Here is a 144,179-nt window from a genome sequence, read left to right on the forward strand (position 1 = left end):
TTGCAGCGCGCTAGTATGTTACTATCAAGGAATTGGCACAATGAGAAAATGTTTTCAGCACCAAACTGTGGCGATGTCTGGGACAGCAAGACAGACATCCACTTCTACCCATGCAAAGCTCTTCTGATGTTCATGGGCAATCTCTGCTTCCTTTTTTTCCGTGCAAAACTTGGCCATTGGAGGCAGGGGGGGGGGTGCAGTCAATGTAGGCATAATTAAATATATCTGCTAATGATCTTTATACTCCAGCACTTGGAACAGTCCTGAAAGTAAAGACTTAGCCTCACTGGATTTAGGATGTAGTAAAATTTTAAATGGGTACGCATTCTTCTGGGGTAAACTGGTGTATAAGTTACCTGAGATTATATCACTTGAGCCACGGTTCTAAATTTTACTCTTCTGAGCTTTTTCAAGTAATAAAATTAGGTGAAATCTTGAATGCTGATAAGAATGAGTGTAAGACGAGACAAGAAAGGACACCATTGGTTTTGCAGTCTTGTCAAAACTCCGTCTGAGTTGTCAGGCTTTAGTCAAACAATGAGTTTTGAGTTATTCATAATGGCAACTCAGAAGCTGAATCTATTTTTGAATGGTCGTATTTCGAACTTCACTCTGCTTTTAAATCAAAGAGGAGACCTAACCTATTTCCAGACATTTCTCTGATTAGTTTCTCAGCAACAACATCTAACTGTATTAACACAGCTGTCAGAAGGGGCTTGCTTAATAAAATGTAGCCTTTGTCAAGGGAGAAGAAAAGAAAATTTTATTAGTTTGTTGACCAGGGCATTTCTACGGATTGAGCCTGCTTCTCTGGTTTATGTCATTGCTCAGATCTGACTCTTGTCACTGTACCATTTGTCTAGTTTAATTTCTCTAATATGAGTATCTGAAGTGATTATGGAGAGATATTAAACTGGAAGCATATATGAAAGATCTTATTAAACAGCATTCCTGCATTATCTAAAACAGATGTAGTATTGTAAAACAAAAAAAGCATTTATTAAGCCTCCAAAGCTGTCTTCGTCCATCTGCATAAATTGGCAGGTTGCATGAAGACCTTTTTGTTATTTATAAATAGAGTCATGCCCAAAATATAACTGCACATCCAAACAGCCTCTAATTTAGGAAGGGTTAAAATCCTGGGTCTTCATACCCATCTTGCAGCTAAAGCCTGTCATTATTATCAGAGGTTTTACTGCTCGCTTCCTCTGGTTCTTGTTGTTATTCTTTTTACAAGACAGCCTCCAGTTAACCCTGACTATTTCATTCGTGTCATTAGCATCTTGCATGTGCTATACCAGATAAATGTAGACATCCTCATCAGTCTATGAAATACACATGCTCAAAGACCCCTAAGGCTATTTCATTAGCCTTTACCTCCTCAGCACAAGATTGGCCCTACATAGTTTTTGCTTATAAAATGCAACACATGGTGATTGTACCTTATTGGCTTCATCAATTACCTTGTAAATCCAGAGCAAGAAGGCATCAAATGACCCTATGCTGTCTCCTGCTTGGGTGTCCGATACCGCCACAATACCACAAGGTCCTCCCTGAAATCACCATTTGTGAGACAAAACCCCTCTCTCTGGGGGTGAACCCTGCACCAAAGGTATTTGTGAACCGGGTGGATGCTCTGACTGCAGGTCTGTTACCTTTGGTAAGTCCAAAAGCAGCAGCCCTACAGAGAAGTAGTCCACATAAAAGCATACCAAAACCACACCCAAAGCCTACAGGGTTCATCAGGTCTGCGAGTGCTTGTCTGCTTGTCTGCAGGGCTGGATGGCTGTTCTGGGGTGCCCACACCGACCTGCTCCCAGCCAGAGCCCACTGCACCAGCTCTGCTCACACTGCTGCTCCAGGCCCCCACCACCCAAGAAAGCCATGCCATTTTTATGCAGATGCCTCAAAACAGGGACTGAAGAGCCCAGTATAGGGCCAAAGGTAAGAGTTTTCACAGGTTTTCAGAAGCTATAAAATTAAAAGGGATGTAGCCCAACTCAGTCAAGATTTCCTATAGTTGCAGATGAAACATATTTTTTTTTTTCCCACTTGTAGAGTGGTGTGTAAAAATTGAGCCCTTAAACCCAGGATCTAGTTAAAGTACCATGTTCAGTGACTGTGAGACCTTTCCTTGTGGTAATTGCAAGGGGGCTTCTCCTTGTTTCACTGTGAAATGCAGCTGCGTCATCTCCCCACAGGCTTGCAGGAGGATAAGAGCACGCACATGCACTTTCCCTGTTGAGAAGTGGAGACTCGTGATCCTGTGATGATTTCTTTGTGTGTCGAAGCCTGAAAGAATTTTTCTTTAAAAAGTACTTTCAGTTTATAAAATACTGTGTGAGGTAGTCACTGGCCCAATTTTAGTATGTGGAGTGTGACAGTATGTAGACCTGTAGGAAATAAAAAATGTGCAAAAATGAAATTGTAGTGCTTCCTATTCCTGGTGCAGTAGCATGGACAACCCTGGCTCCCTTCTGCTAGATAGCACTGAAAGGAATGTAAACAGCACCACTCTCTAACTTGATTTCAGGGCATTACCATGATTTGGAGACTTAGTCTCTGTTAATTTCTTAAATACTTAGGCATCTTTTAATTCTAAAGCAGAGGCTCCACTGTTGTCTGTGTATTCATCAACAAGAGCAGAGAAGATGGGTGCCTGCGCACAGCCCAGTGGTGAGCCCTGAGTGGGAAGGGAAGGGCTTGAATAACAAAATGCCATACTTATCAGAAACCCCTGATTTTCATCATTAGGTTCCCAGCTAAAGCCACGTGAGTTTTACCGTAGTCACAGCGCAGAGCGTGACATTGTGCCATTTAAATGCTGTTTACCTCTCTCCTGTAAAAAAAAAGCTGCAGTGAAGTTCTCTCAACAACTAGTGTTTAACAACTGGCAGCGGGAAGGCAGCCTGGCTTACAGTGGTGGCTGGAGATGCCTCTGCTTAACACAAAACAGCACAGGCAATCCTTACCCTGAGGAATCACTGCTGTTAATGACCCAATCCAATAAACTGGGAAAGCTGCTCATACACGTCAATGGTCCCTGCTGGTGGGAAGGGGATTGGCTCTGGCATTTTTCCTCAAGATGGATATAACTCATAAGCTGCTTCTAGCATCTGATGCCAGCCGCCCAGAAAGCTTATCTAGTGTCGGTAAAAAGTGAGGTTATTATCACTACCACACTTAAGAAATGTTCTGTGCTTTACAGTGCCTGTATTTTCTTAAGCGATATCAGGAAATGGCCGAGAACCTCACATTTGTGTGTTACTTCTTCTCCAAACTACGTCCAAATCAAACCAAACATCAGTTACAGTTACACGGACTTTTTAACAGTACGTTTCTCTGATTGAGCTAGTCTGATGATGTTCAGTGCCACAAAGACAAGTCATTAATATTTTCTGGAAGGTTTTTCTAATTAACACTTGGCTTACATTATTTCATTGTGGTGTATGCATGCATGCTAGAAAATTAAGGGCAGATGTGCTTTTTATAAAAAGACACGGAATTACATTCTTTATATTTGATTTTAATGCTGCAGGGTTAAAATAAAGACTTTCTTGTACCTCGGGACACAGTTCCTTAGTCCTTGGATGACTGAGGTTTTCAATGACCTCTCCATGACCAGGTCTTCAGGCCAATGTTCATTCCCTTCTTTCTCAGTTCTGCTGTTAGTCATACTACCTTCTACAAAAAGTGACCAGTCTCCATTACTTTTCTCCTTTTCATTTCTACTCTCCATCTGTCATTACAACAGCCTTTGTTGGGGTGTCTGCATTGCTTTTTTGAGACTTTGGACTCTTTACCAAGCTGCTCTGCATTTTTTTATTGGATAACTTGATCTACCCATGTTTCCAAACTCCCGGTTCCCAAAATTGCCTTGCTGCTCCTGATCTTTTTCTCTCCATCCTGTTCCATCTTTATTTTTTTCCTGACTTCCTCTAGGAGACATTTTGCTGGAATCTTAACCTGAACATGGCTAAATCATAATCCGCTACAGAGTCACCATGGATAGGCCTGTACAAGGTGGCAAGATACCTTCCTTTGGTAATGCAAATAAATGTTTACCTATCATCTTCTCAACTCTTTCCACTACTTTCCCCATACCCTTAGACAGCCTCCTCTAGTATCTTACCATGGTAACAGTTATAAAGTTTTCCAATTCCACCATACTCTTTCCTGCTGCAATGTAAGGTGACTTCTTTCTGCCCTTCAGCTGCCATGGGATTCAAGTGATCATCATGATTCTGACTACCACACTGGAAGGGTGTTACCATGAGCATCCTCTCTTCCTCCCCAGTCTTCTCTTTGCTTGGAACTAAGCAAACCCAACTCTGCTCCTAGCAAGTTGTGTTTTCCAGACCCGCTGTCATTTTGTTTTTTTCTCCGTTCTCCTGTAAATGTATTTACATATAAAAGCACAAGGCATAAAAATGAAACTTCTTAAGAGGTTTCTCAGGACTGACCAGAGTTATATTATCTAACCTTACATACAGTTCTCCTGGTTTTGTTTCTCTTAGCTTCCCTCTCTTCACATTTTGTGCTACTAACCATGCTGCTACTGTAACTTGTCACTGCGGTGCATATCATTTACTGACAAATCCAAAGCTACAAGAATACGTGAGATGGCTTCTTGTACCTTTGTTGAGAGGATGAGAAAATACACGTTATTCTTTTTCTGCAGACCTTCCCTGTGAAAAGAGTGAAGTTTTCCAAGGTTACCCCAAGGCTACAGTTATGCTTGCAGCCTATAAATCTGATTTATAAACTCATTGGCCACCTCAATTCTCATTACTGTAAGTGCAAAGCAAAACAAAACCCACTGCACACAATTTTCTCCTCCCCTCAGCATTACTCATGAATGAGGTTGCCTGAAGAGAAGTATTAAATCACTGCCTGTTATGGATTCTCTCCTATATGTTTAGTGCTTCCAAACTCCAGAGCTTCTCCTTGAATCTTGCCTTTCTTCTATCATCATTTAAACAACTGACAGTTCTAATTATTGTACTCATAGGCAAGGACTTAATTAACCTAATCAGCCTGCCACGGAGCTGACAGGTATGCTTTTCTGTCAGAGTTAGGTCAAAACATGTAATCTGCCATGAATAGGAGCTCTTTTTCAGCTGCTCTGGCAGTGGTTCAGTGCATCTATACCTCTCCTCAGGCCACTGAGTCGTGTGACCTTGCAGTTCATAATGAAGAGTGACGATTATAAAGTATGTCAAAAAGCTAGTCTTCTCTGACCCAGTTTCCAGACACGACATGATGGATAAGTGCCAGCAAAGCAGCAGCCTGTGCTATCAAACAGTAACAGGGCCAAAGCAGGGGGGACCACTGCTTCAGTACTGCCCAGAAACAATCACTGCCAGCACGGAGCAGCACAGACAGCTTTGTTCTTCAAGGTATGATTAGGAGGCACAAGGCGGGACCGCACAGAGACACTATCCTAATCACTCCTGGGTATCTGTGCCTGTACTGACTTAGCATCCTGACTACTTTCTGGCTGTCCCTAAAGGAAGCAACACAAGTCCTGCTGCAAGCCATGGCTGCTGTGTATAGTTAGGAATGGGTCGCTGCAGCGTACCTGGTGGAGTCCCTTGATGCTCTGCTATCACAAGGTCAGGGAGGGAGACAACGGCTGGGAAAACTGTGACAAACAGTTTGCATCTGTGCCTCTCTCCAGCCCTCTCTGAAATTGGACCTGCTGCATGCCAGAGTGGGAAGCCCAGAGTGATTCTTATTAACTTGCTGGGCTACCCTGGACTGAAAATAATACAACATACTACACATCCTGACAAAGCCGTATGAATAACACAGCTGGTCTAAAATTAGCCCAGCTAGGCAGTTACTTCTAAATCAAAATATATAAAGAAGCATTTATAAAATAGATCCTTTAAAGCTTGCTATTTTTTTCTTCAGTTACTTGATTGCTGTGAGTTCTTCACTTCCTTATTTCTAAAGGAGTTTCGAAACAACAAAAAGAGCTAGACGATTTCCCCTCACATCTTGCATATCTAAGAACATTTTAGTTCTTCCCAAAAAGTCCACAAATAGCAAAACATATGGTCTGTATAATTTCTCCCTTTTCAAAAAGGGATAGTTAAAATTCTAGGTCATGGATCAGTATTAATGACTTATACCAACAGGCGAACGCAGGGAACACACAACAGCCAAGGCTGACCCTGCATGTCCTGTTGCTCTCTACTGGCTGCTGTGTTTGGTCTTCCTGTGTCACCTTTGGTAGTTTCAGCCCAGAAAAGGTTTCTTTTAGCTCAGCTAGGAGGGAAATGCCTTTTGCCAATCAACTTTCTGGACTTTTCCCTTCCTGAAGGGCAAGGTCCTGGGATAGCTCGTTTGCTTTCAGACATAACCCGCTCTTTTTTTTTTGCCAGCATTGATTGCTTTGATATGTTTAAATCATACCGCATTAGCAAGTGGCAAGTCTGACTTTTCCATGTAGGCTTTGTATGAAGTGAAGGCATAAAGTGGGAGTTAAGCATGGGTTCACTCCGGCTCTGCACTGTACCTGACAGCTTCCACAGAGCCTCCTTTTTATCCCTGAAGAGGTGAGCCAATATAAAGCCATCAAAAAGATCAAGGTCAATAGTGGTATAACACATGTGTTTATAAATATGTAAATGGTTTTTATGTGAGTGCAAGTGCCTTTTTTAACAGGGACAACCCCATGAGTAGGGAGGATTTTCTGGCGCATTCCCCCCCTCTCCTTGAGCAATGAGCCCCTCCCCCAGCACTTACCAGTCTCTGCTCCCCTTGTGAGGATCTACCCATCTCCCTCCTCACATCTCAAATTCCTTTCACTAATGTCACCAAGACAATTGCTCTCCTCAGGCAGATTTTTTTCCCGCTTGCTTGAATGCTTAACGTTTTGGCTTCACCATCTTCACTGTGCAAGGGCTGGAGCAGCTGCAGGGGTCTTGGCAGACCATCTAGGACTCCCTCTTTCTCCATTTCCTCCCAGCCTCTTAACATACTCACTTCCTTTGATGGTTTCCTAGCCTAGGAAATACCCCCTTGGTGAAAAATTAACCTACACACAGAAAGGTGTTTCCCTGTTAGCAGCTTCCTGCCTCCCATCAGGGAAATCAGCTGCCATCAGGGAAGTCAGCTGCCAGCAGCAGTGGCAAATTTGTAACAGAAAAAAGTCAAAGAGAAATTGAAAATAAGTTGGAAAGTCAAAGACTGGGAGAACATTACAAAGAGCTGGTATTGTCGTCGTCTTTATGTGAAGTCTGTCTGTCCTTGGGCCACTGTAAGGAGGAAAGTACTTGAAATAAACTTACATAGTCATTACTCATTAATGAGATTGGATCCTTATCCATCATCTTTCAGATATTCTACTGCAAGAACCAGCCACACAGTTGTTAGTCCTGGAGTTCAGCCTTTGCAGGTGATTAACAGGCATCTGTTTCCAAGCGCTGGGGTTCCCTCTTCCAGTGTCATACCAAAAGGAGTGAAAGCAGAGTGACACACCAATCCCATTCAGATGATAATCCTTGTTCCACTCATCCGTGTGTGAATTTATTTAAACCTAGACTCAGTTCAAACCACCTCTGTCCTGTTCCTTTCAAAATATTAAGGGAAAATTAGAATTTATATCTCCTTAGATGATACCAGAGTCTGTTACATTGTAAACCAAATTTAATTGCCAAAGAAAAAACAATATATCCTTAAAAGCCAGGTCTGGCTAAGTTGTGCACCAAGATTATGGATCACAAACTGCATAGGACTGTAGCCCCCCCATTTGAGGGCTAGAGAGAGCAGATGTGCAGAAGATGAGCAGACAGCTAGAAACACATGTCCCAGTCCCTATGGTCCGTTAGGAACATGGACAAAGGCAAAGCACTGATGTGCACAAGGAGTCTGAAATTTTAATCTAGCACTTCAGAAATGGCAAATGCACCCTGAACTAAGCTAAATCACAGAGAACACCAGTGCTCTGAGAAGATCTTGAAAACTTTCATGGAGGGCCCCATAATGCGTAGTCGTGACATGCAAGACATCAATGTGTCAGGTCCCTATGATTTATCAGAGCACTGACCTGTTACGCAACTCAAAATACACAAGAGAGACATTTGTGATGATGTAGTTTGATTTTAGTATTTCAGAAAACAGATACTTTCCTTATATTTCTGAAACTATACTGCTGAAGAGAGCTGATGTGTGCATACCTTCATATTCACAGTGATGGTGGAGTGCTGGCCAAAAGGAAAACAAGACTCTGAAATAAGTAGAGGTCTGGTATTTAGTATTACAATCAAACCAAATGTGGGACCAGGCTGAGCAGGGGCTTGGCTTTGCAAGCAGAGTTGAGACAAGAAGCTGTATTGCCTAGACCATTTTTACAAGATGCATGTTGAAGGGCAGCTTAAGAGACATCAAACTCCAAAGAGTCATGGGATCCCCCATAGCCATTGGATAGTCCTTGTTTTTAATGTGTAGGAAATAAGAATTAAAATTAGAAAATGAGCCTCTTGAAGCAATATAGAGACCTAGGAGACTCTTAAATTTATTCTGATTTTGTTTAGGAACATGAGGATGGATTCTAACTCTAATCTTAAGCACACACACTCAAACATTGTGGCTCTTAAGCATTTCACAATTTAACTGGTTGACGCATCTGAGAAAGAACTGAGTCTTACTCATCTTAACCCTGAAAAGCCTCTTAAAACATTGTATGTAATATACATAATAAAATAATATTACTGCCTAATGCCTAAATTGGTAGACTAGATGGGTAAGGTTTCTGAAGAAGAGACAGTTCTCATGTGGCTGTTTGCACTGCATCCAGGGCAAAGAAAGCGACGTCCTGATGGGTCTGGCAGTGTGAATCCCAAAACCATTTCTCACCGAACAATAGCTTTCCATCAGCCTGGTGACAAGATGCTTCTGACCACAGATATAGCAGAGACGCTCTTTCAGGACTATTTCTACTCAGAATTTCTCATGCAAAGTAAGTAGAGCAGGGAAACAGCTTTCAGTGGAAAAGCAAGCAAACAACAAAACAAAACAAACCCCTCTAAGTAAGGGTAGATTAGGAGTCTGGGAATCTTTTGATCCCTTGGACTCAGCCGTGCTCCAGCAGAACACAGAAGAGCTGACTGAGGAAAAATAATGCCAAATAACTGGATTTCTGAAGGAGAAAAGCTAAAATGAGGCTAGGAGTCAATGAGAAAATGTGTTTGTCAGTGAAGCTGGCTGGGTGAAATCCTAGCAGTGCCACAATCAAACAGGAGCTTTGCTTTTGGCTGCGGGGGAGCCAAGCTTTAACCACTGAGTTCAGTGAGGACAAACAACTTATAAACAGCGCTTACTTTGGGAGTTTAAAAATTTATCATGAAAACATTTTGAAGACTCATCATATGGATGAATTATAAAGAAGTATAAGTATAAAGAAAGTATTACAAAGATATTAAGAAACTTTATTTCCACCTGAGCTAAACAACCATACTGGGCATTACTGAGAGATACATTAAGATATTTACTGCTAAAGTTTTGGTACAGCTGCCAAATTGTCACTAAGGTACACTCACTTTCAACAAAACCTGCCCATGCGGGCCTCAAAAATAATGAGGTCTTGTATTTACCAATATCATAGTAACATACAGAGTGTGTATGTGTGTTATACATCTATATGCATGTATGCACACAGAAAAGAACTCATTGAGTGAGATTATTTTTGTCTAGGGACCGGAATACCTGCGTTTGAAATATTATGCAGATTTACCAACCCCTTGGATTATAAACATTGTGTTGCTAGCCTGTGCCTAACTCAGCTCTCACTCAAATCAAGACAGCTAGAAGATTACTGACAAGGATGGGGTTTTTTATTTGAAATTGCCAACTTGTACAAACACAAAACTTCCAACAACATGGTGTGATTTTTGTAGATGTTTTTCCTGATTTCTCCTCACATGTCCACCTGGGCCAAAGGGTGACCAACAACCCAGGAGTTCTGGCTTCCCAGCTGATGAGCTCTTGGCAGTTCCCAGGTCTCAGATAAGCTGCCTTCAACTTAAGACTATGGGGCCCCTGTGGCCTACAGCTCAGAAACTATATATGCTATATATACTATAAACCAGGCATAAATATGCTATGGACAGGACCTTTCCTCTTTTCAGAGTATGTTTTAACTCTTTGTTTTGTCAGAGACATGAACAAGATTAATTTTTTTCATACTGATGTCTTCCACAAATTGGAAGTGCTTTTTCCACCCAGTTCTGATCACTTTCTCAAACATGAAATGTCTGTTTTTACAGCAGGAAGCTGAAAATTTTAATCATCTCAGCTGGCACTATTCCTCAATGTTACCCATGGGCTAGTCTGTGCATTGCAAACCACAACTGGCAACTGGGTTAGTTCAAACTCCAGACCTACTTCCCAGTGTTCAATATGAACATTTGTATCCTGGCAAAAACATTTGAAGAATGGTCTTCTTAAGTGTCTTAAGCTAAATGGAAATCAGCTTACACAAGAACATAAGTATCCAAGAGATGTGCAAGCACATAGAAACTAAAGCTAGTAGAAACTCCCGTTCTCCCCTGGGGTTGGTGGCTGCCCAAAGGCTAAATGTTAAGTGGGAAAGAGGCACTTGGGCATGGAGAGAAACCTCTTGGGTAATCTCCTTTCCTGGAGCCTGTTGAGCTCTACTTAGATGCTGCCCTAGAAGAAATGCTGTCTTCCAAGGACAGCAGCTATCCTTTGAACCACAGGAACCTGTCAAACTTATTGCAATCCATTTATATATATATGTATATATAAATGGATTGCAATATATATACACATCCTGTGCTGGGACAATAATAGCAATGAATAAATATGATGCTCATACAAATAATGGCATTACTTGCAAATGAATCAGAGAAAAAGCTAGTGGAAAAAAACCCCATATTTTTAACAGATTTATTGATAAACTTCAGGGCTCCATTTACTATTAACCAGCCTTTCTCCCAAGCAAGCCGATATTGATCCATGGAACAAGGGAGAAAAAATAAAATATTTACTCATTCATAGAATAACAGTAAGCAGAATTTTTGCTAGGTAGCCAGATATCTGCACAGGATGCTGGGAGTGCATGGGGAGTAGTCTATTAACAGAGCTGTTCTGCATATTTTCTGTAGGTTACTCCTTGTGTTTTGAGCTTCTCCTGAAAGGCCAAGATTTACCGCCTGGAACAGAGGCGGGTGTTCATTCATCCAACAAAAATTAGTCTCTGGTGCAGGTTTAAGGCAACTGGCAGTGCAGGCCTTAACTCGATGAACCTGGAAAGGCCCACACCTCCCACACCACTGCCTTTCAAAGGAGAAATTCCTCGGCACAAAAGGCTCAGCCCACGGGACTTCTCCAGACAAACAATCAGCCTGCAGTGCTTCACTGGGCATAAGGGTCTTGGCAAGGCGCCATTCACTATCATTAAAAGTGTTTATAAAAAAAATGTTCATTTTTGGCCAGCTTTTTTTCCAAGGCCAGGCCTCCACCCCCACATCTTCAGTGGAATGTGTTAATAATTTGCTTTGTGGAGATGAAAGGCTCTTTGATAGGAGCAGCATAAACACATCTCACTGTGCTCAAAGGTCTTTGTCCCACAATAGAAGCATAGTTTCTGTACAGTGGCTTGAACGGAAAGAACAGACACATTTCTGAATCACTTTTCACTTTTTTTTTTCTGCCTTTTTCCCCCCATTTATCTCTTCCTTTATTTCTCATAGTCTATTGTAAATCCTTGCGTGGAATACAAACAGGCAAGTAGTTCCAGATAAGAAATCCTCACTGATACTAGCAGCAGATGGATTAAAAATACTAGCCAGTCCCCACAGTCTGCAAAGTCAGAAACCAAAAGTCACACTGAAACACGAGTCTGTCCCAGAGTATGTGACTGAGCATAACCTGGAGCAGTGTGTAGCGTGGGAGGAAGGAAGAAACTGATAGCTATCATCTACTGATTCTCTCTTGAATTGCAGGACCTACTGAATAAATACAAATGCGAGATTATAATTTATCTGGAAAAAAAAAAAAAAAAACAACAAAAAACATGTCAGAATTACCTCAAAATGCAGTGTGCACTAGCAAACATTGCCTAACTGTTCTCTCCTGGCTACAAAGCATCCCCTTCATAACCCAGTTTGAGCCATTGTATACATCTCCTCTATATTAATATTGTCCCTTTAAAAGCTCAACCTAATAGTGCTGAACCACAGCATCAGTCTTCAGTTCCATTTTAATCAGATCCCAAGGGTATAAAGACATAACTGAGATGTGGCCCTTACTCTTTTCCTGGTTTAAATGTCAACACAAGCCTTAATCACCAACCTGTCTCTTGAGGTAATAGTACTTCAGGACATCTTTCAATATGGGCTTTGTGTAGGCTTGTTTTCTCTCCTTTTTGCCTGACCTTTTGATAAAAAGCATGTTTCTTTCGATGTGTAGGCTTGTTTTTTTCTGCTTTTTGTCCATTCTTTTGACAAAAACGATTACTTTTTTCATGGTACACTGTCCCACCTTTACCTGTGTCTTTGTTTTACTGGTCTTCGCTGTTCTCACTCATGCTTTTACTTTCTGTTAATGGTATTTTTTTTCCTAATCATGACAGCCCTATCTGAAGAAATATCTGTTTACAGATGTGTGACCTACTGTTTCTCAAGCATCATCATTCAGTCATCAGGATAACATGGCCGGATATGCTGAAGCGACTTGAGAACCTATACTACATTTTAAAAGGTAATTCAGACATTAAAGGCATTTAGCCACTGCTCCATGCAGTGGTAAGCTCTTTATGTTGTAGACTATGACTACATGTTTGGGAATGGACAGCTGCCAATCAGTTCTGTTTGCTCTCTGCAGCGAAGCAGCTTCAGCCTAGACGTGCGGCCACCTGTTTCTTTCTGGGAGAGACCCCTGGTGCTCAGGGCTCTGCCAGAGCTTTTGGCTTGTATGTGTCCTGTTCTCAAATGGATTTTAAATCATTTCTCAATTCTACTCAGAGTAACACTACTGAAAAGAGGGATTGAGGTGTGTTGGCAAAAATGTAAGAGTTTGGGAAAAATATAAGCATTGTAATTTAAATGTGTTTGCCCTGGTGCAAGCAAAGGACACATAGTCTCTGAGCTCACCTGAGGAGACAGGAGTGGGTAGTTTTATGTCAATTCTCCAACAGTCGATTATGTATTGTGGGTAGAGGGGGGATTTACCAGCTTTGAGCTACAGAAGCTCAGCAAGTGCTAATCTGGTCACTCTGTGCTGCTAATCTTGTTCTTTTCTATAATCATTGTTTCCCGCCCTGGTGTTCCAGCAAACATAATCACAGCTTTTCATCTGCAACACTTCCTCCCATGTAATACTCTCTGATAACACTAATGTCAAGCCTGAGTTTCGGCTGTGGCTCCAGTCCTGCCCTGGGATGGGAGGATGGCTGACACTGCAACAGGTGTTTGGACTGACAGGAGCAAAGGTGAATCAGGACCTCTCCTGATGGTTTCACATCTTTAAACTAAATGGTGTGGGATGAAAGAGCATGTCTTGAAAATACTGCTGAATGATTATGGACAGCATGTATTTTTGTTCATCCTAATGCGCATGAGCTCTGGATCCATCATTCAGTGTAAAGTGGCCCTTAATACCACAGTTTGCCAAAATGTCACTGCCTTTTTCAGCTTTTCTGAATATACCTTTCCACAGCCCTTTGTGAAATAGCAGCCATGTATTTTGATGTGGTTTCAGTGCAAAACCACCTGAAGAATGGCAGTTTCACTTGAGCTTGTTTTGAGCATTTTGGGCCCATTCAGAGCAGAAACTTAGGGAGTGCCGTGATACTGCAGAGCAAAGCAAATATTTGCACAACCCCTGGAGACCTAGGAGCACCAAGTTTAAAGCAGACCTATTGTGTGTTGCTGCCTTCAGCCAGTGTCTGTGTATTTGTGGTAGACGTAAGCAGGTTGGACCTGCTACGCGTCTCTCCCATCCTAAGGGCAACCTCTGGCAAAGAAGTGGAGCAGACAGTTTTGTGGGGCCAAGGGGAAGGACAGCATTTTAAAGTGTAGAGGAAGACTCACCAGAGCTTCTCTCTATGCACCTGATTCAAAACATCTCTGACTCAAAGTATTTTTTAAGGGGAACCTGTTTACTTGCAACAGGGGTATAGTGCTGAGAGGAGGTTCCTGAAGGAAAGGATCTTCTGCTTCGCTGTTTGACTTCTGCTGCATTGTTGGAGATGTTTAAATACAATGACCTACATTGCAAAACACATTACTCTTAGCTGGTTTTTCATTCACTTGCATGCTGATTTGCAAGCCCAGCTACATCTGCTGCTACCTGGGAGGAGGATGGGACAACATGCTGGTAAATGGGGTTAACATCCCGTAATGAACAAGATTTGCTTTACGTGTCACATGTGGAATTTGCTCACATGTACTCCCCTTAGCAAATAATTCTGTTTTCCCTGGCATGTTCTGAGCTATGGGATGGAACTGCCTGCTCCCTGTGAAGAGAAAGCCCCGCTCTGACCAGCTTCCCCACACCTACTTTCTGTCTAGAAAGAACCCATAAAACTGGAGTAGACAGACCCAAAAGCAGGGTTGATCTGAAACTGACTTTGTAGCAAGACCAGTCCTGACCAGTCATAGGGACAATGTGGATATCACAGTGTCGGCCCACACAGGAGAGATTACAGGACCGAACAGGAGGATTTGGCTTAACAGCTGGTACAGGGGGTGTCAAAGCAGGTAGAAGGTATAATGGGGTATCCTCAGCCCTGCTCTTATCTGTGCCTGTGAGTAAAGATGGAGAAAGAAGGAACTGGAAATATGACTGAGATGGCTGAAGTATAAAGCTACATATTCATTATTTGCTTCCAGACGATGGGCAAAGCTGCGGTTGCACTTTTTTGTCCTGTTCTTTCTCTTGTATAAAAACACAGGGACCATTGCCAATCTTCTCCTGATCATTTTCCTGTTTCCTTAAATAAAAAAATCTCTGTTTCCATGTTCCCAAGGAGCCTGAGGACATACGAGCACAGGAGGGCTGGAGCACAGCTAGAAGTAGGAACAAGCCTTTGGGCTGAATGATCTAGCCACAGTTTTCTTTATTTTAGAAAGACAAATATAACAGATAGTTATGACAACCTGGGAGAAAACACTCTTTCTTTGTTTGTCTTTATCTAATTTGGATGATACTATGAATAGCTAATAACAAGCCATTGCTGGAAGTTTCAAATAAAATGCAAAGTCTCTTTTCATCCATGTGAAGGGTCCCTGCTCACGCGAGGACCAATCCTTGTAGCCTTTGCTCATGTGAGAGGTGTTAACTCACAAGACGGTTTGCAAGGACCAAAGCATTAAGCACATGATAATAATGACGGCTTTTTGCTGTGCTAAAAGAAAGAAAATTGAGGCCTTTTATATTTTCGATGCAGGGTGAAAGTAATACTTCTTTAAAATCATGAAATATAAGAGAAGCATGGCATTTCCAGGCAGTGAGGACAGTGGGAGCTCCTGTCCCAGACAGTCCTGGGTGCTGTCACTGGAGCTCTTCTTGTGCTACAACACACTCCCCGTGCTCCCACAACAATAACACTCTGCTGCTAATTTTAGTGTCAGCTATAATACAAAGTAATTCAAGGCATCCACAGTGTATTTCGTGAGGACAGTATTTCTCTTTTGCTTGTGTAGTTCCCAGGCTGCAGTGCCATTCTGTTCACCAATCTTAAACAAACACCGCCCTTGAGATTTCCTAAATAGTTCAAAGTGGTGTCTAGGGAAACATTAGAAACACATATGGAAAGCCTGAGTATGCTTTAGATGAAACCACTTTGAATGTCCATTTTTGTGCAAGTTCTGGGCTGGAAGATAGTATAAAGCAAAAGTTTTTAAGATAAACTTGTCAGGAACGATGCTATAATAGCAAAGTTTTCTAAATATTTATTCCCGATAAGATTTTCACAAGCCCTCCTCCTTGGCTTATCCCTTCATTCAATTTTTAATGCAAGAAATGTTTGAGAAGGAAGAATTAATGATCATGAACTTTGCAGTCCTCTTGCAGTCCCGACTGGAATGTTTTTTATATATTGTTTCCCTGCTTATTTATTATAGAGAGCACGTAGAGATACATTCACCGCAGGAGCCAGTATACAACAGGCACTACTCCAAAAGTCAGTGTTTGACAGCAGAGGCCACAGTTACCATAGTTATTTTCTATTCTCAGTACAGGGAGGAACTGCAGTAACTGAGACGTACCGGTTTGTGAAACACTGACTAATACCATCTCATTACTGGATAATCACTGTTTACAGCTGCTGGAAATCAGCACTTATGAATACCTATAACACTAGAACCTTGCTTTGAAGAAATATATGAAGTCAACTCATATTTTCAAAAGCAGCAGCAAAAGACATTAATATGAAGACCATACGTAGGACAGTATCTCCTGATTTCTGCTGCTCATTCTTCTCTTTGGAAAGTTTTGGGACATTTCTGACCTTTATTCATCACTGTCACCATCCACCCCTAGTTTCAGGAATGCCACAGGTCACAACCAAAATAGCTGCCACTTTCCCATTCCTTTTGTGATATTTTGCAATGTGGGATTAAACCATGTCTCATGTGGATGGAAGGTAGCACAAGGGAGCTCTAAACTCTGTTCTCCCTAATGCACTGCCCCAGCTGCCATGCAGCATGCTGGGACCTGGAAGAACATTCTGAGGAATCCGTACCAAAAGTCTGGTCAAGTTTTTTTTTCTCTTCCTAACACATTCACTGCGGACCACTGTTGGAGACAGGGCACTTGGCTAGAAGGAACCTTGGATTGATTTGGATTGGTTAGCCTTACTTTTTTATGATGCTCACCATAAAGACAGTCCTGCACCCAGGGCCCTGAAGGTCTGGGCAATCCACCTGTGGCCATTTCTGTGATTGCTATAGTTTGGGAGAGACACTAGACCCACAGAAAGAGATTGACATTGCTTCTCTTCAATGTGCTGAAAGCTACTAAACCTTCTCCAGCCCTTAACCAAAAAATGCCTGCAGAAACCTGTTGGAACACCCACCAGCCCCAGTCAAGTTTAGCCCAGAAACTGAATCACAGACCACATCTGGCCAGTGCAACCCTTTACCTGGCACCACCCAGGATATTAAACTTGCAGCAGGCCACATAGATGTAATATGAGTCCATCTCCTAAACAAATGTGGCCCACTAGTTGCTTCAGGACACTTGGTTTACCAGGAAATCTTGCCCAGAATATGGATGTTTTGGTCAGATGGTTAGGATGCTGGGGAGGGGGATGACCCAAGGAGACTGCTGCTCAGCTGGCAGGACACAGTCAGCTTCTCTTGTCGGCACATGGGCAAGATGAAAATGTGTTCAGAGAAGATCAAGAAAGCAAAAATTCTGGAATACCTGGAGGATGGATGTTAGGACAAGAAGCAGGTGGGCTGTCTCTCCTGCCACTGCCTCCCAAGCCTGCTCCCTGTCTCCTGTTCTCTCCGAGTCCTGGTCCCAGCTCCTAGTTGACTTCCGGCCATGTTCCAGGCCTGCCTGCTTCCTTAACCATCCCCAATCTGCTATTACAAATGCTTTTATTGGCCAAAGACCTAAAGCCTGGCTCCCGACCACGCTGCTGCCCACTTGCCTTGTGGCCTGCCCTTTCCTTCCTCGGCTCCATTTGTTCGGCTCCTTTGCCAGGGCAGCAGCGGAGACAGAGGGGCTGTGCCGGGGGACATGGGGGGACCGCTCCCAGCCAGCACCCCCGGGGCAGGGCGGGCAGCCCGGCAGACGGGGTGTGACTGGGAGAGGACATCATGGGCAGCCGAGCAGAGGCTGCAGCCAAGAGGCAAAATGCCAGACTTCAGCAGTGGCAGGAGGAAAGGGACTTCCTCAGCATCCAGAGGGGATGGAGCAGTCTGCTGCCACCCAGAAAAACACCCCTAGACCGAAACCAGGCCTGGGGCAGGTGTTTCAGCCCATTTTCCCCTATTCTGTTTCTGACACATTCTGTCTTCTCTAATTAAAGTAGCTAGTGATGCTACCAAGCTGACCCTATTATAGGGACTTTATCAAGGGCCACAGATATTATGGCACAAGAAGAAAATTATACAAATGTTTTTGAAATACCTCCAGCACCTGAGGGACTCTGCTAAACAGGAAACAGAAAGGGCCTGCCCACGCAGTTTAGTGTTTGTTGGATGTTTTTCACAGATGAAAAGCCATTTGAACACACTTTTCGGAGGAAGAGCCGTCCCATTGCCTTGGGACCACAACCACCGAGCACAGGGCCTGCTGGCATCTAAACTGGATTTATTTTGGGTTCCTCTGGCCCAAAAACGTTCTGGATGTCAGTGAGCGGCCTGGCAGCTCCACATGTGCAGCCTCCTGCCAAGTGTACTGCTCATCCTTCTGATTAGCATGTATGTTTTGGAGGACAGTATGTAAACTGAAAATTGTCCTAATACAAATTTAACTAACTAGTAGAAAATCAACTTGCAAGCAGCTAGCTATCTGACACAAGGAAGTTACCTAGATTCCTCCAGGATAAATAAGAACAAGTTCTAAGGTTAATACAGTCGTTCCATTCATGATTAAATCACATAAATTAATAGAAATCTAAATTTTATATATTAAACACTCAGAGTTACAAATCAGTCTCCAGTGCATCTGGCTCCACTTCAAAAGTGTAACTGTTAGATTAGTGACTGTATTGTTTCTCTCTCAGTTGGGTGACCAGACTAAAATTTTCCTTTTGCCATTTTACTTTATTTATTAACTGTTCTGCAGTCATGGTTCCTGCTTTTGCTGACTTGAGCTGGGCAAAACATTTCCTGTCTGCCAGGAGAATGAAGCTGCCAGTGCTTGCTCCTGAGTATACGTGTGCATGATAGGTGTACGTGCACACACATATACACATACTGTATACATACATGCTGTCTGCTGGAGAGGAAGAAGCAGGAACCCTCAATCACACGTGTAGATCTTTGCATGCAGTAAGTGAGCAAAGGAAGGCTGAGCAACAGCCATGCGGCACGCACAGAGGCAGGAAGCTGGCTGGGGAGCCAAGGCTCTGCTCTCTGCTCTGCCCTTCTGTAAAAATACAGAAACAATACGTGCACTAGGCTCCAAGGCCCAGGTTTGTTCTTCCTTAATGTTCCAGTCATCAGGCTAAAGGGCTATTCCTCCTTTCACCCAGTTAATCTTCAAAGATGTCCCTCCGAAGTCAGCAGGAGAGCAGCCTTCAGCTTGGGTTTCAGGGCGTCCTCCTCAGAGGCGGGCAGTGTGTCCTTTAGTGGCTTTTGGCACAGGGCATTAAAATGTCACCCTTCACATGTCCAGTACTGGTTCTAGCCACCATACAGCTGTATCAAAGGAACACACTCTTTCGTAGCTCCTCCAGTCTTTTTGTTTTAAATACAAGCAGTTTCTGCCACTGTGTTTCATGTAGAACCTAATCTTGTGGATATGCATTACACATGCACTGAAGCTACTTTCCAGAAACAGCAGAACTCCTCGTCTGTGCAACCCAATAGCATGTTAGTGGAATATAGAGATTAAGCTGTTTAGACTCCCTGAGTCTGAAATGCTTTGAGACTGCTGCAGAAAGGGAAATTGAGGATCCCTGGGAACATAAGATTTTCCATCTTGAACTTAAGGCCCCCACAGATTTAGGCAGGTACTGGGGAAAGGCTTTCAGAGCTCAAAAGTCCTAGGTGCATAATGTCCAGTGGCACATACAGTTTTGTGAATATGGCCTTACCAACCGCCTGCCTCGCAACCCTGTAAGTTAGAAGGCCCGCGACATACATCTGTAAAACAGCAGGACTTGGCAAAGAGTCAGCATAAATAAGGAGACCGAAAAAAATCTTCACATGAAAATAATGGTGGAAGAGAAAACAGAAGTTTTGAAATCAAAGCGAATCCCTTTGCCTTCTTGTTCCTGCTTTCTAAGAAGAACTGAAAGTGTTGCAATAACTGCCATAAAGGCGGCTGCTACCACTGGTGTATTTAGCATCAGAAATTAGTGAAACTCTCCTAAAAGCCTACCATGAAGCACTCAAAGCCAGGGGCTGCAGAATAGGCTGAAGCCTGGCTTCCTGGAGAAGGACCTGTGTCCTCACAAGTGAACGAGCGTACTGTTTTGCAATACTCGGATGTGTTACAGATATAGCACACACAGCATGCTTCTGTATAAATTGCATACGAAAGATTGTTTTTGAACAGGAAGTTTCCCTGCTATAGGAAGCATCTGGAACTAAGTCTGTGCTGCAGTCTAAATAATTATGACTTAAAACACTACACACAAGAACTGAATGCAAAGCTTTTTGCAAGTAGGCTACAAGAAATCTAGAGCTCCATAATCAGCCAAGTAGGAAAAAATACAGGTCCTAAACCTCTCAAAAGATCTCAGACATTTGGCAGCTATGCCTTTTGAATGAATAAATGTGGATCTAGAGAACACAGCAGACTGACTTTTTTTTCCCCAAAGAGGATACAAGAAATGAAGTGGGTAGGATCAGGGGAAGTTACAATCAGCCAGTGGGAGCCCTGTGCTCGTTTGTGTACTGGCCATCAGTGCCCCTATGTGGACATAGGGCCAGATGCACAGACCTGCCCCACTGCTTTTTCATGACTAGGAGAATTGGCTAGTGTGAGGGTGGTAGCAGTTCTGCACGATGCTGATGTACTCCATTTCCTTTCCTACCCTTCCCTCTCCCAGCTAAATCAAAGGAATGTCCTTTAACATTTCTTCAGACATCGAGAAAGAAAGTAAAAGGGACAACAAATTTTGTTTGTAGCATATTATTGAATGCATGACTATGAATGCAATGCAGCTAGCAGTACAAAAGCCTTAAATATCTCATAAACAGAAGAACTATATAATGAGGAAGCTTTATGTGTCACTGTTTTCAATATAACACTATGTTTTACTTCCTACATAATAAAAATAAAAAGCGGAAGACTTGCAACAGAACCTTTCCAAGCTGTGGTGCTGCTATGGGATGTATTACCTAAAATATGCCTGCAGAGAAGGGTAGCCAAGGGATGCAAATATCTCTCTACACATTGTGGCGGCTCTGAGTAATCACTTGTCAAATGTTAACACTGCATGGAATACTTTAAAAATCAATGAAAGAAGCCAGAACATGTTAGACCCATTTACCACAGCCTAATCAACCAAGTAAGCTCAGATCATTAAACTAATTATAAGCGGCCAAAATAATTAAGGATTCCCTTCTCACGTGCTATTGTTGGAATTCTCTGTTACAGAACAACTGCATGGTCATTAGTAAACACTATGCATGTGCCCAGACGTTAGCTGGATTTGATAAACAACCCTTGTTCTTGAGAAACTTTGATGGCCTTTGTGAGCAACAGTCAGTGACAAATAAGTAAGAACAAGCAACGTATGTTTAGGGAGGTTTTCTTGGGAAGATCACTTGGGTTGAGGTGGGACGGGGGGGAGGAGAAAATGATAACTGGCGTATAAGACTGCATCTGTAAAACTGGGGGGGTCATTGCCAGACAAATGTTCTCTCTACCCTGTTTGCACAGAGCAAAAGTAACCCCTGATGACTGATTACATTAACTGGATGTCAGCATTCCATAGATCTTCCTGAGCATTTATAACATACCAGGTTATTTCTCATATTTATGGCTAATCTCAAATAAAGTCGGAAAACAACATGCCTTTTTCTGACAAACATCCAATAAGATCTATAGCGGTACCAGTTGCACCTTTCTCAGTAAATTGATCCTCATTCATCATAAATCTGTACACATACATAGACACACATATCTTTGTGTTCACAATCAACTTGACCATTAATACACAAACTTACTCCAGACTAAAATTAGGCATGTTAAATTCTTCATTGTAAGCACTGTATTTGCTTTTTATATTTAAGACACAGTTCTGATCTCAGCTCATCAATTCTTGTCTGATATAAAATTCCAGTTAATAACTTTTACCCATTATGGGTGACATTCTTTTTTTTTTTTTCCTTAGAGCACAACATCAAACTTTAGATCCAAGATATCATAGAATCATAGAATCATAGAATTGTCTAGGTTGGAAGAGACCCTTGGGATCATTGAGTCCAACGATCTACCCTACTCTACAAAGTTCTCCCCTACACTATATCCCCCAACACCACATCTAAACGTCTCTTAAACAAATCCAGGGATGGTGACCCAACCACCTCCCTGGGCGGTCTATTCCAATGCCCGGCCACTCTTTCTGTGAAAAATTCTTTCCTAATGTTCAGTCTAAATCTACCCTGTTGGAGCTTGAAGCCATTCCCTCTTGTTCTGTCATGAATTACCTGTGAGAAGAGACCAGCACCAACCTCTCTACAGTGTCCTTTCAAATAGTTGTAGAGAGTGATGAGGTCTCCTCTCAGTCTCCTCCTCCTCAAACTAAACAGTCCCAGCTCCTTCAACTGTTCTTCATATGATTTGTCTGCTAGGCCCTTCACCAGCCTTGTTGCCCTCCTCTGCACTCACTCCAGCACCTTGATATCTCTCTTGTATTGAGGTGCCCAAAACTGGACACAATACTCGAGGTGTGGCCTCACCAATGTTGAGTACAGGGGCACGATCACCTCCCTACTTCTGCTGGCCACGCTATTTCTAATACAAGCCAGGATGCCGTTGGCTTTCTTGGCCACCTGGGCACACTGCCGGCTCATATTCAGCCGCTTGTCAATTAGAACCCCCAGGTCTCTTTCTGCCAGGCAGCTTTCCAGCCACACCTCCCCAAGGCTGTAGCGCTGCATGGGGTTATTGTCCCCAAGTGCAGAACCTGGCACTTGCCCTTGTTGAAACTCATACCATTGATGTTGGCCCAATGGCCAATCTATCCAAGTCCCTCTGTAGAGCTCCCCTATCCTCCTGGGAATCAACACTCCTGCTTAACTTGGTGTCATCTGTGAACTTGCTGATGATACACCCTATGTCCTTATCGAGATCGTCAATAAAGACATTAAACAAAAATGGTCCCAACACTGAGCCCTGAGGCACACCACTTGTGACCGGCCTCCAGCTGGATTTAAATCTATTGAGCACCACTCTTTGGGACCTTCCAGTCAGCCAGTGCTTGATCCAGCAGATCATATGCTCATCTAGGCCGTGCAAAGCCAGTTTTTCCATGAGAATTGTATGGGGGACAGTATCGAATGCTTTTTGAAAGTCCAGGTATACAATATCAACAGCCTTTCCCTCGTCCAATATTCTGGTTATCTTGTCATAGAAGGAGATCAGGTTTGTCAAGCGGGACCTGCCTTCCATATACCCATGCTGACTAGGCCTGATCCCCTGGTTGCCCATTATGTGGGTTTTGATGGCAGTCAAGATGACCTGCTCCATGACCTTCCCTGGTATCGAGGTTAGACTGACAGGTCTATAGTTACCTGGATCCTCCTTTTCGCCTTTCTTATAGATGGGTGTTACATTTGCCACCCTCCAGTCCATTGGGACCTCCCCAGTTAGCCATGATTTCCTGTAAATGATGGAAAGCGGTTTGGCGAGCACGTCTGCCAACTCTTTCAGCACTCTTGGGTGTAGCCCATCCGGTCCCATAGACTTGTGTGCATCCAAGCGGCATAGCAGGTCACTGATCTCTTCCTCATTAATCGTGATGCTCTCATTCTGCTTCCCCTCCTTGTCTCCTAGCTCTTGAGGCAGCAGGTGCAGGTGCAAGACTTCAGCCAGGCCCTAGTCTCAATCCGTTAAGTGTCTGCTAGCATTCTTGACATACTTATCAAGGTCTAAATTTTTGAAATGTCACAGGAATCTCTAACCTGAAATTAAGTGGTTTCCAATCCAAACTATTCTATGATTCTGTGATTCTATGTAAATCTGCCCTAACAGTCCTGTGGACAGGATAAAAATCAGCCCAAACTAAATATTGGGGCCGCTGTATAGTGCTTCAAACACACAGAATATATTTTTGCTGAGGAAAATGCTTCAAGCTTAAAATGACTGAGAGGAGAGTGTTTCAGCTGCAGCCAAAGCCTTCTCCTAAGTGGAGGGCCACCCAGACAGACTACATCCCATGGTCCTGGAGCACATACCACGCCAAGCAGAGCTAGTAGAGGAGCCCAAACAGCATTATGTTAGCTAAGCCTAAGTCCTCTATGGCTTCTTAACATCATTTTCGTAAGGGTCGGTAACCTCTGTGGGAATGATGGAAGTTAATCTTTTCCCTTCCTTTCCCCAACTATTGTCTAGCTAATGATTAAAGCAACCCCTGGGAAAAGATGAGTGTTTCAATCCCTAGGGACTGAGGTGAGACTACAGCCCTTTCCTGGGTGGTGCTGCTTTAGCAAAAAAATGGTAGATTTGCAGGAGCAAGCATAAAGTTCACTTTGGTTTTGATATTGTTGTTTTTATTAACTGCACATGACAGACTAAAACAGAAATATTTTAAATACAGAAAATACTGACATAACAATGATTTTCAACCAGTTTTCTCTAGAGGTGGTAATGCTTTATACAGCACAGCATGGTGTGGTGGATATAAATCATCCCAGGTATCATGATCAGAAAAAATCTGAATTCGGGAATGAAGAGGTTAAACTGTGTGCAGTGTTATTGAACTTACAGCCCTGTTTCATAAATCAGTGAAAGGACCACATTTTATATTTTATTGCAATTATTTTTCTTTTTTTTCTTCTGAAAAATGACGTGACAGGAAATATAAACAGGTCTTTGCAGAACTACTTTAAAATCACTTTTTATCTTCCATTATATTTTCTAGCAGCTATTTTTATTATAAACCATATAAGCAGAGTTGGGGAAACACTATAGAAAGAGGATCATGAAAGATTGATGCGAAGTACTGTGGGGAACTCTTACAGGAGACTTTGACCTTTTTTTCTTTTGCCTTCTTCACTAACATGCATTTTCTCTGAGAAAAAGAGCATTCCCTTCCAATTGTGAAAAAGTGACAAGTAAATCAGTCTACAGTAGTGTCTCCATTTTGAAAAACAAAACAAAACAAAACAAAACAAAACAAAACTTAATGTTTGTATTTTGCATATTTGTTTATAATGGAATTCTTACCACTTTAGATTAATGCCTTCATACATCCTTAACAAATTTCCACATCCACACAAATCCTACAGAAGCTAGATGTCCATCTTAGGACTATATGGGAACTGGAAACAATTGAGAAAAACTGGAATAAGCGAATAAGTGGATTACCATTGAGTTTATTGAGATTCCTGGCTTTCTGGTGTAAAATGGTATTTAATTCCACACATGTGTGTATATGTACATACATATACATATATAGTATGTATAAAGAGAGAGAGAGATGTATTTATTCATGGTGCGCATCTTCCTGGCAGGCCTATTTCTACAGAGTAGGCAGATGTGTATGTGAGGCTTAATAGACAAGCAAGACAAACTACAGTTGAGGGGTATTCAACAGAGATGTCCTGGAGACTTGCCAATTACATTTCATTTATAACTGATCGATTCCTTTTCCCTTTTTCTCTCTCCACCTGTCATCTCTACTTATCTGCCAAATCTCTTTCATCGCCTCCACTTCAGCTTGGATGCTGGCCTATTTGATGCAGTTGTTAAAAATTCCTCACATATAAGGCTTTTACATATCTTTCACATCCATCCTGCTTGGAAGAATAAGAGATGTTTTAGATTTTTGGTATCTCACAAATGGTTTTGATTATTTTCATATGATTTGACCTTATGAACAATTCAAAGAATTACCACTGCATCAGCTTCAGTACAGTGAAAATATTTTTAAAGTATCTGCAGTAGATATGTGCGATATCAGGATATATTTCTTGACTTATGAAAGAACTGATACTAAAATAATTTAAAGGCATTTAAAGCTACAGTTTCAGATCCTGCTCTATTATTCTGGTTTCAGTCAGAAAAAAATTCTACTCTGATTATAAACACATAGATTTTTTGAGGCGATATGATAGCAATGTTATCCTGTCTTGTAAGCACAAATAGTTCAGTGTGTAAGAAAGCAAAGATAAAAGCATTAGCACTAAATACTTAGGCATCTGGATTTAGTGGTCAGTTGAAAGCGCCTTGAAGATGTGATCCTTAAAGTTTGACTGTTTTCACTCTGCATGCATATAGTTTACTGGCACTGATGCTAGCCCTGCAATAAATAGATTGAGGAATGTGTTGCTCATCATTTTCTTAAACATTTATTTGTTGATGCATACTACTAGGTCAGAGAGGCAGCCATGGTGTGCTCTGCCCCAGATCTCGCTGAAGCTGAATCGCCCTGCAGCGGAGATGCTCCCAGCCAGAGGTAGAATTTTTAATTCTTGTTACTGATTGTTCAGACCAGAAAAATTGCCTGTAGCAATGGGCAAGATCTCAGCAGCGTGGGCTGTCACAAATTAACCTGACAGTACAGAAGAGTGGGGAGACTTGCACTTTCTGAAATCACAGGAAGGGTTCTGTTGCTTTTAGAGGCTTTGTTGTGGGCACTGAATCCTTTACTTTCTCTGGGAAGGGTATTTTTGCTTTCTTTCTTTCTGAACATACGTGTGAATTTGTCACTGAACTATATTCCATTGAGCTTTGGTAATGGCTCCATTATAGGAAAAAATTCTGCTTCCAGGGGAAGAGGCATGCTTTGCAGGTGCACTCATTCTTCTTTACACTCAGTCATCCCTTGTGGGAGCATAAAAATAATGCTCTTAACCCAGTCCACTTTCAATAACACACACTGCCTCCGGCAGATGCTGTTGTGAACAGAATGGGAGAGCAAAAGAGCTGCAGCTCCACCACACCATGTGAAGCAGAGGGTCGCCACACCACCAGTGACAGTGGCACGGGAAAGGCTACAGCTCCTGCAGCCGTTGAGTTCTTGTCAACTGCCACCTTGAAGAAGCTTCAAGTGGCTGTGAGGATCCCCACACTTGGCCATACGTTGGGAATAAATGCAGCAGCGCAACTCTTTAAAAATGTACACATGCATGAGCAGAAAGAACAGAAAGAGCTTGAGAACAAAGATGACGGAGGGCTGTGCAGCTGTGGGTGTCCCACCACCTGCATGCCAAGAAAGAGCAATGAGCAAGAAAAATACTTACCAGGGAAGACTTTGATTTTACAGAGCAATGAACACCACATGAGAAGAAAGAGGAATGCAGTTTTTGACAGATATGTCCACATGGTTTAGAAAAGCAGGTTGTAAAGCTGTGGGTATGGTACCAGCTGCAAGCGAATTCAGTTGAGACCTGTGCTAGCAGGCTGGCCTGGCTGGACAGCCCAGGAGCTGTGACTCATGGTGGAGTCCTTCAGGATGTTCAGATGTCAAGACATAGGTTTTCTCACATGGCACTGCCAGAAGACACTGTTTTGGAGCAGCATGGGCAAACTTAGATGAAAGAGTAATAATAATAGTTTCTTATTTGGCAACCAGAATCAACTAATAAGAGTGCATTCCTTTCAGTTTAAAGCTCTATTTTGGGGCTAAACATGCCAGCAAAGAAGGAAAAGTAATATGTTGAGGTTCTTTTTCTGAATTAAATAAATATTTGTGAGGCAATAAAGAGCTAAATTACTACTTTTAGGGCCAGCACAATGCATGTACTCACAAAGCCTCCAGGAGAAAGGGAACACAGAAGAAGGCAACGTCTGCAGCACTGCGCTATGAATCCATTAGGTAGCACGGTCAACACTGTATAAGGTTTGGCTTTCTCAATCTGCTCCTCCAACAGCATCCCAGTTACCTTTGTATCCTCACCTCAGTTTCATATTGGTGATGCCACTGGTACTTTGCAAAACAGCGATCACATTATTTCACATATCTTGAACTCAAAACCAAAAAAGCACACAGAGAACAGTCCTGCAGGCCAGAAGAACTGCATGGGACTTAGAGGACACTAGGGTCAAATGCTAGTCATGGACGTGGTTTAGACCATTCTCTAGCTCTGCTTCATTAGCAATATAGATGTAGCCAGACAAGATGCCAAGCCAAAGCAGAGCTGCTAGGACACTGACACCAACTCCAGGCAAGTGTTGGGAAAAGGTGACATGAAAGTATTCGTGAATGAAGAAGGATATCAGGCACAAACTGGGAAGCATTAAAATGATGGTGATGATGACATTGATGATGCAGTGTGGCAGTGCCAGATGAAGAAATTATATGCCATTATTTTAAGTAATCTCTTTACACTTAATCTATTGTTGTTTACAAAAGGTGAAAAAAAGGTAAGTGGCTGATTGGAAACTAAACCAATTTTTTTTTTTTTTCTGTTTACTATGCTGTTTTCCAGCTATATCAAATATAGTACAATCTGTACAAAAGTCACAGCCTTTTTATTTTTCTTATCTCTGATATGCTGCGTCTCTATCAGTAGAAGCATGTAAATAAAGAACCTGTATCAAATGGAACTGAAGCTGGCATCTGTTTTATGTCAAAGTTGGCTGATTTTATATCTTTGATCTTTCAGCTAGGACATCAAGGCCAGCGTTTTTAATAACTCACAGTAGGCATAATAACGTCTGCCTCTGAGAAAACAGGAGGGATATCATTAATCTGTTTCTAAACAAACAGTGAGTATAACAGCTCTTTAATCTGAAAAGGGTAGATCCTGAGCTGGAATGAAGCACCTAAGTGCCAGCCAAGTTCAGTGAAGAGTGAATAGTGTGTGTATCATAATTTATCATGACATTGCTATTTTGTGATCTACAAGAAGACACTCATTGTGTTGGAACTTAAAAGAGGGACAGCTATTTGTGGTGAATTGGTGCACTTGCTGTATGTTATTCCCTTTTGTAAAACTGACTCTTTTTAATTTTAACTCAGTTATTTCATTGTCCTTTCAGGAACTTCAGCCTATTAATTAAAAGCAGATAGGCTAACTTCCAGTACTGAAATCACTAGAGTATATTAGAATCACATTGGAGCATGCATACCACCAGCCTGTATTTCCGAATGCAAAGGTGCAAGCTGTTAAAGCCTGGGTAAATCCAGAAGTTACTGCAATTGAGGAGAATACCTTGAGGCGAAGATTAAAAATAGCAGTTTTATGGACTTGGTAGGCATTTCAGGATTTGCCCAACCATTGATAGATAAACTAAGTATTCTCTTTCAGGATAACTTTCATGAAATTCTTTCAAGGCAGTAAATGAGCAGCAGCTTAAAATAATCAAAAGAGGATACCCAGAGAAAGACATGCCAGCAAAACACAATAAACTTTTGGTTAAAAGTTGCAGAATTCTCTATGTGTAATTCCGATGCTTTGCTACTGAAAACATGACAATAAGATAAAAACATTAGATAAAAACAACTCGTGAAATAAAGACATTTTTTTAAAAGGGCAAGAACTCTTCTTACGCTAAAGGAGACTCAAAATGATTGGTAACTTGGTGGTATGTTAGCACAAGCCATTAGTTGTGTCAGTCACCAAGGTCAATGATGAAATGAATAACATCTAGACCAATGAGCTTTTTGACATTTTGTAAGTAACATGCATCATATCTCAGTTGTAACAACAAGCCACAGTAGGCACTTTAAAACCAAGCAGAAGCACATTTCAAGGGATATAATCATAAGGCATTCCAATTCATAAAAACCGTGGCAAAAAAGAGCACCCAAAGAACTGAAGTCACCTTCAGACCAAGGGTATGTAATGAACTAAAGGCATGCTTTCAAATTCGCCTTATATTGGCCTTCAGAGCTGATGACTTCACCTTCATTTTAGCAAGTTTCTACATCTTCATATTCTGAAAAGCCAAACCACAGATGAAATTGCTTTAGGTCCAGCTGATATGCTTTGTTTTGTAAGTGCTCCAAACATATCGAAAGCCAATTAGCTTATCAGGTCAGTGAGCACTGAACAATTTATTCAGGGAACTTACAGAAATGGCTACTTTCATCACCCCCAGAATCAGGGAAGGACAGAAAACACAAATTAAGATGTACAGAACTCGAAGAGAAAACAGCAATACAAACACATTATATGGACACATTGAGGTTCTCAGTCATACCTAGCAAAATCCAGTTCAATAAAGGTTTGGAGTAAGTAAATTGCTATAATACACAGAAGAATTAAGAAATATTTCTGCATGCTAATGACACTACATCACAACAAACTTGCTAGCAGACCTACCAGTAACGCAGAAGCAAGCAATCTGGTTTTGACATGCCTTCAGCTGATAAAAACAAATTGAGAAATTGGAAATAATTGTCGGGTGAAAAGCATAATAACATACTTATAAACACAATATTTTTTATAAATACTAAAAGCATATGCTAAAAATGTGGTAAACTGAACAAACATAAGAAGGTCCCAGACATTTACTGTCATAAGCCAAGGTTACTCCTGAGAAGATTCTCATGACAACAAACAGCCTATTGACATTGTGGAAGTTGTCTTCGGATATGGATCTCCTGGAACTTCATGAATTCATGACAAAGTGAAAAGGTGAAGTATATATGGAAGTGTGAAAAGAAATACCTCCAGAGAGATAGGGTTATCTTGGCTTGGGCTGTAAGCTAAATGTAAGGTAACTTTTATCAAGCTGTTCTGGAAATTCACAAAGACTTTCCAGGAGCTGCTTGTATTTCACATGTGACTTCAGTGATAACAGATAACATGCTTTCAAGTGTATTATTTTTTCAGTAATCTTAACCTTGCTCAACTGACTTAACTTGATTGAAAGGCAAACCTGTATCACCCATCATCACGGACTTTTTTTTGTCACAGAAACTGGAACAACAGCACATGATTGAAATAAGCTTAAGCAAAAGCCTGTGTAAATGGGAAGCCATATTTTATTCAGTGGACCTGGATAATGTCGCTGTAATTTGACAGCATCTTTGAAATAATATTAAAAAATGTGTTAATGCCATCATTCTGATGTCAGTTCTTAACAATGGGAATCCCCATAGAAGTTCATGGGATCCATGTCTTAGTGCAAGAGTGTGTGGAGATATTAAAACTAGACCTGGAGATCAGGGGGCCCTGGAGGACCACGAGTGGTTTAGTGTAGACAGTTCATAAGAACGCAATTTCATTTCACTTTGAAGTCCTGTAAAACAAGCACATGAACTCTTTCTTGTTTCTCCAAGTGCAATGCTATTTCATGTATTTCTCATGTGTCCTACATGTTAAGGATGCCATTCCTACTTGTTAAGGATGCCATGACCTGCTTTGCACATTTGCTTTAGGATGAAATTAGTTATGTGCTAGCACCATCTATTTTTCTCTTGACTCTAAAGGATCCTAGAGTCACTAGCTCAGAAGTTGGTACCTACAGAGCAAATAAATATCCATAGCATAGTTTAGTCAGATGGATCCCATCTATGGAATCCTAAGTACAACATGCTTTATTTGCAAGCAGATACTTATCCTGAAATAAAGAGTATTACAAGCCATGCAACACAATCTCTTCCTTCTAGGATCTCAGTCCAACATCAGTGCCTGTTTCCGGGAGAGAAACTCTGCCTCAGGAATTTACCCTGGTCAGGAAAGATAACAAAAAGTAACTTTTACAGCTACCTTCTCCAGGAAAGTAAAACATCTCCTATTAAAGCAGTGGCTGGATGCTTTCTCGCATCATAATTAGTGATGGGAGTCAGTCATTTACCCTGACAAGAATCTCAGAGAGAGAGTAAATTAGCTGAGCTCTACACTTGTATGTCTGCACAGTGACACTCACCGTCAAGGAACCTTCATTAAATCTGACATGGCTGTCTTAAAATGGCACATTACAGCCATTTCTGAAGTAAATAAAATAGAGACTTTGGAAGAATACCACCTGACAATCCTTTCATGGCTTTCCTATTTTATATATGTGTACACTAGATATTGTTTAACAGTCTAGTCTGTGCAGAATATTTTATTTGGACCTATAATGTATGGAGGAAAATATTTTTTCCCATAAAGGATTTTTAAAATGATCAAAAATAATAAACCCCATGGTCTAAAGATACTTACCCTGAGCAGATCTTGAAACTTGTAATTTTGATGTTTCTTGATACTGAAGTATTGCCCTGGCAATGTAAGATACTCTGCCATTTCACACACTATCTTGTGTACTGGGAATCATAAAACCAGACAATGAGTGCTTTCTGGTGGAACTGAAGTTCTCATGCCGAATTTCTTCTGAGCACATTTCTTAATTTATTGATTAAAACTTGTTTGAGCTGTCTCATGCAATCAGAAACCTGGATCATCTAGCAAGGGATCAGACAACATGTACTGAAAATTTAGCAGAAGCCCTGCAAGCATGTCACACTCTCCTGACTTTGTGCCCCCCACTTTTTTTTTTTTTTTTTATCTCATTGCTATTTAGTAATGTGGATTTGTTTGGCAGGATTGCTACCCTTTCGCTGATGTGCACAGGAGGTACTCACAACTGCCTGCAGACAGCCTGTTCCTTTTCAGACTGCTATTAGGTCCAGAGGTCAAGGTACATTTCACTCATAAACTGCTGTGTGCCAACCCTGGAGTGCTTAGTTTTAGCCCAGCTTTTCATTTTGGGTACAACTGTGTCAGTGATGCTGTGCTGGTTTGCAGCGTCTGAGGATCTGCCCTGCTTGGCTGCCACTGTTTGGCGAGGAGGAATGATAAATGTATATCCCCTTGAAATAAAATCAATCTGGCGACCTTCACAAGTCACTAAACCAGGTCTATCAGGAGGAACAGACTGACATCTTGCTAATTATTAGTTCCAGTCATGGATCTATATTTGCCCTATAGGAACTAGATGTGGTGGAGCCTGATTTAATAGAACATTTTAATTACAACATAAGTCCTGTCCACTAAGCTGATCTTTCTTTCTGTGACTGCCTCAGAAAGCAGCTGGGCTACGACTCCAATCTCCTTCTGTGAGCCATAGTAATGCCAGGCATGTCCTCAGCATCTATTGGAAGAGATACATTCAGCCAGGAAGACCCTTCAGGTAGGTATGGGAAGATGTTTAGAGAGAGGGCTGTACAGATCAGGTCTTTTTATTAAAACTCATGTAAACATAGGGTTGTTTCATAAATACATTTTTTGGCAGTCTTTCAGGAATGGTAGCTCACAATGCCTTCAATATCTGCAGTCACGGACGGAGGAGGGAAAAAACACCATGAAAACTCCTTCAGTTTTGGAAGAGCCATGGAAGTCAGATAATGTGTGCTGAGATGCGAGTGTTCGGGTCTCTCCTAGATCAGCACACCAGAGAAACAGCTCAGTGAATGGAGTTACTCCTGCCCTGTGGCTTGCAGGGTGCTCAGGCTCATTGTGCTGCAGCTGGTGCGTGGGTGAAGCGCTGAGCAAATACCACATCCCTCCTTCCGCCTGGAGCCGGACAGTGGGGCTCCCTCCCTCTCCCTGCTTCACTGAGCAAACTGCGAAAAGGCATGTATAAAGGCTGTGGCAGAGATAACAAGAACTGAAGGAGTCGTAGCAGGTGTTGAGCATTAAAGTACCATCTGGGCTGTCTAATTCCAGCCAAAACAGTCTCCTCCGCAACTGCTCGGAAGGGTGGGATGGCACAGTTTCTCAAAGTCAGGCCGACAGAAAGGGAAGCAGAAGCTCTGTCTCACGCCTGCAGATTGTTACAGGAGCCAGCAAGATTGTAGCTATGCTATTAATTACTAGGCAGCTCACATTCTTTCTCTAATTACTATTGCTGATGTATCGTGACATCTTGATATCGCCCTTGATTCTATGTGAGCCAAATTCCAGAAACATGGCGCAAACCACATTAGCAAACACAGGAAAAGTATTGCCCCTCCCTATCTGAGGTTAAATTAAGCTAAAATATTCCTCACCTTCCTCAGAGAAAAGCTGAAAAAAACAGAGGCCACCAGCACGTACTGGAACTCAAGCACCTCTCAGAGCCTACAGCACAAGGCATGGCAGGTTATAATCAACCTTTTGAAAAGCTTCCAAGAACCACATGCGACTCAGTCCAGGCTTCACATCTGCAATTTTGTTTGTCAAGTGTCCCCTAAGTCTGGCGTTACTAACTTATCTGCGTTCTCTATCAGCTGGAACTTCTGAGGAAATTTAGGGGTTCTCCAGTCTAACATATGGCAACTGCTAAATGTTTCTTGGGCAATGATCAACTGGAACGCACACATTTTGTGGCTGGCTATGCTGTGACAGATCCACTAAGAAAAACACCTATAAATCCCAATAATATATGAGTGCATTTGATTCTGGAGCTACTCTTTTACTGGAAAAATAAACAAATCAACAAATAATTTTTAAGGTATCTCCTGTTCATAGTGAAGATGTAAAATCAGACGAAGTAAGTGGGAGGTGATGAGGCTCACTTTTCTGCCTGAGTTATTTTTAGCAATGTAGTTATGTAGGTTGTGTTAGGTAAATGAATGTGTGTAGACAGTGAAATGCTAACTTTGCACTTGCAGCTCACAAAGTTGAAAATAAAGTATTATGACTCCAAATAAATACCCAGATAAAGATGAGAATGTTTAGCCTGTTTCAGAAAGTAACGTGTGACTCATGCTATTGACTCATACAGCAGAGGATTTATCCAGAATAGATGATGAGTGCCATGACCCCCAGTGAATGCCATGCCTGGCAACACTGCTGGTCATTCATACTGTCTCCTCAGGGGTCCAAAGCTGATATTTCAGAAATAAAGTAAGATACGTATTACCCATATGCCATGAGTGAGACTTGAAAAAACATATTGTATAACTGCTTCTGAAATAAATCATAGAATCATAGAATCATAGAATCATAGAATGGCTTAGGTTGGAAGGGACCTTAAAGATAGTTCCAACCCCCCTGCCATGGGCAGGGACACCTCTCATTAGAACCAGGTTGCTCAAAGTCCCATCCAACCTAGCCTTGAACACTTCCGGGGATGGCGCATCTACAGCTTTCCTGGGCAACCTGTTCCTGTGTCTCACTACCATCATAATGAAAAAATTCTTTCTGATATCTATTCTGAATGTACCCTTTTCCAGTTTGAAGCCATTACCCCTTATCCTATCACTACATGCCCTTGTAAAAAGTCCCTCTCCAGCTTTCTCGTAGGCCCCCTTCAGATACTGGAAGGCTACTGTAATGTCACCCCAGAGCCTTCTCCTTCTCCAACTGAACAACCCCAACTCTCTCTCAGCCAGTCCTGTCCAACTCCTACTGATATGAGTTGGAAAAGAGAGAGCTCCAAATTCAAATGGCCAAAATTGCATCTAAGTTTCCCGGCTTTCTATTGTCTGGTGGGTAGATGTTTCTGAAGACCTGAAGCCAACAAATAGAAAGCAATAGGCAGGGACTTGGGTGAACTTCAGGCTTACTTGGTTGGCTGAATGTGGGCTGAATGCTTTGGAAGATTCCCCCTGTCACTGTATCCTCTCATTCCACTATAAATACATAGCCTGGAAGTTTTCATTTTTTTGAGGGGCTGAGGTTATGTTTAATCATCAGATCTTCTTTGTCCTCCCTTGAATAGATTTTACAGAATCAACTAGTTTTAGGTAAGACAAAAGTACTTTTCTTAAATTATGTTCCCCTCATACTTCGGGTTTTTTGATCATGGTTCAGTTTACACAACACCAGGCGTGTGAGTGACAGATGGGCTACACCTGTCTCAAAGGGGGAGAAAGATTTTTGCACAGGAGTTGGCAGGGCTCACTGAAAGGGCTTTAAACTAGATTTGAAGGGGGAAAGGGATAAAACCAGACTCAGCAGAGATAAGCCTGGGGGTGGCACATTAATGTTTGTGGGATGGTATGCTAGCGAGGTCTTTTGGTCTGCCATGCCAGTGGAGGTAGGGGACAGAGTGCCATGTGATAGCAAAGACACAAGGGACATTGATGGGCTAGAAATCACAGAAGCACCTGAGAATGGTCAGGTAGAAATTAGGGCTTCTCCCCCAAAAAATATGGCGGGATCAATAGCCCAGCTGAAGTGCATCTACACCAATGCACACAGCATGGGCAACAAACAGGCGGAGCTGGAAGCCATTGGGCAGTGGGATAACTATGATATAGTCACCATCATAGAAACACGGTGACATGATATGCACAACTGGAGTGCTGCATTGGATGGCTATAAACTCTTCATAAGGGATAGGCCAGGAAGGAGAGGCCGTGGAGTGTTTCTGTTTGTTAGGAAATGTTTTGACTGTGTTGAGCTTAATGATGGTGATGATAGGGTTGAGTGTTTATGGCTAAGTATCAGGGGGAAGGCCAACAAGGCATATATCATGGTGGGAGTATGTTATAGACCTCCCAACCAGGATCAAGAGGCAGATGAATTATTCTATAAGCAGCTGGGAGAAGTCTCACAATCACTGGTCCTTGTCCTTGTGGGGGACTTCAACTTACCAGACATCTGGTCCTTGTCCTTGTGGGGGACTTCAACTTACCAGACATCTGCTGGAAATACAAGATAGCAGAGAGTAAACAGTCTAGGAGGTTCCTGGAGTGTGAGGAAGAGAACTTCCTGATCCAGCTGGTGATCAAGCCAACTAGGGAAGGTGCCCTGCTAGACCCATTACTCAGGAACAGACAACTTGTGGGTGATGTGAAGGTTGGAAGCCATCTCGGACATACTGATCATGCTCTATCATTATAGAGGTTTCAGTTCTTGGAGAAGTAAGGAGGGCCGTTAGTAGAACTGCCACCTTTGACTTCTGGAGGGCAGACTTTGACCTGGTTAGGGGAATGGTTGTCAGAGTCCCTTGGGAGGCAGCCCTGAAGGACAAAGGAGTCTAGCCTAGACATTATTCAAGAAAGAAATCTTTAAGACTCAGGAATTGGCTGTCCCCATGTGCCATAAGACAAGCTGGTGGGGAAGAACACCAGCCTAGCTCAACCTTGGGCTGAAACTCAGGAAGAAAAGGAAAGTTTATGGCCTATGGAAGAAGGGGCAGGCCACTCAGGAAGACTACAAAGATTGTGTGAGGCTATGCAGGGAGCAAATTAGAAGGGCCAAAGCCCAACTAGAACTTTAATCTGGCTACTGCCATAAAAGACAACAAAAAATGTTTCTACAAATACATTAACAGCAAAAGGAGGGCTAGGAAGAATCTCCATTCTTTGTGGGATGCAAGGGGAAACACAGTGACCAAGGACAAGGAAAAGGAAAAGGCACTTAATGACTCTTTTACCTCAGTATTTAATAGTAAGACCAGTTGTTCTTAGGGTACCCAGCTGTGTGAGCTGGGTGACAGGGATGGGGAGCAGAATAAACCCCCCATAATCCATGAAGAAATGGTTAGCAAGCTACTACACTGTTTAGACACACACAAGTCAATGGGGCTGGATGGGATCCACCTGGGGGTCCTGAGGGAGCTGGTGGAAGTGCTCACCACGCCACTTTCCATTATTTTTCAGCAATCCTGGCTAACCAGGGAGGTCCAAGTTGACTGGAGGTTAGCAAATGCGATGCCTGTCTACAGGAAGGGCCACAAGGAAGATCCTTTGAACTACAGGCCTGTCAGTCTGACCTCGGTGCTGGGGTAGGTTATGGAGCAGATCATCGCGAGTGCCATCATATGGCTCATACAGGACAACCAGGTGATCAGGCCCAGTCAGTATCGGTTTGGGAAAGGCACATCCTGCTTGACTAACCCGATCTCCTTTTATGACAAGGAAACCTGCTTAGTGGATGAGTGAAAGGCTGTGAGTGTTGTCTACCTAGACTTTAGTAAATCTTTTAACACCGTTTCCTACAGCGTTCTCCTGGAGAAACTGGCTGCTGACGGCTTGGATGGGTGTACTCTTTGCTGGGCAAAAAACTGGCTGGATGGCTGGGCCAAAAGAGTTGTGGTGAATGGAGTTAAATCCAGTTGGTGGCCAGTTACAAGTGGTGTTCCCCAGAGCTCAGTATTGAGGCCATTTGTCTTTGCTATCTTTATCAATGACCTGGACGAAGGGATCAACAAAGGGATAAAACCTCAGTAAGTTTTTGCAGATGACACCAAGTTGGGCAGGAGTGTGGATCTGCTTGAGGGTAGGAAGGCTCTACAGAGGCATCTGGACAGGCTGGATCGATGGGCCGATCCCAATGGTATGAGGTTCAACAAGGCCAAGTGTCGGGTCCTGCACTTGGGTCATAACAACCCCATGCAGCACTACAGGCTTGGGGAAGGGTGGCTAGAAAGCTGTCTGGAGGAAAAGGACCCGGGAGTGTTGGTCAATAGCCAGCTCAATATGAGCTGGCAGCGTGCCCAAGTGGCCAAAAAGGCTAATAGCATCTTGGCCTGTATCAGAAATAGTGTGGCCAGCAGGACTAGAGAAGTGGTCATCCTGTATTCAGCATTGGTGAGGGCCCACCTTGAACACTGTTCAGTTTTGGGCCCCTCACTACAAGAAAGACATTGTGGTGCTGGAACGTGTTCAGAGAAGGGTAACGAAGCTGGTGAGGGGTCTGGAGCATAAGTCTTATGAGGAGGAGCTGAGGGAACTGGGGTTGTTTAGTCTGGAGAAAAGGAGGCTCTGGGGAGACCTTACCACTCTCTACAACTACCTGAAAGGAGATTGTAGTGAGGTGAGTGTTGGTCTCTTTTCCTAAGTAGTAGGTGATAGAACAAGAGGAAATGGCCTCAAGTTACACCAGGGGAGTTTTAGATAGCATATTAGGAAAAATTTCTTCACTGAAAGGATTATCAACATTGGAACAGGCTGCCCAGGGCAGTGTTTGAGTCACCATCCCTGGAGGTATTTAAAAGACGTGTAGATATAGTGCTGAGGGACATGATTTAGTGGTAACTTGGCAGTGCTAGGTTAACAGCTGGACTTGATGATCTTAAAGGTCTCTTCCAACATCACTTTCTGTGATTCTACGATTCTGTGATAGGTTTTATTTAAAAAAGAACAGAATCAATGTAAAGAGTGTAAGGAAATTTTGTATGTAGTTTTCTGCAATGCATATTACTTTTTGCTTTTTTAATTACTTAATTACTTTTAATTACTTACATAATTACTTTTTTGCAAATTACATATTTGTAATTGCTATGTTTGTAACACTGAGGGGGAAATATTGTTGTAATATTATGAGAAAAAAAGCTACAAGGCTATTACATATTCTCATTCTTATGCCTGTTGTATATTCAGGCCAGCAGTTAACAGTACAATTACACTGGTCATGCAGTAGCCAGAGACCATATCTTTCACTGAAAGCTCTTGACGTTATGACAGTAGAAAAAGGTGGATGTGCTGTCTAGTAGCTGTGGAAAGGATAAAACTCTAGTGTTACAAAATCTTTTTTCCATGTATTCTGAAACCATACCGTGCTTTGCAAGATCCACATGCACGTTTGTTTGGAGGCTTTGGATTCAGTTATCAGTATCATAAAGCCAACACCCAGTTATTTTTAATAATTATGATTTTTGGTATGGTAATACATAGGAGCCAACTGCAAATGGAGCACTGTAAGACTAACTTCTACACATATGTGGGGTCCTAGGCAGCCCCTGCTTTTTTAAGCAGTCTGTCGTTTCAACAGAGTAACTTCTCAGCTCCTCTTGCATCATGTCTTAGAGTTTTGGAAAGGTTCCCTTTGACTGATTACGTATACTTCTTTAAACTAGATCCAAATGTCAGTGCCTAGGCTTAAAAATATTGGCCCCTCTCCACAGAAATGTTCTTTGTCACAGATTATAGACATTAGAAAATAAATGATGGAGAAGACCTATGATATCATCTTGTCTCTCCCCATGAGCATAGGGTTGTTCTCTACAGTATATGTCAGGTAGCTTTGTTTTCTCTAGTTTAAATGACTCTCAGGCTTTCATCAGACTCTTTTACAGTCTAATTTATCTTACTACCATGTCATCTATCTAGATATTCAGCCTACATTTTACTATGCTCTGTTTCATCCTGCAATTTTGAATTGTTGTCCTTCCTTCTAAGTAAAATATCAGGATCTCTTTGTGTTCTGTGTTCTTGGGAAGTGCAAAAAATTCTGGACTTCAGTAGACAGAAAATGTAAGTGGGCCTCAAGTGCATCCAATTGAAACTCTCTCAAACAATTATGGTGCCCAGCAGAATGCAAACATCTCCAATTCAAAACTATTCAGAGCAAGAAATTAGTTACTATTTTCTAACAGTTTCTTTGAAATTAGCTTTTTCATTGTAATTTTCTGTTTATTTGTTTTTAACGTACTCTGTGCACATCATGTCTTCAGATTCAATGGGTATATTTGAATATCATTTGAATAGCAGTTGAATAGACATGATTACTCCTATAAAAGTATGTCTGTTGTGGTGTTTTGTTTTTTTTTTTTTTCTATTAGTGCCTTTTTAATTGACTGGTTTAAAAACCACATCCATGTTAACACTCATGTTTGCACTCTCCTATACCCCGTAGCATCCTACCTCTGACCTTGCTCTCACACAGTCAGTTGTCCTCCAAAGCATTCTGCTTCATGCACTCACATGCCCTTCAGAAAAAGTCTAGTGGACAGGCCACCCTTATTAACAAGAAGTGTTATCTAACTAATCTCTTTAGACACCATAATCCTGATTAAAATGTCCTGGCGACCAACATTTAATGGGATGAGTAAAAATACGGATCCAAAGAAAATTTGCATTTTTAATTGTCCTCAAATAATAAAATACTGTTTTTATTTCCAAAGGCTTTTCATAAATACCATTACCTAAGAAGAAACAGGAGACTTCACAATAGTTTTTAGGCAACTGCACCATCTTATACACCCTCAGTAGCACTTCAAGGAAGCGTATTATGTATTAGACAGACATCAATTGTACATATACTTTAGCCTGGCCACTATATGTCTGTGCATAAATGCGTATAGGGAGGGGTGTGTATATGTGTATTCATACATACATATATGTAGGCTGGCTGTTGTGTTTATGAGATGCTTAGCACCCAGGAGAGAGAAATATTACATGTAACACCGAATTAGTTACATCTTTTGCGCAACTAGAAGAATCAAATCCTGAGGAGTGTTGTATCCTATGAAACAACTGCTATACCCTGTTCTCTTCTCCTCTTGCCACTTTGGCTCTACTTGTTTTGGCATTGTGAATATACATTTTCTACTACACGGTGTGTGGCTCAGTGATTCCTGGGGGTATATTTGCTCCACTCTGGTAACAGCTCTGTGAAATACCACCTTCCCTGCACAAAGCAAAATGTGGCAGCAGATTGTACAGAAATGGCCTTACTGTAAGCTAGAGTTTGCTAGTGTTTGCTAACCAATTTTAAGTATGCTAAGCTTTCTAGCCTCTTTACAGGCTAAGAAAGAACTTTATCTTCTCTCCTTGAGTACTCTTCTACTAGAAGAAAAGCAAACCTGCTCTAAGATACTTCAGAAACCTTTCTGGCATCATGACAGATACTAATGGCAGGTATTTTGTACTATAACGTCTGGCTGTTATTTTCCATTTGTTTTAGTAATTGCTGGCCTAAATTCATCACTGCTAGAAGTCCATTGATTCAGCAGTGGACCCTCCTAGATAAGTCTATTCCCCAAGTTTAAGCAGCTGCTGTACCTGCTCTGGCTCAGCTCTACATTGACAATGTGGTCCTGATAAAATGCTCATAGAAATAGCTGTATCTGATTCCCTCTGTACACAGGTATTTATTTCAGGAAGGTCCTTCAGTTTATCTCATTTCATAGTCCTCAGTTGTAAAAATTTGACAGAGAAAATGCATTTGTTTCTACTGGAAGAAATCACCATTTTGCTGTTCTTCACTATTGCAGACATTGACCAAACTCAAAACATCTGCACTAGCTGCTGGCTTAAGCAACATCTGTGTAAAAGGAGCCAGACCCAGAACCTCAGAGGAACGTCGGTCACTGAACACTGCTGATAGAGATCTATAAAATAAGGAATACTGGAGAGAACAACAATCACTGTTTCTGAGAGTACAAGGTTACTGGGCACAAGAAATTTAACCATGTAATTTTGGATGATGTAGAAGCCAAAAAGCATATGCAAGTCCAATGACACAACAGACAAACTTTTGAGCAACAGATCCACTGACTACAGTTATCTGTGGTGATCTGGACACAACTTTAAGCACAGGCAGTCTCTAAAGCACTGAATGATGGAAATTAGAAGAGCATACCAGAGAAAGGTTTTTCTAAATCTGCTCAGTTCCTACACTTGTAAGCACCTGCTGCTCGCTGTTGCTGGAGTAGGCACTAGAGCAAGCAGCCTACTGGTCTCATAAATGTTGTAGATTCTGTAGTATCTTTGAAGATAAAGACCCCCAGTGCCTTTGTCATCATGCAGTACAGACCAGACCTCATGAAGACCTGTCTCCTACAAAGCATCCTTCCAGACAGGTACACAGTCTCTCAGAAGTTTTATTAATTGGCCCAAGGATGCATGTCTATATTCTTGGTCTTAATTTTAGACAATTGCTCCTGGCTGTAAAATTTTGATGGAGTGGTTTCACATGGCCCCACCTGGGATGAGTTACAAATTGGCCACGGATTAGGCAGAGATCACTACAGCCATGGGATGGATTGGAGAGGCTGCACAGCTGCTCCCCTTGCATGTGACATGAAGCATGTGGCACATAGGAGGAGCAGGGACAGCATCCTGCCCCCTCCCCACCATCCGCCAGCAAATCTCCTCCTGGATTAAGCAAGTTCAGTAAAAGGTTGTCTGTCATCTGGCTTTATTTCATACAGATCTCCTTTTTTTTTTTTTTTTTTCTGTGTCTGAGCCCACTGCAATATCTTTTTTGGTCAACTTATATAATCTGTCTTAGCTTCCAGTTAAAGACTGGTAAAGGCCCTTCCGTGTGTTTGTATGCAAATACAACGTGTGTGTATGATTTTGCAAATCTCAGTAGCTGAATGACTGCAAATTATTTGTTGTTCATCTTGTTTGTTCATCTAAGGTCATTGCATATAACAAAATTTACTTGCTAAAATGCTTGCTAGAAATTGTAAAGCTCCAGACGCATAAATTCAAATCCCTGCACAGTCAGAGTTGTCCTAAAAGATTTATATGTACTCATCGTTTTTGGAAAAAAAAAAAAGGCATGAGAAAGCTCAAAAAAGTAGATAATGATGGATATTTTAGAATAGCAGAATACTAAAGGCCAGCTAAAATTTCTCATTCATCCACAGAGACTCATGACTTTTTCATGATTTTCAGACATGACAGTTTCATATTCATGCAGCCGTCAAGACCATTGTGGATTATAACCAACCTCACAAGTCACAGCAAACCAATTCTGAAATAGAAAAAACATATTTGCGAAGGACTTTCTTTACTATTAAGCCAACTTGAATGGTAACACAAACAAATCAAGCATGCCATTTCACATACTTAAAAATACCTTGGCCTATTCCAAGACTCGCTTTTTCTAAAAATGAAGGTACTTATATTTACATCTATGCAGCCCTATCCACTCCTGACAGTGTTGTAACTAATAGCATAGGACTTACAGACTGCCAAAGTGACTCCAGTTAGGGAAGAAGAAGCTATACAACATGTGAAAGTGCTATAATTTCGAAATAATTCAAGAACAGAAAAACACTCAAAGAACTTTAAAACACTTCTGCCTTTAGTCAGTCATAGAGAAAATCACAAAACCATTTTTAGAGTCTCGCATGTTTTTTTCAAGGTTGTTCAAGTTGCTTTGCAAAGTTTCCATGAGGGATGAAGGAACAGGTCTGTAAGTTTTTTATTTTTAGCGCCTAAGTTAACAAGAAAACAGTCATCACTACCTTTGTGCACTTCCCTCTAGCCATTGCCATTCTGCTGCTGGATACCGCAGCACTGCCCCAAAGCTGACTGGGGGAGACCAGGCTGGTCCCAGTGGGTGCTTGGAGGTGGCATGGGCAGCTTGTGGTACGGAGCCCACGGGCAGGCTGGAGGCTCGTTCTCATCCCCGTATCCCACCCATCAGCCAGCGCCAAACACAGCAGGCAATCAGAGGAGTGAGTGGGCATCCAAAACAAGAAGCACACAGTCTGTCAGGAAAAACAGAACAAAGGGGGATGTGGGCAACACTTGCTTTCTTTTATATACTCCCCTGCTGTCCTGAACATGCTGTAGACAGCTCAGCAAGGTAAAGAATTTATGCAGGCATACAAATACGTGGGATTCAGTAGCCCCATCATACAAAAATCCCACTTCAACACAGCCCTAGGCTGATGCTCAGGACGGGGGCAAGCCTGGAGGCGTGGGAGCTTGCTGGGAGCTTGCTGGGAACTTGCTGGGAGCCCAGGCCAGCTGAGGGGCCAAGCTTGCCTCGGGGCATCTGCATGGCCACATGGCATGGACCGTCCCTGACACCAGCCAGCTGCTGGCGTGCCTGCAGCCACCGGCTTGCCCAGGCCAGGAAGGGCCTGCAAACATGGCATTGCCATCACTGAGAGTTTCTGCCATGACAGCTGCCTTCTCAGCCTGCTGAGACAAAGCAAAGATATTTCCCTGCCAGCTGCATCTCCAAAGAAGCTGTGCATGTTCACCTTTTGATCAGCTAATACCCATTTTCACCCTTCTCCATGATTTTTTTTTTTACTTTAATCCTGCCTAACCAGACTGAAAAACACTTCCCTCAGTCTGAAAAAAAATTTGAAGTAGGGCAATTTTGCCAAGAAAGTTTGTGCATGTTTAACCCTTGGGGAGGCATAGTGCAAGCTCCACAGGGTGGGCAGGAAACCGTGGGGTTTCATCTGACACCTAACGTGCCATGGAAAACCCAACACAATGCACAGCGCTGCGCTGCACCCTGGGGCCAGACAGCATCCTGCATGGGTGCTGCAGCCCCTTCAGCTGAGGTTGCTTGAGGTACCCTCAGCACTTCCTTTCCTCTGCTCTCGTGTTGCTATTCCTGCACATAGAATGGTTTGGGTTGGAAGGGACTTTAAAGATCATCGAGTTCCAAGCCTCCTACCATGGGCAGGGACACCTCCCACCAGACCAGGTTGCTCAAAGCCCCATCCAACCTGGCCTTGAACATTTCCAGGGATGGGGCGTCCACAGCTTCTCTGGGCAACCTGTTCCAATGCCTTACCACTGTCAAAGTGAAAAATTTCTTTCTAATATCTAATCTAAATCTCCCCTCTTTCAGTTTAAAGCCATTACCCCTCATCCTATCACTACATTCCCTGATAAAGAGTCCCCCTGCGTTTTTCCTGTAGGCTGCAATAAGGTCTCCCTAGAGCTTTCTCTTCTCCAGGCTAAAAACCCCGACTCTCTCAGCCTGTCTTCATAGGAGAGGTGCTCCAGCCCTCGGATCATCTTTGTGGCTCTCCTCTGGACCTGCTCCAACAGGTCCATGTCCTTCTTATGCTGAGGGCCCCAGAGCTGGATGCAGTACTCCAGGTGGGGTCTCATGAGAGTGGAGCAGAGGGACAGAATCACCTCCCTCAACCTGCTGGCCACACTTCTTTTAATGACAGAGACTCCAAGCTGAAAAATGTGTGACTATATTAGTACAATGCTGGGCTTGAGCTAACAAACCAGGCTTGTTTTTGTTTCAGAGCACAAATTGAGCAAGTTCATGCCTGTCCATCATACATAGAATAAACACACACAGAGTTTTCAAGTGGTCCCAAAAAGCTTCAAGTTTCTCTTGCCAAAGCATCCACATAGTTTAAGGCCACACTTTGACCCACTTGGATGGTTTTGTAATCTCAGAAAAGGTCCTCTGAAGTTTGAAAATTATTTCATATAAAAGCCACTTGACATCAGCAAAATGTTTTCTACATTTCTGTTGCACACTAATTCTAGAGATCACAGTAAGAAATGAGCAAACTTTACATAGCCCTCCTGCAAACATCCACTCAAGCACTTACAACCACATCAGTTCTGTGTACAAATCTTTTGCTTTCTATGAATAGCCGATGAATATTATTACAATATTGTTATTTCCACTAATCTGGAACAGCAGAACCTATGAGAACAGACTGCAGCAGAACACTGGATTCTCCCAATTTAGTATTTAACCAATAAGGTCCCCCTTGCTCCCACAGCCAGGGTATTGAGTGACCCAGCACTAGCCTGCTATGGCCATTTGGAAGCCCTTTTCTAGTCCCAGGACTGCTAGCCAGGTGTGTGCCCCTGCTCTGCCCTTCCAAGGGACGTCTACAATGTACTTCACCTCGGTGACTTTTCCTAACCTTTTTATACCTTGTCTAGGTAGACTGGAAAATCTTGGGACGTCAAAAGAGCTTCAGGTTAGGCTTCAGCTCTGCATGACACCATGGGAACGTGGTGGTTGCTTGGTCCTCCCAGTAGCACCATAATTTCACAATAATTACAGTAGTTATTGTACAGGTGGAGGGGGCATCCATAAAAAGTTCTTGTAGGTCTGGGAACTATCCTGACTACATCAAGGCAATAATAAATGCTGCTCCAATCCAGAGTCCTGCTGGGTTGCACCTTCAGCAGCTGTAATAGTGTAAGTCTTCAGAAGGATAATGTTGTTTTGCTCAGTGTGCTTGGCTTTCTTCCAAACCTGCCTCTGGTGCTGTGGCCTACTCAGCTGCTTAACTTAAAATTCTGACAGTAAGTGCACTATGTATATTGAGATACCAGTTAAATGTTTGCATTTTTGTTTGAGTTTCATTGGCACACAGTTAAATTGGCACTTTTGTGTAAGTATAATAATACCAAACCATAGACCTGTGTGCTCCTTACTACTAATGCACTTGTCACCTTGCAAACCTGAAGTAAAGCTCATAATCTGGGATGAAATATCAACAGGAGTCCCAGCTATGGATGGAATGCAGGACTAAACTCCTTGTGCCATAATTTGCAGTGTGCATGTTACCGACACCTTTTTTTTCTTCTTATATCTGGGGCTGCAACATACCTTGGCAACGACATGTAAAATATTCCTAATCAAAGACTTTAATGGACACATACTTTCAGCTACCCCAAACACAAAAAAGAAATAAGTCATCAGCTCATTCACCCCATATTACACACCTCACTGTAATCACGCTGAAAAGAGTCAGAAGAGCAGATTTTGATGCAATATTATGCAGCTGTGTTATTTACCTGTTATTTACCTGTTTACATCTGGACTATCCTGGTCATTGCTAAAGCTGCACAAGTAACTATCTGGCATATGTCATTGCACGGTACTTAACTTCTGTTTGCACATGCTAGAGTTAATGCACAGTAGGAAAATGATCGGCAGATGAAAAGGTAAACTGGATCCAGGTTGTAGTTGTAAACAGAAAAAATGCATAAGACAATAACAAGACATGAATGGAGGAAGCAAAAAGTTGTTCTCCTGACACTGTGTAAATTCTGGTGTTCACCTTTGTAATGACATCTGCCATTGCAACACAGCCCTGTCAAAAAGCTGTTGTTCGTGTTTCTGTTTTTTCCAGCAGCCACTTTACTTTTCTTATGTATAAACCTGATTTCTCACTGACTGGAGCCATGCCTTGACAACTTCCTCACTATGCCAGCCAGCTTCCCTGAAGCGTGCTACCTCCCCAGTCAGGTGGTGAGATGTCAGGGTAAGGGCTGTGAGAAATATCTGGGTTTTCACAGGTCACACAGAAGGGGCCAGCATCCCAAAGACATGCACTTATCTGGCAAAGAAATACCCACTGTTATATGAAACTGAAATTGTTAGAAAGAACACAACGTAAAGATACGGGTGTGGGATTTAATCTTGTTATTGTCCTCTGATTTCTGCATTAAAAGGCACATAAAAAGGTTCAAAGAAATAGGTCTAGAAAGAAGGTGTGTGTTTCCATGGCTTGCTGCAGAAAAAAATATGAAGCATGGCTGGCTGGTATCAGTATATTGTAAGCATTAATGAGGAACAGGAGAGATTTGTGTGATATAATCCTGTGACACAATAAATACATTCCTGTTGTTTCTGCAACCAAAGCTGATTGGGCTGGATGCTTTACACTTGTCTTTCATGTAATGTAAAAGTGTTCAAAAGTAGGGGATGAACTAGTTTCTTTTTTAAGCAGTTCCTTTAAGAATTGACTTCTCACTCAAATTTTCTGGTTTCTGTTTAGTTGTGCCTGTTTGGATTTGTTACACTGCCAGTGTCACCCATGTGTCCCATTGCAGAGTCTGGAGACAACCACTGGCAGGTAGCACTCCCAGAGCAGTTGACACTTTCACGAGCCCGGTGTTGTGCGTCTCACAGAACAACTGATACAGCAAACACACAAAAGCAGAATAGCGTAAATAGCCTTGAAAAGACATTCACATATCCATCGGGTTTTATTACTCCAAGTCCAGTACAAAGATGAGTTGACCTACCTGTCACAGCAAGTCAGTGGCACAGCAAGACTGGGATTCCCGTTGTGTACATCCCCATCCACTGGGGAAGAGACAGCCACCTTCTGATTCAGTGCCGCACGGGGTGACTTTCAACCTTTGCCTTTTAACTATACAGAGATACACCAGTCAGTCTGTTTTGTCTTTTTGAGCCATTCTTCTCGACATGGTTTTCAGCCCACCTGTTATTTGCTATCTACTTTTAAAGGACTACCTTCTCTTGTTTAAAATAGAGCATTTTGGAGTTGAAGAGGTAAAAACACATGTTAAGCTTTTCCTGTATTTTACCAGTACAAATTTACTATCACAGAGGTTTATAGCAAGGCTCTAAAAGCTTACCATTCATAGATGATTAGTCAGACTCTGTACTGTTACTTGATATCTGAAATGGGACTTCATTAATTTGCAGGCATTCTTAATGCACTGCATAATGTCAGAGATTACTGGTTTCCCACAAATGAGCTTTTCTTCCTCCGCTTAAAAGGATTTAATAGCAAAACAATGCAAGTATCTCTAAGACCTGCTTCTGCCGGTTCAAAGAGTCAAGTGCTGATCCCACCCCACCATCTGCTGGAACTCTGCAGAATCACAGGACTGCCTTAGAGACTGCTCTGCGAGCCACGATTGCACAAAGGCTGAAGACTAGGGCTGTGCTCAGAGGAAATATCACTACACACTTGTCCTGCAGTTCACCAGGCAGCTGCTGGTGAGTGCTGTTTAGACTCTGCGGTTACCAGGCTAGGTCAACTTTTGATCTGACCTGGAGCAGACACTTTTTTTTCCCTTATGTTATCCTGTAGAACAAACAATAACAGAATTTAGAAAAAATAATTAAAAAGTGAGGGTCTGCATGTAAATTTCTCTTTACCAGTGTAATATGGTGAATGTGACATGCTCTGGCTCTGGCTCCCTGGTGTCACAGGCAGGGGTGTGTACCCAGGACAGATACAGCTGCACCTTGACTCTCCTGACCCAGCACGTCTCCACACTCATCCCCATCTGGCTTGCCCACTCCGCCAGGCTCTTCAAACCAGCCTTACACCACACCAGAGGTACTGAATGCAGTTTTAGACCTGAAAATATCACTGGGAAATCTCTGGAGGGCAACAAGAGAAAGCTCAGCACAGTATGGGTGATGATAAACTCAGTGGGAGACTTCCCACTCCTTCTGAAGTAGGTATAACGATCAGCCTGAGAAAAAAATTAAATTTGGGTTAGTTAATTACAAACAGATTATCATTTGGGAAAACAATACCCCTAAACCCAGTTACTGTTTAACAGCCCTATTCGAATTACAGAGTGGACTCTTAGGTGTGATTCACCTGTTACTAAATTTGTCTCATAGGATGCTTGTAATATCCTAACAAATTGTACCATGGGAGATGCCCTCATCCCATTGAAGTCAAGAGCAAAAAGTGTATTGACTTAGCAGAGAATGTGCTCGGCAGGGAGCAGAGCAGAACTCACCCTGTCTTTGAATTCATGTGGGAACCTCTAAGATAATAGAATCATAGAACGGTTTAGGTTGGAAGTGACCTTGAAGACCATCGAGTTCCAACCCTCCTGCCATAGGCAGGGATACCTCCCACTAGATCAGGTTGCTCAAAGCCCCATCCAACCCGGCCTTAAACACCTCCGAGGATGGAGCTTTCACAACTTCTCTGGGCAACCTGTTCCAGTGCCTTACCACCCTCAAAGTGAAAAAATTCTTCCTAATATCTAATCTAAACCTACTTTCTTCCAGTTTGAAGCCATTACCCCTCATCCTATCACTACATGGCCTTGTAAAAAGTCCTTCCCCAGCTCTCCTGTAGGCCTCCTTTAGGTATTGGAAGGCCACAATAAGGTCTTCTCGAGCCTTCTCTTCTCCAGGCTGAAAAACACCAACTCAGCCTCTCCTCATAGCAAAGGTGCTCCAGCCTTCTAATCATCTTTGTAGCCCTCCTCTGGACCCACTCCAACAGGTCCATGTCTTTCCTATGTTGGGGTCTCAAGAGCTGGATGCAGTATTCCAGGTGGGGTGTCACGAGAGTAGAGTAGAGGGGCAGAATCAACTCCCTTGATCTGCTGGCCACACTTCTTCTGATGCAGCCCAGGATATGGTTGGCTTTCTGGGCTGTGATCACGCATTGCCAGCTCCTGTTGCACTTCTCATCAATCAGCACCCCCAGGTCCTTCTCCTCAGGGCTGCTCTTGATCCATTCACCACCCAGCCTGTGTTTGTGCTTGGGATTGCCCCGACCCAGATGTAGGACCTTGCACTTGGCCTTGTTGAACTGCATGAGGTTGGCATGGGCCCACCTCTCAAGACTGTCCAGGTCCCTCTGGATGGCATAAGATGTAGTTGTGACTTTATTCTCCTTTCTCTAGTCACTGTTTATCTGATGAAATTTTTACAGAGATTTTGCTCATTTGGGTGGAGCCTGGATCAGTCCCCACCAGAGAGCACAGCTGAATCCTTCTGCCTAAGTAGGGGTCTGGCTTCTCCACACACATCTGAGCTGGGTGCTAACACCCCCAATTTCGAGGATGGAGCTCCAAATCCAGTCAGGAGTTAGTTTATATATAGCATGGTACTTGAAATACTTTATAATCAAATTACTATTACTGGATTTCATTACAAACAGTAAGTGAAGGTTGATGGTAGCCCTTCATTCATTCTGACTTCCATTTACATGCTTGCCAAGCAATACTGAGGGTGTAAATATTCAGACTTGTGATACGCCTATGAAGAAAGCGAGGAAACACTCCACCCGTGGAACTGCTGTCCCTTGGGTGGTGGCTACTGGCAGTGCCCCTGACAGATGGAGGCACTGCTGCTCCAGGCGCTTTGCAAAGGCAGATCATTCTTCCTCCAAAGCACTGAATGTGTCAGCCTGAAAATGGATACAGAACCCCTGTCCACTTGCCGGTGTCCTCTGCAGGGGCAGCAGAAGAGCTGATATGTAAGCCGAGTCTGTGCTCGTGACGGCAATGTGGCACAGAGCACGTGCTGTCAGGTGTAAGCACCAATGATCTCTTAGTCTTCAGCCCTGCTCTGCACCCCAGTAAATAACATTTACATAGCATTTGAACAGATGTTTCGACCATTCTCTGTGGGGTCACCACAGATTTTACATTCAACTAATGAAAAACAGTTAGAAGGAGGAGAGTTAACTATCCTACTTACAGCCAAACACTGCTGCACAGGCAAATGTGGGCAAACAAACATGCAAAAGAAGATCTGTGTTTCTGCTACTCTCTTTTCATAATTTTTCTGTACCAGAGCTTTCTTACACTAAAAAGAAACACCCCCCACCTCCCCCAAAAAAGCCCAACCCAACTACCACTGACAGGAACTTCACTTAAAAGTATCATGTAAATTAACAACATTACAACATTAAATCTATATCATCTTTATCTGCTGCCTAGACTAAACTCTACCTCTTTTGTGGCTTTGTTGTCCTCAGCCAGAGTTGCTTTCATAGTCACTAAGCACAGGAGGCCCTGAGGAATTTGGAGACCTTTCCTTCAAGTCTTCTAAAGAAGCAATAACAAGGTACTCACAGAGAAGTCAGCCGCTCAAGCCCAGCTCGTAAATCTCAGCTTCTCTGGCAGCCTCTGAGCTGTGATATGTCTACCATAGCTGAGTCACAGAACTGTGTTCACCTGGTTCTCATGTCTACATGGGCCAAGGTGTTTTGCTAAAGCGTTGGCCTTGCTTCTATTCTGGTGGATGTAGAAGGCAGGAGTTGCTGGCTCTCAAGCACACTATGGCCCTGTGGGCTGTGGACACCTATCTCTGAGGAGATGCCTGGATTTCCTGTAGCTGAAGGCAAGCTGAGCCCCTGGCAAATATACCATAGTACCATAGGGAATACTGTGCCCCACGTGGGACCCACAAGGAATCAACTGCCAGGCGTTTCTCCCCCAAATGCCTTGGCTGTGTACCTGCAATGCATCTCATTCCCAGGCTAATGCACTGCAAGAGTGAGTCTGGACCAGTAATCTCCAAAGCCCATTGCCTCCATTTCAGGAGCAGAATGGAAGGACGGAGACCCAGTAATGGTAAATGGACTGGTAAAACTGTGAGTATTTAATTGATCCGATTAGGTAGAGGACAGTGGATCAGCCAGCTCACTGTGTAACCTGCACTGCAGCAGTGCCCAGCGTCAGCAACCCTGTGTACAGAGAGGACAAAGGGCATCTTGTCACATGCAGGAAGCAAAGGCCGCTTTTGGGGTCTTTTGAAGATCCCCGGGGGTGATAGTTTGCAGTTCAAAATGCCTGACCACAGACACTTCTCCGGCTCCAGTACCTCCTCCATCGAGTCAAGAGCCGTGACAGCTCTTTGAGCAGAGCGAGGGTGACTGCATAGACTGGACTGTCACCTGCTGGTGACACCCCCTGAGCCACGCTCCTGGCAAGGACATGCCAGTAAGGAGCTGACCGGCTGCATAACTAATTCTCTGCTCCCAGACTGCAGAGACAGGACTTGCCACACGGTGGATCCCTACTCAATATAAAAAAGGCTTGAGAGGCGCCAAAGCACAAACCAGTTAGCAGCAGAGAAAAGAAACAGCCAATTTCTGGCTCCCCAGTCCCACCACATGCCATTCAACAGTTAAGGACCTTTTAGCAGATCACACTACCACGTTGTGGAGAATTTCAGCTCTGGTCTTTCGTTTCAAGCTGATGAGGCTGTATTGCTTCCTGGGTCGTATTGTCTTTTTCCAAACACATAGTTTGGATTTAGATTCAGAAGCAGATGCTTGGGATGTGAATCAGCTCCAGATACAACTCCTACAGTGTCCAAAGGTATGCTATGTCTCCAGCATCTGCTGTAGTCTCAGGAATCATTCAAAACACCAGAACAGAATAAATACAGTAAACAAAGTCTGAGAGCTTCTTAGGCTGATCAAACTTAGGCATAGCTATAGTGTAGGCCTGTCTGTGCTTTAGGGCCAAAAGTGTCTTGCCTTTCCTAATTCTTATATATTAGTTTGCCTTGTTCAGCAGTAGTGATGTGTCTCTTCCAGTGCACCAGTGCTAAGTAAACTTGTTAAATCCTTCCCATCCACCAGCCCCTAGACACTGCTGGTGATATACTGCTCCAAGTAAATTCTAAGTCAGCCCATTTATTGTTATTCCTTCCATGGAAACAACCCAGCAAAAAGCAAAGATTACCAGTGTCCCCTCCCATTAGCGGTACAGAGTCTGAGTTCCCAATTTAGGAAGGCAGAGGCCCAGCCAAAAAGTAGCGTGAAGACGCAGGTCTACTGTTGATTTGTCAGACATTGAGTTTGGAGCATCCACTGTGACCTGTTATACCTATTGCACTATGCTGTTGGAGCTATCACTGTCCACTTCAGCCATGGCAATGTGCTCTCAGTTATCACCCTTTCATTAAATATGGTACTTTAACTAACTGTAATTGGGTAGCACTAAACTAAGGTAGGAAGGGCTTGCTAACTTGTGTTCTCCATGCAGGAGTTACATCAGGAAACAAGTAATCTCTGAAAACATCACTTCACAGACCGTCCTCAGGCGCGTGCCGACAGCACCGTGGTACAGGCAGTCTGCCCGCAGGGATGTCGGTCAGGGCAGCACATGCCGCTCGTCCGGCACGGCGAGGATGTCCGCACCCGACCTGCGCTGGCAGCTCTGCACATGCTCTGTCTGCCAGCCAAGTCCCACTCACCCTCCGAGGCTTGTTTGTCTACGGGCAGCGCTCAGCTGCTGAGGCTGGGTGAGCTGCAGCATCTCTCAGAGCTGCTCGCAGGCAGTTTCACTCACCGAAGCTAAGACGTTTTTCAGAAGCTCAGTGAAGCTTCCAGCAATGTCATTTTAAGAGGGTCCATAACAAACAGAATATGCCGCTCCCATCGGGCTAGTGATAATGTCCTTGCCTTGACAACAACCTGCAGCCGTAAAGCGAGTTTAATTCTCTGACAAGAAGATTGGCGACAGCTATCGTTGCATTGTTTACTGTGATATATGGGATTCTTCCCTGAAAACCCTGGAGATGGCATTTGTGTGGTCTGGTTGTAAACAATGAGATAGACCACAATGGATTTCAGTTCCTCATCAGTGTTTGATCAGCACAAAGGTAAGTCACCTGCTACTAATTTCAAAATTCTCTGGTCCTCCCATGCCTCCCATGCAAATGTACTAAGATTACTTGACAGAACGAATAACAATAATTTTTGGAAAATATCAGGTCTCATAGAGATTTATTTTGGTTGCACATGAAGGAATTTCTTCCCTCAGTTTTAAATAGGGATATTTCAGCCTATTACTACAGTGATTTTTAAAAATAAAATTTTTCAGCAGAATAACAAAAGCATGTGATTCCTCTTATGCTTACATTGAGATGTATGTATATGTATATGTTTATTGTTTATATTAGATATTGGTCCTCTTACAGATATTTATGTATATAAAACCAATTTGCAATATTAGCAAACAGAGCGGTTTAAAATGGAGTAAAAATTTAAGAGAAGCTGATTTTCATAAGTCTACTAGTTTGCATATATTAAAAGGACTAGATGCTGACAAGTGATCGACTTTGCTTCAGCAAATCCTAGCTGTATAGGTAAGCATTGCCATAATTGTGCATTTAAGATATATTTAAAAGCCCCAACATGAAGATTTTCTGCATGGTAAGGTTGCTATGGAAATATAAATGTCTCTTTGTTGTCTGTTTTTAAGTTAAATGGTTGAATTTTATGTCTTTATTTGCCAATACAAGCTTTTATGTCTTATGCCTTAATTCACTATAAGGAATGTAGTGGCATTCCTTTTATGTTCCCAAAGCAGGAAGCTGTCACTGTTTGATTATCCATGTTGCAACAAATTTCTCTTTAAGTCAGCTTGCCAAATAATCTGTGTGCAGTGGCCACAGTTTCCGGTACACACCTGTGAAGTGTCCATGGCCATGCTCATCCCACCACGAAGGTGCTGACTGTAGAAAAAAAAGATGAAGGGTGGGAGGAAGACAGGTGCTGTGGTGCCTTTTGGGCAGCCGGGTACCACAGGTTGTACTTTTGTGTTTGCCTACACTTCTTTGGTGAACCCTAAGTAAATACAGTCCCTGTAAAGGAGTGGACTTACAGGTGCCTTTCAGCCACAGTAGTGCTCAAAGCCTGAAGCAAGTCTTGCAAGTCCTGGTCTACACCAACCCAGCCGGCGCCCCACCCTGAGTAGATGGGGAAGAGTGGGAAGTCATCAAACAAAACTGAGTGACAAGAGACAAAAAATACTCCCAGCAAGGATAAAAGAGAGAGGGAAGTGCAACGGCAGAAGGGGGATCTGTACTGTAGGAACAGAGACAGGTGCTCCTGGGTCATGTCCGAATGACGTAAGGAGCATTTTCCCCAACAGGACAGAGGTGTGGGGCTGACTGAGCTTCTGCAGCTCTACATAGCCATTCTCAAGCTCTCCTGCAGGCAGTACGAGTATGTTCTGTGACACATGCCGACCCAGCAGTGCTCAGGCTGGGGAGGGAGAGGGGAAAGCCTGCACGCTCAGTGCCATGGGGATGGCTGCCAGGGAGCTGCTGGAAGTAGTGTGAGGAATGAGGCTGGAATATCACCAGGGCTCGGGAAGGAGAAGTCAAGTCTCCAGATGGATAAAGGGGCAGACAGCAATGTAGGAGATCACTGACTCAAACCACCTTATCTGGATAGAAGTGAGACAGTTGAGACAGTACCTCCCCTTGCTCCTAATCTGCAGCCTTTCATTCTGTCCCGCATCATCTCCAGCCCCATGTCACGCTCCACCCCAGCAAGAGGATCCCCTCCAGATAAATTCTTCGTCTCCCTTCCACCACCACTGCAGGGATGCTGGCTCATTAGATGATTTGTGACTTACTGTTTGCCTTCCCTGCTAGCTGCGTGGGAGGCAGATGGGGAGCAGGAGCAGACAACACACAGGAATGGGACGCTGAACCCATTGGTTATCATGCAAAGAAAGCTCCATTCCAAATTTACAGCGTATGGTGGATTTTATCTAAATAGCATGTTAATGTCTTGGCACATTACTGATTTAGGCAGGCATAATTTTTTTTTTTTTTTTCAAGGACAAGGGAAATATCTTTCATTGGAGCAATTTATAAGAATGGAAGAATACAGACTGGCTTTCAAACACACCAGATCAATATCTGTTGGTCAATACAATAATCCAACCCTCCCTACAAACCCTTTCTCCACCCCACACATCAGAAAACTATCCCAACTACAGATTAAAAAAACTGCCTTCCAGGCTTGAAAATCATTCTGTCTCTTTGCAACACTTCCTGTGGTACTGCTCATTAATATCTTACAATACTTACCAACAGTAACAGCATTAGCAACGTGGGACTTAAGGAAGCCAAACTACATCAGAAACCCTTCCCCTCCTAATACTGCTTTGTGCCTTTTAAATGTGTGCTGTACCTGGCTTCAAATAGTTACCATTTAAGCAGAGAAGCTAGACAGAGGCCTGGACTCTCCATAATATTACAGAGCAAGTTACAATTTTGAAAAACTGCACTATTCCACCTCCCACTGACCCTTCACACCGACATGCTGAAATCAAATATACTGCCCAGTATTGTGTCCTGCCGACACACTGTGGGAAATCACATAAGGCATTTGGCTACTGGTGGAGACAAGAAGGTTTATGGGAAAGAGAGGTGTAAATTATATACATAAATTATCCTGTTATGCAGCCTTCAGTTTTCAAAACTTACTGGTTTAGGAAGGTCTAAATCAGTTATTGTCAAGACCACATACACTAAACTGTAGCAAATTTATTTAGCCCTTAAAAATCCAATGCAGAAGAAAGCATGCACTTACATACATCTAACATGCACTTTGTAAAAGAACACATCAGCTGACATCACAAATCGTGTAGAACATGCATTCTTCCTAGAAGAGTCAGAGGAGAATTAATGTCACAAGCAGTGTAATTTCATTGCTCTGAATCCTGTCATCATTCTGCATGTTTCTTTATGTACCCCTTTTTTCAACCAAAAGACAATTACTTTGTCTTAAAGAAATGACGCACTTTTAAAACACTGCAGCTTATTTCAGGCAGATTGGCTTTTAACTTCAATTCTTTCTGAGGATTTTATCTACAAAAGAAAATGTCACAACCCTGTATGTCATTTGGTCTTTGCTTAATACAATTCTTCCAGGCCTTCCTACACCACCATCATGCCAGCCTGCTGGTTCTCCCTGCCCTTGCTCCATACAGTCTCTTATTTGGACCTTCTGCTTTCCTGAAGCTGATTGACAGTAGCACAGCAATTTTCCAAAATAAAATATGAAATGTACCTGAAATGGCACTGGTAGGAAGGCAGCCTGGAAGGAAGCTACAGGAAAAGAAGCAAAGAGAGAATCATCACATTAATTTCTCTAGGAACAAAAATCCAAGGAGTGTTCAGGAAAAGCTCCTGCAAGGCGTGTGCTTTAAACAATACAATGTACCTGAAATGGCACTGGTACTGACTGGCATTTACAGAACTGCTAGATAATAAATAAAGTAACGCCAACACATTTGAAGATGGAGGGTCAGGCATCTGGCTGTTCACAATCCTGTTACCCCACGTGGTGCTGGTGCCCCAGACGCAGCTAAACTCCACAGCAGGGTAAGCTCACAGATGGGGACACAAGCGCTCAGTACCTCACTGCCGTCTTCTGGAAAATGCCCGTTCTCTGAACCATTCCTCATCTGCCCAGGAAGGTGTCTGCAAAAAGAAATGTCCTGCAAGGTTTTCCCACGTTCTCCCCTCATTCCTTGACTGGGTGAGCTGGAGGAAGATGAAGTGGGAGATGTTGTGTCACCAGAAGCCAAGTGCATCCAACATAAATGACATCCAAGCCCCCCTGTCATTTCTTGCTCACTGTCATGTGAAGCATCAGAAGACCACATATCTGTCTTTGTCCTCGACCCCACCTAGAGCCACACAAGTCATATTAAAGACACCCCACTTGAAATCGTGTCACCCTGCAGAAACTGAATTAGTGTCAGCCTGCTTTATGTCAGATGAACAATATGGGTGCTCACCAATTCCTCCTGGCTCAATCTACCTCTCAGCAGGGTGACAGCCTGGCTCACCTGACTCTCTTTGCTCTGACAGCTGGGACTCATGGGTGGGGAAGGGTGAAGCTTGGATGTGGCTTCATGCCACCATCCCTTAACAGGAGTGGAGCCAGTATTCTCCAAGAACAAGTGTCGGGAAAAATTCTTCGTTCATTCATTCATTCATTCATCCATTCATTCAGAGTTCTGCTTCCTCTCCTCACACAGGAGGATAATTGCTCTGGGGAAAGCAGATTCAGTCCAACACAAGCAAAGGCACAAGGGAGAAGCTGTTTTGGTTTTAGTTAGATGAAAAAGGGCAGAGGGAGTCAGGGACACAAAAGCAGGTGTGCATCCATGTCCTCATCTTCCTGCAATCCTGCCCTGCGGGTAAGCAACAGCTCTGCACAGGAGATGGAGGGTTTACTTTTGTGGCTGGATTGCTCTGCTCCTGACTCACAAGCAGGAAAATTTAACAGTACTTACAAGGCTAAACAGCAAAAAGTATAACATTCATCTGTACAATGCATAAAAAGAGGTGAGGGCCCTTTTGATCCACAGTCTGTCTCAGTACGCCTAATGGTTTCTTTACCAATGCCAGCAGCATCTTCTCCATACCATTCCCATATAATAACCACCACACGCAGCTGTGAGAGGAGCTGTGTCGGTGCTCATGTCTGGCACCTCCTGTGTACCTCCAGAGACTGGCCAAGAGGAGCAGCACAAGTGGTGAAGCCCTGCCTTGCCTCCTTGCCTTCCAACCAGCCCATACTACACCCCTCTGAGTAAGGGACTGGCCCAGATCTGAGCTTGTTATTAACATGTCCTTGCTGAGTTTACCGACTTTGAGAGCAGTCTGCAGGTCTGGCTTGATAAGGAAATCTGATTAATGGGTCTTGTGGTAAAACCACTTCTTTTCTCATATACTAGTCACTGATGATGACTCTCCAGAGGCAATGACTCTTAGTCTCTCCTGATCTCCCAAGCACGCAGGTCAAAGCTTCTGAGCCAAATGAACAGTTCCCTCAGCAATAGGCTCCTCAACAGAATAAAAATCAACTTAACATTTTTAATTTACAAATTTTATCAAATGTTTAATTTAAAAGACCTGCTAGAAGAAAGAAAAGAAATTAAATTCTCTTCACTTGAATAGTGATGGAGAGGGAATCTGTGCACTGGTGAAGTCAGATTTAACATCAGCTTTTAGTTTTCCCAAGCCCACAACCAGAGCTCCAGCTTTGACAGACTAACCTTTCCCAGGGTAAGAGCTGATTGTGTTTCCATGGCAGCCAAGTTTTGAAGTCGAGAGTGACGATTGCATCCCGGGGATGGAAGGTCACATGTGGGGAATTACGCTGGGCAGTAAACCCCAGCGTGGAGCTCATGTAGGTTCAGCCGCAACAATGCCTGATCACAATGTGAATAGGGTGGCTAATACTTTAAAATTATCTTTAAAGATCTCTTATGACTCAAAAATGTATATGACAATGTTTAAAATATAATTTATAACAACGTGTTAATACTAATGATGTATTATCTGATTATGAAAAAGACTTTTTACTAACTTTTCAAAGTCTCTTTAAACCATGTCCCTTTTTTCTGCACAGCTTACATAGTTACGCTATCTCCACAAGACATGACAGTAAGGATAAGTCACCAGTCACTTAAACTGTTTTTCCTTTGATCAACTCTCTAGTGTGATTTAGGCATCAGTTTTACTTTCTTCTGCGAACAAGGTATTGCAGTGGCTGGACAAATGTTATGCTCTGTAGCTCTGACCCTCAGCCACAGTGAACAGCACAGCTCACGGCAGCTGTAGTTAATAGAGATCAGAACCTCTTTTCAAAAATAAACATGAGACTATGGCCGACCAACAATACATATCTAAAGCATTTTACCATTACATCAGACTTGACCCTGCACCAAAAGATCAACTCTTTTGGCTCCTGGAGTTGACAGTTTAATAGTCCACTTGAAGCCAAAGGAGGTGTAGGCAATTGGAGCATGGGGTGACCAGCCTGGAAGGAAGCTACAGGCAAAGAAGCAAAGAGAGAATCATCACATTAATTTCTCTAGAAACAAAAATCCAAGCAGCGTTCAGGAACAGCTCCTGCAAGGCGTGTGCTTTAAACAATACCTCATACTGTGATTGCCAAACAAAATAAACCTCTCTGGGGTTCCAAGCAATAGTCTGCATTTCCTTTTCTCAGGAATTATTAACACAAACCATAGCTGCCAGAAGTTCACTCTCCTGAGAAGAGAATTGCCCTGGACACCACAGGGAAAGGAAGTGAAAAGCCTCAGTCTTCTGACTGGTGTAAGGATAATACTGCAACTGAAAACACCTGGGTCCTGATTTCATCCTATCTCATGAAAGCATAGTCAGCAATATTATGAGCTAGTTCAGTTATTACTTCATTGTTTCTCAAGTCATGTTACATTAATGTTAGTATGTTTTCTTATAAGAGGTGGAAACTTTCCAGAAGTTTTCTTATGTCCTCTCAGTGTTTATATCTGATAGTTTTTGAAAGAAGTTATGACGAAAACCAAGTTCCAGATGACTAACAAACACAGTGCTGTTTAGATACAGTTTATTCTGCCTCAAGTTACACAGTCATAAAATCTCAGTGAAATAAGTGTCATTATTTTCACTGTTAATCATTTGTACTTGCTCTCTGCTTACTCACAAATATACTCCTCCCCTGCAGGTGATGCAGCAGAAGAGATTGACTTGACTGTGGTTTACCAAGCAGCAGCTAATGGCGATGTGAACACATTAACTGCAGTGATTCGAGAAGATCCTTCCATCCTGGAGTGCTGCGACAGCGAGGGTAAATGAAGGCTCAGCTTGTTCTCAGGGGATTAGTTGCTTCAGCTTGCAATTAAATTTTCCATTTTTTTAATCCCGATTTTTGTGTTCAGCAAATTATACTTAGTAACAGCATATGGGAAATTTGAGCTATTCTTTGGAACATTCACTGGAAATGCTGTTTTGATGCTTCTTTCCCCCTGTAGTTGTAAGATTTTTTATATGGATACAAATAAGTTGTTTTGCTATAATCAGACAGTACTTTATCTTGAATCTATTTTATCTTCTTCTGGGAGATGCTGAGAAATTGTTGTCATTTCAGGGAAGGAAAAAGAGTAATTTTTATCAAAGCCAAATCCTATACACTCTGCATATGTCTAGAGTAGAGGGTTCCAGTCTTTTGCACTTGAAAAGTATGTGTACAGACATCATTTCAATGATTTTGTCATGTAATTGTTTGCCAAAGGGTTGATTGTACAATGTGCAATGATCTAAATAATCTGTTTCATCTGTGAGACTGTGCTCCTTCTCATTTTGTGTTCATGTTACTACTTAGTGTTATTACAAAGTGCTGTCCATTAGCTGGATTTTGGATACATCTACTTCCCATCTAGGGCCACAGATCTCTGGAAGCTTCTCTCTAGGAGGACCTTGTTTATTCAAAAGAACATTTTTATTGCAGTTTCTTTAAAAGGGACCGTATGAACACTGTCTATTCTAATCTTTACCAGCTTTACCATGTTACCAATTTTTCTCACACTTTAAACCAGATGTCCTAACTGTTACCTTTAAAACATCTACTGGTCAGCAGGGAAAATGCTTGATCCAGCTAAAGTGCTCTTAGTCCAGATCATTAATGGGAGAGGGACTACATATGAAGGGCAGTGGATGGAGATAGACTGATCAGCAAACGGAAGTATTTCAGCTCCAGAATAAGCTGCTTTACTAGGTTGTACATACAAATGTAACTAAAGACCAGTCTGGCAAGACAAAACATACGGCTCATATCCTGCACATATGGCAGAGTCTGCATAACCTCAGGTTGAGTAGCACACATTTGCTCAGCAGCCTCCTTGAATTCAGTAAGAATAATTATTCTTTGGTTGTGTCTGCAGTTTCTAGTAGTCTTACAGCTTCTAATACTCATGTTTATTCCTGGCTCAGTCATTTTAAATTGCTTCATTGTATTCTGCAGGAAAATCTCTTGCTGTTATTCAGCAGTTCGCAGAATGGAAGGAAGAGGAAGCAATTAAAAGATGTAATATTTCATGATGAAATTTGAGTATTAGGTTTGAATGTAGATTTCAGGTTTTTTCCAGCACAGAAATTGTTTGCAGAATATAAAATAAGTTCTCATGAAAACAGAAAAGAAAATATTCTAGAGCAAATCCAGTCTTTAAAATAATTTGTTGTCCACAGCAAATCACACACATATACCTTTGTGTGGGACAGGGCTTGATTTCATAAATCTTTTGAATGGAGCCAGAATGAACCTGGTGTTTGAGAAAATTAGCCAAGCACCATCTGACTACTAGTCACTCTGAAGAATATCAGCCTCCAAAATGGTGTACAAAGCCAACAGCTCATATTGGGAGCTTGACAACAGAAAAACACTTTTCCCTCCAGAAGCAGAGTTAATGAGGCAAGGCTTTTGCTAATGAGTCATGCTCTTTTTAAAACCAGTGGTCAGTAACTGGCATAGCAGTTACTTCCTGCCTGCACAAAGCTGAGCACAACTGTTGGACAGTTGTCAGAGAAAGGATTTGTTAATTTGCCAGTGCTAACATTAGCAAATAAGAAAATATCTCTATCTTATGGCTTTTACAAAATCATAATTGTAAAAGAACTTTTGACTTTCTTCCCCAGGTTGCACACCTTTGATGCATGCTGTGTCAGGACGCCAGGTTGATACAGTGAAGCTTCTGTTGAAGATGGGAGCCAATATTAACACTCAAGACGCTTGTGGACGTACCAGTTTATCTCTGGCAACTTATCTGGTACCAAGACTTGGGCAATAAGGATGGAAAGATAGATGAAGTGAAGGGAGTAAATGTACAGGCCAAATAAGATTGCTGTTTATACTACAGAATGAAAAAAAAAAAAGTACAAAACTTGGTTCTAGACAACATTGAAATTGTAAAATTTACTACAATGCAAAGCTGGAAGCAATGATTATTAGAAAAGGATCAGGACTTCTGTCACAGTGTCCTTTCTCCTTCAGGTTGTAAAATCACTGCATGGTACAATGATCTCACTAGATCTAGGGTCCTCCATGTGGAAAGCCACTTGTTTCTGTGTACTGCAAAGTCCCCTCTTGTTCCTAATATGCAGATTAACTTCTCTCCTCCTACCATCAGCATCAGATTTTTATGCCCCAGACAGGGCATTCCTATCTCAAATTCTGGTGTCCAACAGGCATGTTTTCCTGCACACCACGTGAACCAGGGCATGGCTTTTTTCACTAAAGCACTGGCCTTGGATGGCCAGGTTAAGAACTTAAGTTCAAGATGCTGCAGGTGTCAGTGCGGATACTCAGATCATAAGCAATCAACCCCATGCAAGTGATAGTAGGGGCAGACATCCCATTGAGAAGTTTGGGAAGGGAGATGTAGTGCTGTCTGTCTGAAGCACACAAGGATGGTCCTCTTATCCTTAGTCTTCTACTCCTCACTGGAGGGAATTCAGGATACAGAGAGAGGACGGGGACCAAATTAGTTGGGCAGATGGGTTGACCATGGGCTTCTGTTCTTAGCTGGACAGAAAGGAGGAAGGAATGTTCACCCATGCTGCATAGTATGAGTTATGGCTGGATGACTGCCAGTTCATTTAAACAGATACTGTGGCAACCTAATTAAATCACATCCCTTGCATGTAGTTTCTTCCTGCAAATTCAGGACAAAAACAATGCTTCTGCTCAGCTATGTGATATTTAGCCAGAAAATAAGCGTAGAAAATGGCAAAACAGGCAGTCTCATTCAGTGCAAGGAGCATGCCCCACTTACTTGAGAATAAACATTTCCTCTGCCACATATTTTTTAAAAATCCCTTAATTAGTGTCATGCTCCTTTTTTCCTTCCTCTTTTCCCAGAGGGGAAAAAATATTCTTTGGAAAAAAAGAAGTGACTGGAAAAGATTTAAACGACCCAGGCTTTGGAGTTTCCATTTCTGTTTCTGTGATGGATATAATCAGAGGTCTAAAGAGCATTTGGCTGTGACGTCTGTCCAGAGAACTGAACTCAGCAGAGCTTCACAGTCACAATCACATACGGAATTTGGTGGTCTTGTACTTCCACCAGGACCTGCAACAAGGACGTTTTGATTCCATCATTCCACACCTTTTCCTTGCAAACGTTGGTAATGCCGATCCAAAGTAGCTTATACAGGAAGGAACGGTCTTTATTGATTGCCTGCAGAGGTTTGAACAACACTTAAACACATGCTTGATTTCCCTGGGACCTAAGTATATGCTGAAAGATTTATGCAGTCACAACCCAATAGTTTACTTGCTTTTGTTGAGGAAATCAATAGAAGGTTTTAGTCCAAGAACTGATTCATCCCATCTGTTTTGGTGCTGTTTTCAGTCTAACATTGTCACTAATTCGAACTTCTGCAACAGTGTTTATAAGACCACACTCTAAGGCTTTTTACTATTGATTTGCCATCCCTGCTAAAATCTCATAAAGGAAATGAGATCAAGTGCTCATGTTCTTGCTTTAACCTAGCATAATTAAATCTACATGCAGGAATATGTGTAGCATTTGCCAATTATACAGGAATTAGCAGGTTTTTAATCACTGTTTACTCAGTCAGTACTTGCCACAGCTGCAGAAAAACCAAAACGCTGTGTAAAGAAAACACCTTATCACAGAAAGGAATGACCGAGTTAGTCTGAGACTCAGATTCCAAAGGGGAACTGCTCTCAGTGCTGACAGACCTATATTGGGGAAACAAAAGACCAGTTCCCCTGCTGGCAGAAACAGCTACAGTCACACACAGATGCCAGAACCACCAAGCAAAGATCTGGCCTGATGCGTTTCACTTTCCTCTTTGACATGCTCCAATTTCTTTTTTAGGGCTGGCTGGAAGGCTGTGTCAGCCTGCTCAGAAACGGTGCTAAGCAGAACATACCCGACAAAAACGGGAGGTTGCCACTACACGCTGCCACCGCAGAGCCTGACGTGAGGTATGTCCCAGGCTCCAACAGCATTTGCTGGGTCAATCTCAACAGGTAGTCACCAACAGAAGCTACCCAGCCCCAAGGGCAGCCCCAGTCAGGAAGGTTACAGATACACCATGACAGCTATACCTGTGACTTGCTCCTTTCTTTAGTGGTTATTGTAAAGGAGGTAGAGAGGAGGAAAAATATTGTACAACACTTGTGCAACAGGGATATATGTCCAAGTAAGGTGAGGAGCCCAGTTTAAGATTACAAGAGCAGGAGGGAAGAAAAAAATAGGGTCTGAAACTGTGGCTCCCCCCTGCCTGATTACCTTTCTGCCACCTCCCCACAAGAAGCTCTTTCTCTGGACTTCTCCTCCAAGTAGCATGGCAAATGTGAGAAATTTTTTCCACTCGGCAACCTCTCTGAGAGCCCCTACTGTAAAGGGGAAGCTGAGGTTTGGTGGACTGGCTCATTTTTAACTACTTTTACTGAAGGTGGAGTAACAACTACGGAGTGTCTTCACAAGAAGTCTTAAGAAAGATTGTCTGCATCTCATTCCAGCCTGTGATAACAGGAAGGTTTAACAAATTTTCACTTGTACATCTGAATAAATTCACTCAAAAAAACCCTCCTAAGTAAATCATGTCTGGAGAGGTAGGAAGACATTAAAGACAGGTAAAACATTCAGTACTGCAAAATGTTCATGTGACTTACTGAGTCTATGGTTCTGCTGCTGTTGCCATATCAGACCAGATCAGACCTCTGTGCATTTCTGCTGATCTTGCTTTCCAGCCTTTTTTAACAGCTTTATTCATTTTCCACTTTGTCATTGCTTTTCATGCATCACTTGGAGAGAATAGTTCGAGGTTTCTGCAAAAATACAGGTCACTATCATTAAACAAAGCCTCCACAGAAAGAAGACAATGTTTGTACAACACTGCACATGCTGCTACTTGAAAGGGAACAGTAATCTACTTTACTGGCAGCACACATGTCTCCCTGAACATTTTTCACATTCTCTACAGATACAGGCAGACCTTTGCTCTGCACAGGACTTCACCAGTTGCTTGATTCCTTTTCCTGTCTTCCTACTGGGTTTGCCCCATGCCCAGAAGACATGCCTGGAGGACTGAGGGGGAGGCTTTTCCATCACGGTCATTGTCACTGTCATGAATACCATGTACATGCAGTGAATACCATGTACATACAGTGGCCAGCTATAAAATGTTTTCTCAGCCAAGTTTGAAAGCTGGCAGCCCACTGCTGCAACCCCATGTGCTGGAGGCAGCAGCACATGGACCACATGGAAAGACAGAAACAGTGGTCAGCTGATTTATGTATTGATTTGATAATTGATTTATGTACTTCAGTGTATTCCACAGAGCCTAAAATGACAGGTAGAAAGAGAATCCATGGACTTCCTGATCTATGCCTTTAAGAATAGATATCAGAGAAATCTCAGCTGCGTGGCTGAATATCTACATATTTGAGCGGTAGCACTTAACGTTGCCATAATCACCTCAGGAGATAGGTGAGCCAAAGGTTGTTGTTGATAGAGGTTTTACACTCAGAAAATGAGATTTCCTTCACATACACTGGTTTCATTGATTATATCTGGGGTTAAACTACAGAACCCTGTATTAGATTATAAAACTATATGATAAATGGGTTTTACAAGCATATTACGGTTATCTCACTCTCTTTCTGCTCACTAGTGCTTTTTACCCAGACCTGTTTTCAGATACTGAATTTCTGAGATTCTGAGTCATTGCGACAAATGACCACAAAATGTTTCTTCCCCTTTCCAAATTTTTACCAAACTAATCACAGCAATGCTAAAATATCATCCTCTTCAGAGTGCCTATAGTATGACTCCATTCTGCTATTGGTTGTGTGAGTCAGAAAAGGAGGTGTAACATCCCTTTTCTACAAGTATTTACATCCATATACCAGTGGATTTGAAGTCCTGGCAAAGCACTGAGATCTGCACAATCTTCACCCTTGAGGGATATTCTAGTTAGAAAGAAAAAATATTGAACTTCTGGCACCTGATGATTGCATTACCAATGGATAAGCTTTTCACCTATAGAATTGCCTAAATCATCCCTAAGCAACTGTAAATGTCTCTCTTTTGACTAATTTTGTCATGCAACATTCTCAGCTTGATCTGATCCACACACCTGAGCACAGTTCAAAACAGAAAACATACTGAAGTTGTTGAAGATTGTCCTGATGAAAAGTAGCAAAAGATTTTCATTCATTCTCCTATCCATGGGAATAAATGCATGGTTGTTTATATTTATCTGTGCATTATCTGTACATTTAACAGAGTTCTCTCCTTGACATTTCATCATCTTTTAATTTCCTTGCAAAACAGCATGTCTTTTAAATGCCCATGTTTTGAATGTTTCTAGCAAATTCACACCTTCAGATGAGCCACAGATTTGCATCATGATCTTATCTAGGGATCCATAAAGGATACACCTTTCCTTTTGCTAGAATCATAGAACTAGCCATGTTAGTATTCAAGCTATTTGGCTTTGTTACAGCCTGTGACAGGATGGTCCTTTTTATTTCCATGGTCCACCCATGTACATGATCCAAACACACAGCATCCTACTATAAAACACCATGATCTTTGCCAAACCTGTAGTGATTTCAGAACATCTTCATAGGATACCAAAAGAAAAAAAAAAAAAAGGCAAAATCTATGCAGTGTTAAAAATATTATTGCACTTGAATAATATTTCAGGTAACTTATTTTATTGTAACTGTTCCCTCCACCAGAGGGGAGTGTTTGTAGCCTGACATTCTATAAAATGTGAACCAATGCATTGCTATATTTTATACCATAACAATGGTGATATCCCAGCAGACACACTGTAAAGCCTTTTAAAATACTTTTGTTCGTGTGTGTGTAAATATATAGTATGCATGCATACAAACATACATATGAACACGTATAAAATAACACATTGCTCCAAGAGTCAGAGTGAAAAATCCTTTTAGAAACTCATTAATATTTCTGTTTGTTTTAGGGTGACAATGAATTGATAAGCTACTAAAAGCTGCACAAGTGTATAGTATTACACAATCTGATTCTAGCCTGGCAATTAGCACAAGAATTTGTCCTAGTGGATCTGCTTCTAATTCCCAGCAGTAAACTTCTTTTGTCACAGTAAGCAATCAAGTCCTGCTTGCTTCTCTAGTACAACAAAGCTTAGACCTGAGATTCTGACCTGTGCCCATCGCCAATACTGATTTTTCTTGAAATTACATGTTTTGTTTCTCAAATTATGTCAATTTTTCAGGTTTAGTCAAGAATACAGAACACTGATTATGTCATTGCTTCCACAGGCTTCTGAATGTGCTTCTGCAGCAGTCAAATCTTAGTGAAATTAATCATCAGGACAATGAGGTGAGTGAGCTTGTGCTACAAGTCACAGTCCCAGGCTCTGGGGCCGTACAAGTCATGCTGTTCAGAAAGAGTCTACTGTACTTTCAATTTTGTGATGAGACTATGCACTAGTCGAAAATTTCTATAACACTTTTGCTGAACTCTGCAAAGCATTATCTCATTTTTCCTACTAAATGTGATGCACCTTTAAGCTAATAAACCTTCTCCATATACTGCCAACTATGAGGTACTTTGAATTAATCTCTTAACTCACTTGCCAAGACATTAATTGCTTTTGATTCTTCTGAAGTTAGACATTGCACTAAATATTCACTTTTACCAGTCATCTCATCATTAAGTCAACTGTTCTCAGGAAAAATATCTGAAAGCTGGTATTACACAGAACAGCCATGGAGCTACAAAAATTTATGCTGTGCTCTGATCCTTAAAGAATTGTGCCCTGCATATACATAGTGTACACAGGAGTTTTAATTTCCCAAATGTGTTCTTCTCCAAATAGAGAAGCCAAGATGCAAGTAAGCCTCTGGATGCCTTTTCATATGTTTCTCTTCACTTTAACAATTGCTCAAGGACGCATCTCTTCTCCATGGTGCCAGAACTGCCACAGGGTTGTTAATTTTCCCTTGTCCCATGAACCTTCATTACCCACTGGATGGTTTGCAGAGAGTGCTCACAACAACCTAAACCAGACGTATGCTTGGTCTTGGTGTAGACTTATGTTGCTAATTAATTGCATGGGACCATGGATTCTAATTTCAAGCCATAATGTTTTGCTGTAATGCATCGCTACATTCAATTTAGAACTTTTAGTCCAGCTCACTGTCATTTGGCACTGCAAAGATATTTGTTCGAGTGTCAGTACTAATCCCTGAATATTCATGTCTTCTGAAAAATGTGGATCCTCAGAAATGACTGCACTATTAGAGCTGTTCTCATGGCATAAGTAAAACACTTCTGTTTTCCCATCTTACACTTGAGAAAAACACGCCGATGAATGCATGAACACTTATAAGAAATACATCTGGAGGTTTCATAGTTTCCACAACTGTGGCTTTCTGTGGGTTTACTTATGAAGCTTGTGAGAAGACAATGTGAAGAAACATTCCCTGAGAAAGCCTCGAATCTGGGCAAAACAAGTGTCACATTATATTTTCTACAGCCATTTCTTGTTTTTTCTCCTCTTATGTCCCCTATTGCTCCTTATTTTTCGTAAACATGCAACAGTTTGGCTGTCTCACCTTTATTATCATATTTTGCTGGGTCTTCAGCTTTGACAGTTCTGATATCACTCTCATGCTTCCTCTCACAAACAGTAGTCTGTCTACGGATGCCACTTAAGGGTGGTATCACCATGCACAAATGAGATGGGTGCAGGCGAGACAACCATTGCCCTCTGCAGCAGGCACACAGGTGTGAGCTGCTGCTACAACCAGCTCAATGCTCTTTGCTCAGTTGGGTGCTCTGAAAGGACACGTGGAATGTACGAATTATTAGAAAAGAAATAGAGAACAAAACAGGAAGCAGCATTATGCTCTTTCTAAATCCTTGGCAGACCCGCATCTTGAATGTTGGCTGCAAGAGTAATCTGAAAAAGGACATACAAGAAAAGGAACAGAAGAGGACTACAAAGATGGTAATAGTTATAGAGTAGCTTCCTTTCATGGGCAGACTAACAACCAGAACAAACTAACTACAACAGGACTTTCAGCTTGGCAACTATGTCAGAGGGATGGTATAATACAAGTCCATGGCACCACAAATTGCATGGAGAAGATGAAAAGAGAATTATTATTAACTGGTTTTTACGTTTAAAATGATGGGGGCATCTACAGAAATTATCAGGAAGCAGTTTTAAAGAAAAAGAAAATAATTACTTTTTCAGAAAATGCAACATTACCCGTGGAGGTCTGGATGTCATAGGACGTCTTTAGCGTAATTACCAAATGTCAGACGAGTGTGTATCATCAAGCCTTGTTTCTTATATTTTCTCCCTAATCATCTGCTACTGACCTCTCTGAGCTGTGTCCATGCACTAGAGAGATCTTTGATCCCTGCCTACAGTTCTCACACTCATGTTACAGCTGGTTGCCACAACAGAAAGTTGATTTTTCAGGCATTTTTTGTCCATATCAACAGACTGAGAGTGGATGACAGAAAGCTGGCCTGGTGCACTGTAGCTTCTCCTCTTTCAATGCTTTTTCCTGCTTTCCAGGACTAGGGGTGAGGACCTATTTGCCAGCTGGAAATCACTTCACTGAAGCCTCACTTCACAGCACTCACAGATACTGAGTGTCCATCAACAGTACTAAGTCCCTTGGGTCGAAACCTTGGTCCACTGATGTCAATGGCAGAGCTCCCATTAATTTCAGTTAGGGCAGCATATTATGCTTATTTTTAGTTTTACAAAACCAAAACCCCCATGATAAGCTTTGCAAACCCTAACTAAAACCAAAACTGCTCTTGTTCAACTGCTCTATTTTGTCACGACCTATACTTAAGCCATCTGGGGATGTGAAAAGCCTTATAAGATACCTGATGAGTCAGAGGAATTATTGTTAGGGCATCCAAGCTTTTAGTTAGAAAATCACTGCTAACAACTTCCACTATTAATGCACTGATAAGCCGTCTTCATCAATGTTTTATAGCTTGCACTTTACCTGAGTTGTTTCCAATTGGCTTCATGGGGTTCTATTTCAAGTTTTAATTTCTTTTCCCCTCTGCATGTTTTGCTTTTTATCATTTTGGAAACTAGGCAAGACTCTTGAAATGCATTTTCCCTGATAAGAGATAGTAAACAACATCTGCCCAAGGTCAAATGTTACTACATCTGAACAACCATAGCAATTTTTGAGAAACGTGTTGAGTGAGTAACTTTATACAGCTAATCTTTAATATTATGGATATAGAATAAAATATAGCTGTGTATAACAATGTTGATGAAGGTGCAAACACAGGCCATGAATTCTCTGATCTTCCAAGACTGACTGAACACATCCAAGATGGGATAAATATGCAGGTCAATAGCTGACCATTTGCTTTGTTTTCTCCCTTGACCAGTAAATATGAGATGTTTATATTGTGACTTTTTTGTTGATATCACTGGGCCAGTTCCTTAGCTTGCTGGTTATTGCCAGCTAGAATTGCAGTTTATAATATTTATTTTGGATCAAAGATACAACCTAAAATAAACATCACACTGTGTCATGTCAAAGCACCAGTCTAAAACAGGCTTTTCTCACAGGATCCAAACTGGTCAGTAAGAAACCATGCCCGAGCCGTCGTGGTCCTGACCACGCATTATTTATAACAGGATAAACTCACGTACGAAAGCAGCATTTGTATTTGTATCCATTTTCTGTATTAACCCCAAAAAGCTAATTGCTTGGTTCCCCCTTATGACTCCACTAATTCAGAAGCTGTTCCTAATTATTCCAAATCAAGAGGGAATGGGAAGAGCCTGTCAGTCCCGAATGGTTTCAGAACTGTCTAGCTTATCTCCAGAGACTTGAAGGGTGCTCCTGTAAGTGATGATTATTTGCTCTCTGGGTTTGTGGCTTTCAGGGAATGACTTCACTCCACTGGGCTGCTTTCCACAACAGGCCCCAGCACACCCAGACTCTGCTGCACAAGGGAGCAGACCTGACTCTGGTGGACAAAGACTTCAAAACAGCTCTGCACTGGGCAGTACAGGTGAGCCACCGCCACCCTTTCACCAGGCAGTTGCTTGAGCTAAGCTGGTTATTGTGGAGTCCTAAATACTCCAAAAGCAATTATTTCGGCTGTGAAACGAAGAAAATTGATGACAGGAGTGCCCGCTAACAGCCCCAGCATTTTGCCGGTGGGTACGGATCAAGGATCTAACCCCTTCTTTGGAGAGCAAGGCATACTTAATACGGGTTCAGCATTGTTGCTCTAAAAAATGTTATCATTTATTTCACTGGGACTATGTGTATGCTCCATGTTGAACTCAGGCTTAATTTTTTTTTACTAAATCAGGGTTGCTGAAATCAGCAGCTTAAATAGTCTTGCCAAAGGCCTTTGGGAATAAAATAATGTAAATACAAGTTAAAACAGCTATAGTCGTGGAATAATTAGCTGAAGGGCTGAGGCTCTGCTTCTCTGGAGATTAAGGAAGACAAGGAGCCAAACACATTTCCTGTTGACCTGTATGTTCCTATCTCCCATGCAAAAAAATAAGTCAAATTGCTAAAAATTACTCGGGCCATCATTAGAGAAGGAAAACTCAGAGGTTTAATGTGGCATTAAACACTGCATTATGTAATGGGTAGTAAGTGATCTCAAATACAGTGCAATTTACTAACTTATGCCTGAAGTCTACTGCAGACAACTTCCCAGATGAAATAAATATAATATATGTTTTTACTTGCTCACTTGCCATAGCAAGTTCCGGTATCAATGTTCAAAACACCTGCAAACCAGATAAGCAGAAATAGAACTTGCATGAAAATCCAGTAACATTTTCCTACAATGACTAAATATTTGCATCCTCACCTTTTGGTCTAAGTTCACTCGTCTTAAAAAATGTGTCAAAAAAGTCACTTAAAAGCTCTGAACTGCCACATACTATATTTGTAAATGAGTAAGGACATCTAGAACAAATAATCTGTTTCCTTCAACCACAGCCTCCCACAGATGGTTCACGTGCAATAGGCTCAACTTTTGTTTTTCTAAAGTAGATGTATATTTTGGACTCTGCAACAGGTATTATTTCAACATTAGTTTTGTTCTTTAATCCTAACCAGTCTGAAATTGGACTACATCCCTTGCTATTTTGCCTTAGCATACTAAAGGTATCTACTCTAAAACCAACCAGTTGTGCATTTTTCCTAGGCTTATTCCAATGCAGGCTGTTTCCAGTGGGAAATCTCTGAAACTCATGCAAGCTCCTGTAGGCTAGGCAGTGGTCTGGATCATAGTCCTGGGGCCAAGCTGTCTCTCAAACAGAAAGACAAAAGGGAATCCCCTTCAAATCAGGACTTTCAGCGTTCCCCTCATACCTTAATCTTTCCCTGCTTCTGTATTTCATAAATTTTATTATTTAATTCCACCATTAACTCCCACCTCCACCTTTCTGTCACAAACCTACAGAATAACTCTTGAGAAAGAAGGAAATTAAAACTCCACAAAACCCTCAGGTGCAGGCAAATCACAAATCCCTCTTCTTTATCCCTTCAAGCTGCTCCCCAAAATCAGAAGAAATGTGCAGGATGCCCCCCCTCTTTTTTTTTTTTTTCTTGAGAGATTCCTGCTATGAAGCCTTAAAAATTGCTTCTTCCATCCACATACTTCGTATGCTAGGTCCAGAAGGGGTAGTTGAAACACCAGAGCATGGAATAGATCTGTTAATATTTCTCTTCCTCAAGCTTGGCCAAGAAAACGTACTTTCAGCCTGTGCTCTCTGCTGCCCAGGAGAAATAGATACTGTGGACAGGCATGACTTTCTCTGCTATGACAGAGAGCAGAACAACAGCTCTGCTGGGTGGGATTATCATTACATCTCCTCCATGGCTGCTGGAAAGGAGATTATTTTTCCTTTAAGAATTGTATTAATATCCTCAGAGCACAAGAGACTCACAGAGCTCAGGCAGTACCAGCGGTAGGGGTTGTTTCTGGCTGAATGGGGCCCTGTGTTTAATTTCCTTTTTAAAAAATGTTTCGGAAGTTGCAGGAAGGAGGCAGTTTGTGCACACTGGGCTGAAACACAGAGTGGGACCACATAAAAACCATTACCCGCCATTCGAAACCAAATTGTCAGGCATGCTTTATATGAAATAATTGTTCCACAGTGGATATTTCAAAGACCGCATGTTTGGCGCTTGGTCTCCCATCAGACAGACGTTGGCTGTGGAGTCCCAGCCGTGCAACTAGACAGACCTTGTCGGCACCAATCTCTGCTCCATTGAAAAGCTCAAACCTCCTTCTGCTCGAGTTCGCACCTTCACTGCAGATGCATCACATCAGCGTCAGAAACAGTGATCATTCTGGTTTGAAGTGAGAACATCTCATGTCACACTTTTTACACATGCTGTATTTTTAAGACCTGGTGCAGATAGGGCTATATTAGAAGCATCTCAGGAGGTATTTCTCTCCTTTCATTGTAGCCAGCAATAATCGCTGTAGCAAAAAGGAAACACACCTTTTGAACAAAGAACTATTGACTGATACTGGAACAAAGTGTAAAAGCCATTCTAACAGCTCTGGATAATGGTATCATTGAAATCCTAGTAAAATATAGTATATATTAGACAGTATACACTATCATGCTACATACTACTGTACCGTAATATTATTAGTAGTACCTTGGAAATAGCCTGAGAAGTTTTTGAGTCTTCCTGCGTTGCCTTGCCAGTTGTCATGATTTTTACCAGAAGTTTCTTCATCTTTTCCTTAAAACTTTGGCTCCCAAAGTCATATGATTATGTAAAAATATCAGCTTACATTTAAAGAATAAACAAACAATCCATCAAAGATTTTTTTCTGAAGCGAAGAAATGCAGACCTCTAGGGATAAAAAGAAGGCAACAAAAAAGAAGCCATTAAAAATAATACTCTGCCATGTGGAGGTGTGCTTATAATTTTTTTAGAGCTTGATTTGGAGTGCAAAGTTTTAAAAAATTATGACCTTGCATATTTGCTCCATAGCAACAATGCAATTATTTCATTCCCCCGTTTTCTGAGAGCAGAGAGAAATACCTGTGTATCTTAAACACATTGTAAAAACAAAACACAGGCAATTACTCATTTGTGTTTGGCTGAGCAAGCGCGGCAGCCTCTCTGGAATTACTTGGAAGGTGAGAGCATGCTTAAATTTCAGAATCTCTCTGTTGCTGCAGGGCATCTCGGGGACATGGTGACCACCCATCCAGGGCAGAGGAAGAGGCCAGGGAAGGCAGCGGCGGCTCAAGGCCAAGCTGTCTCCTGAGTGATCACTGCACTCCTTCCCTCAGCCCAGCACCCCGGGTTTTTTTCTGTGGGCTGCCTATGGTGGAAGGATTCAGAGAGACTTCCAAAGACTTCTTAAAACTTAGTGGGTGTTTCTCCATGGCAGACATGTTTGTTGTTGGATTAGGCCAGGAAAGGTGCCTTCGCTAGGCATGATTCACAGCCTGGTTGGTTTCAGGCAGGTTTCTTTCACTGCAAAATTATATTTCTTTTTTTCTTGTTTCATGCCGTTTGCCAGAGATAGAAAGAGTAGTGATTTCTTTTTTTATGTCACTAAGCTTTACAGACAATTTTTACCGTAAGCAAACAAATGAAAAACAGATTCAATTTGCATTTTTTAAGCATACCCTTATGAAATCCCTTTCTTGTGTAAATATCGTTATTCCAGCAAAGGTACAGCTGTTGCTCATGGGGGCTGGAACACTGCATAGCAGCAGGGCTCTACAGACTGACCTGTCAAGTTGCAAAATGAGGAGGAAGAGATATTGTAAATAGTTTTGAGTAAGAAATAAACTTGGTCCAATACCATCAGAAGCTTTTTGCAAAAGTGCCCTAAACATTTGTGACAATGTCTGCAATAGCAAATTGAATGTGCTTGAGTCTTGGCCCTGGCACCGAGGCCAACTGTCACAGCACACCCTGTGTCCCTACTGCTAAACTCTTATTCTCTGAAATAGGAAGGTCGTATGCAGACCACTTATGGTCTGTGGCCCATGCTAGCTCCTGAACTATGTCCAGGAACTGTTGGGGAAAGTGTTAATTGACCCAAGCCAAAACCATGCCCAGAAGGATTTAAAAAATTTTACAGTATGGACAACTGAGTTCCAACACTCAAGGATGTTCCCTAGTGCTACTTTTGGGGTTTTTTTTTATAGCTGTAATCTATTTCTCCACTCTCATTTATGTCAGTTCATAAACCAAAGCTCCTTTTGTGACTTGTACATGGTACAGCAATATTGATATACAAACTCATCAGTACAACCAGATCATCAGAAAAACTGCCTTTACCTGATATAATTGACTGTTGAACAGAAAGTTGTTCAAGTATGAACATGCCGTTGACAATGTAATTAGTTACACCAATCAAATTTCCAAGGAAATGAATTGCAGAACTCCCATTAAGCTTAGTAGAAATATGTCTCGAGCAAAACCTGTAGCTAAGTACAGGATAATTGGCAGACCTCTTCGCAGCACAGTCTATGTGTAACTCTGCAAGTGGATGCCAGAACATGAGTAATGTACATGCACCACACTTTCTGCATACCTATAAATGTCCATATCTCCTATGCCTGACAAAACAGGCACTGGAAGACCAATGTTTCCATTTCTCTGATAGTGGTAAGGAATAAATACTTATTCTGCTGCAGAATAAAAGATGACCTCTTTTTCAAAGCACATAACGCATCCAGAGAAATCAGTCCTCACAACAATGTACTAGCAGGGGAAAGTTGCCAAGTAATTTTAGTCATAGCCATAGTCATTTACACAGTAAATCACACACACTTACTGTAGAAGGCTCCAAGTGAAAATAAATTCTCGGAATATTTCTGCCAGTATTTCATGCAGTTTTTTGTTTGAGCAAAGAGAGGGTAAGAGAGGCAGCAGCGTATGATATCCATAGAGGTATGCCTCCATGACTGCCTTTGTCATTTGGTAGTGTTTTCCAACACCCACTAAGGCTGCTGAGAAGACAAATGTTTTAAAAAAAACACTTCCCCTAGTTGTATCAGAGGCAGCAGTGCTCTGCGCCACAGTACAAAGTATCCTGTACAACAACAACACGTTGTCTTTCCAAGAGTACCACAAAGTCAAGCCAAGCTGGGTCGCTCTGTGCCTGCAAGAGACACTGTCTCAGTGGGTGTCTGAGGCTGAAGCATTGGGGTTAGGAGAAGACAAATGAGCTTCCCTCCGAGCTGGCTGAGTCTCACCAATGTAACTACAGCGGCGTCAGTTGAGTTGCTGTTAATTTACATTGGTTTGCCATCAGAAACACACCCTGTGAAGTGCCTGGGCTGCATCCAGGCAACTTCTGGCAAAGGTTCCCTGGCAGGAGGAAAGCTGAAGATGGTATTACGGATTGTTCCTTTCCTCATCACAGGGGCCAGTTGCCTCTGTCCCCAGAGGGCAGAGAAACCACAGGGGCCTCTGAATTTCTGCACTGGTTCTACACTGCCAACACAGCCATCTGGCAGCCAGGGCATGGCAGCAGTGGAGGTAGAGTGAACAGGCTTCCGTTCCTCAGCTTTCCCTAGTCTAGGGTAGAGAAGGGGGATACTGAAAGTCCTTAACTATGTGACAAAGCTGCAGTGTGTGCAAAACTCTTCAGCAACCCACGTTGCCAGCCTCATGGACATTTCTCACTGCACTATGTTTGCTGCAGACTAGAAGAAGCTGCATTGTACCTCTGCTCTTGATTTGGCATTCTCCACGTTTAAAAAGGCAGACACTCCATCTACAACGACACAGGGATGTGTTGTTCTGATACAGCCTTATTATCTAATTCCAACCAGTCATACCCTCACTGTCAATGCAGCATCATATTTGTCTTGCTCTGACTCTAGGATGAAATTCTGACCTCATGTTACAGTAAAGGTAATGACATAATGCACTGCCACAGTGAACTGAACATGAACGTGAGGAAAACTGCACTTCAGTGAAATTAGTCCCGTAAGGATTAACGGAACTGGAGGAACAGTTTGGTTTTGCCAGTAGCTGTAACCGAACGCAGGGCTTCTGCCAGTAAAGCCTTGAGTCAAAGAGCAAGACTTTTCAAGCCCCAACCAACAAAGCCATGGGGGAAAAGTCTGTGAAATGGCTTTTGCTTTCAGTAACTACTGAATTTCAAAATCAAAATGGAGAAAAAGGTGATTCTGAAAGGAAAGATGTATTTACCAGTGTAATAACCTCAACCAGAGTTATAAAGGAAAAAAGTCCACAAACAAGTTATTTGTTCAAATTTTGCTATGGGCTGCTCAACAAATACTTGAAATAGCTCATGTTTCTTTACTTCAGCAAAGGAGAAAAAGTTCTTTACTTTTTTTTTTCCAAATGGCCCTGTTGGTGCTACGGTGAATTTCATATTAAAATATGCTCTATGTGTCTGTTTGTGAAGGGCAAGAGGAAAGATAAAAGGGTTGGGAGACCAGCCAGCATTCTGTAATAAAAAACTCAAACAGCACCCAAAGATGCACAAAGATGGTTTCCAGAAGGAAGCCAGAAGTACTGATGCAAATTTTATTTAATCTATAGTAATTTATGGTGCTTCTTTATAAAAGTAAGTTACCTCCCAGAGTAGTGCAATGGGAATAGTATTTGCTTGTTGCTGCAGAAAGGAGTGAAATGATGGTTAAAATGTCAAGCTATTCAGGGTCAGAGCAGAAGCACATCAAAGAGAAAGTCAAAGCTTTGGATTCACAGGTGTGGAATTGAAAGAAGAGGAAATATACAAGAAGAGGAAACGCAGCCCAGCCCTAAAGTGCAATGCTGCTGCTAAGAAGCAAGATCAAGAGCTGGTAGTGGGGAATTTCCATCCAGCAAAGCTGGCTGTAGATATAGGAAGGCTTTAAAGTGCATGCGGATACAAAAAGACAGAAAACATAGGAGAACTAATACAAGCTAAACACGTAATCTCCAGACGCATTCACTTGGAAGAAAAATAGTTTTTCTGGGTTTCCTGAGACAGTTAAGTGGCCCATAGCTTGTTCCTCTCCCCCTCCCACCTCTACATTACTGGGAGGCAGCAGCCAGCTTAGCAGACTGCCTTCACATGATTCTTCTCTTTGACATTGAAATGTCTAGTTCACCAGAGTATTCTGATGAGGTGAAAAAATTAACCCTCTCTACAGTGCAGTGAACAAGGAAAACATTGTGCTATGTACGATTGAAGACCTGGCAGAATAAAATGCAATGTTATGGCAGAATATTACACAAGTGACAATAAACTTCCCAAGTAAAATTATCATTCTACGTATGAGTTGGAAATACAAAGGGCTGAAATATAAGAACAACGGCTGTAGTAACAATGAGGATAAACTCAGTAGACATGGGTGAAAAAAGTGTCAAAACCAGACAAGTGTCCCAAACTTGCGGGATTCTCCTCATGGTACTTGATTCGATGGATACTTCCTGAAGAATTATTTTCTTATTTTGAAAGCACTGAGAGATGCAACTATCAGAAGTCGGGCTTTTTATTAACCAATATCTAATGAAAACAGAGTTGTAATCAAGTGAAAGTGAGAGCTAATGACCCTGTTAGTGAATCTGTTTTTTGCCACGGTCTGGAGATAACACAAATCAGGGCAGGCTGACAGAGTTGGAGCTGTTCAGCCTGGAGAAGAGAAGACTCCGGAGAGACCTTATTGCGGCCTTCCAGTACCTAAAGGGGGCCTACAGGAGAGCTGGGGAAGGACTTTTTACTAGGGCATGTAGCGATAGGACGAGGGGGAATGGCTTCAAACTGGAAGAGGGCGGTTTCAGATTAAACATTAGGAAGAAGTTTTTCACTCTGAGGGTGGTAAGGCACTGGAACAGGTTGCCCAGAGAAGTTGTGGAGGCCCCATCCCTGGAAGTGTTCAAGGCCAGGTTGGATGGGTCTTTGAGCAACCTGGTCTAGTAGGAGGTGTCCCTGCCTATGGCAGGGGGGGTTGGAACTCAATGATCTTCAAGGTCCTTTCCAACCTAAACCATTCTATGATTCTATGACATATCAGCCCAAAACTTGCATAAAGCACAATGAGAGTTTGCCTTGCAAGGGCTCCTGGATCGAGGCTTTATGACATTTCTTCATTAAATAAGTTTGATTTAGATGAGTGATGTAAGAAATAAAAGTTCACTGAGAAGAATGAATAATGGGTGGAAGCAAAGGTGTGAGATGGGACAAAAATGTAAAGAGAACCGGGGGTGGGGGGGGAGCCCTGCAGAATTATATAGAAATACATAGCAAAATAGTAATAGTAATCTCTGACAATGCTGCTGAAAAGAATTGGAATACAAAAAGGGAAGATGAAATGTAGAGATACATACAGTAAGGTTACAAAAACATGTAATTTTCCTATGGTAAATTTACCACTGAACATCCTGGTCTAACAATAGTGTTGTGGTTCATGGTAAATTTACCACAGGAAGACTACATTTTTGGTGACCTCAGCTCAAAGCTATCAATCTAAGAATAAGGGCAGTGTAAGCGTTTTAGGAGAATTTTGTGTGGAACTTAAAAAAGCCAAGATGAATATAAAGATAAGAAGGCATTCCCAAGAAGAGAGAGCTGGAAAACCACAGAGCAGTTGGCCAGAGATCTCTTTCAGCAGAAGCTTCAAAATATCAGGAAATATATTTTGATTATTTAGAAAATGTAATTAACAATTTGATTGAATTGTTAAAACAAGACAAAAATTTCATAGCCATCTTCAAGCAACTATTGCTTCCTCAGATAAGAAGCTATTGGATATATCATGTTTGAATGTCAATTGATCAGTTTAATACCATGTAGTAAAACACAGAAATACTGGAAAAGTGCCAACAATATAAAGTTCATCACACATCACAGAAAGCTTGTTAAGCAGGCAATGAAGAGTGGGATCATAAAAAGTCCAATTCTTTATCCCTTTCTGGTTTGAGCAGTACATGCAATTTTAATCACTGAATGACATCAATAGCACAATTTGTATAAGCACAACCTGCTATAATGGACCCAGAATTCAGTCCAAAGATAGGATGTCCCAGTGAGGAAGAACAAGGAATAATGCAATCAAAATCAACCCAAGGACTTATATCAGACATCATATATTCTCTACCAGCCACATTCAGGACAGTTCAAATAATCGTATAATATCTCACAGACAGTCCAGCCAGGGATTTATCCTAAGAATGTTTTTGTTTGTTCCATAATGAGGTCACGAAACACAGAACACGTATAGAGCCCACCCCTAGAACCAAATTAGAGGGACACCAAACACTTCATGTGTCAGGATGAAATTCAAAATTATTTTGATAAATTGTAGGAATGAACTGAAATTAATAAAATAGCACTGTGTACAGAACTGTGGAAAATTAAAGCTGTTTGCACAAAATGAAGAGTAGTAGACTACTAGAATAGTGGATTACAAAGTGAGTAGGAGTTTAAATTATGGTGTTCATACAAAACAAACAAACATCATTCTGGGACGTATTAACAGAAGTGTGATACATGTGGGCTACAGGAAGTAGCAATGTCATTTTCAATGTCAGGAGAGAAGCCTCAGCTGGATAATTATGTCGGTTGGCGTGCCATGGTTGAAGAAAGCTGTAGACAAACTGGAAAGAGGCCAAAAGCAAGCACCAAGTATGATAAGTGGGTTGAAAAACTCGACCCATGAAGAGATGTTGAAATGGTTTGTTTAGTCTAGAAAATGGAAGATCGGTGGGAGACAGAACAGTCTGTAAATGTATAAAATGCCAGTAAGAACAGTGGGAAAATTCTTATGAAAATGCTAAGAGTTGTACAAGAACATTGAGGGACTGAACCTGTAGGTGCAGAATGTGAAATTCGGGCTTAGCAAGACAATATAAAATTAGAGGAATAGTAGGGTCACTAGAACACGAATACAGAAATAGTAAGATACTGCATGTTGATAATGTTTTGTATCAAAACTGACTTGGAGAAGGATCGTAATAGATAGATGCTTATGGTGGTAGCACTACAAGTATATAATAGACTTCTAGATTTAGTTGGCCCTGAATGGAACTAGAGATTTCTCCGATTCTAGTGACCAAAAAATGTAACAGAGAGTTATGCTGGTATGGAGGACATCATTGACATGGAGACCAGAGAATAAAAACAACAATTATTTGTAGGACCTCGGTGTTCCTGAATATGAAGCTCAACAGTCTTTTTCATTTTCATTCTCATTTTCATTTTTTCATTTCATTTCATTTTTCATTTCATTTCAGACGACTATAAATTAATAACAATTTTAACATGGTTAATGAGGATGTTATAAAATGCCTGGTCATTGAAAATAAGCTTGGATGGCATGATCTTGAGTAGACTCTAAATTAACCAGGTGAGTAAACAAAGTACATACAAAACAAAACTCCTGATTTCAGAGGGACACCATTCTATGATTCTATGATCTTTAGAAGATATATTTAGAACAAGTAGACATCTTACAAAATAACAGACAAAAGTATGGGGAAGCAAAGGAAGCTGTATCTTAAAATCAAGAAGGGAAGAGTGTTGAATAGAGGCTGGAAGGAAATTACTTTCAGGGATAAAGCTTGGAATCAACCTTGCTTAATACTTTCATGATAACTTGGCACAAAATACAGGGGCTTTCTGACGAAAGCTGCCAATGACAAAAAACTGGAAGACATTAACAGAAAAGAATGGGGAAGCTGGATTGCCTTCAAGTCTAGAGTAATACAAATGGGACAGAATTGAATAGGATAAAACGTTTAAGCCATGCACTTGGGTGCTAATAACAGAAGGACCTCCGAGAAACTAGAAACTCTATTTTTGGAAACAACTATGGAAGAGAAGTACCGAGTTATGAAGGGTTATTCCAAAATGACTAGGAGCTTCTAATGGGACACAGCTGTGAATAAGGCAAATGCTGCTCTGCGACATACCAAAAGAGGTATTCCTAACACAAATAAGAAAGAACTAGTGTCATTGTACAAAGATCTGGCAAAAATGTCTGTGTACGACTTGGTACAATTTTAGTCACCCCTCTCCAAGGATACTATGACTAAAACACAAAAGGAGAAGGGTTAGTAGGTTGATGAGAGAAATAGAAAGCATATTTTACAAGGAAAACTTAAAAGACCTTGATTGATTAGAGCGGCAAGAGAACAGCTCAGAAGGGATATGATGATTGTCTATAAATACATCTGAAGAACAAATGGCAGCTAGGGGAAAGAAGTATTTAATCTAAATAATAATGCTGGCACAGAAATAAAAGGACATAAATCAGCCATGAGTATGAATAGAAATTAGGGATACTAATCATTAAAGCAAACAAGTTCTTGAACTGCCTTCCTTTGGGAGTACTGGGGACAAACAAAACTAATTGCTTTTAATGGACGCAGTAAGTTTATAAAAGGTATGATGTAACATAGCTGCAAGTGATTGCAGGGGTTGAATTTGATGATCTAGAAAGACCTTTCCAGCCTCTTGTTTCTATGTTGTTATAAAAAAATCATGAATTCTTTTTATCTATTTCCACTGAGTCAGGATATAAAATGTTCAGTTTCATTTGCAGGTTAGAGAACAATGTCAACTTTCTATTAAGAGACTGAAGCACTGGAGCAAACTAGCTAAGAAAGTTTTCAAGAACCACTTGAGCAAATATTTGACATGGCTTTTCTAGGTGTACTTGGACAGGCTTGCAGAAGTGGATTGGTCTTTTGAGGTCCTTTCCAACCCTAAATTTCTATGAGAAAATATAGGCTTGTTTCTTTCTGGTCTCTGGCATAGCAAAACAGCAAAACCCTAGGTTATTTCTGAGAAAGCTGTTGAGTAATTTACACTCTGTAACTTTTGGAGATTTTTGCAGTGGTACATTATTTATTATTTTTCCAGTGTTCAAAGTGTTCTAGGAAATTCATAAAGCAAACCTAATTCCCAGCAGGAGATGGGAAGCTTTTGGCTTTCATACCTGGGGAGTCCGGTATACACAAACCAAAATACCATTATTGTATTTAGCCGTCTCTAACAGAGAAAATGCAGTTCGGTATGACTCCATCGTAAAATGCTTCTCTTCTCTGAACTTTCCCCCAGAGTGGCAACAGGACTCTGTGTTCCATCATTCTGGACCACTACCAGGGACCCTCAATAATAAACTACGATGACGAGAATGGCAAAACATGCATGCACATTGCTGCTGCTGCAGGCTACAGTGATATTATCAGTGAGCTGGCTAAAGTCCCGGAGTGCAACCTGCAGGCCCTCGATGTGGATGACAGGTAACCATGGAAACTCTGAAACTGAAATTGCTGCTTCCTTTCCATTAACCTGCGAGTAGCTCTGTTTATTCTATAATCGTGTTTCCTGTTTCACGGGCCATGGCCTAGTTACTGAGCTGCACTTACAGAGAACCGTGCTTGCTCAGAAACAATGCAAAGCAGTCCAGCTCACATGTGTAATATCTAGTACAATAACTGACTAGTAGGAATGTTACTTAACTTTGTGTTTCTGGTAGGAAATGATAAGATTATTTGTGAAAGAACTTTGTCACCACTTGACTTTACTTCTTCCAATCAAAAGTGAACATTCTTTTCAAAACAATAGAACAGGATCCTACAACTTGAAGCTGGGATCCTGCTGCTTTCTATTTAAGAAATGGCAGTGTTCCCTTGTTGCATTTAAGATGCTAACACGGTATTCCTGCAGGACCAGGGGACTTTCACGTTCCGTTCTGACAAGGCATTTGATTCCTTCCAGGATGAAATCCCTATATAATAAGGGCAGAGGAGTCATCTTTCTTCTTTTTCAGCCACACCTACCTCCCTCGCAACTTCGCTCGTAAATTTATTTAAGGCAAACAGGACCAACTGACTGTTTGCACTGATTATCCTGCTCAGTGGAGCAAAAGCCAAGGTCTTCCTGGCTTAGGCCTTCAGGTACTTAAAATAATACCATTCTTCATGCAAAAGTGCAATGAAAAGGAACAGAAATAAAACCAACAGGGTTCTGGAGAAGTTTCTAAACATCAGTAAAATGTAGTGGGGAAGGCTCTGTTTCTACAGAAAGGGTGAAGGGAGGAGTTTAACTACACTTAAGAGCTCAGTAAGACATGACCTTCTATGACACATTCTCAGATATTTCCATAGAAGGTATTGTACTTGAAGAGGGGAAAAGGTAAGCTGTTCATTATAAATACACAGTAGTTCTCCATTCTATTGTGTTTCTCAATGCAACAATCTGAAATCACTGGGACTGGAAAGAAATAGGCAGAGAAAAACAAATTTTATTTTTTATTCTTCCACAGCTTTCTTATGGTGTTTTCTGTGCTTTCAGATTTTTCACAGGAACACAATATTACAATGTGGAAACTGGACAAAAGTTTCCAAAGACAAGACACAAATCTTCTGCCAAGAAGAAAATCAGTTTGATTCTCCTGCACAGATTCAAGACGATTATATCTGCTCCAGTCTGTGTCCATCAAAGAACACAGAAACTGGAAAAGGGGCAATGACTGTCTGGTAGATTTGTCCAGTCCTTTTCATTCATCTGGGGGAGGCTTATTTTCCTATTACCTTCAGGGAGAGCTCTGAGCCAACCACTGCTAATTGTGTTTGGTGCAAAGATGAGAAGAGCTTGTCCCTATTTCTCTTTTTCCTTTTTCTCCTTTTTTTTTCTCCCTTCTCCTTTTTTCTCCCTTGTCCCTTTTTCTCCCCCTCTGCTCCAGTCTGGTGAGACCTCACCTGGAGTACTGCGTCCAGCTCTGGTGCCTCAAACATAAGAAGGACATGGACCTGTTGGAGTGAGTCTAGAAGAGGGCTGGAGCACCTCTCCTCTGAAGACGGGCTGAGAGAGTTGGGGTTGTTCAGCCTGGAGAAGAGAAAGCTCCAGGGACACCTTATAGCCCCTTCCAGTACCTAAAGGGGGCCTACAGGAAAGATGGGGGGGCTCTTTATCAGGGAGTGTAGTGATAGGATGAGGTGTAATAGTTTTAAACTGGAAAAGGGTAGAATTAGATTAGATATTAGAAATAAATTCTTTACTGTGAGGGTGGTGAGACACTGGAATGGATTGCCCAGGGAAGCTGTAGATGCCTCATCCCTAGAAGCATTCAAGGACAGGTTGGATGGTGCTTTGAGCCGCCTGGTCTAGTGGAAGGAGCTAGATGATCTTTAAGGTCCCTTCCAACCGAAACCATTCAATGATTCTATGCAGTGGACACTACAAAGATTTTTTTTTCAAATTCTGATCTGAAAACTTCAGGCACTCCTCCCACTCTGCAACTCCAGCAGCGGAAGAGATGCTATTATATAGCATGTTTAGGCATTCTGCAGCCCCATATCTAATTTATCTGCCACTAAATAGATGCACACAGACAGAAGCCAGCCTATGGCTTTATTACCACCACTGCCAGCTACATCAGTGTGGGATAAGTTGCTGGAGAACTCCTTAAAATGGATGTTGTGAATCTGGACAAGTAACATATGTCATTAATAGTTTTGATAGTAAATTTATTCATCTATTTCATTGATTCTCCCCATTTTCTGTAGGACACCTTTGCACTGGGCTGCAGCGGCAGGGAAAGCTGACTGTGTGCAGACACTGCTAGAGCTGGGGATAGATAGCAGCCCTCGAGACATCAATGAAAACACTCCTCTGACATATGCAATGTACTGTGGGCACACAGCATGCATCAAGCTGCTGTCTCAGGAGAGCAGGTAAAGCAAATTTCACATCTTGCTCACATGTTGCCACAGACTAGAAAACAAATGTATTGCTTTTTGTATGCTAATTAAGGGTTTGAGCCCTAGGTGATGTCTCCTCAATTCGTATGCAATACTCAGTTCAAGTTTTCCACCAAAATAGCAACATTAGAATTAGTCATCTACAGAAGACTCATCACTGTGGTTACAGTGCTAGTCTGCTGATCAGCAGAGGGTTCTGAACCAAGAAGATGTGAGTATAGCTCTTGCTCACTTACCTTCATGCAGAAAATTTATCTTACAGAATAATTTCAGCCCTCAGATACACGGCTTCCACTTTTTTGAAATCTCTAAGCACTAGCTGTGTGTTCATGTAATCAGACAGAGGGACAGACTGGACACAAAAGCAGCTTTGCCAGATAGATAATAAAATAAATTTCAAGTTTTCGTCCTCAGGGTAAGGGTTTGGGAGTGTTTTCCTAGCCTTCTTTAGTTCTCTACCTTGATTGTCTCTTCTTACTATGAGGTTTTTTTCTGTTAAAAAGTATAATTCTTTTGCCATTGCTCATAATCTTCCTCTCTTTCTATTTCTCATGTTTCAGCAGCTGGCATTTAATACATTTCAATTCTTCAACTTTGGTAAATGAGTATGCACGTACAAAGACATTTATCATCACATTTCTCTGTGCTTTCCCCTCCTTTCCAGTCAGCAGTTAGTGTTACTTCCTGTGTTACAAACTGTGAGACATAGGTAACATTATGTCTCCTCCTCAGAGTAGGTCTGAAATGTTGATTAGGTAAAATCTATTCTAAAAACCACTACAGCAATAACACTGTAGGTAAATATCTTGATTTTCTGAAACTGTGCCAGGCCTTCATAGTACAGGCAAGGCAAAACAAGGGAAAGGGGAAAGGGGGAAAGGGAAGGGGAAGGAAAAGGGGAAGGGGAAGGGGAAAGGAGGAAAGGGACAGAGAAGGGAAAGGAGGACAGGCAGGGGGGGAGGGAGAGAGGGAGGGGGAAGGGAAGGGAAGGGAAGGGAAGGGAAGGGAAGGGAAGGGAAGGGAAGGGAAGGGAAGGGAAGGGAAGGGAAGGGAAGGGAAGGGAAGGGAAGGGAAGGGAAGGGAAGGGAAGGGAAGGGAAGGGAAGGGAAGGGAAGGGAAGGGAAGGGAAGGGAAGGGAAGGGAAGGGAAGGGAAGGGAAGGGAAGGGAAGGGAAGGGAAGGGAAGGGAAGGGAAGGGAAGGGAAGGGAAGGGGGAAAGGAAGGGGGAGGGGGGAGGGGGAGAGGGGAGGGAGGGGAAAGGGGAGGGAGAGAGGAAGAGGGAGGGGGAGAGAGAGGGGGAGGGGGAGAAGGTGAGAGAGGGGGAGGGGGAGAGGGGGAGGGAAAGGGAGAGGGAGAGGGAGAGGGAGAGGGAGAGGGAGAGGGAGAGGGAGAGGGAGAGGGAGAGGGAGAGGGAGAGGGAGAGGGAGAGGGAGAGGGAGAGGGAGAGGGAGAGGGAGAGGGAGAGGGAGACGGAAAGGGAAAGGGAAAGGGAAAGGGAAAGGGAAAGGGAAAGGGAAAGGGAAAGGGAAAGGGAAAGGGAAAGGGAAAGGGAAAGGGAAAGGGAAAGGGAAAGGGAAAGGGAAAGGGAAAGGGAAAGGGAAAGGGAAAGGGAAAGGGAAAGGGAAGGAATGATGAACTAGTGCATTTGTTACCGTGTTAGCAATGACTGTGCTGTTGGAAATACCATTTTCCAGATAGGACATAATAGGAAGACCACTTGGTTTTAAAGATCCCAGCATGTTCTTCTTGTTATTATTGGATCTTGCCTCACCACTAATAACAATGATTCTGCTGCTCGTAGATGCTGAAGCCAGAAAAGTTTTTTTGTTTTTTTCACCTGATAGCTGCACTGAGCCTACATTGAGATGAGTGTAAGGCAATGAATCCCCTAAGAAAGAGTGAAGTAACATTGCATCATTTTCAGTCTTTTCTAATTACAAATTTGGAGTCATAATTTTCTGCCTCCTTGAACCACCCCTGCAAATGTATCTGAACAGTGTATACCACATTTCATGGGCTAACACAGGCAATATTTTTTTCATTATTAGGCAATAATGACATCACATTTTGATTTGTACTTCCAGTAGACCTGAGCCAGTTCATCAGTTTCCCTCCCAGAATAATGATCTCCTAAAGAAAGAAGGACGATTCAGCATGCTGAACCACATCTTCTCTTGCAAAAAGAAGAAAGATGATCAGAAAAACAGTCAGAAGGAGAGAAGCAGAGACCGATATCCTAGAGAAGAGACCTCAGAGGTAGATGACATCATCACCACTTTTGATTGCATTATGGACACAAACTGCAAAGACATTCCAAATGAGTGTGTGACCACTGCTGACTTTAAAAGAAGGAGCACAGACACAAAATACCTCATGCCAGAAAAGAAGCAACCAGAGTGTCAAGGACTTCAGCCCACCAGAACCCAGAGCCTCCCCCCAATCACTGCAGGCAATTCCTTCTTAACTGCTTCCCAGAGCACAACATCAAGCTTCTCCTCCAGCATTGGCACCCACCATTTTGCACACAAGTCTCAAAAAAGTAGGAGTGAACACAACTTGCTGGACCACAGAAGCCCCTGCCAGGCTTTGCTGGACAGTCCCTGGAACACAGACTCTAACCAGCTACTTTCCTACAAAGTCTGTACTAGGACTCCTTCAGACAAACTGATAAATGGCTTAAACTCTGATAGATCTCACCATGTACTTTTGTGCCCTCCTCGCCTACCCTCACTTCCCAGTTCTCCATCAGGTAATTTCTTTCTTCTCTATCTCCCAAATCCTATAATCTCTACTGATGTGGCAAGCTGAGACAGAAAAAGTAAGTCTGACCCATGACATTTCTCTTTCTTTAATGTCTTTTTCAGTTTCTTCTCCCTATATGTAGTAGCAATCACAGATAGCATATGGACAGGACATCAGCTGACAGCTGAAGCAAGGTGCTTAGGTGTGGGAAATAACAGATTTAAGTAGGTCTGATAAGCAAGCAAAAGAGCAGGTAGTTAGGAAGCATGTAAGTTACCTGAGCAAGGTAAGTGGCTCCAGATGGTGTATGCGCTCTGTGAACTGCACATTAGCACCCACTGCCATGCCTGCTGCCTTGTGTTCGCGTTTAGTTCTGGAACTAGCTGTGCAAGGGAACAGCACTGCACCCAAATCTCTGACTGTGCTGAGAGCTGCTTCTGGATCCAACCAGGTGAGTCCACGTGTGCCATTCTGGATGGCTCTGCACCGTGCCACTTTCTCCTGAGAGACATATTCTGACTCCAGGCTGTAGTGTCACCCCTTCCCACTCCTTCCACCCTGAGTGCCACTTCTTTGGTCTAATGTGCTATTCTTATGGTCTCTTCAAAGCTGAATTCAGGTTGCTAAACTTAGAGAGATGGAGTAAATGCTTTTATGATGTGGTTTAGAAATCGTAATGCAACAGTAATGAAGCAGAGCATGAGAATTCTGAAGTAAACTTGAAACCAGGGTTTGGCAGGATTTGGGATCTAGTACTTCGTTTGACTCACATCCATGTTTAGATGAATCTAGCTGGCTGGCCTGTGTGCTGGAGTTTACTTCAACATATCAGTGTCTCCAACTTCATCTCCTTTGGGATTACGCCCATGCCAAAATTAAACACATCTAGCGTGCCTTCCAACCACTGTAATATCCAACTGAAAATGAAGCAAGAAAAAGCAATCCCCAAACTTACCAGTATACCATTACAAGGAGTAAACATTACACAATAAGTAAATCGACCCTCACCTCCACAGACATGAGCTGTTATCCCCCAGTAGAAAGAGGAGTGAACAGAAACCCTGTCTGAGAAGACCCCTCAGTTAGGTTAGGTCACCGCCTGAGCTTGCATGATACAGTGCAACCTGTACTGACTCCTAACCAAAGGGATCTATAAAAAAGAAAATCTTTGTTCACATAATGAGAGTAGAGACGGCAATTTCAGAATGACAGATCATTCTATGTTGTGCAAATAAAGCCTGGAATTAGTTTTTCAGGGTAAAAAGGAGCTATTCAAAAAGTTGCACTTCCTGAACATCAGGACATGTTCCTGAAAGCTTGATAGACTTGTTCTATAAGTGTCATTACTTTTTCACTTTGCACTCTTCAGCTATTCATTCAACCATACAAACCCCAAACTCCACATCGTTAGCAAGGGTTGCTCCAGCATGACTCTCTCTACACTGAACTCTTCAAGGTTCAGCTTACGTGTGGAAGACAAGAAAACCTGCAGGGCTTCTTTGCAACCTAAATATAATAGGGTATAGTGAGACTGAGATCATTCATGTTGACAGTAGGAGCATGAGTGAACTCAAACTGGGTAAACCAAACCTGAGGACAACTATGGGGAAATATTTCTTGGTGGAATTAGCCAGACTATGAGCACATTTGATGATGAAGTAACTACCATGTTATTTAAACTGTGATTATAGATTTTTCTTAAGACTGTAGAATACTGTAGAGTTAAATCCTTGTTTGCTGTGAACAAATACGGGTGGTTTTCTATGAACATCCTATGACAGAAAGCTGCAACCAGCTGAATCAGGACGAGCCCTGTGCATCCGCTCAGTGCTCCGCGATCTGCACAGGAACTCAGTATAGGACCAGCAGTCTACATGCATAAATGAGGGCAAAATTGTATCAATTATGAGAAATCTAATTGTTGCAACGGGAGCTGTCTTTGCATGTCCAAAGGAAGAGTAAGGCATTTTAAGACAGATTATCTCCCTCTGAGAAAAAAAGCCTGAGTCTGCTTTAAGCCCAGTTCTCTGTGTACCAGCTGCCTTTAACAAAACTTTCCAACCATAAAAAGAGTCCTGTAACTGGCAGAAAGGCCTTCCACTGAAGCATGTGAATTAAAAGCTTGTAAGGAGGCAGAGAGTGTCTAACAGGAATACATTGCACAACTCAGATAATGTCTAACATTTTTTCACGGTAAAAAGATCTGCTTATCCTTCTTCACGCCTGTGTGTGGTTTAAATCTGTCTGCCCCTGTAATTAAAGCCACCTGACTTGCTGTGAATTAGAACTGCATTCACTGTACAAGCTCCAGGGCTTCCAGGTCTCCAGTGCACTGTGCCTGCAGGACTTAGAGGGATCAGAAGCAAAGTAAGCGCGGCCCCAGCACAGCCAGCAGCACTGTGCAGGCAGCACTCTCCCTCTGAAGAAAGATATTTCCTCGTTGGTTTGGGGTTTTGTTCGGTTGGTTTGTTTGTTTGTTTGCAGGAGGCCTAGCCGAGGGGAAAAATACAACATCTGCTCTTTGAAGGACACTGAAGTGTTAATACTCTATTTCTCAAGTCGTGACTGGGGCAGCTACATGTAATTTCCTAACCACTGAATATTCAGGGCAGGATTATGGGTATCAATAATCCAGGGGAACTCAGTTTGAAAATTATTTTCTCAGCTGACACACAGTGTTGATTGTCTTGCACGACCAGGCTTTTATTAAAGTCAGAGCTAATTTTTGTGCTTACTGCTACTAAGGCAGCTGGCACATCAATAGGGATTTTTGGAGGTTTTTTGTTCTGTTTTCTGTGCTCCTGGAAATGAAAGATGAGTCAATTTGCTAGCTGAGCCTTAGCACTTACACAAAGGGGAGAGGTTGCCGTGAGTAGCAACGAGACTTACCTTACTATCATGCCACTGGTTTCCCTCAGAATAACTACTTTGTCTTCCCCTCTACTGGGGAGAGCAAAGATAGATTGTACCAAAAAGTACTGTCAATATTGCAAGAGTGCTTGCCAGCCACAGTGCTGAGCTCGCATCCACAACTGAAGCATTTTGTACTTATGAGCTTTGCAATCATCTCTTTTTGCAAAATGTACTGCCATCTACTTTCCACAGGGAAAACGGTGTAAGTAGAGAAATTCCAACCGATACGAGTAAAAGGAATCCTATCTCAAAGGTAAGGCAGCTCTTAGAACCCTCTAAACAGCTGGAGCCTCCTTCTATCACCCACTCATCTTTTAGATTATGAACCTTCCAGGTGTAAGGCGATACTTTATTACAGCAGCCCAATACCTTCTATTTGCTGGAACAGGTAATGTAAAAAATAGGCTATTATTAAGCTTATATTAGAATAAGCAGTGGGGTATAGTCCATTTCTATAGTCCAATTCCAAGAAGCACTTCTTGGCCAGGAAAGGGTAGAGCAAAGCTGATTAGCATGGCTGTTTCCTTCTCAAGCTGAAGGACTGATTTACAGTGGGACATTCATCATAACATTTAGAACTTTTCCACAAAACACACCACAATGTGGTTCACCTACCTAAAGGCAAGGGAAAATCAAACAACCCATAAAAATGCGAGTAAACAAAATTAAATGCAGGACAGTCCTGCATCTTATAAAAATGAAATTGCCTCCTTTCCACTACATTCAAAAATAAATGCCACAATAAATATGCTCTTGGTGATGACAAAGATGATGTTTTAAAGAAAACTTTTTTTTCTGGTGTTATGTGGAGCAGATAGAAAGAAAGAGCAGAAAAATACTTCCACTTGATGCCAGAACTGTTGTTTTGCTGCCAGATATCCCCATTTATGAAATAAACATATCTCTTGATAGAAAAAAACAACCTCCCATCATCAAAGCTATAATGGTACATACATAATAATCCATTAGTTCTCAGCATAAGCATCACTGAAACCAATATAACTCGAATTGCACTTATGGGAGCAGCAGGCTTGATTCTCTGCTATTTTAGAATGGTTTTGTTTATTTCCAATTTACCAACCAAAATATATTTACCAACTTTCACACCCATTTTTTGGTCCCTCTGGAGATTTGTTAAAGACTAAATAAAGAGTAAAACACGGGGAAAAGAAAGCTGTTTCTATTAGACACAGCTCATCCACAAGGGATTGTTTGTGCTTTAGTCCATTATGCATCAGCTTTACCCACGGGATCCAGTAGATTGAGGCAATCTCTATCAACTGCCACAGTCTTCGACCAGAATCTTGTTCCATGCTGAGCTGAAGGCTGCACTATAACAGTTTTTTTTTCTGACAACCACTTCAGTTCCTTTCACACAGAATCCTTTTAGTCAGTAACATAGTTACAGAAGTCTTGACAACTACTTCAGCACACCCCCAGGAAACTGCTCTACACTATTTTCCTACAGCTTTATCTTGCACAGCCCAGCAATGCACAGGTATTTTCAAGTACCAACTACAAAGCCACAAAGGCAATTTATCTCATTCCATTTCTTCCTATTGCTTAAGATGTTCTGCTACATCCAGCCTGTGTCTCCCCTTGCCTCTGCATGCCGACAGAGCGTTTGCTTGCTCTGCAATGAGCTATGCTGCAATGCCACGCTGAATGAGCAGCTGTTTGGCAAGACAACTCAAGACTCCTTACAAGGTCCATCTCAGATCTGGGGATAATAAAAAATAAAAATTTGAGGGACTCAAACATGACACAATAAGATCAACTCAGGAAAAGGATCTGGGGAAAATGTTGTTTTGGTGCTTGAGTTTCTACTTTTTTAATAATATTTGATGTGTCATTTATGTAGTGAAATGTATTACCTCATCTAACACATTGTCTTTTTTAATAATACTAGACCAAAGTTAACTTTAATCTTAGCCACACAGTTAGCCAATTAACTTTTCATTTTCCAGTATCTGTTTTTCTTGATCAAAATGAAATTGCCATAAAAATAGTTTAATAAAAATCAGTATCAGTTTATACCAGTTCTGCTATGTTTTCATCTGCAGCGTAACCCTGTCAAAGCTCACCTTTACTGCTCATAGACTTCCACTAATCTTATTTTCCAACCAGCAGTTGAACTCCTTTTGTGTTCTAGTACTTAGAAAGGCTGAAACCATATTAGAAAAGTTTGCAAACTTGAACTTCGATTCTGAAATCAAATCCATCTAGTTGAATATTTCTACAAATTTACTGTCCAAATATTCTTACAGGGACCTAGCTACAGGACCATGCCTGTTTTAAGACCAATTACTATACTATATGATAGGAAGTGATAAAAGTACACATGAAGGTTATATTAAATCAGTCACTTTTTTTAATGAATGTAAAGAGAACAAAGCGACAGTCTTTTTCAGTCAGTGGTTTCTTGTTATTACACGTTTCTGAGAATTACTAAGTAAGTTTTCTTTTTTTCTAGAAGCCAGAGATCTACAGGGCACCATATTCTTTACAGTTATTTTCATATCGTAACATTTTTTTTTTTCCACAGGCAAAAATTTCCAACAGATGTCCATAGATCAACCCAAAATAAAAGACCTTACTCCAGTACGGAACAGCCTAGCTCCCATACCCAACCACTGTGCTCACAAAAGTAAGTACAGGCAAGTCTCAGTTACAGTATCACACCATGTGCCTACGTCATTGGTGTCTGAGGGTTTGAGAGAGGTTTCATGTTCCTTTTTCACAGCATCGTAGAAGGGCTGAGCTTGGAAAGCACCTTTGGAGATTTTCTAGTCCAACCCCCCCACCCATAGAGCGGTCACCTGCAGCAGGTTGCTCAGGATCATATCCACTTAGGTTTTAAATACCTCCAAGAATGGGGACTACTAAAACCTGTTCTAGTGTTTGATCACCCTCAGAGTAAAAAAGCTTCTTCTTACTTATTTGTGCCCAATGACTCTATTCCGTTCACAGGACATCATTGAGAAGACTCTGGTTCCCTCTTCATCACTCCCTCAATCAGGCATTTCTACATATTGACAAGATCCCCCGAGCCACCTTCTCTTCTCAAAGCTGAATCATCCCAGCTCTTTCAGCCTCCCTGTTGAGGCTGGACATTCCAATACCTTAATCATCTCCATTGCCCTTTGTTGGACTTGCCCCGTATGTCCATATCTCTCTTGTACCGGGCCCCCAGAACTGGACACAGCACTCCAGATGTGTCTCACCAGTGCTGAGCAGAGCGGAAGGATCACCTTCCACAGTCTGCTGGCAACACTTTTCCTAATGCAGCCTCAGATGCTCTTGGCTGTCTTTGCCGCAAGGGTACACTGCTGGCTCATGTTCAGCATGTTGTCTGTCAGGGTCCCCAAGTTCCTTTCTGACAAGCTCCTTTTCAGCTGTTTTGATCTTCAGCATGTATTAGAACAGGGAGTTATTCCTCCCCAGGTGGAGGACTTCCCTTGGTAAGAGTTTTGTCCATCCATTTTTCCAGCCTGTCAAGGTCTTTCTGAATGGCAGCACACTCATCTGCTCTATCAGCCACTCCTCCCAGTTTCATATCATTTGCAAACTTGGAGAAGGTGCACTCTGCCCCATCATCCAAGTCACTAATGAAAACATTAAGCAGTATTAGCCTCAGTATCAACTCCTGGGGTATTCCACTAGTGACTGGCTCACCTCCAGCTGGACCTTATGCTGCTGATCACAACCCTTTTCTCCAGTGAGTTGCATTGTGTTGGCCTAGTAGAAGTGATGTACATCAACATAGAGGAGAGTTGGTTCTATGTTTATTTTCCAGAGCAGAGGTGACTGGAATTCTCACAGACACAGGATTTTTCACTCTCAGTTTCACTGTGGATTGCATATGCCTGTATGACTCTAGTAGGTTTTCACAGGGGTCAGGACATGATGTAACATGGTGACTTACAGGATGCAAAGAGATGGATGACAACACCCTAATGACTGCACAGCTGACAAAGGTTGGATATGTGAGATGAAAGCCAGGATAAGGAATGATTCTTCTGCAGAGAGCATGAAAAATATCATTACACTGAATTTTGTGTCCTTCTGCTTGCAAAAATTAGAGGGAAGAGGATTAGAACAAGATCATCAGGTTTCCAAAAACTTTGCCATATTCCGAATGTTACATAGGTGAAAACATGTTCTATCTCTCTCTGTCTTAAGCACAGTAGATAGACTAGCTTTTACAAGATGGGAATCATTCATTTCTCTCATTTTATCAGCAACTGGTTTGGGTAGCTTCTGTAACACAGGAGCTAAAATAAAGGGATTGAGAGAGCAGCAGCCTTTTTTTCCTCTGCGCTTTCAGCCAGCTCCTCACTCCCAAGGCAGTAAGAAGCAAGGTCCTGAAGAGCAGGGAAAGCATCACCCCACTCCTACAGCCCCGGCAGAGTGTCAAGACTTAATGAGTGTCCCAGGTTGGATCCAGCCAGTGACTGGGATGTTCTTCACATACAAACACTAGCCCTACTCCCAGCAGTGTCCTGCCTTCACATTCTTGTGCTCCACTAAGCACAACCCCTCCAGTGTATTTTGGATGAGGATTTGCAGTTTACTATTTGTCATCCTGCAGATCAGCCAGGTCCTAAGGCACTCACATTTCAGAGCTAAATTTAAGATTTGTTGCCTCTTATGATCTGAGTTTCATAAGCAATTCTGCAGCTATAACAATATTACTAAAAACAAAACAGCTGAGGTAACTTTATAGGGAACATCAGATTGGGTAGAGGAAATACAGAATCCTGCACTGCTGCCCCACAGTAAATAAGAGAGGAAGAAGAAAAGTAGAGATATGTGGAATACTGAGGTGGTATTCTCTGTCTGATCAGAGGAAAGAAAATAATCTAATTGCTTTCAAAACCCCAGCTTCAAGTCTTCTATTTTTAAGCTTTCTACTAACGTTGTCTGTGTCTTCTAGTTAAAACATAGTTGTAAGAAAAATCCTAAAAAAGTTATTTCATAATCACTGGTGTTCTTGCAGTAATTCATACAAACAGCCAGGATTTCAGTTCTAGTCTCATGCCAAACCCTGTGTTTTATAAATAAGATATAATTATCATAGTCAATAATCATGGCTTAATTAACTAACACAGCACATTTATCCGGTGACATTACCACTTGAACATCAGTTCAAACCAATAACAGAGAAGCAAAGTTATTTGCAAAATAGATGACATTTCTTCTTTGTTAACACGAATGACACATTTGGTCCTGGAGCTTTCCAAATAACTGTTTCAGTGCCAAGATTTCACTCATCCTCCATCCAGCCCTAAAAATATTACTGGTCTGGACACAGCCTTTATCCAGGCAAATGGCTCCAGCAATGAAGTTTGAAGATAAACATTTGTGTTTCTCTAATATTTTTGTTACACAAGATGTGAGTTAAAAACATCCAACAAAGCCAGTGGGGAAAAAAAAGCAACCAGGGACCTAGAACAATAAAATAAGCATAAATTAGAAAGAGAACTGAAACTACTCAAAGATTAACAGAAAGAAGAAACAACTCTCCAAAAAAGGAAGGGGAATGGAAAGAAAAAGGAAGAGATGTCTTAATCTCTAAGCAAAACCATCTAAAAATACAAGTTAGAAAGAGGATAATAGGAATGAAGCAGTAGCCTAGGAAAAGAGCCCTTGAGTGAGTTTAAGCCATAGTTTATAAACTCCCAGCCTTCAGATGTTTCTGGGGCCAAAGAGGTCAGCCACATGGCTTCTTGAGTAGCCTCAGCACAGCCTAGCATGTCTGTTACTCTGCATGCTCCTGCTCCGCCCCCGGCACACCCTTTCCATCTCATCAGGTGACTCCCCCAAGGACGCCTGGAAAACAGGCTTACAACCATCACACACTGCTCACATAATGCCAGAATAATTTTCAAAACAAATACGGGACTTCTAGAGAACTCTGCTGCTCTCAGTTCTTCATGTGGCTTAGAAGGTTTGAAAGCATAGTGAGGTTATTACTTGTTGAACAACAACAAAAAAATATCTATTTCTGCAGGTCATTTAACAATATTTTCAGGGGATCAGTGGTTGGTTTTGCTGCTATTAATCATGATTTAAAGTTTTTCTTTCCCAAGTTAACAGCAAAGGATTCCACAAAGCACCATCCTCTCTGCAGAGGGCCACTATGGTCCATTGCTTGCCAAAGGAAGAGAGTCTAAGAGCCACCCCTTCTACTGGAGTACATAATCCTTGGGCAACGCCTCCCTGACAGCCTTATTCCTGCCTCTGCAGTTTGTAATAGCAGCCACTCAAGAGTCTCTACTGAGAGGAAAAGGTTCACAGTATCACAGTATCACAGTATGCTAGGGATTGGAAGGGACCTCAAAAGATCATCTAGTCCAATCCCCCTGTCGGAGCAGGAACACCTTCCAACAGGAAGGCGTCCAGGCGAGTTTTGAATGTCTCCAGAGAAGGAGACTCCACAACCTCCCTGGGCAGCCTGTTCCAGTGCTCTGTCACCCTCACTGAGAAGAAGTTTCTTCTCAAATTTAAGTGAAACCTCTTGTGTTCCAGCTTGAATCCATTACCCCTTGTCCTATCATTGGTTGCTACTGAGAAGAGCCTGGCTCCATCCTCATGACATTGCCCCTTTATATATTTATAAACGCTAATAAGATCACCCCTCAGTCTCCTCTTCTCCAAACTAAAGAGACCCAGCTCCCTCAGTCTTTCCTCATAAGGGAGATGCTCCACTCCCTTAATCATCTTAGTTGCCCTACGCTGGACTCTCTCCAGCAGCTCTCTGTCCTTCTTGAACTGAGGGGCCCAGAACTGGACACAATATTCCAGATGCGGTCTCACCAGGGCAGAGTAGAGGGGAAGGAGGACCTCTCTCGATCTACTAACCACCCCCCTTCTAATACAGCCCAGGATGCCATTGGCCTTCTTGGCCACAAGGGCACAGTGCTGGCTCATGGTCATCCTGCTGTCCACCAGGACCCCCAGGTCCCTTTCCTCTACACTGCTCTCTAACAGGTAGCTCCCCATCCTATACTGGAACCTGGGGTTGTTTCTGCCCAGATGTAGGACCCTACACTTTCCCTTGTTGTATTTCATTAAGTTATTCCCTGCCCAAATCTCCAGCCTGTCCAAGTCTCTCTGGATGGCGGCACAGCCCTCTGGCGTGTCAGCCACTCCTCCTAGCTTAGTGTCATCAGCAAACTTGCTGATAGTACACTCAATTCCCTCATCTAAATCATTGATGAATATATTGAATAATATGGGCCCCAGTACCGACCCTTGAGGCACTCCACTGGTTACTGGCCTCCAACTGGACTCTGCCCCATTGACTACGACTCTCTGGCTTCTCTCCTTCAGCCAGTTCCCAGTCCACCTAATTATCCGATCATCCAGTCCACACTTCCTCAGTTTAGCCATGAGGATGCTGTGGGAGACCGTGTCAAATGCTTTACTGAAGTCAAGGTAGACCACATCTACCGCTCTGCCATCATCCATCCACCTCGTTATTTCCTCATAAAAGGCTATGAGGTTGGTCAAGCATGACTTCCCCTTGGAAAAGCCATGCTGACTGCCCCTAATAACTCTCTTATCCTTGATATGCCTTGAGAGGGCACCAAGGATAAGCTGTTCCATCAGTTTCCCAGGGATGGAGGTGAGGCTGACTGGTCTATAGTTACCCGGGTCCTCCTTCTTGCCCTTTTTGAAGACTGGAGTGACATTTGCTTTCCTCCAGTCCTCAGGCACCTCGCCTGTTTCCCAAGACTTGGTAAAGATGGTGGAGAGTGGTCCAGCAATGACTTCAGACAGCTCCTTCAGCACCGGCGGGTGCATCCCATCTGAACCCATGGATTTATGGATGTCCAGATTGCTTAACTGGTCTCTGACCCAGTTATTAGTAGCTCTTACGGTATCACCAGGTCTTCAGTAGCCAGCTCTGCCCTCTGAACATAAGTAATTACTGGTATGTAAGTAATTACAGTATGTAGGACCAGGTGGAAAGCACTGGTGTTTGGATGCTGTTTTTTACTTCTTTGAATGAGCATGATGGCTACCCGGTCATGAGGGTGAAGCTAAACTATGCTGGTTTTGCCCTATTCAAACCCATCCTTAAGGGCTTACCTTAAGGATGTTCTGTGTTCTGGAGATATTTTACACAGGTGTAAACTTTGAATGCATGAATATATATAAGCCTATGCTCCAAAGCGGGAAACAACTGAGCCTTTCAATATGCATTGGGATTGCACACCAAAATTTCAGCGAACTCAAAGCATTCTATCATGTGCCAAGAAACAAATGCGCTGATTTATCGTATGTAGCCCTGCCTGATTCACACAAATTCAATACAAACGAAAGCAAAGTACTAATGGTTTAGGTTTGGTTTTTTTGTTTTCATGGAAAGGAGATTTCTTGAAGTTCTGAACATGAATGAATCTTGAATATGACCTGTGAATTACACTACATTGCCAAAGGCCAGACAGGTCTAGTAAACGCTGCCTGCTCAGACCATCACAACTTGAATTGTACCGAAATTTGCATGAAAAGAAAAAAAAAACAACCAACTTTTAAATCCTCTCTGTAAAGATTTTGCTTTTCCCCAAATAGAAACCTGGTGAATCTTAGAGAATTACTGCTCCTGGTAAGTAAATAATGAATGATGAAACGAGTATGTGACAGGGGAATATGGCAAGGAGAACTTCAGCCTCCTTTGCACAATGTATATAGTGAAAAAATACATAGATGTAAAGCTCTTTCAGTGCCCACTGCAGACATAGGAGAGGTAACATTTGCTTTCAACAGGGCAAATTTCTGACTTATTAATTATATACTACGTAAATCTACAGACACAGAAGGGCTTGCATGACAGGACTGGTGTGCTTCTGCTTTGTCAAGGCACGGAAGCTGCAGGGTTTCTGCCTGAACTTCATTGTATTTCTGACTCAGGCACAGTGTGTGTCCCTAGTTACCTGCATGACTGTTACTCCCCTACCTAGTTACTCCCCATCTTACATTTGGACTTTTGGTGGTTTGGGATTTCTTTGTTTGTTTGTTTTCCCTAAGTGTAGTGGTTTGCATCTGCCTTTGCTGAGATTCATTATCTGAATTTCTTACTGTTTCTCCAATTTATCAACGTCATTTTGCATTGTAAACCTGCTCTCTGGGAAATCACACCTTGAGTGCCTTTTTTGCATCAGGTGTGTGTCCACGTTATAGTAATGGATCTACCTTATTTTTTGACAGAGTTAATAATCCTTCCTTATTAAAACTACATAATTTCTCACTTCTGCATCCGCACCCCCAGTGTCCCAGTTATTCTTTCTGATGTTTCTTGATGAGCAGTGAGAAGGCAGACTTCATAGGTTCAAAGATTCGCTTCTGAAAAACACCAGCCGTGGGCAGGATTTTAGGTATTTAGGATCTTTTTGGTTAGGTTAACTGACTCAAAATTCCTTAAGTCCTCTTTTCATGTCTTTTTATTCTACAGCCCTCAAGAAACTCCATCCACTATTCTACCCATGAGTTCCTCGAGTGTGCTGAATGTTTAGTTTGGTTTGGGGATTTTTTTTAAGAGCAAAATTGACTTGTAAGGTCCAGCTTATCACAGGTACATTGACTGCAGTAGTTACTCAGTTCATACCATTTGATTATGTGGTCTGTTATTTCTAATAAAAACTAGTTCATTTATCAGTTTATCCGCTATTAAAACAGTCCAAATCTAGATTAGCTTCAGGGGTTCCTCTGGAATGACACAAGATTTTCATTGGGTTAAGAGATAACAGACTGAGATGGTCACCTCTTGAGCAGAGCCCTTTATAGCAGGATTCTTCCTGCATGTAAAGAACAGGACACAAGCATGATACCAATCTGAGGACAAGTGGTTGGCTCAGAGAATGGGTTTTAATACCTGACCACTACCAAGCGTTTGTGGTTAGTTTCAAAGGATGAACTCAGCAAAATAGACAGAGAATCCAAATAACCTTCTGGAGGCTGCCATGACTGGTAAGATGAAATTCAAGCTAAAATATCTCAGAGGAAAATATTAATAGCCTCTCATATATTCATCACAACGATGCAGATGGAAGGAAATCACAGATGGAATGAGAATGCAACCAAGGAAAAATTAATGTGAAAAATTGCAAGGAAAATTCTGTAGCCAAAACAGAGATGGTGCTAACTCCAGTAGGGAACTTTTCAAATGGTTAAACTGAAAAACCTGAGCTGTTTGTATACAAAGAGCTTGTGAATAAAACGGACACTTAAATTAAAAGAAGTTAGTGCAATTCACAATAAATTCCAAGACAGAGAAAAATAGGTCTACAATTAAGGTTTGGAATGTTCCTTTTAAAAAATTAGGAAATTAGTGAGTTGTCTGAATGAAGGAGCTTGAGGATTTCAATTTAGAGAAGATACAGAACTATATCAACTTTAAAGCACAATGTTACACTGCTGAGTGGGAGATGGAGATTAAGGATGATATAAATCCAAAGCTTCTTACAAGACTGCTGACACACATAAGGCATACAAGAGCTGTGGCTCTTCTGTTTCAGTGTGGGTCTTAGTGTGCTACAGGGTAGTGGGCTACTTTTGTGGCCTGTGACTTGCAGAGTACATGTGGACCTATCCTTATGATTGACTGTGTCTAGAGCAACCCAGACACAGTGTCCCAGATTCTTCCATTTCATCTTCCTAAGATTTTGACCAGAATTTACCCTAGGTAATACAGCATCCTCCCACAAAGGTTTTGTTAAAAATAATATAGTCCCATGGAACATTTGTGTTTCAGTCAGCCTGTGGTTTTTGATGAAAAAATGTCTTGTGGAAATCTCTTCAAACAGACCAAGTCTCCTTCAGACAAATATAGATTCTCTGCTTATCAACAGTAAACCTTTGAACTTAGGAAGTCCTACTGATCACCAAACACAATGTATATTGCTTAACACTGGAGTTGTTTTCTTCAGTTGAAGCCCAGCCCTGCCAGGTTTTTGCAATTTTTTACTCATATTTTTATCATGTTTTTCAAGTGCAGGTTTGCGTACACACAACACAAAACAAACAACTGTTCAAAGAAAGTAACAAACTCATTTGTAAAAATGTTATGCTTTTCACTGTCTGTGCACTCTTTCTCTTTTTCTTTTTCCTCTAGTTCAGCTACCATCTCAGGGTGCTAAGAAGTTTAAGTCCCTGCCTTTAAATTCCCTAAGGACTGGTGCAGTTATTCTCCCACCAGCCCCAACGTCCAGATCCCAGAAAAGGGGACGTTCTCAGAGTCATTTGCTCAATTCTCTCTTGCCTGGTCTATCAGGACAGCCTCTGAAACCAAGCCGTGTCCTACCTGCTATCCCAAGCCAGAAGAAATCTAACCCTGCAGAAGAGCTTGAGAAATGTATCACCAAACCAGATGCTGAAAATTAACTCATTACACTGGCCTCAATCAGCTAAAATATATGTAAGAGCTTGTTACAAGATAATTGTACAGTAAAATCTCATTAATTTGCACTAACGATGCTCTTGTGAACTGGAGTGTAAATGAACAAAAAACAAGAAAGGGTAGCACATCACAAAAGCGGCACTGTGTATTTATACAGGCATTTTCATTATAGTTTTCATTTATGACGAAATTACTAAATCGATATCTAATGTGCTGTAAATCTATTTTGTGAATGGAAACCTCATAACATGCAATCTTGTTGCAGCAATGTGCTGTTAAGCCTTTCACAGAAAACAGGAACAAAGAGTAAGATTTTCTGCGTGATTTAAAATTCAGAATGAGGGAAACATAAATTGACAGGGACCCTCTGTAGTTTGTAAATGCAAAGGTGCTGATTCTAAGGCTGTGTGCCATCAAAAATGTCTTTTTAAGATTAAAATGATAAGCTCAAAATAAAAGGCAGTTTTAGCAAATGAGGGATTTGGGGTCTTTGTTTTTCACATATTTTCTATGTTGCAAATTTGTGGGGTTTGTGAATTCAACAAGGTAAAAAAGAACAATGAAACACTAATCCCTGTGGGACTGACAGGGGTACAGCACGCACTGTTCTAAACGGTTCATTGCACTGACAGATTTATGTCTCTTTCATTTAATTCTTCATATTCCTCAGTGACAAAAATGCAGTTGTGTAGTGTTATTTTCATACAACAAGGATTGCATGCCCATGAGTTATCAGGCATCATTTCACTGCTTTGATCACCAAACTGAAGAAGGAAAGAGACTGCTGTTCAGTCAAGAGCCTTGGCGAACGCTGTAAGCCTTTGACTAAACATTTCACAAGTCTGCTCTCTCCTAGAAGACCACAAAGACACCAACCTCTGCTTGCTTCAGTATCCTTATCTAAATTGCGCTGTTTCTCTGGAGGCTTCCCCACTTCTGATTACAGGGGGGCTGTGGGCATTACTGTGGGCAGGGGGAAGGGGGCATAGTCCCCTTTTGTCCCCCCTTTTTGTATCACTATTGCTAGTAAATCTGTCCTGCGTTAGCTCTACATCAGCAGCTCGTTCAACCAGGACATGCCATTTCTGTTTACCTCTAGATAAATGTTTTATTAGCTGTACAAACATTTCTTTTGCTGTGTCACAGTAAAAGACAAACCTGACATGAAAGAGAAGATAATCATGTCCCAGTAGCTGTAGTTTCCAATTTCCTTGCGGTAATGACTGTAAATAGAAGGATGGCTGGTGGCTGTCACAGACAGTCCCAGAAAGAAAAAAAGCAGAGCACAACAACAGCTGCTCTGACGCAACACAGGGAAGAGGGAACTTTTGCACACAAATAAAAGGTTATTTTATTTTTAAACATCTAATCCAAATGTCGGGGTACAAGGCACAAATTCAACAAGTGATGTAAACCTCTAGCTTCTTGCTGAAATCCATGAGAGTGAAAAGCTCGTGTGCTCAGGCCTGACAGGCAACCTAGTCCCTGAGGCTAGATGGAAAAACTACTGCATGACAGAAGCACGCACTGTTAAAGGAAAAATCAATTCTGGCACGCTCTGTCTTTGCACCTGACCGGTCCTGCTCAGTCCGGCCACACTGGAAAGTCCAGAGTCCCTCCTACAGTGTAGCAGACTGGTATTTGCTCCACAGGATCACTGCCTGAGCTGGTCTGCTCTCCAAATTCCCCGAGCTTCTCTGCCCTAGAACTCCGCCAGTTGCAGCCCCCAAATTCTCTATTCTGACTCCAGCCCTTTTGGACGTCTCCCTGTGGCCTCACACAAGAGGCAAGTGGTTTGTAAGTCAGTTCCTAGAAATATTCAAGGCTCGATGCAAACTGGTACAGAGCAGATGGTTTTGGTGCAGACCGCACAGAGAAGAAGGGAAAACCAATTCATACAGCTCTGGCTGGCAGTGAGCAGCCTCTGCATTAACCCAAAGTCTCAGTGTAGACATCATGAGAATGAGGTTTGTATTCCCAGAGTGAGGGCCCAAAGTAAGCACTCTGGCAGAGATTAATTCTCTTTAGTTTAACACACAGCTTGGGAATGGGTACAGTGTGTGGAAGGAAGAGAAAACCAAATGGCACAGCAAGGAAATCACAATGAGATCAAATGTTTGTAACTCCATCACCACTCTAGACCCTTTGATTGGGTAAGAAAAACGAGATTTTTGCTATAAAAAGAGGCAAGTCACATCCTGCAAATCCATTTTTTCCTTAGTAGAAGGCGACCCTTGTTGCTGTTACTGGTTTTAAGAGAGGGGGTGAATCTCCCTCACCTCTTGTGTTACCCTGCCTGTCCAGGCACCAGGAGGGTCCTGGGCTGTGTAATGGCAATCATATAAAAGCTGTGGTGGTGCCCATTTTTTTGCCAGCTGCGACTCCGTGCTGGAGACAAAGGCACAGGAGCAGTCTGTGCTGGCTTCCCATAGAGGCTTGAACAAATTTCAAATGTTTCCAGCATTACAGCAAGAGAGAAAGGGAGAGAGATTCCCCCCACGCCTTGGGCTAGGCACTTCATTCCCAGAAAAGAAGTAATCAGTCTTCCGGTTTTCCTCTTCAGCAGTGTTTTGTTAAGGCATGAGGGCAGACAAAGCTGAATAATGAACAATTTTGGATCAAATATAACACTGTCTTTCAAATGAAATTGCTTCAAAAATGTAGAATTTCAGGTGCAGTTACTTGAAGCTAGAAAAAAATATTACCACTGTCTCCTCTCTCTATAATGTTTGCGTGGTGACATCTGCTAGCTGATTTTTTCCTATCATTTCCCCCTTTTTTCCTCATCTTTTTCTAGGAAGGAATGTTTGGTGTTTTTTTTCCACTGGGGAATGGACTTTCAGGAAAGGAATGCAAATCTAATTGCCTGTTCAAGGGTAAGCCTAGCATACAGTACTTACCTGAACAGAGAGAGTCTTAAACGCACAGTAATCTAAACTAAGATCCAGATGACTTTTTTAATGTGTTTCTTCTGTAGACTATCAGTCAAGTAGTAGTTCACAATTTGCCAAATATAGATCTTTTAAAAATTAATGCTCATAGAAAGCACTAAAAATTATTCTCAGAAATGTTCCCACCAGGAACTATTCTTATCTTTTGGGTTTGTTAGCCAAATTCTACAGTAAATAAACAAGTCAAATTAAGTTGAAGTCTTTCACCTTCAGAGGAGAGCAGACGGTTGACTGCTGTGTACTGCATGAAAGAGAACAAATGAACCAATACCTACTTAAGCTACCCTGACCTCTTGCTCAGACCTTTCCTGGAAGATAACGGCAGGAGAGACAATAAAAGTCTAACACAGTTGATTAGCAATTGCCAAGAAATGTCTGGTCAGTAGGTCATGACAGAGATTTTTTTTCCTCTGTCTAGTGATTAAATATCTCTGGTACATTCTTCTGTGGCACTAGTTGAGTGTTAAGTCATACGAGTGTTGCAGTATTCAGGTGCCTGGGGAGTTTGGCTTGGCACAGAGAGCTAAGAATATATACACATACAGGATACATTTTCTGACCAAAACACAATATACTTCCTCACTAGAACATGTTCTACATTCCATATATCACGCATGAACAGAGTTCAAAAATGCTTTTAAAAATTATGCAGCCTTTATTCCAGTGGACCATTTACTTATACATTGATACTGAATGGAGTGGTCCACTCTTCCAGCGAGCTGTGCATGAGGTTAGCATTAGTCCATTATTTAAAACAGAGAAAAATATTCATATGTAAAATAAAGGATCATCCAGCATTAGGGGGATCTTTCAAAGGCTATTCTATTGATGAGCAGAGTATCTGATGAGCAGGCTAATTTTTTGGTATAAATACCTGTAGAGGTAAATCTAAAATTCAGTCCTAATAAAGCATTTTAAACACCCCTACCACTGCGGAAGGTGGAGATCTCTGTCCCTTCACCCAAAATACACTGCATTCTTCCACCATCACCAAAGAGGAGTTTGCACAATCTATATGTTTTTCCACTGTAGAACACCAGAAGCACCCTAGTTACCACTTCAGGCCATAAAAACATAGCAACTTTTCAAACAATTCTAACAGGGCTATAAGAGCTCTTCTGATCATACTGTCATCGTGAGTCATCAGAACTGTTACTCTGCATCTGCTTTATAATAACGATCTTGAAGAGACAGAAGTGTTGAAAGTATTCATTATTTGCCTTTCCATTTTAAAAGTGCTATTTTTCTCTCATTATTTTTATAGGGTTTTCCTATGTTCCTTAGTTTCAGAGAAAGCAAAGATTTTCCTGTGCTGTCCCTATTGGTGGAAAAGCTCAGAATTATGACAGAGGCAATTTAGACCAGAGGTTATCAGGTGCCCAGCATCAAAGCCACCTCTAACCTAGGGCAGTGAGTAGTACTTGATGTGAAGCAGCTGACACAAAGCCAAGAAATAAACTCCAGGCCCATCGGGATCCTAAAGTCCGAATGTCCCCTCCCTGCCAGCCAACACCGTCAAGGGCCTGCCTTCTGCAGCTGCTACTGAGCCTAGTAAGGTCTGCAGACACCTACACAGTACAGCCTCCTGCGGTAACTTTCCATTCCCCACCTCACTGTTTGTGGTGCTCTAGGGCACTTGGCATCACGGGGTGAACTTCTGCTGCTCTGCAAACACCAGGAAGAACCTGCAGAGTCAAGGGGTTGTTCATACCTGTCCAAGAGGAGTACTTGACTCTATGCACGTGTGCCTTCCTGCACCTTTGTGTATGTTGCTGTGCTCAGCGTGTGGGATCCCATCCTTTGGAAGAAGGATGTGGTGGAGTTCCTTGTATCACACAGGAGCAGACTGAAACTGTCTGAACACATCAATGCACTACGAAAAGGCTCGGCCCCGCCTTCCCAGTACATCTCTGTAGCCATCATCACCACTACAAAAGACCGCACAGTCATAGCCTTCCCTATCAAGATTACATTGGGAAGATTAGTTTGGTAAGAGGACAACTGAGAGGAAGCAGATCCCCTGCTTACACACAGTGCCACAAACTTCGGCTGTAACTTCAGCTTGTCAACTGAGCTGAAAGTAGCTTCGCACATACAGTGAAAACTAAGAAGGGAGACCTTCCCACAGTGCATGAATAGTTGGACACACTTAAATGATTGAAAAGAAATGGGACTGTTTCTTTCATACACCGATGCTGAGGGTAAATATCATCCCAGGAAGGAAAAAAATATAAGGTCTAACCAGAAAGGCTATACTAAATATACAGTTGTGAAGACTGCATTTTCAGTTCCTAAATTTACCAATCCTGTCCTGTTTCTGAAGTGAATATTTGTAGTAGACTCTTCAAAATAAGGCAGAGATTTATTACCAAGAACAGCTAAACCAAACTGTTAAATGATGGCTTAATCCAGAGGGAGGCTCTGCCTCCTGTTCTGTCCAACTCCTAGCACCAGACAAATGTACTTTCTTCTGTTCTGGAGGTCTGGAGCTTCTTAAAGGTTCATTCACCTTCTAGCTGTTGATCCAAAGAGACGTGCTGTGCAGGGAATTCATCAGAAAGGGTTGGATGCTCTTTAAAATTATAATACTTAAACTGTAAAAATATTTTTGCACTTTGGCCTCTCCTGTTAGAGTGTCTAGTGTTTTGTCCACAGTTCACTCTGTTGTGATCTTACAGAGACCTAGAAAGTACAGACTGAAGCCACTCAAAGTTTGTCATCGTCCCTGTGGTCTTTCTCTCTCAGCTGTATATTTTTAAAAGATTGATTTTCCTGTAAATAAATTTGCCATCTTATTTTCATTGTGGGTTTCAAGACATATCTTGGGAAAGCTGCTTCTGATTTGCCATTGCTCAGGTTTCTTCACAAGACATAAAATCATGCCCACTAAAAGGGTCATAATAATAAATATGCATGGAAATTTCCACTCAGAGATGTCATGATTTGCCAGTGGTATAGGCCATGAGGAGCAATTTGTGCCCTTGCTGTCCTTTTACTTCCTTCTGTTCTGTTGGGGATTTTTTGTGCCCAATGAATTTACATCAGTGTTTTATTGTTTTCACTCTTATGTACATGCCTACTGTACAATTAATCAAATGCTGCATTTATAGGCACTTTAAAAGCACAGCTCAAGTCTCTCCCCTACACTGTTCTTGATGCAGAGCTCATACTACTCAGTTTCAGAAACGCAAAAATCAATGTGTTGGGACTTTCAGCTATATTACTGCTTTCCTTGGAGTAATCATTGAGAATTCAGACAGCACCTTCTTAACCCCAGTAATTGTGAGGTCCTAAGTCTCTCGGTTCACAACAAGAAATACTTTTCTGAATTCTTTTTCACAAGGAAAATTTCATTTCGCATCAATACTGCCAGAACTATGAACATCAGTTTTCAATGTTGTTTTTGTAAACACAAGATCAGTACATGTCAGACAAGTGTCAAAAACAGACTGTAAAGTTGTGGCAGGAACCAGGGTAAGCTCTTTATCTAAATGGCAAAAAGCAAGCACCAGTTTTTGCACGCTTCTGGTGCGCTCTGGTAAGGTGGTAAACAGGAAAATACTCTGCTTTCACAGAGGTTTTATTCTCCTCTCAGCTTTTATGTGAGGATAGCACCTGGTTGCTAAAATCCACAGAGATCTTGTAGCAAACTGGAGGGTATTTTTATATGTTCTAATGAAATTTAGCACTTAACAAAAAGTAATCACTCCATCAGTGAAACCTTCCCAGTAGGCTAGTAAATAATATTATCCCAATGTCACATATGAAGAAACTAAGGCAAAAAGATTAGACACTAAATTTCCAATAGCGGCTTCTGAGAACTAGGGTTGGAGGGCTATCTTCAGTGCTCAGGTGTTAACCCCCCAAAATGCGGCTTCTGTTTCCCTCCTTACGGGAACTTGCTTGTGAGCATTCAGTATTTATGACAACCAGGTGGAGAAATGCAGGAAGCGGGTTAAAGGCTGAAAAGTAAAGATTATAAATGGCTCTCCTCAGGGCACAGTGCAGACAGTCAGAGTCTGACAGCAGATCTTGGCCACTGGCCTATGCTTATTCTTGGCCAAAAGCCACCTTGGCCAGCTTAGCTGCAAAGCTCCTGCTGGGGAGTGTGTAGTAGTCACAGTGCTATCACTAACAGTCTGAAAAGCAACATTATCCACGGCTATGGACAGTTCACATAGGACACTGGGGATTTTGGCCAGGAACCGCAGCCCCAGAGCAGTAGTAAAGGACAGAGAAAGAGCCTTTATCTTCAGGAAAATTAAGTGACAACCTTCTTCGTGTCAGTTACTTTGTGTGATTACTGTCTGGCCTAGCAAAGGCATAGAACTGCATTGGATAAATTATCTACCAGTTGAGATTAGCTCTTCCTTTGTCTCCTTGATCTTCCTTGTCCTCTCGTCTTCTCAATCTCCTCAGAGGATGGAAGAGAACAGGCAGAGATTTTGGAGTCACAGTACTACTCTGCCATCCCAAACAACAGAAAAGAGATTAAACAAGCTAATACATAAAGAGCATGTTCCAGCTGCTCTCCTGACGGGTTTTGTGAGTTCTAACTGAAGTCATCATATAATATCTACAGCAGGTTTTCTGCAATAGTCACTGAACAATGACTGTTACCACAGAGGAGAGCTGCGGCCGTTCTCACAGAGAACAGCTTCGTTTCACATCCTCCTGCTGATCCAAATCAAAATGCTGCTGCCCTCTAGTACTGCCCATGGAGGGACACCAAATAGGGTACATGAGGTCAACACAACCTTTCTTGGGCAGCATCGCTTGGTAAGCACCTCAGCACATCATTTCCACCCAAAAAAGATGGTGGGTGACCAGCACTTAGGAATGCAGAGTTGTATTTACAGGATAACCATAGTAAAGTGCTGAGGCAGTGGGGGGTTGTCATGTTCTCTGTTTGTAACAAATGGAAAACTCTTGCAGTAAAATCTAAATCACGAGTTTCTTTGTTCTTTTCTTTGACTTGCCTTTAAGATTTAAAAGGCCAGTGTTGACACAACTGTCTTCTGTGAGCTGAATCAAAATCATCAACTCAAACCACGGAGGCCACTGGAAAGCTATAGGATGAGTTCAGTTCTTATGGACACATTCCATTTCAGCCAGCAGTTTCTTGTATTACTGTGCCACCCAGATACAGGCAGACATGGAAATAAAATCCCCATTAGCATAAATCCTTTATTTATGTTGCCCATAATCCTAGTTTACTAACCCAAATGTTGGACTAAGTTCAACAGTTGGGCCAGTTCAAACTAACAAGTATGAACTGTTTTAAGTGCTGACCTAAATTACCTTAATTTAAAACTTTAATAAAGCCTGTCCGCTTTCCTCTCTGCACTAACCTTCACTTGTTTATGGTTTTCTTTGAATATGCCATTACATGAGTAGAAGCTTTACTTATCTCCTGGCCCATCTTCTCAACTTTGTCAGAACATCAAGCTAAAGCTCACATTCATAGGCATTTCTGCAAGTTTACAATCTGCAAGAGCTCGACAAATTCTGTATTCCACATAACAGAGTTTGGGGTTTTTTTCTGTTGGTTGCTATGCATAACCACATTGTATTATTTAACTATGAAACAATATTACATTGACAGTCACGTTGATTTTTCTATTCCAAACATTCTTCAAGAAAAATTTTAATTCCTCAGTTGCCTGAAGCTGAGAGATGTCAGAGATGCGTGTCAAAATGTTCTCTAAACAAAGAGACCTTCAAAGAAATGCCACCACAGGTGTGAATTACTTCCTTTCAAACACATCTACCAACAATCTCAATCCTAGAGTTAGTCTGAGAAACCGACTCTCAAGCTATTTTTAAATATATTTTCATAACAGAAATAATTTCACAGCTCAAGAGAATTTTTAGAGAGAAAAACATCCCGGTGACATTTTTGATTTGGCAGCTATCTACGTTTCTTCAAGAGTCTGAATTCTGCTGGGGAATATTTCTTTCTGCTGTTTACAGCAGGTCCCTGAAAGTAGTCAGCACTGACCCTCCAGCTGTTGAAATGTTGTCCACATGGTAGGATGAACAGTGTTAACTCCTCAGTGCCATCAACACACAGTAATGTGATGCATTATTGGAAATGATAACACACCCCATTATATGAACTCTCAAACAGGCATGTCACAACATCAAATGGCTGTAATTTGTTCAAGTACATCAGGGTATGGTGTACTACCTCAGTGTAATGACATGTATTTGTTCAGGCATTATTTTTTTGGACTAAAACTGTCAGTCTGTGATTTTCAAACTGATTACCCAATCTTCCTGGGCAGGTCTCCCAGAGTGTGTACTCTTGTCTGTACAGTGAGTAAGAAAACATTGAATAAGAATACTTGGTGATGCGGGGTGTTTGGGTGGTTTTTTGTTTTGCTTTTAATGGTAAAGGAGTGTCAGCTGAATGTTGAAATTCTAGGAAAATAAAACCAGCTATCTCAGTACCAGTTCATTTCTGCTGCGTACACTTTCTTTATAAAAATGGTATGTTACCTTCACTTATTTCAGTGGCATTCTCAATGGATTAGTAAAATACATTATTTTTAAATCAGAACCTGCGTCCTGAGGCTTACACTTGCCACCCCAACCCTCTGCAAAGAGGAAACAGCAGTGCCTAGTTCGGCACAACAGAACAGCATAGCAACAAAATGGAAAGAAAAATGATGATGTGTTGAGCTCTGAGTCCCGCGTGCCCATACAGAGACACTTTGGGAAGCTGTTGCTAAAGGGGAAGGAAGGAACTGAGGAACAACCACAAGATGTCATGTTTCCAAGGTGAAGCTCACAATGTGATTTGAGCTAAACCAAAAGCTTCAAGGAGGCTTTCACAGTAGTTGTGAAAGCAACTATTGCCACCAGATCCTACATAAGTAGCAAATAAATCAAAATAAGCTATTCATGAGAGGTAGCACCAAGGTCTCTGACTTGACCTGGCTATTTTTCAAGAACATCTGCAGGGTTATGCTTCCTACATACAAAGAAAAAAACACCAGAATACAGTCCCAGTTTCTGCATTCAAAAATGGGAACCTGTTCTCCAGGCAGAGCCAGAGAAGCTTATTCCTTCTCTTCCCATTGTCATCCTAACAGTGACTCCCCCTTTTCTTGTGGATCCCTGGCCACCTTCTTCTGTGAAAATACACGGATTTTCACACCACCCGTTCACACTGGCCAGCACCAACACAGCTGGCTCAGGCACCACCTCAGGAATGTGTTCTGTATGCACGTGAACTGTTTAGCACCATTGAGCTCTGCCATATAGAGCCAGGACTGTACTAACAGTTCTGACTTTCTGGGAATACTTATCCAATTTAAATTAACATCTTACTGGCAAGTACTCTTAATAGCCTCTAGCAAGAGTTTAAGAAAGTAACCAATAAATACATTTATGAGAGAGTGGAACACCACTGAGCAGCAGGGCACGTGACAGTAAGCAATACTGGGATTTATAAAAGAGAAACCATTTAGGGTGTGATTTGTGTGGTTGGCTTAAACAGCAAAAAAAAAAAAAAATGCAAATTCCATTATGCAAAATATTCTTTCACTTTGCAGTCAGCATAACTGGAAACACAGCTTGTGGCAGAAGTCAGCATTGCCTCAGACAGCAACTGTCCTCTCCCAAGCTGCAGGCAAATCTTTTGCTATTCATTCTTGTTCCATTAGACTCTAATTGCACTGAAGTCCATCTGTTATACATAAGATGTGACTACTTATTTAACTCTTTGTAACTGATCTATTTATATCAAAGTAGCACTTGGACATTCCAGTGAAGATTTAAGTCTCCTTCTGCTTCTTATCATGCAAACACATTACAAGAAATAGACCTCATAATCCCAAAATGTAGACGTGAAATAAGACGGCTACACATGCAGTAGCAAGAGTAACAGCAGTGGTGAAATGAAACAATTTGGTCAAGGCGATACAGGAAAGATGTCTTGGTTGGTTTCTTGATTCAGCCATATGTATTGTTAGTAGCTTTCTGAAATTGAAAATATGATGCCTGTTTGCCGTTAATGACTGAAAATGGTGGTGTTCTCATGTCATTGTCCACTAATATCAGTCACTTTCTTTGGTTATCAAAACGGCTCAGCAGGAAATGAAGCTTACAGAGTAGCACGGAGTGTTTTTTCCTTTTATCTCCTTGCTTCAGATCCTTCAGCTGTAAACAAAATATATTTGGAGAAAGGAAGGCTAAGCTATCCATTTCTGATATCCATGAATCACAAAGAACATATGCTGCTAGCATGTTATAAAATTCACCTGTTTCTCCACAGAACTACGGTAAGAAAGTCATGAAAGTCATGAACTTCATTCCCCATTGTATTTTTCTTTATGTGACATCTGTGAAACAACACTTAGGAATTAAATAAATGGTGTTTTAAATGACACATTGATGAAACCATTCAAGTGTGAAAGGTCTGCTTTCTCTTTCTTACACCTCTGGTGGTTGTTTTCCCTGTAGCACTACTCTCTTGGGGCCTTTAAATTCTCAAATAGACTGAAACCCTTCATATTGTCATTGCAACACAACACGATCTTCCAAATAAGACTAACATCCTCGCTATTCGATTTTTATAAGCTTATACTGTCCTCTTCTCATTTTATCAAAATGTGGGATTTTATCAGTGTTTTAGAGACATTACATATGCACTGCCTGTCCTTCCTAGTTATGTACTGTGCATACAACTTCACCTTTCTGGCTGTGAAATGACAGGACGGATCTATTGACACAGATACATACAACCCTTGTAGTGCTGATAAGCCCTTTTCCACCACAGGAGGAGGCTCCATTTTAGCAGTGGATAAAATATAATTGTTATATATGCATCATTCCTTAGGCTTTCTCTAAGTATTAGCTATTTTTAAATTAATGATAACAGCCTGTGCTCCTCCAAACATGTAAGCAATGTATATAAAGTAAGAAATCCATGTTCTTTCAATAGCTGCATAGCTTCGGTTTTTCAACGGATCTTTTATACAGAGTGATCTTTAATTCTCCTACACAGCACCTCTTACCCCTTACCTCATTCCCATTGCTATTTTTAGAAGCCAGAGATTTAAATGTATTCTCTAAATGGAAGACTGCATTTGGTGTAGAACAGATACAACAAGGCCAGTTGAAAAATACAGCTGCTTGGATTCTAGCATATGCCAGTGTGAAATCACTGTAAAGGCACATTGGGCCAGTCAGAATCAAGTAAGTGATTTAGCTTCAAATGTTCCAGTCAATTCTAAAATAACATTTGTAGAGTTCTGGGTTGCTGTTGGACGGCAAAACATACCAGGAGATAAGGGCAGCAGGGCCTTCAGAACCCTTTTTGTCTCAGGTCACAAGAGCCTCAAGATATATTTAGTGTATATTCCTAATGTTTTGTTAGTATTATAAAGCATTTTAAGCATTTTTCTAAATATTTGAAAAGTTTAGAATTTTAAAACATTTTTTAGACTTATTTACACTCAGAGGTGAGAAGAAAAAAGAAATACGTGACAGACACATTTGCAGCAATGCTTACATGAGTGTTTATATTAGAGAAGTGTATTACAAGAAGTAAAGAGGAAATACTATAATCAGACCCGCAAGCTTTGAATGATTTAATGTAGAAAGTGAAAATGGAAAGACAAACATCTTTTTCCCCAAATATTTCTCGTCTTCTTCAGGACAAACTCCAATTTGTATCCGAAGAATGCTTCCAATAGAGTTCAAGTGTTCATATAAAAAAAAAATCACAAAAAAAATAGGTATTTTATGTTCTCTGGTGCTTTTTTTAAAAAAAAAAAGAAGTTTCTCTGTCACAGAGTTTGAGGCTTAAGGCCAGCTAGAAAGCATGGCAGCTGCTCAACAACTATTTGAGGTGAACTGTAGACAGAGGTACTTTTATCCATGGAAATTCACCCCTCCCTTTTCAAACCAGAAAAACAGGCAAGATGCCAGGAGCTACAGGCTATGAGCATGTTTGTGAAGGGGGAATTCACCTGCCAAATCATGAGCTCTGACTGCACGACCTTCCACACCCTCTCTTCCAGAATACACTCTGAAACAGCTTCTGCCTGTGTGGCAGCCTAGAAAGATTAGAAATCACGACCTATTCCCATGATCCTTCCCTGGACTTTCCCCACTAATGTTATTTGACCCCATTCTGTGTCCTGCATAATAATTCTCTACGCACACATAGAGAGGCCTATCATGTAGCTGCGCTACCCACAGCCTCTCTTACCATCGGTTGAAAAGGTTCAGAAACCTCTGTGGCAGCTTTCTAAAGTACTCTGACTTCAGTCTGTTCAGAACTGATATAAGACCTGATCTGGAGGAATCAGATGATGAAAAAATATGGGAAGGCAGACTTTCTGCTACCAATATTATTTAACCACAAAGTTTAGATTAATGTTTCTATTACATTTCTTATCTGTACTTCCTGGGCTTTGAACAGAATTGTTTCACTACAAATGTAGTCATCTGCTGCTGAGAACACTCCTTAAAACAATCTTACCTAGGTACAACTTGAGAGTGGGCCACAAAATGTACAGTGGAAAGCAGCAGTTTTTCTTCTTTATGACGTTACATTACAAAGGTGAAGTACAGCACCATCCTCATCACCCTTAACAGTAAACCACTTCAATGCTAACATAACTTCAACATAGCTTCACTGGTTTCACAACACTGCTAAATGCATGGAAAGTCTGTGCTTTCTGGCTTTGCAATGGTATTGATTCATATATTTAGAATATAAATCCTGCATGTTGTAGCAGAGGGTGTGGAAGCCAAGGTCACTGACACAAAGCACTACCAAAAACGTAGTTAGTCTTTACAATTTAATGCTTCTACAAGCCCCCATAGCATGCAAACTTGGCACTGTTCCAAACCAGGAGAAAAACTACACATAAAATTGTTTTGTTTTGCTTTTTTAACAATTCTTATTATCTTGGAATTGAGCACTATTTTGCTCTTCCTGTAAGCTGGAGCAGTTGTTTGTTTTCTAAATTGGAATTGTCGGACATGGTTAGCATGGTTTTCATGAATGCAGAGCTGTAAGAGGCAGTAGAGAAGACCTGGAGTACTTCTTCAGAGCAGACTGGCTCTCCAGACTATGCTTCTGCTTTTATGGCACAGTCAAAGCAATACAACGTAAGATGATAAACAGTGGCATCTAAGAGATCTCTGGGATCACCAAGAAGTGCAACCACCAAAGAAACCTTTTATGAAACATATTATTGCAGTGGTATCTTGTTCCATTATAGCCCAAAATAAGAAATCAGCACTCTTTGGAAATGTGCTGAATGTGAGGAAAACAGAACATTCCTCCCCATCTGCTGGAAATACTCTAAAGTAAATAAGGATGCTAAGTACTGGGTAGAAATACTGGAAGTAATTTTTTAGAATAACAAAAAAGCAGACGCCAATGGAGGCCCCTAGTCACCCTCCTAGGCTTAGCACTGGAAAGAAATTATGGTTTGGGAAACTAGATCTACAGATAGCTGCCAGATGGTTAATCATGGTTAGTGGAGAACACAAAGGGCTTTGCTTGACAACTGGGCTTAGCAAAATAACAGATGTTCCAAAAATCTGAAAATTTTACAGATTCTGAAAGGTCTGGAGTCGGTAAATTTATACAGTCTGGCTCACAAATTCAAACCCTTCATTTAAACGTATGTCAGACTCCACTTGATTGTTGCCTGGGAAATATAGGCTGCTAGGAAAAGCCTTAAGAAACTTCTGAGGGGAATGATGCAGGGTTTGACTCTACTACTAGTAAGGCCACAAGCAGCATTAGACTAAGATGATAAAACTATCAAACCTCATTCTTGTGTTATCAGCTGCTGGTCTAGGAAGCATTTCCCATCCCAACATTAGACAACACAACATTTGCTGTATCTACTCACCTCAGGTCTTTAGATACTTTACAAAAGTAGGCAAGTACTATCATAGGCAAGAATTCAAAGGAGTGACATAGGAAATATATCGCATTCATAATAATTAGAGAAATATGTTTGTTTTTCACAAGAGAGTGGGTTGTATGCCCATTTTACAAATGTAATCAAAACCTGACAGAAACCCCAGAGGTTTTAGTGCAAGAAATAGAGAAGACCGATAGGTGGAACCTTGGTGGGGTTTTAAAGCAATTTATTGCTTAAAGCAATTTATTTTAAGCAAATTATAATATTATTTGTGTAAGATAAATAATAAAAGATATTTTTTTCATTTTCTTGCAGAAGCTAAAAGCTATACACTACCCAAAATACAGCTGACAGAGCCACAATGTGCTCTGTATCTCTTCAATAATCTTGTTACTTGCCTTTTCCTTCTTTTTACCCTGACAATTTGTGGGCCTTTTCAGACAACTAACTTTGTTGTTATTATCCCTAGTTCTTTTTTTAGCACCAGGGTCTGACTTGAATAGGAAGTGGATTTGCAGTTTCCTTTCCTTTCAAGCTGTGTGTATGTCAGTCACTCAAACAGTAAGCATCCTGTCCCTGTTTTCTTGTTTTTCCATTTTACTTCATGAATATACCAGGGCTTCATTTCTTAAAGTAATTGACACTAGTGCCACCAAAAATGTTTGAAAAATCAACAGTAACTGAAAAGATACACACTGTAAAAAAATGGATTGTTAAAGTCCCAAAAGGTAGAAGACCTCTTTTACCACGACCTTTCTGTACATTTTTAGTTGGATCTCACTTATTCACCTATTTTTGGAAAACTGAAGATGAAAATTGACCTTGTAAAAGACAATGGAAAAAATTTAACTTCAGAGAAAACAGAATTTCCCTCTACTTCTTCTTTTATACATTAAGTTTTTCCAAGGAAACTTTATTTTTCAGTCTCATTTGTACATGGTCAACTTTCACAAAACTTTATTTGGACATTACATTTTTTGTGCACACAACAGATGAAATTCCCTTGCAGAAAATGAATTGTGTCTGACAGAGGGATGTCCTCTTTTGTCTACATTTTCAAATCATCTCCAAAAAATTAGCAAAACTAGCACGTATAGAACAACCTTATTTAACACAGATACACTGCATTAACAGTATAAAGTCTCATATAGGATAAGAAGGTTGCCACTGAAGTAAGGATTTCTCTTACCAGATATAGGCTTTATATGCATTAGAACACTTTTTCTCCTCATGTAACTTTAACAACAAGGGGAAAAAAAATACACTACTGCATCTTGAAATAACATCAATTTTGTATTCCCTTTTGTATAGCAGTATTTTATAAAGTTTCTGATAGTTCAAGATACTTTCACAATGATTGCATGTCTGTAGGTAATTCAAAACATCCTGCCTTATTTGCAACTATAAGTATATTCTTCTTACTAATTTCTGAGCAGCAACCTGTCCTAAAAGCACAGTGACAGGTTTATTTCCACTCCTTCATGAGTCTGAGTTTCATCCTCCCTAACACTACTTTAGAAAGGGATACCAACTTCACTTTAAGTATGGGCTATAACCTCTAAAATCTTTTAACTGGTGTGTAAGTCAAGTTGTAAATTAAATATGAAGTAAGATAGTTCTTATGACGATTCATATTCTTGAGTATTTTCCTGTAAATCATTACAAATTCATGGTACTGATCGGTTAGGTTCCATATAAACAAGAGGGGTTAGCAGAGGTCAGCAGAATCCTGCAGAGTTTGACATTGGCAGTCAGTCCAGCTGTAGTTGAACTAAACAGCAAATGCCTATTGATTTAAATGAAATCAGAATTAGGATTAATATATAGTCATACTCATGCTTAACCTTCTAATAGTGGCTGAAAATTTAATTCCTCAGAGAACATCTTTACCCTACAGGGTGAATAATAAAACACTCGTTAGCTTCGCTGGTCTAGAATTTTATCAGTAAGTTTCATCTTACAGTTCAGGACCTAAATCAGCTAGCACTTAATATGATTAAAATGTAGCTATGATTCTTCAATATATTCATACCATGAAGATGACTTCATATCACTACCAACAAGAACACTGAAAACATCCTGGTCATGTTGACTCCGAGTAATTTTGAGAAAAAATAAAACAAACAGTCATAAGGTTATTACCAACAGAACTTTTTCATCTAAGATCCAGCATCCATGATACGAAAAGGCATACAGAAATCCTAAATCATGACCTGAAAAACTTCCACTTTTTTTTCTTTTGGTAGTGATTGTTGGGAGTATTATGTTAGGCTACATTCCTTTTCTCAAGAAAAGCGTAATTGATTAATGAGCAGGCAAAAAGTTGTTTCTTGAGCTGGCTGGAAAAGTACCTTCTTAGAGCATAGCACATACTCACAATGACATTAAAAAAAAAAAAAAAAAAAAAATGTGTTAGTTACCACTTTAGAGCTATCAGGCTTAGAGTGTGTGAGCCAATAAGCCTAATCTTGATGTGGATCCAGCTTTGGATAATTAACTTCTTCCTGCCTGCAAAATTCCCCCACAGAATCAGCTGGATACAATTTAAGGCTTCACATTATTAAACAATTGTTACATTCACTCCAGACAGGCTGAATTCAATCATCTGTGAAAGGGACTTCTTACACACAGAAATAAGACTGAACTTTCTGCCTTCAACCCAGACTTTTTTTTTTTAAGGCCGTGGACAAAGAATTACTGCTTATAGAGAAAAGAGCTGTGTGAACACTGAGAATAGTTTCCTCTCATCCCTCAGATACAAGGGTCAGCAACTTGTCAAGGATTATATGTCAGATTGCATTTTTCTTTTCTAAGTCAGTGGTTGAACTTGCTGGAAGGAACTCAGCAGGAGCCAGGAACTGCTGCTTCCCAAGGGGCAAGATCCCATCACCACACAGTCAATAGCTCATCTGTACGTGAGGTACTAATTTCTGGCTGCCACCAAGTCCTAACTCAGGCAGTGAAGACAGTGGCTTCTTACTCACATCTTCCTTTTCTTCCCTGTCTGTATCTGCTCCCAGTACTTCTGCCTGTGGCGAGGGCTCCCATAGATCACAAGCTGTGATACCAGCCCACTTTACCAAATTTGCCTCCTGACACTGAGACGTGCCCTGGACAACACTAAATAAAGCCACATGCAAAAGTCAGGAGGAGGAAATGTAGTGGAGCAAGCAAAGGAAAAAATAGCTCTAAAGGAAGACAAGGCAGGAAAAGGAGAGCCTGAAACACTGCAGGAGAGCAGAGAGACAGCACCTACCGGACTATTCCTGAGAACACCAAATGTTCTAAAAAACTTTGAGCTACAAATAACATGAAAAGCAATTTTAGACCATAATTTACACAACATTTGAGGAGCTTTCCCAGGGGTGGGAGTGGTACACAAAGGCACTATAGGCCAGCTTTTTTCAAAATGAGATATGGAATTCATCTTCACACTAAACATGTAGTCGCTCCGAAGCAGATGGGTGCTTACTGTGAATGTATTGCTGTATTTCCAGGTATTCTATGATTCTATGATTAATGGTCATCTGAGTGTCTATAAAGTATGCATACTCTCCACAATGCACAATTAAACTTGTAACAAGGTATGAATAAATGTAACATTAAAAAAAAACTAATAACATGTTAAAGAAGATTCTTCACCCTAGGTTTCCCATAGCAGAATCTCAGGCAATAACCCAAAGAAAAAAATAATTTATTCAAGCAGTACAGCAGCAAGGACAGCCCAATCTGGCAGCCTCCAGTGAAGGACCCAGAACTAAGAAATTCCTGGGCAATTACACCTTCACAACCTATGCATCTGCCCCTTACGCACTCTTCATACGCCTTGCATGTGCCACCATCTCCAATGGTAATTTGTGTTCTGGTGTCTTCTTGTTCCTTATTAGATTCTTTCTGTCTCCAGGCAGGCCCACTAACTGTTCTTATCTTGTCAAGGTACATCCTCCATCGACAGTATGTCCTGATTTCAGCGACACAGGACTAATTTCTCTTTCAGTAGTTTTACTTTGCAGTAAATTCTCTTCTAATGTTTGGGAAAACTGCACTTTTAGAAGATTCTAGTGTCTGAATTTGTGAAAATATTTTCTTCATAGCCAGCCATGGTATGTGGGTTTCAAGGTCTCAGTGTTTTCAAGTTAGCCAGCTGTGGTGATGAGGGGAAGCGAGACCCAGGCACTCGACCCAAGCTGGCCAACAGGACCATTTCATACCATGAACCCTATATTCAATATAAATGAGAAAGTTGGCTGAGGAGTTCTTTCTCTTCTATGATGGCTGCCATCCGGAGAACTCCTTGCCCCAGTGCCGGACCCCTGAGCCCTTTCCTTCTTCCCAAGGCTGTAGCAGTCGCAGTGTCCAACATCTGCTGTCCACTGCTGGAAGTGCACAGCTTCCGACTGACAGAACTGGCTGAGTATAATCCTTGTATATTTTATATTGGTATCAGGATCAATATTTGTTCTTAAGTAGTATTAATGTTAATTATCTAGTCTTATTCTATTAAATCTGTTTATATTTCAACCCTTGAGTTTCCTTGTTTTTTCCCAGTTCCCCTTGCTGGGTGGGGAGGGGTCATCGGGTGATAGAATAATTGTCTAAACGAGAATAAATTGTTGTGGATTCCTCAAACCATAACACAGTAGTAGTTTCCTTATCTCCTGGTTTGTACCGGTCTCAGGGCCTTCTTTTATGTAACTAAGCAGAAGTCCAAAACAAGTTCGACTTATATAGGTGAAAGTTCACAGCTTGCAGTCTAAGGCTTCAGCAACTTTAGCTACTTATGCTAAGTGAGTTATATATAAGTAGTATGCCAATGCGGCCTAGCACTAAATGATTAACTTTAAGTGATTATTTTTATTTAAACTGAACCACTAATATTCCATATTTCTTTACAAAGACATGTTGCATATATTCCAGTAACCCTACAAATAGCATGCATTGGACAGTATATGGACTAATAGCCCAATCTGAAGTGATAAGTTAATGATTATCATAGAATTGCAAAATAATTTAGGAAGTAATTTAGAAAGAAAGCTCTGAAGGCACTGTGGTGCAAACCTCCTCTCAAAGCTCATATTATCCATCATCAGCTCATGGGAGAACAGCATACTCAACACATCCAAAGATGAGGTTACCCAACTTCACACTAACGTTTTTGAAACATTTGCTTTAAAAGACCCTGCATATACTACTGCTGTTACATGTTGACATGTATGTAATATACAGTATGAAGCGGCCAACAGGAACCTACCAGGAGAATATCAACATAATCTGAGAATTTTTCATCTATTCCAATGTATTAAAAGTAATTTGTTAATGGCTCCTTTTGATTCAAGCTTATCAGGCAATTAATGAGTAACATAAGAATTTATAAGCATTTCTAAAATACACTTATTCACATTGCTAAGGACTGCATATAAAATGTCAGGATAGTGAAAATGTTAACATCTCTTGTTCAACAAACTATCATTGGTTAATGAATTATTCTTTTTGTTGATATTATCACAGACAGTCGTGTAATACAATTCAAGTAATACCTTATGAACTACTACTTTGGAGCAAATACTAGCAAGCAGTTTCATAAAGGATCTATTCAGAAAAGGCACTAAAACACAAACAGGAGCAGCCCATGTGTTTCAGGATATATTGATATTGACATGACTTGAACCCAATCTTGAGTACACATATATCTCCAGGAAGACTCTCACACTGCTTAATTAACTATGGGCAAAATATATTTAAGTCAACCTTTACAGGCTGAATGACATGTGGTCCCAATTACAGAAGAAAGGAAGGGCAAAAAGAGGCAGGACAAAGTGACAAAGAAAGGAGTAGACAATGATAATGTAAAGAATAAGGGAGCATTAGTCTATGATTGTGGTAACAATTTGGTTTGTAGGTTAGACCTCTTACCACTGATGTTTGTCTACCACTTTTTTTTAATCTTTTATTGTCGCTGATTCTGGGAGAAGGTCTGTGTTTTTCCACACATTTATACACCAGCAAGGCAATGAGCTTCTAGTCCAGTCTGGGAAACGTGACTGCTGCAACAAAACCAAAAAGAAATCACAAAATTACAAAATTTGGTTTTGGGAAGTTAAAGCTTGATTGCAAATATTCATACCAAAATTTCAAGTAACAATGACAATTTCTAAACTCAGGCTCTAGAAAGAATGCTTCACAGCTCAGTGTAGGAGATGTGTTCAGGCAACAATTTATATCTCTCTGGCTTATCTGTTAAAGCAAGCTTTTACTGCTGTTGGCACTTCAGAGGAGTTTCAGTACTGAGAAACTGGGCTTGATTTTGCTATGCCTTATGCACGATCACCATTATTTTTGTTTGCGAAATTCTAACTGCAAAGCACTTGTTACTGCCAGTGGTGAGACTAGAGGAAAAAGAACTCCATATAATTTCAGATTTTTGGCAGGATTTGGTTTGTCATATAGCTGAATGATAGTATAAATATGACACCCAAACACTCTTATCCAATTAACCTTCTCCCTAAGAAGACCCTTAGAAGGAATTAGTTTGATGGACTGATTCTGGACAAGTTGCAAATACAATAGTGGTATTTAACACAATGCTAAAGGGAGCAGAAAAAAGAAGAAAATATATGAAAGTAAGGTTGGCAACAGAATAGGAGAAAAAGAGAACAAGGAGATTAAAGGAAGGAAGACCTCTTAATAAATAGTAAAGAATAATGGTGAAGTAGAGGAATGAGAAGAGAATATAGATCAGCAAGACCACAAATGTAAAATGAAAAGAAAATCCTCAAAGGTAGCAAAGCATATGGGGCAAAGATCTTTACCTGTATCTTTGTACCATATATAAAGTTGCAGTATGAATTGGCTAATACAAATCCTTACTGTTTCTTTTATTTTCCAGTAAATGCATAAGTTTCCTAAGTACCTAAATATATTGTTAACTCCAGATATAAATTATTTAAGACCTGTAGCTCATGGAAGCTATACCACAGTCTAGTATGTCTTTGCAATGGGAAATTATTTCCAAAAGCCTATACTCTCCTCTGTTCTCTTTGATTCTATTGCTTATGTCATTCTATATACATCCCTTTTGTGCTACACTTTCATGTACAAATTCCTATATTCCTTCTTGTATCTTGCAGTTACACATTCACACACAAATATAGCTGGCATGCTGATCTTTGTTACTATTTTTTCAATTGTTCCTGTTTTCAAGTCTTCATTCCTTCATCGTATGAAGTTGTTACTCTTTCTCATGAATGTACTCACTTTTGGTGACATTATCAGTAAACTACTCAGAATTGAATCTATTTTTGTACATATAGCCTTAACTGCTCTGAATAGCATCAGTCACTTTAACTGTAAGGCAGTAGTGAAAGAGACGCTCTCTAATATAGAACTTGGCTTCAGTTTTAATGATGAGAATGTAATTCCCCATGAGTTCCATGGCCTTTACTTGTAGCAACAGGCTCCAGCCTTCTGTGTTTTGTAACAGCTCAAGCAGAAAACTTCAAGCACAAAACTGTCAAGAACCCTTTTTTAAATGTGTCACTTTAAGGCAATTAACTATATATCATTGCTGATAGCTCTCTTCCTGGAAATCAAGTGGCATCTCACTGTATTGATTTCTGTCTAACAGTAGGTATAGCATGGAAAAATACAGCAAGGATTTGTCAGTAGTTTGCCTGTAGCAGATTTCTTCTCTCTAAGCTCCGTATACACTGTTTCTTCAATAAGCCTCTACCATCCTATACAGAGAAGTCACAAGCCGTAGTACCAGAAAGCCAGTGTTTCCAACCGTAACAGCTTAATTCATACACAGCATGCTACAACAGAATAGGTCTTCAGAAGCTTGGTGTCACCCCGACGTGTGAGTTCACAAGAACCAAATTTATAGTTGTTGAACAAAACCAAGCTGAACTACTTTCTACTGCATACAGGTTTTTATACCAAAACCATCCTGCTGAGTACTTTCCAGTGGTAGACAGCATGACTAGCAACTATGAAACACAGCAACTTGATGAACAAAGTTGTTGTTTGTTATTACAGCTTCTCTTTGTGCACAGGAACATGCTAGCTGGTACCTCATTGTTTGAAGTTATGGCAAATTTTTTAATGTTGTTTTGTTCTGTGATCCTGCTTACCTCGTATAAATAAGTACACCTTGCACTTAGAGGAAGGATGAAGAGGTCAGCAATAGGTCTTCATGTTTAGAGTCATTCCACTACCTAAGACCAGTCCCTACACAGCCAAGTTTTAGCTTTAGAATGGAGAGCTCCACTGTGTGATTGGAGCAACCACAGAGCGAAGCCTGGAGTCAACCATCTTCTGTGCTGTTCCTGCTACGCTCTGCAGTTGAGGACCAGGAGCACGAGCTCCATTTGAAGTTCTGTGCCTTGTGAGCCAATTGTCATACAACCTGAAAGAGTTGTGTCATGTGATTTTGTTCTTTAATAACTGGAATATTGTTACAGCCTGTCCAAAACACAATGACAATCTGAATAACCATGGCCAGTCACAATTTGTCTGACTAGGACTGTTCCCTTGCTCACTGGAAAGGACAGAAAGTGCCACTTACATGTGTAAGAGGTCAACATCAGAAAGGAATTCACAATTACATCTCTATAACACAGATTGGCTGTGAATGTACATCCTATAACAAAGGAGACTGACCCATGGCCTTGAGTTTTCAGAATGCCTTTTTCTACCGCTAGTATCACTTCTGTCAGCCCTTGTTCAGGCTCAGCTCAGCTGTTCTTCACCCACGACCTTATTTTGTCCAAATACTGGATTATCTTTGCAATGAAGGACTGACTGACAATTTCCAGCATGTTTCTTATTGGCCATACTGCTCATGAAAGTCTTCATGGCCCAGCAGGAAAAAGAATCCCACTCATTCTGAGGGCATCTTCTTTCCTTTTTAATCATCTTCTGCTACTCCTAGTTGGGTCTTCTTGTCCACTGTCTAAGAGTTCTGCCTTAAGCATTTGTCCAAGGACACAACTACATTTTGGGCTGTGTATGCAGAATCATTCCAAAGGCTTTTTAGCTCTAGCAGTTGCCGAAAGTGTACTAAACTGGGCAGCTCATACACGTAGCATAAGTGACTGCAGCATGTCATAACACCTTCAGCTCATCTTAGCTACCAGTCTGAATCAGCACTTCCTTGCAGTGAACTGCAATTTCAGTTACTTATTCTAACTTAAGCATTTTCTATGTTTAATTAATTTCATTCTTTTCAGTAATTTTATTCTATCTTCTTTTATCATATTTGCTTTCTTTGATTTAGAAGCCTTTTCATTTCTCTGGTCTCACTTTTGGCCTTCTTCCTCCAGTGAAGGTCAGACACCTTTTTTCCTGATTGTCCTGCCCACTATCTTTTGGGAAAAACAAAACACCTATGAACATGTTCCATTAGTCAAAACATCCAGCCTAGGTCTAAAATGACATTATCTGTACAATTTTCCCCGCAGAAAAATAGCCAGATTGCTAGGTTCTGCACCACTCTGTCAGATGTGCCATTATTTTTCAGTGGACTATAACCAACCTTCTTTCTATTCCACATGCCCTGCTGCAGCTTCATGGTGTTGCCATTCATCTTCCTGAGAATCACAACAACAAAATGGGGTCAAGTCTCTTCAATAACCCAGAGCTTCCCTGTCAAGCTTATCACATGTGGAGGAGTCAGCTATCCCCATTTCTAACTTCTTTGAATGATCACAAGATTTTCCTGAACTGCTGAACCCTAGCTACAGCTCTACAGACCCTGACTGAATTTTTGCAAGGCCTTGTCGTGAGTGTCAGATTTTACCAACCTCCCGGGCACGGCAGAGCTAAAGAATGAGGACAGCTGTGTTGCCATATGCATCATTCATTGCTTGATGCCACAAGTGCCACCAAGTATCAAGTGGACTTGCTTTTGCCTAGGTCGTACATATAGGGCCTGTGCAAACCTCATGAAGTTCAACAAGGCCAAGTGCAAGGTCCTGCATCTGGGTCGGGGCAATCCCAAGCGCAAATGCAGGCTGGGCGGAGAATGGGCTGAGAGCAGCCCTGAGGAGAAAGACTTGGGGGTGTCGGTTGATGAGAAGCTCAACAGGAGCCCAGAAAGCCAATCACATCCTGGGCTGCATCAAAAGCAGGTCAAGGGAGGTGATTCTGCCCCTCTGCTCTGCTCTTATAAGACCCCACCTGGAGTACTGCATCCAGCTCTGGGGCCCCCAGCATAAGAAGGACATGGACCCATTGGATTGAGTGCAGAGGAGGGCCACGAAAATGATCAGAGGGCTGGAGCACCTCTCCTATGAAGACAGTCTGAGAGAGTTGGGGTTGTTCAGCCTGGAGAAGGCTCCAGGGGGACCTTATAGCTGCCTTCTAGTACCTAAAGGAGGCCTACAGGAAAGATGGGGAAGGACTCTTTATCAGGGAGTGCAGCAATAAGACAAGGAGTAATGGTTTTAAAATGGAAGAGGGTAGATTTAGATTAGGTATTACGAAGAAATTCTTCACTATGAGGGTGGTGAGACACTGAAACAGGTTGCCCAGGGAAGTTGTGGATGCTCCATCCCTGGAAGTGTTTAAGGCCAGCTTGGATGGGTCTTTGAGTAACCTGGTCCAGTAGGAGGTGTCCCTGCCCATGGCAGGGGAGTTAGAACTAGATGATCTTTAAGGTCCCTTACAACTCTAACCATTCTATGATTCTATTTGGTTGGTTGCAATAGTGGCTGCTTGGCTCAGTGAACTTTTACCCTTTTGTTACAATGATTGCAAACACCTACTCACTCTAGGGGAAATGCAATATCCTCCAACCTCCCTCAAAAGGAAGTAATGAACTACCAAGCCTCTTTTTTGCTGCCACAGAGCAGCTCATGTTTGGTAAGTTATAAAGCTCAGAAATGCTGTAACCCTCACTAAATCATTCCCAATAGTTACATCATTGTCCTGGTTTCAACTGGCATAGAGTTAATTTTCTTCCTAGTAGCTGGTATAGCACTGTGTTTTGGATTTAGGATGAGAATAATGTTGACAACACGCTGATGTTTTATTTGTTGCTGAGCAGGGCTTACACTAAGTCAAGTACTTTTCAGCTTCTCATACTGCCCTGCCAGTGAGGAGGCTGGTGGTGCACAAGAAGCTGGGAGGGGACACAGCCCGGACAGCTGACCCAAACTAGCCAAACGGATATTCCATACCATATGAAAACATGCTGAACAATAAAACTGGGAGGAGTTGGGGGGTGGAGCGTAGCCGCTGCTTGGGGACTGACTGTGCATTGGTCAGTGAGTGGTGACCAACTGCATTATGCATCACTTGTTTTGTACATTCTTGTATCATTATTTTTTTCCCCTTCCTTTTCTGTCCTATTAAACTATCTTTATTTCAACCCATAAGTTTTGCCTTTTTTCCGATTCTCTCCCCGATCCCACAGCGGGTGGAGTGAGTGAACAGCTGTGTGGTGTATAGCTGCCTGCCAGGTTAAACCACAACAATCATCCATTTTTTCCTTGCTGCTGCCTCCAAGTCTGCCTCCTCCCTTCTTCTTAAGGGGACTTTACCATGGCTTCATGACCTACAAGACTAGGGCTTCAACACAAAAGTCTGCTACTGTTCTGGCCACCCAGGCCAAAAGACTAGTTCTCACTGCTCCTGGGGGGGTGGGGAATTACTCTTCTTACTGTTAAAGAATGTCAGAAGATGGAGATCCACCTTGAGTGCAAGGACACTGAACACCCATACTCATAAGTCCAAGTTCAGGACTTAAGTTAAGGACAGTGATACAAGCTGACATAACATCATCACTTCAGCAAAAGGTTTGGATGTCACTGAACCTCCCAGATGAATAGTTCCAGCCATCTCACGTTCAGCCATCTCACAGAAAATGTCTTTCAATTGTCACAGGTCAGAACATTGCCATTAAAGGGTCTTGTTGTTCAGCTTCTCCATGACTTTGAAAATCTTTCCCAACCTTGTTCTTACAGCGATCCATCTCCAACAAAACCATGTGTACCCAGGACTGAGGAATCTTTTCACACCCCAATTTATCTATGGGATACTTCATGTCCTTGTACTGAGATAACAATACATTCCAGAAAGATCTTTTCCTCTCTGTGGCACATCTATTGTAGAATTCAGTAGATTCTGCATTGACCGCAGACTTCATCACAAAACTCGTTACAAAACTGCTCAAATGATCCATAAAGAGAGGTACAAGTTTGTGCCTAGGCAATCTCTAACAGCATCTCTAAAAATATCTCTGCTTCCACAGTCAAGCAGCCACCCAGAAAACTTTGCCAATCACTGAATGTTTTTCAAGCATTATTGCCTATCTCCTTATTACCAGGCTATGCCCTTCTTCCTGTGGTTGAAAAAACAGAGGGTGCAAAGGCATGTTCCACCTACTTATATCCTAGCTGTGGATCATAGGAGTTTGTAAATATCCTGTATAGCCCTGATCTGAGCACTGTGGTGGAACACAAATTGCAGTGTAAATGAGCAAATAGATAATTCACCTCAAACACTTTCCAATTCCTGACAATTAACTTCCTTTTATTCTTGCCTCATATATTTACTGAATTCAATAGACTAATTTATTTCACATAATGCTGAATTCAATGTGCAGATTAAAATGCTCATTTGCAGGAACATTCTTAAAATGTGGCCAGAATTTTTAATTTCTCTGGGTATTTGAAATGTATTATTAAATTACTGGTGTTTACACTACCCATATATCAGTACTATACTGCATATACAGAACAGTATACAGCAGTGTAATGTGTATCAGTAAGGAAGAATATAATGCAGTAAATCAAACTAAAGAGTCTTTCAGGAAATCGTCCATGTGCAGAAAAGGCACTTCACAACATAGAATCATAGCATGGTTTAGGTTGGGAGGGACCTTAAAGACCATCTAGTTCCACCCCCCCTGCCATGGGCAGGGACACCTCCCACTAGACCAGGTTGCTCAAAGCCCCATCCAGCCTGGCCTTGAACACAACATGCTTGAAGGGCTTAATTGTTTTCTTTACCTGGGATCCCAAATGTCCTGATTCTATCAAATGCCTGTCATAATGCTATTTACCTGCTTGCACCAGAAAATGTATAATGATGTTGTAACAACAGTCAGATTTTTGTTGTGTTATTGAAAGTACAGTCTGTGTACTTTACAAGGCCACAGTCCAGACAACTTATTTCATACTCCAGGCTACAAGACACCATGCCAGAACGTAAGCATTTACAGCATTTACAACACAGGACCATGTTGTTTACACCAGCAGAAGTTCTGACCCAGTGTTTGTGACCACAGTTGAGTTTCACCTTCACCATCAAGATTCAAAATGAAGCATTTATTACCAGAGAAGATGCTGACACAGAACTAGAAATCACTGCAACATGAACAATCCTCCTGTTAGACTAAAACCTTAGGTTTCATAAGAATAAAAACAAAACTCAACCCACAACAGCATAATTGCCCAAAACATTCAGTCCTGCCTGTGAAAGAAGGAAAAGATTAATACAGACCACATTTGGGGTAGATAGTGATCATTTAAGAAAAATATATCTTACCACATTTAATCCCACTTACTTCCATTCGCAACACAGATGTCAAATTATTTCCTCTGAGTAGCACAAGGCAAGCCAAACAGCAGCCTTGACTGAGAATCACTGGACTAACCTGATCAACAAGATCAACTAAGTGATCAACAGGGGCTGCTGCAACTGTCTTCAGGTCAACCACAAGGACAACAGCTGCCCCACTGTCCATATCACAATTGCAGTTAGGGCTGGTGGAAAATACAGGATTGACTTGTGCCCGCTGACTGCTACCATAGAGAAATGGGATTCAGTCTGAGCATAAGCCTATTTCTTTATACTTTTGAGGTATCTTTCCATACACGTAGAGTTTGCAAAAGGTTCTCAAGGGGAGATAAGGTATATAGGCGAGCATGCTATCATCACTTTCCAAACCTAAAAATATATTTGCAACAGCAATTCATCTTAGAAGAGTTCACACACTACTGAATAAAGCAACTAAATTGTTATTGTATTAATGATATTTTGTGCCAATACAGAAACACTAAGTACCACTGCAAATTGTTTTGTTCTTTTGCACAACTTCAGCTATGCAAAAATAGTTTTATAGAGTCTATAAATAGCCTGTGAAATACAAGAGCTCTTGCTTATATGAAGAGTTACAATACATGTCATATGTAAGTGCAGCCTGAGACAGGATTGGTTTTGAAGGGGGGGTGTTGTACAAGTTCTGGCAGTAAACCAGGAATCGCTTCAGGCTATCGGATTTCGGAATGTCACAAGAGGCTTTCTGTTGGCTGGGGGAACGGGGTGGGGGGGGGGGAGTTGAGCATCTACTCCTGGAATGTCTGTTTAGCTGCAGAACTCTAATGATCTTACAGGACACAGAAGATATGCTAAAGCAAGAGAAAAAAAAAATCACATTATCTTTTCGGTCCCTCTAGTTGGAGCCTGCTTCCACTTAACCTGTTGTTGCCCAACACCAATCGATTTTAAGGGTACTGAAGCAGGCATATTCATACAGACTGAAAATCTACCAATTATACATGATTCTCAAACTGTAATCCTACATCAGGATAAGTACAACCACACCAGCTGTAAACTGAAGAGAAAGCAAAAGTGACAAACTGTAATGCTGAAGTACTTTTTTTGTAATGAAAAAAACGTGAAACTTATTCCCCAGATGCCAGTTGTCCTGATGCATTAGATGCACCAAAAACCCTGTAAGAGAAGATGGAAAGGACTGGGTCTATTAAGTCTAGAGACTATCAATGCAAGAAACAGCTACACTACAAGCATCTAAAGTTGCTAGAAAGAGCATCTGTTGTGAGTAGGGACATTGAAGTAATAAATTTAATCTGCAGGCTAGAACAATACCTATCAGAAACTATGTAAGTATAGCCAATTTTGTCTTGAGGAAAGCAGAGGAACTAATTAAGTTCTGAAGTGCCCACCCAGCTTTACTCTGTTATCTATAGAATACACAACATTCTCAGAGTCAGTAACAACAGTATTTTTGAGGGGGGTACTAAGCAATCTCAGAAAGTAAAACAAACATATTCAGAGACTTGCACTAGACACGTGAGAAGTAGCTTATCTTCCACTAAAGTTCTTAAGTCTTTTCTCATTAACAGCTCATGCCAGCCAGTGTTTGAAACAGGATATTGGACTAGATGCCCTATTTGTCTAGCCAATATGCCTATTCCTCTAAAGAACTAATTAAAAATATAGTATAGCTCATATTCCACTTGAGACAAAAGATAACCTAAGTAAATAGGCAAACACCTAGTGTATGGCAGGAAGCAACTGCATGCATCAGTGATATCTGGTACTTTCCTGACTAGAAACAGCCTGCTTTGACATTCTTAACACAGTGTAAATTTGTGGATGTGGCCCTGAAATGTGTTCCTTCTCACTCGTGAACTGGAAAAAAATTAATCTGGAATGAAGAAGGACACTTTAGAGCACATGACTGTGTCCCATTTACAAAAGTCATTTTTCAGGGTTACTGAATGAAGAAATGTACAAGGATAACTTACCATCGAGGGAACCCGAAGGCTTCCCTGAACCCTGATCACATGAACGATCTATACGAAGGACCATTTCCCTAGCAACCCAGCCTTCCACAAACACCTTCTCTAAGGACTGCTCTCGATAACAGCGTTTTGCTAACACTGTTGATAAGCCTCCTCCAGCCGCTCGTGCTCCCAGGGGAGCCTTGCGAAACGCCGGGAAGGCTGCTCGCTCCTCAGGCCTGCCCGGGAAGACACCGCCGCCGCGTCGACAGCGCAGGCCCCGCCGGCTAAGGGCCGGGAGAAGCTTCCAGAGGCCTTGCCGGCGGCGGCGCGGGCAGGGGCCGGCCGGCCTCAGCTAGGACTCCTGCGGCTGCCGCCCACCGCGCAGGTAAGAGCCGCAGGGGGCGACGGAGGTGACTGCGCTCCCGCCCCCCTCCTCTGGAAGCGGGGCTCTCCCGCTGCTCGTCTGTTCTTACGCGCCTCGAAACGCGCCTTGAGGGCAAAACCCTGCGGGGAGCTTTTCTCCGAGGAGAGGAAGGGGTCCAGGCACCGCCGGGCAGATGATGGCGGCGGCCGGGCCGGAGGGGGAGGGGGGAAGGTATGCACCCGCCTCCCCTCACAGACCGCCCCCCCCGGACCGCACGCGCCCCTCGCGCCCGGGATCCTGGCACCGGTCGGCGCGTTACGGGAAGCTCCGCCCCCTTTAGGCGACGTCACTCCCCACCGCACGCCAATGGCGGCGCGAGCCGAGGAGGGAAGGGCGGGGGAGGGGGGGGGCGGAGGAGGGAGCGTGACCGGGTGTGGGGCCGCGCGTGCGGGACGGCGGCGCGATGGCGCGGCGCGGCGGAGCCGTTATTTAGGGGCTGTCAGCGGGGCGTAGGGCGCCGTGAGGCAGCGGCGGCAGCTCCAGGTAAGGGCCGGGAGGGTCGCAGCCGTGGGTGGTTCTCCCCTCCCCTCCCCTTCTCTTCGGTCCCCCTCAGCTTCCTCACCGCCTCTGCGTGCCCTTCTCCCCGAGGGGCGTCCGCCCGGTGGGGGCCGCGTTGGCCCGTTCTGCCCGGCCGGGCCGTAGCCGCGCTCGACAGGCCGGGCCGTGCGGCGCGAACAGGGACGCCGGGGCGGGCGGGTGGGCGCTCGGCCAAGGCTGACTGGGAGAGGTGGGGGCAGGACGGCAGCCCTGCGCCATCCCGAGCCGATCCATCGCCTTCCTCAGCCCCGCCCCGTCCGGCCGCGGTCTTCCCCGCGGCGCTGCCCGAGCGGGGCAGGGCTGTGACGGGGCGCGGGTGCCGCCGCCCGCTCCCCACAGCGGTGTCTCGCCTGCCCTCGGCCGGGCGCTGAAGGAGCTGGGCCGGCGGTGGCGCTTAAAATGCAATATGGCCTCGCCCGCTGCCCGGCCGCTGGGGCCTCCGCCGTGTCGGGGCCTGGGGGGGCTGTCGAGGCCCTTTTCTTGCCGGTGCACTTACTACCAAATGCTGTGGGTGCCCCGTCTGCAACCCTTCCCCTGGCCTGGTGCGGTTGTGCTGAGCCGCCGGGGTGGCGCGGAGGGTAAGACTGAAGATTATCCGGGTTTTTCTTTAGTGCGGTGGCTGTTAATGCCGACAGCCTTAATAAAGGTGCTGCGACCCTCGCTGGACTCGTGTCTTTAGGGCTTTTTCAACTCTCTTATAAACGTAGCCATATTATTGATAGGCGTTGTCCTGTTGAAAAGTGTTGCGTTTTGTTTCCTTCACGACAAGTGGCCTGTTCACGTTGCCCGTAGACCAGAAGGTAGAAAACTGCTGGCCTTGAGAGAAGGGCACACTTTGTTTTACACCTGGTCCAACTACCGGAGGGATTCCCTAAGAAATTAAGGAGGAGTGGGTACAGTGAGCAGCCTGGGTCGTCTGCTAACTTCCAGTGTGCTTCTGAGCCACAGCCATCTTTGCAACCGGGCCTCTGATGCTCTTCCTAAAGAAAAAAGTTGTCATTATTTTCATCTTGCAGATGATGAAACTGAGGCACAGAGGAAAGCAGTCTGCCAAGTGTGCTGGCAGTGCAGAGGAGAATAAATCCCAGTCTTGGTTTTCATCCTTGTTTTAGGCTGACTAGGTGATTGCCAGCTGGTGGCTGCTTGTTACTTCTGAGGCATTTCTGAAGGAGAAAACCTGGTAATAGAATTAAGTGGGGGTTATAGTCTTGTCATTAGTCATCTGTGCTGTCACTGAGAAGAGGGGAGGAAAAAAAAGGAGGTTCACAATCTGAAGAGGTTGGACATTCTTGGGAGTTATGGGCTTTTTTTTCTTTCACCCTCTTTCCTTTATAGAACATAAAATGTATACTTCTCTTCCTAAATACTGTTACTTTCAGAGGAATAATGATATGTGAAAGGTATCTCTAAGCATGTAACTTCTGAACATAAACTTTTAATGTTATCATATCACAATAGGAAAGTAGGAGAGGTTGATGAAAATTTGAAATTGCTTCCTAGAAGTTAAGCATTAACAATAAATATTTAGATCTTGTTTACATATCTAGAAATGTGATCTCTTCAAGTAAAGCCGACATATACTTTTTTTTTTGGGGGGGGGGGGGAGAGGTGGGGAAGATGCATGCACATCTGTAAGTCTATACACAAAATGGAGATACACTGTCTCCCATGCTGCTTCTCTGGAGGATTAGCACTAGTACTGTTTTATGAAAATAAATAAACCTTTTGGCCAATTCTTTTTAGAATGATTCTTATATTAGCAAGAGCTGTCTAAATTAAACAACCAGGATTGGTGGTTTAATTCTTGAAAATTTGACTTCAAGATGAGAACATGGAATGCAAAGATGTTATTTTTTAGAAATTCATTTGCTTTTTAGACTAAAGCTACTTGCTAGCTGAAATGAAAAATAAATCTGAAGTATTTCAGAGAATATGATCTGCAAGTTAAGAAGATACCAGAAAGAAGAATTTAATTCTTGCAAGCAAATATTTGGTGCCTCTGATGAGGTATTTCAGTCATTTTAATCTGTGCCCCTTTGTTTTTTTTTATTGAGCGCTGTGCTAAAACCCCAGAGGTAGGGGTGTTTTTTTCTTTTTTGCCTCCTTCAAGAGGCAAAAGAATGAGTAATGTGGATAAATGACTTACACAAATCTCTTTCACCAAATATGTATAGCTATTTTAAATACGAAAATGAATTTCAGAATATTCTGTGCCTATAATGTTATGTAAGATTTCCAAGTGATTCTCTTAAAGGTGTTTGGTGTTTCTAAGAGGGGAGTAAGCTTGGAGGAAGGAAGGAAGGAAGCTTGCAGATTAAATACTCCTAATTAGAAAGCAGTTACAGCTTGAGTAATCAAAATTCCTGGAGGATAGTTACAGCTTTTAGATGGGATTGAAGTACTACCTGGCTCTTTATAAATCTCAAGCAGTAGCCGCTATGTGCAGTATCACTTTAACGTACTGGTTCCTTGCTCTGTCTGCCTGAGCTATGTGGATTCTTGGTGAGGGATTACCACTTGAAGCTGTAAGATTAGCTCTTCAATTTTTTGAGGAATTTCAGGAATCCATTTGCTGGCAACCTTTGGGATTTCATGATTGGTGTTATGATGAGGCTTGATAGACCTAACACTTTTCTGTGGTGGTTATCTATATTTCCTGACTTGCAAGCTGTCTTTGGCAAGAACACATTATTTTGGCTATAGTCTCTTAAACTGAAATTATCATTTGTAGGTCACTTGGATAGTAATTGTCACCTCCCCGAAATGGAGAGGTGATAACTCATCGTATGACAAATACCTGTATTCATTTTGGGGTGGTTTTCATGATTTATGAAATAAGCCTAGTTTGTAAGACTTCTTGCAGTTGCTGAGAATAGCTAATTCATTTTGCACAAATGCCTGACATTTCTTCAAAAACTGTTATTCACAGGGTAGTCATAAAATGCAATGCTGTTGCTACTTTGTGCATATAAAGCTTAACTTCAGGGTCATTATTAGCTTTTCATAGGATACTGCCTGAAGGATCACTTTAAAGTTTGGACATAAAGGCTCAGTGCTTTCCTTTCAAAATGGTAGCAGGATGTGAAAAATAATAGAAGTCCCATATGATTTAGGGATTAAATGGGGTGGTCTACATGGCATATGAGTTTCGTGTATCTGTGGTTACTGAAGTAATCGCACCATTTTAACAAGTTTTTTCCTCTTTAAGATAACATATTCTATGACTTAAGGACTGTCACTAGCAGCAGTTCTAAATTGACTGTGTTGTTTCTACTGTGTAGTATTTTGACAGATTTTAATGCTTTGCGACTTTGGCAGACTTAACTATGAAAGTAATCTGACAAACTTCTAACATGAGTTCCTTTCTCTTGTCTCCCTTTCCTCTTCACTTAGTAGTCCACAACAACTACGTAGTATAGATTAAATGTTGATTTGGCTTTTTTTAAAAAACAAAAAGCTTCTGAACTGACTAGCTGCTTCAATGTTAGTTAACCCTGCTGTATTTCTCTTTTTTTTTTTTAAGGCTTTCATCTAAGCAAGATGGATGGAAGTGCTTAGTGTAACTCTAGTTCTTTCCCCTGGAATTAAATTTCAGTTAAGAATCAGTCTTGTAAAAGCCAGAGGCTAATGTTTTAAAAGATAGCACACATTAGAAGGGATTGCAATAGCCCCTTTGTGGGTTTGGAGAGGTGTGTAGTGTCAGTCTTCTTCAGACTGCATTGATCAGCAGAGGGGAAAAGTAAAATATATCAGAACAGCCTAAAAGCAGATATATGCTGAACTGTAGCATGTTTTTGACACTATCGCAATTGCTTGTTTCCCATACTGTAGGTGGGTGGGCTTTCCACTTAACTTTCCATTGCAGGTGATGGAACATGAGTCTCAGTTCTCTTGCCCTTCGGGAGTTCAGTGCGGTGGAATAAGTACTATAAAATGTGGAGGGTTTCTTTGCTCCCTCAAAACAGATATTAAATTTTCCGAAGTGCAAAGTAGTAGGGATTTGGACTTCAGCTTCCCATGTGTAAATGAATCTGCTCAGGGCAACTAAAATGTTGTATTCCAAATCTGGAAGACAGTTGAATATAGAAATGGTGTTTATTTAGAAAGATGAAGTCATCTTATTTTGATTCCTTATGAAAAAGTTACACTTTATAGCAACATATGTGCTAATGCTATATTATTGCTTACTTCTGTTGAGTTGGTTGTTGCTTTTTAAGTGTTGGCTTTTGTGTTCCTTCAGGTGCCTCACAGTGTTTTTTATTAACCTGAGCCATACTTAATGACTTCATATGATTTTAACACCAGCAGTTCTTGAATTGGTTTGTGGAAATATAGTTTAACTTGAGTTAACTATTACCAAAAAGAAAACCAATAACTTTGTAATGATGTAATGCTTAGTTTAGCGGACGCTGCTGTTAATCTAATACAGCTCCAATCATGATAACAAATGGGAGAGAAATACTATAGTGAACATTCTTTAAAAAACTTTCCCTTTTGCCTTTTTACATCTGCTTTAGGCTTTTCAGTGTGGAAGCTGCTTCTGCTATTGTTCTGCAGCTTTTGGCAATTAGCAGGGACATGGAGCTGCTACTTTCAGGGTTCTCACGAGTTTCAGATCTTCTGCAACTCAAAATATTTAACTTAAATAGCCTTAAATGAATCTTGCTTAAAATAATGACTCTTAAGATCTATCCTTAATAGAGCACAACAAGCTTTAGGTAGCAAACAGTATTTCTGATAAATGTTAAGAGTTAGTCAAGACAATAAAATGCATTCCTGTGTGCTGATTTTATTCAGTGTCTCAAGACCTAAATCAGAATACTTTTCTGAGTTTGGTTATATTCACCATGTGAATGGATTAAAATTTGTAAAACAAATTGTGATTTTTAAAATGCAGAAAGGCATTGGTGGGTAGAAACCTTATTTTTCAGATATCGGAAGACTTCACATCCATAATAAGCAAAAATCGATTGGTTTAGTTCTCTTACTGTATGCTTGTAACAAATACCTAAAGATGTATTGCACTTTAAACTGTATAATGGTTTTCATATCCAGCCCAGTGAGAGTACTTGAGTGTAACACAAAAAATGAATAGCTTTTTGATTCTTAACTCCATACAACTATGGTCTCATTATGAGTAAGTCCTGTCATTTAGTTTACAAACCCTCAACCTCTAGTGACAAATGTAAAAGCTTGTTATTGTAGTTGTCAAATCTTCTAATGAGCAGTATCTCTAGTATAAAATTTCTATATAGAAAATTTTGGTGGGCTTTAAGTAATGAACTCACAAGTATAGATGCAAATAAAGGTACAGCTGAAAGATTCCAATGGCTATTATTTTAGTCCTAAGTGAAACACATCTATGTTGGCAAGTCCTACAAAGATTCTGCTGTAAAGATTTGAGATAGGCTTTTGTTTAGTTGCTAGTTTCTAATTCTTGTGACTAGAGATTCTCTTTACATTATACTGTTTGCCTTGATTTGTTAAAAAAAAGTCTGAGATGTGCTCATGCCAAAGGAATGAGGTTCTAGCTTGGTATTGATACATCAGTGCTAAATGTGTTATCTAGTTTTATTGACCTATATGAAATGCCTGAAGTTTTTCTGTCATTACTATCAGGTAAACTACATGCAATCAAAGTAAAGGAGTATTTCCTGTCATAAATTGCAGTTTCTTTTCCTTCTGATAATAGTAAATGTAGTATTTAAATTTACCTTTCTAGGGAACACCGTCGAATTCCTTAAAACTTCTCAGTGAGTTGCCTTTTATAGGGGTAAAGCACGGAATACCAGTTTCCGAATAAGTTTTGTCAGGTCAGTGAAAATAAAACTTCAGAAACAGTGTTGCTGCAGGCAATCTCATCTCAAATCTTGGTAAACCTAGAAATTCTATGTTTAATTTCTAGCCATTAGAACAGTATGAAGTCTGCTTCTAGTAATCAGGTTGTGGACTAAATGCCCTATTTGACTAAGCCAATCTACCTATTCCTTTATAGATGCAACTAAAAGTAATATAGCTCATGTGCTTAGTAGCGAATGGTTGCGTGCTTTAAGTAACTTGGGGCTGTGTTATAACTGCAGGTTGAGAAATCTAGAAGAGACTTTGGGGCTTCAAAACTACCAGAGTGGAAGCTACTGTGTGAATGCTTCAGTTTAAATTGTCTTGTAGAATTGTCAAAACAGAGAACAAGTGAGCTCTGCTGCAAAACAGAAATAAAGAACATAAGATGTTAAAAATCTGTCCAACTTCTGAGATATTACAGACTCCCTTGTAAGGTTTTAAAGAATTAGTTAATGCTTTTTCTATAGTAGTCAATAGTTCTTGATACAGAAACATTGCACTTCGTAATTCTTAAATGTATTTTAAGTCACACTTGTGAATGAGACGCATGGTTTTGTGGTGAGTTGATTTGACCCTTGTGCAAAGCATTTATGTCAGTGCCTTTGAAAGCTAAGTAAGTATGGTAATCATAATCAGATTCATAGGGTTCTTTTTTTAAAACCTGAGCCACAGTGTTATGCTCTCTATTCTAACTGAACCTCCCACAGAAGTAGTAGTGAAGTGTTTCCATATATGACACAAAAACCTTAAGCTTAAATTTCTTAAATTTGTAACTAAAGAGGCTTTAAACTGCATCAATTGACTTAAGTGGACATTGCATTTTGTCCTAGCAGTGAGTAAAATGGAAACAATATGCCCATTCCTTCTCTAGAGTGAGAAGATACTAACTCTTTCAAGAAAGTAAATGTGCATACCTAAGAAATTGTCATAGATCAAATACAAATCTGAATCTGACAGTGATCTAAAGTAAAGAGTAATAGTTTAAATTAAAAATCTTTCTCTCTTACAGGAATAATGTGCAGCATGTTTTCTGGGTGGAACTGGGTGGCCCGTGCCTTTTATCTCCTCTTGAATATTTGTACTCTTGAAGGTAAGACTTGCAGTCTCAAACAGAAGAGACTTGCAGAACTTCTTTAACTGGATGCTTGAAGCACATACTTGCTTTTAGTCTAGGTACTTGTGGGGTGGGGGCAGAAAGCAAGGTGTATTACAATGGAGACACCTAGTCTGTGGTCTTAATACTATGGTAAAATAATGCATATTAAGTCGATACTTCTGCTTCTATTCATTGCTCATCTGTGTACAGAGATAGCAAAGAGTGACTTTGGTCAGTGGAAGGTTGTTTTGGTCCCACTGACATCACTGGAGCTGGTTAATGTAGCAAATTGATGTTTAATTTCACATATACCAAACAATATCTAAATGAAAGCATGTCTTGGTCAGACTAAATGATGTTGAAGCAATAAGCTACCAGTGAACTAGGGTAGTAGGCTCTATGATCAGGTTAGAGCTGTGGGCCACTGCTATTGTGTAGCAAATAGTCACCCTCGATGTTTAGTATGGCTGTTGATTCAAGGCAGTGTTTCAGTCATCTATTTCATCTTTAAAACTTAACACTTTTAATGTGCCTCTGTAGTGGTAATCATGATTTTATTGTTGTCTGGAAGTTCCTTTGTAAAAAGAATACTATCAAATATGTGGTGTTCACTTTAATTCCCAAATATGCTTATAGTATACGCACTGAAGCTTTAACAGTTTGCATGCAATTCTTGTAAAACTAGTCCACCACAACAAAGGTGTAGTTATCCCAATTTTTTGTTGTTAACTTTCTCAACAGAAAATAACCTTTTCAAATGCAAGAGTAACCTCAAGTGTATTACCTTCCACCTTCAAAACATACTAAACATTCAATACTTGACTCTCCTTTCCTTCTAAAAGCTCCTGTTTATTAATAGGGCTTTTCTTGCTTGGTAAAACACTTCTGCAAAGCCTGGGGAACACTACACTGATTTTGCCCCTTAGATCTAATTGGTTATCCACTAATGCACTTCAGTTTTATAACTGTCAAGTAACTAATTCATTACTTGCTTAGACATATGTAATCTTTTTAACATTATACTAGTGTTGTGTCAGCAATATTGATTATAGAATGCTCTGTACTTTTTAATAAAGATGCAATTCTTTTTCTTTTTAGTTTCAGGTGGACTTGTACAGTCATGCGGTCACATCATCCCAGAGTCTCCTGTATTGGCCCTTGGTTCCAATTTCACAGCATTATGCATTTTGAATGAGAGTTGTCTTGACTTTGGCAATATCTATGCTAATCAAATTATCTGGAAGATTAAAAATAAAGTGGTACCTAAAGAACAGTATCGTGAAATAAACAGAACAGTTTCTAGTGTCACATTTAATGACACTTCTTCACTAGCTACTCCTCTGACGTGCAACATTTTAGCAGATGGACAGATTGAGCAGAACATTTATGGAATTGCAGTTACAGTAGGCTGTAAGTACCGTTTTTCTTGCCTTTTATTCTGGTCTTAAGAAAATTGCTTCTGAGAAACAGGGAAGAGAATGCAAACAATAGAACTTGTGTGCATATTTCCATTCCCTCAATTCCTGGATAATTGTATAAAAATACTGTTAAATTACATGTCATCAAACATGGTAAATATGCACACAATAAAGTTTTCTAAAAAAAAAAAAACTGAAAATACTCTGGAGTATTTCTGTGTTAAAATAGGAAGAAAACAGAAACACAGAAAAATCTTGAAGTAAGAAGATTTAAATTATGTAAAGCTGTGAATTTAACTGAAATGGGTCCTGGGAAACAAATTCACTTCTACTTCTTACTTCTGTTTCAGTGTTCAAGGAAATTCAATAAGCTAATGTGTCCTGCTTTCATAATAACTCTATGAAATTAATGTTTTCTTCATTAATGGACTGAGAAATATTTAGTCCATCTGTATCACTAAAG

General features: G+C 41.6%; 2 protein-coding genes and 1 long non-coding RNA gene across 3 annotated transcripts in view; 2 read left to right on the plus strand and 1 right to left on the minus strand.

Annotated features, from left to right (window-relative positions):
* Positions 1-54,208: 54,208 nt before the first annotated feature.
* Positions 54,209-104,296, plus strand: ANKRD55 (ankyrin repeat domain 55; the record flags this gene model as incomplete). Its single annotated transcript, XM_082497042.1, has 11 exons — positions 54,209-54,248; positions 60,913-61,035; positions 62,880-63,010; positions 65,087-65,196; positions 68,533-68,593; positions 72,155-72,283; positions 84,311-84,495; positions 86,764-86,931; positions 89,042-89,706; positions 95,158-95,259; positions 103,732-104,296. The coding sequence occupies 11 exons, from the start codon at positions 54,209-54,211 to the stop codon at positions 103,998-104,000; spliced, it is 1,983 nt and encodes a 660-aa protein (XP_082353168.1). The 3' UTR covers positions 104,001-104,296.
* Positions 104,297-120,637: 16,341 nt separating this feature from the next.
* On the minus strand, positions 120,638-135,519 carry LOC309683347. Its single transcript, XR_014270200.1, has 3 exons — positions 135,387-135,519; positions 124,781-124,911; positions 120,638-120,653 (listed from the first exon to the last, which is right to left on the minus strand). It is a non-coding gene; the product is annotated as an uncharacterized lncRNA (long non-coding RNA).
* A 6,695-nt stretch (positions 135,520-142,214) lies between these two features.
* The window catches only part of IL6ST (interleukin 6 cytokine family signal transducer), a 24,852-nt gene continuing 22,887 nt past the window's right edge, over positions 142,215-144,179 (plus strand). Inside the window, exons 1-2 of the mRNA XM_082497862.1 lie at positions 142,215-142,292; positions 143,397-143,708. Coding sequence (XP_082353988.1) covers positions 142,217-142,292; positions 143,397-143,708 — 388 coding nt within the window. The 5' untranslated portion in view covers positions 142,215-142,216. The remainder of the gene's footprint in view (positions 142,293-143,396; positions 143,709-144,179) is intronic.

Source organism: Vanellus vanellus, assembly GCF_965231255.1.
Source record: "Vanellus vanellus genome assembly, chromosome: Z".
Taxonomy (NCBI): Eukaryota; Metazoa; Chordata; class Aves; order Charadriiformes; family Charadriidae; genus Vanellus; species Vanellus vanellus.